The 141,143-nt window shown below is 51.4% G+C and overlaps 2 protein-coding genes, 3 long non-coding RNA genes, 1 other non-coding gene and 1 pseudogene across 15 annotated transcripts; 4 read left to right on the top strand and 3 right to left on the bottom strand.

The window, feature by feature from the left end:
* Positions 1–8,507: 8,507 nt before the first annotated feature.
* LOC109454943 (U6 snRNA-associated Sm-like protein LSm3) lies at positions 8,508–8,815 on the bottom strand (annotated as a pseudogene).
* Positions 8,816–26,299: 17,484 nt separating this feature from the next.
* Positions 26,300–26,373, top strand: TRNAK-CUU (transfer RNA lysine (anticodon CUU)). Its single transcript has one exon. It is a non-coding gene; the product is annotated as a tRNA-Lys (tRNA).
* Positions 26,374–63,502: 37,129 nt separating this feature from the next.
* On the bottom strand, positions 63,503–73,853 carry LOC141572705 (uncharacterized). 2 transcript variants are annotated; one of them, XR_012498088.1, is made up of 5 exons: positions 73,593–73,853; positions 72,324–72,408; positions 71,540–71,807; positions 65,051–65,223; positions 63,503–64,036 (listed from the first exon to the last, which is right to left on the bottom strand). It is a non-coding gene; the product is annotated as an uncharacterized LOC141572705 (long non-coding RNA). The 2 variants fall into 2 exon arrangements; XR_012498087.1 differs by lacking the exon at positions 73,593–73,853 and having other exon boundaries at positions 63,505–64,036; positions 72,324–72,459.
* LOC141572706 (uncharacterized) lies at positions 71,705–73,389 on the top strand. The gene is made up of 3 exons (XR_012498089.1): positions 71,705–71,844; positions 72,350–72,526; positions 72,997–73,389. It is a non-coding gene; the product is annotated as an uncharacterized LOC141572706 (long non-coding RNA).
* A 1,275-nt stretch (positions 73,854–75,128) lies between the features above and the next one.
* ADGRL1 (adhesion G protein-coupled receptor L1) lies at positions 75,129–119,250 on the top strand. Of its 9 annotated transcripts, none has more exons than XM_019746109.2 (24): positions 75,132–75,315; positions 91,034–91,198; positions 94,610–94,823; positions 98,228–98,337; positions 101,869–101,883; positions 105,292–106,092; positions 106,979–107,293; positions 108,046–108,149; positions 108,460–108,645; positions 108,879–108,917; positions 109,073–109,256; positions 109,430–109,552; positions 110,018–110,232; positions 110,511–110,681; positions 111,131–111,340; positions 111,427–111,647; positions 111,781–111,847; positions 112,180–112,271; positions 112,726–112,894; positions 114,131–114,259; positions 114,431–114,527; positions 114,605–114,733; positions 114,902–114,919; positions 115,379–119,250. In XM_019746109.2, exons 2-24 carry the CDS (start codon positions 91,129–91,131, stop codon positions 116,119–116,121), a joined length of 4,422 nt encoding a protein of 1,473 aa, XP_019601668.1. In that variant the 5' UTR covers positions 75,132–75,315; positions 91,034–91,128; the 3' UTR covers positions 116,122–119,250. The 9 variants fall into 9 exon arrangements, with proteins under 9 accessions (XP_019601665.1, XP_074194195.1, XP_019601670.1 ...); XM_019746108.2 differs by having other exon boundaries at positions 101,866–101,883; XM_019746106.2 differs by having other exon boundaries at positions 75,129–75,315; positions 114,131–114,527.
* LOC141572707 (uncharacterized) lies at positions 118,941–130,622 on the bottom strand. The gene is made up of 2 exons (XR_012498090.1): positions 130,368–130,622; positions 118,941–121,677 (listed from the first exon to the last, which is right to left on the bottom strand). It is a non-coding gene; the product is annotated as an uncharacterized LOC141572707 (long non-coding RNA).
* A 174-nt stretch (positions 130,623–130,796) lies between these two features.
* On the top strand, positions 130,797–139,916 carry ASF1B (anti-silencing function 1B histone chaperone). The gene is made up of 4 exons (XM_019746165.2): positions 130,797–131,221; positions 136,379–136,494; positions 138,186–138,362; positions 138,735–139,916. Exons 1-4 carry the CDS (start codon positions 131,113–131,115, stop codon positions 138,936–138,938), a joined length of 606 nt encoding a protein of 201 aa, XP_019601724.1. The 5' UTR covers positions 130,797–131,112; the 3' UTR covers positions 138,939–139,916.
* Positions 139,917–141,143: the final 1,227 nt, after the last annotated feature.

The raw sequence follows: 141,143 nt of genomic DNA, 5'->3' as shown, positions 1-141,143 counted from the left end.
CATGGGGATGTTGCAAAAATTAAATAAAATTATGCTCCTAAAATGCTTAGGACAGTGTTATAAGCACACAATGAAATTGGTGAAATCCAGGGAGAAAAGCAACAGCTGTGATTGGACTAAAGCTTGGAGGCAGGAGAGTGTCCCATCCTCACAGAGCACCCCAAGAATTTATCTCACACGTAGGCCAGAGCTGCCCAGGGATGCTGCAGTCTAGTTGAAACGGTGCTTCTGTTCCAGGGAGCTCTGCAGATGCTTTCTTAACCCATCCCTTGGGTGCTGAGTACCGAAGCAACTCTCTTGGGGATCTGGTTTCCCCGCATGAGCCCTGAACCCACAGGGGGCTGAGAGATCCAGGATGTGGTTGATCTGGGAGGTGACCCCAGGAAGTACAGGTTAGGAGAGAAGGGGGGGTGAGAAGGGGAGGGAGGGTGACCATTGGAGGTGTGTTCATGAGAGAGTCTCCAGGGCAGGCAAGTGGGGCTGCGTGCCGCTGGGGAGTGCTGAAACAGAATAGAACACTCCTGTCAGAGTTTTCCCACCAGAGGACAAGGAAGCTGGGGTATTTATCCACCGCCACCATCAGTCACTGGGCAAAGGCTGCTCCAGCAGCAGGTTTACTCTCCAGCACTTTCTGCCCTTCTTGGGGATGATTCCAGCAGCCAGGGGCTGGCTGCTGGAAGCCGTGGGGTCAGCGTGCCCAGGCGTGCCATGGGGATACAGGTGGGCACTGACATTCTGGGGAGGACAGTAAACAGAACAAGTAAATCCCAGGGCATGTTCAAAGGGATACGTGTGGGCCTCAAACGGTTTATTAAGAACAGGGCAGAGGTAAGGCGACAATGCTATTGGTGAAGTTTCCTAACGCGGAGCTCAGCACCCAGTAGGTGACTAATAAATGTTCTGTGCTTCTTTCTAGTTCATGGAGAGACAGCGTGAAAGGGGGAAGCCGGTGTGGAATAGGTGCTTGGGTGGGGTGGGAAGGGAGGGAGGGAGGGAGGGAGGGAAAGGCTGGTAATGATGTGAAAAGTAATCGGCCTTTCTCTCTGGGAGGCGGTGAAACTCTAATTAGAATGAAAATGTGGTTTAATGAGGATGAAAATGGTAATTGTGCCAGGCAGTGCAGTCCCCAAGGTGCCACTTTCCCAGGGGTTCCCTTCTGGGTCTCCAAGGGCCTGGGGTGTAGGTGAGGAGGACTCAGGGCTGGGGGAGTCATTGTCAGGGCCTCAGTTTCCTCCCAGAGGGTCCTCTCAGGTGGTTAAAGTGCTGTACAGAGCCCCACCGACCCTCGGGGTTGGCTCCAGGTGCCCAGGGCCCTGCTTTTCCACCCCACACCTTGCCCTCAATAATAATACAGCAAACAGAGGAATCAAAACAGTGATATTGTTTATTGAGCACCTACTATGTGCCAGGCACTGTTCCAACCCCTTTACAGATGCTAATTCATGTGATTGTTAAAATTATCCCCATTTTACAGACGGCAAAACTGAGGTACAGGGAAACCATGGGCCCTGGTATTAAGGAGTAGATGAGAAAGGTAGGCTCAAGTAGCCAGGGGCTTCTTTCTTCTTTTAACCAGGTGGGTGCTGGAGGCACAAACGTTGCCAGCCATCAAGGCCAGTGGATCCCTCCTGTCTGCCCCCCTCGCACTATGGTGCCACCCATTATTTTCTACCTGCCACTTCTGGTCCACTAGAAGAAGTGGGCATGGCTGGATGGGGAAATGGGTATAGCCGACGGGCCATGGGCCTGGCTTGATTAACCAAACCCTCTCAACCCAGAGGAAGCAGAAGCTGAGGCACTGCGATGGACTACAGAACTGGGGCACAAAGCTGGGGCTGCTGATTCCCAGGTCTGAGTTTTTTGCCATGGAAAGGTGAGGGGTTCTTCAAGTGTTGGTCTGGGTAAGACTGAGGTTTATAAAACCTCGGGGTCTCCACTTTTGCTTCGAGAAGCACCGCCAATAAAATACAGCCTGCAGTGAGGACTCATCAGAACAGAAACATACACTGCAGCCAGATGGACAATAAAAGCAGATCTGTTTGGCCTTTCAAAGTGGCCCTGGATCAAGAGAGATGAGTGTTTACCACATATATGGCAGACAAAACATCAAGAGCCTTAATGTACAAAGAGTACTTACAGATCAATAAGAGAAACACAAACATACCAAGTGTGAAATAGGCATGAACAGGAGGTCCACAAAAGTATGACACAAAGTCAACAAACCTCTGCAAAGATGCTCAATCTGACCACTCATCAGTTAAAGAATCACTTGTCAAACTTACCACGGGCGTGTGCGAAATTTTGGGGACTGCACTCATGCACTCCGATGGGAGTGTAAACTGCCCTGGAGGGCAGTCTAGATATTTGTATTAAATATTTAAGTGTGTGAACTCTCTGACCCAGCATATCCAGCTTTAGGAATATGCAAAGATCTATAAAGCGTAGTGCAAGGTGGTTAAGAGCCCTGCAGTCAGACAGCTGGGATTCAAATCCTGGCTCCATCACCTCAAGCTGTGTGACTTCAGGCACAGGACTTGAGGTCGCAGAGCCCTCCATTTTCTCACCTGTGCAATGGGTGTATCACGAGCACTCCAGGAGGTAATGTGTGTGAAATGTGTAGTCTCTTGCCAAACACATATTATCATCGTTATGAAAACCTTTAAGGAAAGCTGGAAAATGATGGAAGTGTTTGTGCCTAGGGGGTTCACACAGTAGAAAATGAAAATGATAAAACCTATGTTCACTGATACCATGTAACCTCTGTGATATATTAATTAAAAAACAAAAAGGAAATAGATTTCAAACATCATCTATAGCCGCATATGTCAAGCATTTTGATCAAGAATCGAAGAATTCATGTATTACATTGTGATGTAGTCCACCCAGATTCAGAATGGAAACAAAAGTTTCATAAGGTAATATTTATCCTTTCTCTGTGCAGTAAGTTCTGATGGGTTCTATTCTTTTTTTGTTCCATTTTGAGGAGCAGCTCATTCTCACAAGATTCTGGTTGATGTCACCCCGACCTGTAGGGAAGGGTAGTGTCTAGATAATGACAAAGCAAAGGGTGAGGGGGGCAGGGGTAAACAACGGTTCTCACCCACTGGTTTGATTGCATCCCATTAGGGGGCTGCAGTGTATGTGGGTGAACTCATGTACTTGTGTGCACGTGTGCATGTATGTGTGTGTGTATATGCGTGTGTATGCCAGAGCTGGGATGAGAGGTGAGTGAGCAAAATTTAAGGGGTGTCATCAACATAAACTCAGTCATCAAGGTAAATATTTAATTGCAGTATTTTTTAAAAATTAAGATAATGGAAAAATCCATGTGGACAAAGCACTGAGTTTTTAAATACAGCCAGAATCTGACCGTATTTGCAAGACTCAGTCTCACTCACCTCACCCTAATGCTGGTCCTACGTACATGTGTGCATTTGGATATGTGTTTTCATGCACGTGTGCACACACCCTTGGGTATTTATGGGTGTGAACACACACTTGTTTGGACCCTTCTGTGCACGTGTGTGTGTTGTGTATGCATGAGTGCAAGCATGTATGCATTTGCAGGCATGTGTACGTGTGTGCATGTATGTGTGTGTGTGTTCGCCTGTATGCACAGAGAAACATCCAGAAAGATATCCTCAGAGTGTTGACCATACTTCCTTCCAGGAAGCAAGAATTCAGGTATTTCCCTCTCTTTGTACTTGCCCAGATTTTTTCCCTCTGGTATGTGACATCTTAGGACCAGAATAAAACAAGAAAGCCATTTTCACTGTGGAAAGAAGGTCACAGGGCAGTAGCACCTCCCCAGGGAAGCCTGCTGGGAAGAAGGGATGGGAGAGATCCCTGAATGTACTGACCATCAGGAATTGCTGACATTAACTGACCATGTCACCGTGGGTCAGGGACTTTGCTGAATGTTTCCAACGTGTCATGTCTTTGTTCTTGGTCCATGGCTGTATCCATGGCAGGTGAACTGTATTAAACAAATAGTTGGTGAATGAATGAGTGACTAAATGAATGATCCCATTGCCCCACCTTGGGAGCCAGGACCACTGTGGTCAGCCTTTGCCTTTCCCTCTGCCTGGAACACCTTTCCTGATAGTCCTCACATAGCTGGCTCCTTCTTATAACCCAGACTCCAGTTAATGTCACCTCCTCCAAGAAACCCTCTCTACTGCCCTGTCCATACCAACCCATCAGCCCATTTTCATTCTTCAAATAGCATGTTTCTTGTTTTATTGCTCATCTCCTCTTTGGGGATGGAACTCACCTCTTTCATTCACCCCTCACACTCAGCGTTTGGCACATAATAGGCACTCAATACATATTGCTGACTAAATGAATGACACCTTCTTCCCATTACAAACGAAGAAATTGAAGCTCAGAGGTTCACAGTCACCCACCTCCCCAAGGTCACTGTGATATTCAGGTGGTGGGACCGGGATCTGAATCCTTGTCTTCCTGATGCCATCAACCTATGTCATAAACCAGGATGCTGTCCTCTCCCCCAGATGACACCAGGCCCTGTGCCTGATGCTCTGACATGTCATCTGGGTCCCTGAGGCCATTTGCAAGTGCACCAGATGCAGGAGAGTCCCTGGGGATTGCGGAAACCATAGCTGGAGTTTACTGAGCTACGACTGTATGCCACTGAGAGAGGCACAGAGAGGCTGTTTCATGTGCTAGCATCCCTCAGCTGATACGTGGGACATGGCCTATGTTGGGCATTGAATTATGCCCCCCAAAATATGACCAAGGCCCAACCCCTGGAACACGTGAATGTGGCCTCATTTGGAAATACGTATTACAGATGCCATTAAGCTAAGGATCTCAAGATAAGAGCGTCCTGGATTATAGAGGTGAGACCGCAATTCACTGACAAGTGTCCTTAAAAGAGAAGGCACAAGAAAGAGGCCACATGAAGACAGAGGCAGAGACTGAGGTGGTGCAGCCACAAGCTAAGGAATGCCAGGAGCCCCCCCAAGCTGGAAGAGGCAGGAAGGATCCTGCCCTAGAGCCTTTGGAGGGGGCACATTGATTCTGGTCTTTTGGTCTCCAGAACGGTGAGAATAAATTCCTGTTGTTTTTCAGCCCCTCCATTTGTGGTCATTTGTTATAGCAGCCACCAGAGACAAATAAATCTGTTCTTCCACATTTCAGCATGAATGTTGCCAACTGTACAGAAAGATTGAAAGAATTGTCCAGTGAATACCCACTCATACACCCACCACCTAGAGTCTACGGTTGACATTTGGCTTTATTTGTCATTATCTTTCTATCCACCTATCCACCCACCTCATTTAAAAACATTTTTTAAATTAAGTTTTTAGCACAGTTTTAGGGTCACAGCAAAATTGAGCGGAAGGTAGAAAGATTTCCCTCATAAACTCTTCCCCTGCATAGCACAGCCTCCCCCCCATCAACATCCCCACTGGAGTGGTGCATCTGTTAGAACTGATGAACCTACATCACCCGTGGTCCACGTTACACTTCACTCTGTTGTACATTCTGTGGGTTTGGACAAATGTATGACATGTATCCATCATTATAGTCTCATACAGCGTAGTTTCACTGCCCTGAAATCCTCTGTGCTCCACCTTTTCATCCCTCCCTCTTTCCAACTGATCTTTCTCACCATCTCCATAGTTTTGCCTTTTCCAGAATGATTCTAGTGAGAATTAGACACTGTGTAGTCTTTTTAGATTGGCTTCTTTCACTTACCGTGTTTCCCCGAAAATAAAATCTAGCCGGATAATCATCTCTAATGCGACTCATTAGAACTGATTGTCTGACTAGGTCTTATTTTCGGAGAAACAGGGTAGTAATATGCATTTTTTCCTCAAGTGTCTTGACGGCTTGATAGCTCATTTCTTTTTGGTGCTGAATAATATTCCGTTGTCTGGATGTATCATGGTTTATCCATTCATCTACTGAAGGACACCCACCTCAATTTTTTTATGTATTTCAAGGTAAGACCCTGCATCCTTCCCATTTATGTGAATACAGCAGCCAAAGGGATCTTTTAAGAGTCAGACCATGCTTCTGCCCTACTCAAAACCTTTCTGGGGTCCCTGTGTCACTCGAGTGAAACTCACATGTTTCACTGCACCCCTGCTCCCCCTTAGCCCTCTCACCTGTTCCCCACCATCCTCCTGACCTACGTCCGTCTGCACAGTCACTGTTGGCCACGTGTGCATACTGAGCACTTGAAAATGATGGTCCAAATTGAGATAAGCTCCAAGAGAAAACATACCAGATTTTGAAGACTTATTACTGATAAAGGGATGTAAAATAGCTCATTAATCACTTTTATATTGATTATGTGTTGAAAGGATGATATTTTGGCTATATTGGGTTAAATAAAACGTGGTTACAATTAATTTCATCTATTCCTTTTCTTCTTTTTTTAATGCGGCTACTAGAAAATTTAAAATTACGTGTGTGCCTGCATTTGTGGCTTATTGTATTTCTGTTGGTAGGTGCTGGTCTAGGTGGTTCACTCCAAGAGGGCCAGGTCTTAGACACTCAATAAATATTTGTTGTGTTAATGAGTGAATGAATGAATGAACCCAAGAGGGAATGGCACCAAAGAGGTGGCTCTAGGACAAAGATGTATTCACGCCTGGAGCATGAAGACCTCAGTTACCGCCTTTCACGAGCCATCTGGGCTCTGACGCCTCTCGAATAGGGGAAAAGTGGGCGCAGACAGCCCCCCATCACAGTGCAGCGCCCCAGGCACCGCTGGCTGGTTGCCCACCTCCAGCCCTTGGGACAAGATCAGGTCTCAGTGGCTGGGACTTCTGGGGAAGAGAAGGAGGGGCGCGAAAGGAGGGAGCCCAGAGCCAGGCGTGGGACTTCCAGCAGGCTCCACCCAGCCCGGGTCCCCTCCTGGGGGCTGGGCTGGCGGGAAGGGGCGGGGCTGCCGGGCAGGCGGGACGCTGGACGGAGTCGGGGTGTCTGCTATCGACCGGCCTGGGCGGCGGCAGAGAAGCTTTCAGACCCGCCAGCGAGTCCCGGCGGGGGACAGAGGTCAGGGCTTCCCCCTCCTCTTTAGCGAGGAGGCCACGGGGCTTCCTCTCAGCCCCACAGCCCGCCCACCAGCCAGGCCTGCAGGTTCTGAACTAAAACAGGGTCAGGAATCCCACCGTCATCACGCGGGGGGTGGAACCACTTTGCCTGGAACCTGACTGAGATCATTTACCTCCAGGGGTGAGGTCCCTGCCTGTGTGCATTACATGTGCGTGCAGCCTTGGGCCCCCCACTCCATCAAAGTGGGGATCTGTCTATCCAGACGGCCCCAGACATGTCCCATCCCTCTCATCCCCCACCCCAACCACTATTCTGCTTTCTGTCACCAAGGGAAAGTCTAGCCTTTTGTCTGGCTACTGCTCAGCACCCAGCCCCCCGAGATTTATCCACCTGTTCCTGTCTCCGTATTTTGTTCCTTTTGATTGCTGCAGAGTATTTCATGGCATGAACACACTTCAATTTGTTTATCCATTCTCCTGTAGGGAGATATTTGGGTTGTTTCCAGTGTTTTGGCGATAACGAATAAAGCCGAGATGAACATTTTCCAACGGATCTTTGCGCCAACAGGTTTTCATTTCTCTTGGGTAAATACCTACGAATGGAATTGCTGGGCTGTATAATAAATGTATAATTGCAAAAGAAACAAAACAAAAAAAACCTGGCAAACTGTTTTACGCACACCAGAGGCAGATGAGAGTTCCACTGCCTCCGAGATTCGACAGCACTTGGTATTGTCAGCCTCTAATTTTGGCCATGGTGATGGCTTGTACCCTGGGCCACTGGAGTCCCCTCCACCATGAACCCCTACCTCTGCCTGCCTTCTCCACAGTTCTTTCTCCCCCAGAAACCTGATACATGGTTTGTCGTTAACATTTCCTCTTTTATTATAGAAAATTTTCACACACATGCAAAAGTAGAGAGAAGAATGCGAGGAGCCTGTAGGGTGCCGTCCCCCAACTTTGACAATAATCCATATTGTACCCATCTCATTTCATCTCTCACCTCCTCAACTTATTATTATTATTTTTTAAATATTTAACCAGCTTTTTGTTTTTTTTTTTTTTAATTGGGGAATATTGGGGAACAGTGTGTTTCTCCAGGGCCCATCAGCTCCAAGTCATCCTTCAATCTAGTTGTGGAGGGCGCAGCTCACTGGCCCATGTGGGAATCAAACCAACAACCCTGTTGTTCAGAGCTCGCGCTCTACCTCCTCAATTATTTTATTTTATTTTTAGTCATTTATTTATTTTTGCGTCTTGGTGACCACATTTATTGGAAGGGTTGGAGAAAAATAAAAATGCCGTTTAGCTTAAGAATTTGTAAGTTATCTGCAAATCAACTCATTTCAGGAGTGGAAGAATCCTTGGTCATTTCTTAGTATCAAAATTTATTCAGGTTTTTAAAAATATCTTCTACATTTAAAGAGGCGATCATACAAAGTTTCCTATTTTTCCACACAGGATAAATTATTTGTTTCAGCCAACTCTCAATAGAGGGGCAACTAGTACAACACCATCGCCCCAGACAAAGAACATCGAAATATTCCGTTTTGTTGATTTATATGTTTCTTCATATGTTTCTTCGTCAGTTTCTATAGTAATCACAGTTTCTTCCCATCTCCCAGTATCACGCGTAAATGTCGATCATCAGCATGTAACCGACCTCGAAGCTCTCTGTCACTTCTCATTTTCACATACATTCGCTCATCCAAGCTGAGTCTGATGAGATCCAGGGGCTCTTCTATGGGGCTGGTAGTTTGTTGCTTGTCCACAGTGTCTGCCATGTTTCAAACCCTGCCTCCATTATTATTATTATTTTTTATTTTAAACTTTTAAAAATTTCTTTTAAGTGTGTCTTTCCAGGACCCATTCAGCTCCAAGTCCAGTAGTTGTTTCAATCTAGTTGTGGAGGGCGCAGCGCAGCTCACAGTGGCCCACGCAGGGATGGAACCGGCGGCTTTATAGTTAAGAGGACCGCGCTCTAACCAACTGAGCTATCTGCCTCAATTATTTTTAATGGACTGTTTTCAGGCAAATCCCAGGTACCATGGTACTTCTGTAGGTATCATAGGAATCTTCTCAAAATGTAACTCAGATGACATCATGCCTGCCTTGAAATTAGCCAGTGCTTTCTCACTGTTCTTAGAAAAAATTTCAGATTTCTTCTTAGGACCCTCAGGATGGCTGCTGGCCTCTCTGCCTTCATGCTCTACTGCTCCCCTTTCTTCAGTCCCTGCTCCAGTCACATTGTCCTAACCACACACCACACTTGTTCCCGCTGCAGGACCTTTGCCTGGAATGCTCTCCCCCCAGATAGCTGCATGGTTCCTGTGTGAGGCAGCACCTAAGATGGCTTCTAAGGGTCCCTGCTTCTTAATTTTCCTGTGCTGTGTAATTCCTTCCCTGCAAGTGTGGGCTGGACCGCTCCTAACCAATAGTGATGGCAAAAGTGATGGGATGTCACTTCAAGATTAGGTTATAAAACTGTGACTCCTGCCCTGCTGGATGCTCCATCTTGCCAGCACGCTTTCCTGTCCTCTTGCTTGCTCGCTCTAATGAAGCCAGTAGTCAGGATGTGAGCTGTCCTATGGACAGGTCTGTGTGGCAAAGAACTAAGAGTGGCCTGCAGCCAACAGCCAGCAAGGAACTGAATTCTGCCAACAGTCCCATGTATGAGCTTGGAAATGGCTCCTCCGCAGTTGAGCCTTGAGAAGATTGTAGCCCCAATGGATGCCTTGAGTGCAGCCTCATGAGATACCCTGAGCTAGAGGACCCTCTGAGCCGCACCCAGATTCCTGACCCACAGTCACCGGAGATCTCCATCTTGCTCTTTTAAGCCACAGATTTGTGGCTAATTTGTTATGCACCAACAGAAAACTAATACAGCTCCTTCACCTCCTTCAGCTCTTGGCTCAAAAGCCACCTTCTCTGTGAGGCCTTCCCTGGCCACCTAATTAAAATTGCAACCCCATCCTCAGCCATCCCCATTTCCCTTCCCAGCTTTATTTTCCTTGTAGGACTTATCATCTTCTATTTTATTTAACTAATTCATTGCCTGCCTCTCCTCACTGGAACATGAGCTCTGCGAGGGCAGGGGCCTCTGTCTGTTTTGTTCGTTGCTGGATCCCTAGTCTTAGAACATTTCTGGGCACAGAGTAGGCCTCACTAGATTTAAAGATACACACAATATTGGCCCAGCAATCCCCCTTCTGGGTGTATCCCCACAAAACAGAAAGAAGGGTCTTGAAAATATATTTGTACACCCATGTTCATAACAGCATTATTCACAATAGCTAAAATGTGGAAGTAACCCAAGTGTCCATCGACTGGTGAATAGATAAACTAAATGTGGTATAGACATATAATGGAATATTATTCAACCTTAAAAAAGAAGGGAATTCTGCAATATGCTACAACATGGTGAATCTTGAGGACTTTATTGTAAGTGAAATAAGCCAGTCACAAAATACTGTGTGATTCCACTTATATGAGGTCTCTAGAGGAGTGAGTCGTAGAGACAGAAAGTAAAATGGTGATTGTCAGAGGCTGGGGAGGGGGAATGGGGAGTTAGTGTTTAATGGGGACAGAGTTTCAGATTTACAAAGTGAAAAGAAACCTGGAGATGGATGGTGGTGATGGCTGCACAACAGTGTGAATATACTTAATGCTACTGAACTACACACTTAAAAATGGTTAAGATGGTAAATGTTGTGTGTATTTTAACAGTATAAAAAAAAAGAAAGAAAAAGATGCACCTGCCGTGTGATTCTATACCCCAGGAGGAGGAGCCTGGTTGCCAGATTCAGGCTTTGCAGTCAGATGTCTATCATGGGTGGGGGTCCTGGGTATCCCCTTCCTCTGTTGAGCTGAGCTATATTCATACAATTCCTGCCCCCATCAAATCTGCTTGTCTTTCACATCTTACAGCATCATGGGAATTTATCAGGGGTAGGAAAGAGCCTTCCTGTCTAAATATGGAACCGGAAAACATTCATTTATGTCTACTCAACGTGGGCTTGGAGACTTGGAGAACTTGGCTTGGGCCCCATTTATTGGGGCTCCCTTGTCCCTTTTGCAGCCACCTCTGGTCAGCCTTGGTGGACAGGAGTCTGAGAACCCATGTTGGGAGAGGTCATCAGCCCTGGGAGAAACACCTTTGAAGGGCCTCTGACAGGCGTTATCCCATTTCCCATCCATACGGAGATGTATCAGCCACCACAGGGTTCAGCAGACCCCACTCCAGCCCTCCTACCTTTATCTACAGACGAATGGAGAGACCCAGCCCATGTTCATGAAGGGACTGTGTGCCCATCCATCACTGAGAAGCTCAGAGTCTGGCTGTTGCTGATGTTCTTCCATTCACCCTATTATGGACTGAATTGTGTCCCTGCAAAATCCATGCCAAAGTCCTAACCCCCAATGTCATGGTATGCGGAGCCTGTAGAGAGGTAATGAATGTTAAAGGAGGTTATAGAGTGGGGCCCTGAGCCCATAGGACTGGTATCCTTATAAAACGAGGAAGAGGCACGCGAGATCTCGCTCTCTCCATGCACACACAGAGGAAAGGCCATGCGAGGACATAGTGAGAAGACAGCCATCTGCAAGCCAGGAAGAGAGCCCTCCCGAGAAACCAAATCTACCAGCACCTTGACTAGCCTCCAAAACTGTGAGGAATAAATGTCTGTTGCTTATTAGCCATTCAGTCTATGATATTCTGTGATGGCAGCTGAGTTGACTAAGAGAGGGAAGTAACAGCTCCTGACTCCTGACAGCCTTGGGGTACACCTACACCACCACCACCACCACTGCCGCTGATTTTTCTGGATGCAGCCCACGCCGTCATTCAGGTTGTCTTCATTGCCCAATTTGGGTGCCTCACCTGCCTCCCATCACTGGTCTCAAGCTTACCCGCCCACTGGGATCATCTGGGGAGTTTTCACAAGGCTGACCCCTGGCGCCACCCCCATGGAGTCTGTGGGGGCAGAGCCCCAGAAAGTAGTTTCCAGGCTCTCGGCCTCACATAGACAGGTGCTGGCTCAGGTAGTAAATGGCCAACTGTGATTGCATGGCCATCAGCTGTGGCTAGTTGGCCGTCAGCTGTAACCAGTGAGCCATTGGCCACTAATATAACTGCTGTGGCTACGCTAGCAGAGAGAGGAGAAGGAAAGGAGAGGAAGAATGGGGGCTAGCAAGAAGATGGCGGCTGGACTGGCAAGCGTGGATGGCGGTTTGCGGACAGTGTGGATCCAGCCTCCAGTGAGAGTATAGTGCCGCCAGAGAGAATATAGTGGTATGACTCCCCTACCTATGGCTCCGTGGGTGTTCCTTTTTGGCCGCACCATGTCCTGCGTTCTTGTATGGGGAGTGGGAGCAGAGACCCCGCAGGGTCCCCCGCATGACAGAGTCTGAGGTAATTAGATGGGGCTGGCTTTGGGGAGTTTTCAACCTCTCCCAGGTGTTTCTAACTTGCAGACAGTGTAAAGAACCACTGATCTAGAGCAGTGTTTCTCAACAGGGCGATTCTGCCCCCACCCCCACCCCTATGGACATTGGGCAATGTCTGAAGACATTTTTAGTTGTCACAACTTGGGGCATGGGTGCTACCGACATCTAGTGGGAGGAGGCCAAAGAAACTGCTAAACATCCTTCGGTGCACAGGACAGGACCCTGCCACAAAGAATGACTGACCCAACCCTAAGTGGCAGTACAGTAAGTCCTCACTTAACATTATCCATAAGTTCTTGGAACTTTGGCAAAATGATGTATAATGAAACCAATTTTACCATATATTAATTGATATAAACGAGAGTTAAGTTCCTGCAGTATCTCATCAACATTATAATGAAATTCCATTGAATGAAATGATGTTATTCAAGGCCCTACACTGTTACCAAAGTTAAGAACTCTGCTCTAGAGGTCCAGGAGCCAAGTATTCTCCCTGCAAAGGCGCACAACACCATATCGGTGGTAGGGGCTATTCTGTGTCCATTTTGTGGAGGGGAAAACTGAGGCTCAGAGGGGAGAAGTGACTTGGCCATGCTCAGATGGCACAGCTGGATGCTTACACTGCTCTTTAGCACACAAAGCAGTAAAAGGACCCACAGTGTACTGGGGAGGAGAATCTAGCTGGATGGTGGTAAACCTCAGTTGTTAGGTACGCAGGTCCAGCAGCCGGTCTGTCGCTCTCTGGCTCTGTGCCTTCAGGAAAGTGCTTTACTTCTCCAGGCCTCAGTGTCCCCATTCATAAAATGGGGATACGGCAGTAATGAGACCTGCCTGGGTGGCCACTGCAGGGGCCTCATAGGGTGCTGGCAACTTACAGGGTCCACTTAGAGTGGATGGGAAAGACTTAGTTATTATCTGGAGGAAGAGCATGGCAGGCAGAGGGAACAGCGAGTGCAATAACCCTTCCGAAAGGCAGGAAGCCTGCTCCACCTTCCTTCTTCCCCTCTTGTCTCCCTGAGCCAAAATTGGAAAAGAGCCAACAGCAGGCCAGGAGATGACACCCAGTGGTGTACTCGAGCTGGATCAAACTGGCTCACAAGCATCAATTACGCATATCTCTTCCTAGCTCAAGGCTCAGTGACATCACTTTCACAGATTGAAATTGGCCACAGTGGGAGAATTTACACCATGGAAATTGGCAAACACTACAAATGAGGTCCCCTCGCCCCAGCTGGTTTACCGGCACACTGCATAGCTTACACCCATCTGGACACCTTCTCACATGCCATCTTAGTCTATTTGGGCTGCTATAACAAAATGCCATAGACGGGGAGGCTTATTAACAATAAACATTTCTTTCTCACAGTTCTAGAGGCTGGAAGTCCAAGATCAAGACACAGGCAGATTTGGTGTCTGGTAAGGGCTCACTTCCTGGTTCATAAATGGCCATCTCTCTGTGTCCTCACATGGTGGAAGGTACTAGGAAGCGCTCTGGCACTAACCCCATTCATGAGGGGTTATATTTATAAGGCACTAACCCCATTCATGAGGGCTCCACCCTCATGACATCATGACGTCCCAAAGGCCCCATCTTCTAATACCAGCAACTTGAAGGTTCGGATTTCAAACATACAAATTTGGGAGAGGAGATACAAACATTCAGTCTATAACGCTCTCCTCACCCCCTCAGTCACATCACTTTCACAGCTTGAAATTGATCAAGGTGGGGGAATTTACCTCATGGAAATTTTCAAACATTACAAAGCTCAGATGGTTTGCCAGCACACCATTGCTTACACCTTGAGGATGGACCTCCCAGCTGACATCTTCCTGTCCACCTTTCAGGACAGACAAAACCCCTTGCTCTCTGTTGAGGCAAGGCAGGAGGCCAGTCTGGGGGAGGCGGCAGGTAAGAAACAAACATCACCTCAGAGGGTGACAGCGGAGAAAGTAAGGGACAGGGGCTGGGTAGAGAAAGCCCCTCTCTTCCTTTTACGCAAACCTGAGCATTTTCCTGCTTCCCACCCTCCCCCATCAGCCACTCAAGTGCCTGCCACCCCTGTCTTTGGAGTCCTGAATCTTTTCTCTCACCCCTTCCCTCCCCTCTTACCCCACTGAGTCCTCTTTAAGGCTTTTGCCTAGTTGTTCTGGTTTGTCCTGCTCCCTGGAATTTTCATTACACAGAAATGTCTCAGCTCCAGCTCATTTCTGCCCATTGAACTCATTTTTCACCTGAAATTGGCTTTGTTGCATGCTGTGGGAAGCCTCTTTGCTCCTGTTCGAATGGACACACATGGGCAGTGACAGAGGTCACCCGGTCCTTTTGGGAGCTCATGGTCAACTCCTCACTCTGTCCACATCCATCCCAACCTCAGTCACTAGGGGGGCTCCTTAGGCTGGTGGCAGCCCGGCCCAGCCACTGGGCAGACCCAAGGCTTATCTGCCCCGGCATGAGGGTGGGTGGCGGAGGGCACCAAGGGCACATCCTGTAGTCCAGCCTTCCTTGCTCCACCCTGCCTCAGTTTCCCCATCTGCTGACTCCAGCCTCTCTGGGAGGAGGCTCTAGAATTTCCATATGCACAAGATTGAGGCAAGGCCACCTCTCCTGTGCTCCTTCTCATGACAGTAGGCCTAAGAGATCAGGAAATTCTAGATCTTGCTCAGACCAGTACTCCAGTCAAGCTGGGTCCCCAAGCTTGGTCCCCCAGTAATGGCGATTCTGCTGTGCTTGAGCCTGGATCACTTTCATCCTCCCAGCACTTGGGAAACCCCCAAAATCTTAGACACCCACCTGAGCCCCATCTCCTGCTGTGGTCTCTCCACTCCGCAAATCCCACAGCTAAAGCCAGAAGCCATGTCCTCAGTTTATAGATCATGGAGGGAAAGGGAGGCTGGCAACTTTTAAAAGCTCATTAAGGCCTGAATTCTTTTTACAGATGAGGTTTTCTGCGTCTTTCCTTTCCTCCACCCCTCTCCACCCCTCCCTGCTTTCCCAACGCTGTATTTATTTGAGTTAGAAAAATAATGAGGTCCCTGAGGTCGTACACAACACATCGGCTCTCTAATCAAAGTATTGCTGTGGAATTAAAAATATATAGAAATCTCTGTGTGTTGGTGCCTGGGCTGCTGGCCGCAGACACAGGGCATGCTTGCCCAACGCCACCCAACCCCACCAGACTGGCTGCGAGGGAGGGATATAATTAGCTATTTTCCAGCAAAGTCTCTGGAGTGGAGTACAGAATGGAAATGCCCATGGTCCTCCCCAGTGGGGGCTGCAGGATGGGGTGCAGCCCACTCAGAAAGCATCCCAGGACGAATGGAAGAAGCACTGAGGGCTGGATCCCACCAGGCTGGATGCAACCAGAGGTAGAGTCTCAGGGGTTCCCTGGTTGGAGGCCAGATTGGGTACAAAGGGCAAGGAGACTATCAGAGAGAGAGAGACAGAGAGAGAGAGAGACAGAGACAGAGAGAGACAGAGACAGAGAGAGACAGAGAGACAGAGAGAGGGCCCCAGGAGTGCACACAGCCTGATGGATCAATGGACCCCACTATTTTAAACCCCAGTGTGGAGGGTTGAAGAGTGGCTCCCTGCACCTTAGAATGTGACTTTATTTGGAAATAGGGTCTTTGCAGATGAAATCGGCTAAGGATCTCAAGATGAGATGCTCTGAGCAATGGGCCCTTAATCCAATGATGGGTGTCCTTATAAGAGAAAAGAGATTTGGACACAGAGAGGCACAGAGAGGATGAGGCCACGTGAGGATGGAGGCAGAGATTGGAGGGATGCATCCACAAGCCAAGGGATGCCTTCGGCCCTGAGAAGCTGGAAGAGGCCCAGAAGGATGCTCAGAAGGAGAAAGACCCTGAAGACACCTTGATCTTGGACTTCTGGCCTCCAGAACTGTGAGGATGCATTTCTGTAGTTTTAAGCCCCCAGTTTGTGGTCATTTGTTACAGCAGCTCCAGGAAGCCCCTGGAGACCTGGGTCACGTGAATTAAATGCTGACTCCTGTCTGTGAGCCAGCCCCCACCCCACCCCCACCCTGGATCCCCCAGCAGGTGGCCCCTGCCTCCCCTTGGCCTCGTTGCCCACATCTCTCCCTCTTGGTCCTGGTTCCGGACACAAAGGTTCCCCTGTGGTCAGATGAACACCTGCCTCTCAGCCTCTACCTGCCTGCAGCTCTTCCCAGCGTCAACTCACTTAAATCTCGGCCTACAGATCAGGGCTTCCCTCCATCATGCTCCATCCCAGCTTTATTTCTCTTTATATTCCTTATCACGATATCACACACACGTTTGTTTAGTGTCTGTCTATGCAGGACATCAGCCCCGCGTGGGCAAGGAAGTTTTTCTAATTCACTCTGGTGCCCTCAGGCACCCAGAGCAGAGTTGGACACATGGGAGGCACTTGATCAAATGTGCAAAAGGAATCAGTGAATGAACAATGACAAAGGCCTTCAGTCATCCTCGTCACCCCAAGCCTAGGGCTGGTCCTTCCTCAGGCCTCTCCCAGCTCTGCCTTGCCCTGGAGGCCCGTGGGGTGCTGGGGTTGAGGGGTTCTGGTTTCAGAAGGGTGGTCCTCCCTCTAAATCTTCTCAGTCCTAAGGCAGAGGGATTCTGGGCATCTTCAAGCTTGTGGGGAGCTAAGGGGCCAGGGACCAGTGTACAGCATCCCTCCGACCCCAGCTTCCCAGGCCTGCCTGGGCCTAAGCAGCACAGCTGGTGACATTTACAGAGTCTTAGGGTGGCTTTGGCTAAGGGGAGGGGGCATGAAACCGCAGGAGTTTGCAGAGCACAAGTGAGTGTGTGCGTGTGTGTGCAAGCATGTGAGAATGTGTGAGAGCGTGAGACTTGTGACTGTGTGAGAATTTGAGGCTGTGAGTATATGTGAGAATGTGTGTGGATATGTGAGAGTGCGTGAGAATTTGAGGGTGTGAGCGTGTGTGACCATAGGGATGTGTGTGGATGTGTGACTGAGAATTTGAGGGTGTGTGATGTGTGTGGATATATGAGAGTGTGTGACTATGGGAATTCGAAGGAGTGTGAGCATGTGACTGTGTGTGAATGTGTTTTGGGGATGAGTGACCTGTTGGGCACACATGGACCCTGGGCCACAGCCTCCCTCAGTGGCTCACATCACTCATTCCATTCCTGTCCCCTCCTCCCCTAATTCACCCCTCTCTCCTCAGGGTTTCTTCTTTCCTCTTTCCAGCATCTTAGTCCCTTCTTTTATTTTTTTGGACTTTTACGTCACATTTGAGGTTCTGGGGCCGGTCTGTTGCCTCATTCCCTGTCTCCCTCCCCTCCAACCCCCAAGGAGAGTCAGGAGGCCAAGAAAGGCAGGGCCACTGCCTCAGAATCTTCTGCACCCCGGAGGTCATGGACCCCCAGTTGCACGGGGGAGACTCAAGAAGGTGGAGGGGCCAAGGAGGAGGGAAGGAGATGTGAGGCAGGGGCTGTTTGCACAGCAGATTCTTCCACCTCCCTGCTGACAGATTAGGGGCCTGCAGAGGAAGGAAAGGGGAAGGGGGACTGAAAATTGACCCTTTGTGGGATGAGGGGGGTCTCAGTACTGCCCGCACATCCCTGTCACCTGGGTGAGCCCGTACAATGGCTGATGTCCTGGCATCCCCCCTCACCCAGCAGCTGGAAGTACAGGGTCTAAGGCAGACCCTAGGGCAGGGTTCCCAATCTCTGCACTATTGATCCTTCGGGGGGGGGGGGCGTCCTGTGCACCGTGGGGTGTTGAGCCGCATCCCCGGCCTCCACCCACTAGATGCCAGTAGCACCCCCTCCCCAAGCCATGGCAACCAAATACATTTCCAGACATAGCCAAATTTTCCCGTGGGGGCAGAATTGCCCCTGTGAGAACCTCTGGACTTGGGGAAATAAGTGGGCCTTGGAAGGGCACCATAATACGGACCGTGTACTATCTCTCAGGGCCCTAGAAAACTGTTTTGTTTTTTTGGGGGGCCTTTCTTTTTGCCTCATGTTCCCCAAAAGCCCTTCGGACAACAGAGGGGAAGTGGGACCAAGCTTGGCGGTGTGGTGTGGGGTGGGGGCTGCTGCAGGCCCAGGATGACCAGAAATGGGGTTGGGGGCCCCCCGAGTTGCCCTTAGCGCTTCTGGCTGTCTCTGAAGGAAACGGTTTCTACCTGCCTTCTCAGCAGCGCTGCCCCAAGGCAAAAGATTAAGAATCAATTAAGAGCGGGAAGGAGGATTTGCCAGCAGAGAGCTGGGGTGACTGGGCAGCTGGGCTGCAAGATGGATGGGGGTGACTGGCAGGGGCCAGGGGCTCAGTGAGCCCCCGGTGGTGAAGGGAGGCTCCCTGACACTGCCGTCTGGGGTGCTGGTAAAATAACTCCTGTTTTATAGATTGTTATGATTTAAATGTGTACAGATCTTAGATGAATAAAAATTCATCTTATTTTTATCAAACGCTTATCTATCACCTGGTGCTAGGTAAGTGTTTGCTAAATAAAAATAAGATGAGTGATGGGGCTAAGCCCCACCCCGCAGCTTTCTATGGCGGACGGCCACTGTGGGAAACACCGCCAGGGCTCGCACCCAGACCCCTTCTTGGGGACCAGCGCACCCGTCTTCCGCCTTCCGCCTGCTTGGGCTTCTGGTGTCAGCTGCCAGTGGCTCCCACCTGCCCCTTCTCTGGAGAATGTCTTCTGCTCATAGGAGCCCCTTTCTCTGGAGATGCCAGGGGACTGCCTCCCTCCCCAGGTACAGCCCACAACTCAGTTTGATATGACTGTGCAAAAGGCCAGGCTCCTTGCCTCCGGTTGGAACAACTGTGATGGAGTTTACACTCCAGAGCTGCCGGAGGCATCAGGCTGGAGCTGGACTCAGCTAAACCCACTTCCTGGCTGAGCCCCTTCATCAACTCCATTCTGCTTCCCTCGCTCTCTATTCTGAGAGTCCTCCCCAGAAAGTCACAGGCGTCTGACTCCCTGCCTCAGGTTGTGCTTTTATATAGGTGCTATGAACTGAATATTTGTGGTCCCCCCAAATTCATATACAGATGTCCTTCGACTTACGATGGAGGTACGTCCTGATAAACCCATCATAAGTTGAGAATATCATAAGTCAAAAATGCAGTCAAAGGGGTAGCTCGTTAGCTCGGTTGGTTAGAGTGTGGTGCTGGTAGCACCAAGGTTGCCAGTTCGATCCCCGCATGGGCCACTGTGAACTGCGCCCTCTTTAAAAAAAAAGAAAGCATTTAATACACCTAACCTACCAACATCATAGCTTAGCCTACCTTAAAGGTGCTCGGAACACGTACATTAGCCGACAGTTGGGCAATTATGTTGAATTTCATCTCAAGAACAATTGCCTTCTTCTTCTTCATTTCACCAGGAGCGGGAGACACAGATGGGTGTTTTGTAAACATGATGGAATGTGAAAACACAAAACACAATATACAAAACATGCTGGCAGCACAGTATACTATAGAGTACCTGTTGTTTATCCTTCTGATTTCACAGCTGGCTGGGAGGGGCAGTATCACAAGAGAGTATCTACCACATATTGCTAGTCCAGGAAAAGACCAAATACAAAATGCAAAGTACGGTTTCTACGTATTGTTTTTGCGCTATTGTAAAGTTGAAAAATCGTAAGTCGAACCTTTGTAAATGAGGAACCACCTGTACTGAAGCCCTAACCCCCAATGTGATGATATTAGGAGGTGGGGGTCTTTGGAGGTGATTAGGTTTATATGAGGCCATAAGGGTGGGGCCCCACGATGGAATTAGTGTTCTTATCCAAAAGGAAGAGACCAGATCTCTCTCTCTCTCTGTCTCTGTCTCTCTGTCTCTCTCTGTGTCTCTCTCTGTATCTCTCTGGCTCTCTCTGTCTCTCTCTGTCTCTCTCTGGCTCTCTCTGGCTCTCTGTCTGTCTCTGTCTCTGTCTCTGTCTCTGTCTCTGTCTCTGTCTCTCTCTCTCTCTCTGTCTCTCTGTCTCTCTGTCTTTTTCCTTGCCATGTGAGGACATAGCGAGAAGATGGCCATCTGCAAGCCAGGAATACAGTCCTCACCAGGAATTGAATTTGCTAGCCTTGATCTTGGACTTCCAGCTTCTGGAACTGTGAGAAAGAAATGCCTGGTATTTAAGCCACCCTATATATTATATTTTGTTACAGCAGTCCGAACTGACTGAGATGGTAGGCAACCTAACCTAACATGATCACCTTCATAATATGCAAAGCCCTCTACTCATTCAGTCTGGAAAGCTGAACTCCGCCTCCTATGAGCTCCAAGCTGACCTCCCTATGCCCTCACAATTCCAACTCCTATTTCTAATCACATCACACTCCTGTCCCCCAACCCTCACCTCGAATTCCCTTTGCCCTCTATGACCAAGATGACCCTTTTTGATTTCTAATTATTTGTCTAATCAGTAGTATATTCACATGTTCAAAAAGTTTTAAATACACAAAGAGGTATTCTTTGAAAGCTCTCCCTACTTACCCCAGCCCCCAACTGCCCCAGTTTGCACACCCCCAACAGATGTCCATTATTACCAGAATCAGATGTATCTTTTCATACTGACTTTATGCAAATACAAGCAAATATGAATATATTTTCCTATTTTTCTGACCTTTGTTTTACAGAAAAGATAGCAGACTTTATGTTCTATTCTACACAGAGAAATCTTTTAAAATAATAAATAGGATCAAAATTATCCTAAGCTTTGATCTGGGCATCTTGGGCACAGCAGTTCTTCATGACCAGTTGTCGTGCGGGGCGGCCTGCGAGGTCTCTGCTCCCGCTCCCCACATAAGAACACAGGACACAATGAGGCCAAAAAGGAACACCCACGGAGCCATAGATAGGGGAGTCACACCACTATAGTCTCGCTGGCGGCTGGGTTGGAGACACAGGAAGCAGGAGCCACACTGTCCGCAACCCGCACTCCGCCGTGCTAACTGCAATCCGCTCTTGTTAGCTCAGCCACCATCTTCTTGCTAGCCCCCATTTTCTGCTAGCGTAGCCACAGCAGTTATATTAGTGGCCAATGTCTCACTGGTTACAGCTGACGGCCAACCAGCCACAGCTGATGGCCCTCCAATCACATTTGATGGCCATTTACTACCTGAGCCAGCACCGCCTGGAAACTGCTTTCTGGGGCTCTGTCCCCACACCAGTCTTCATGACTGGTTGTCACAGTGCAGGGTATAATGTGTCCCTGCTTCTATATCCAAATGCCATAAGCAATCCCAGGCATTGTGACAACACCAAACTATTGCACAGTTCCACACCCACCCCAAGTGGTGTTCTTTCTCATTGAGAACTATTATAGCCCTTTCCAACCTCTCTTTGCCCCCACCTCCCCCGTGCTCCCTCCACTCTGGCCACACTAGCATTTTCACTGTTCTTTTAACACCCCAGGCATGCTCCTACCTCAGGGTATTTGCACAGGCCATTTCCTCTTTTTGGAACTCTCTTCCTCACATATTCACATGGCTTACTTCTTTCTGATATTTGCCCAAGTGTCACCACTTGAGAGAGGCCTTCATTAACTATACATTTAAATAAACTCCCTCACCTGTCATTATTTTTTGCTATTGTGATGAATTACTCCAAATGTAGTGGCTTAAAACATTTATTATCTCAAAGTTTCTGAAGACTAGGAACCTGAGAATGGCTTAGCTGAATGGTTCTGGTGCAGGGTCTCTCATGAGGATGTTGGTGGGGACTGCAGTTATCCGAAGGCTGGATTGGGGCTGGAGGAGCTTCTTCTAAGATGGCTGTCCCACAAGGCTGTTGGTGGGAGGCCTCAGTTCCTTTCCATGTGGGTCTCTCCAAAGGGCTGCTTGAGTGTCCTCACAATATGGAGGCTGGCTTTCCCTAGAACAACTGATCGGAGAGAGAGGCTAAAGCCCTGCCACATTCTGTCACTTGTGTCACACTCTATTCATTAGAATATTGTCACTCAGCCCACACTCAATAGGGGGTTGGATGGGGCTCCATCTCTTGAAAGGAAGAATATAAAAGAATTTGGGACATATTTTTTAAATTTATTTTATTAAAAATTTTTATTGAGATATAATTGACATATAACATTGCATTAATTTTAGGTGTACAACATAATGATTTTATATACAGACTGTCCCCAACTACGATGGTTCAACTTACAATTTTTCTACTTTACAATGGTGTGAAAGTGATACTCATTCAGTAGAAATTGGCTAGGCAAAGTAAACTATGATGTTTCATAGGTTAAATGCATTTTCAACTTATCATGGGCTTATCGGGATGTAACCCCATCCTAAATCAAGGATCATCTCTGTGTGTCTATGTATGTATATATGAATAATCGAAATGGCAACCACAATAAATCTAATTAATATCCACCACCATACATAGTTATAATTCTTTTTCTTGTGATGAGAACTTTTAAGATCTACTCTCTTAGCAGCTTTCAAATATACAATACAGTATTGTTAATTATAGTCACCATGCTGTATGTTCCATCCCAAAGACTTATGTGTCTTATAACTGGAAGTTTGTAACTTTTGGCTACCTTCACCCATGGGCAAAATGGGTGTGGGTGGACATAGTTTAAAATCACCAAACCCTGCTGTGTTTTCCTTCTTTTCTCGTATAGCCACCTGAAATTATATGTCACTCATTTCCTTATTTATGGGCTCTCTCCTCTACTGCTAGAATGTAAGGTCCCCAAGAGCAAAACGTGTCTTTTTTGATCCCCAGCACAGAGCAGCTGCTTAATAACTAGGTTTTAGTTTGTGTTCCTCAGAAGCAGAACTTGAAATAAAGATTCAAAGGTAAGTTATTTAGGAGGTGACCCCAGGAAACACCAGTAGGGAAGGAAGGAAGACAAACAGGAAAGAAACTGGTGACAGGTGTGTCATCAAATCAGTTACCACTGTGGGCAACTGCAGCTCAATCATATGGGGACTTATGGGGGACAGTGTAGGGCACTGCCGAGAGAAGAGGCAGGTGGCTCATTTGTCCACCAACTCCCGTCATGTTGAGAGGTGCTTCTAAGGTATGGGGATTATTCCCTGGCACTTCCAGCCTGTTAGGGGCAGAGAAACCATCAAACGCTTCGGAGAAAGCCCTCTGGCCAAGAGCTGCTGCAGACAGAAGCAGTTGATAGCAGCAGGAGCCTGTTGAAAAGATGAGGCCAGAGGATACGAATTGGGCATCAAGAGCTTCTGCTATAATTAGTTGAATAATTGAATAAAAATTTTCAATAGTTGTCATAGCCTAAAGGACAAAATCCTCATGTTTGAGCTGGCACATAAAACCACTGTGACCCAGCTTTATGTCTCAAAGCTATATGGGGGTGACAAACTCAAACATCTACAGAGGCTACTGGGTAGGAAAGATAAAGGACAAAACCAGTGGAGGGTGAGAAAGATGTTGTCCTCCTGGACTTCTTTCATTTTCCTCTTTAAAATAGAGACGTGAGTAAGGCTAGATGTTCTTCTATCATCAAGAAAGAAGCAAGCACTGTGAACAAGATGGTAAAATGGTAATGGACTTCAGCCACAGCGGTGGAAGACAATAGGGAGTAGTGTGGACTGTGGAGAACTGGAAAACTTGTTTCCATTATGCTCTGATTAATTACTGCAGGCAGGGTTTCCAGATTGTCTGGTTTTTCTGGAAAAGCCAGACATCTAGATTTTTATACAAAACCCTTAACTATTTAAGTCTCAGTGATCAATTCAAATATTTCGTAAAACAAAGCAAACCCGTGGGCTGGTTTTGACCGGTTCTCACCCTCTGTGCTACCCTTGTCAAGCATGCCACAGTTCCAAGAACCTGATATATCCTTTAAAAACCCCAAGCCTTTGCATAAGCTTTTCCTTCTGCCTGGCCTGCCTTTCCACTCTTGTGGAAAACTCCTATTCATTCTGCAAAACTCTGCCCAGAAATTACCCAAAACAGAACTCCCCTGGGAATATTTCTTATTTTATTGGGTAGATTTATTTGTCTCTCCCCCCCGCCAATCTGTGAGCTCTGTGGGGACCAAATCTGTGAGTCTTGTTCAGTTCTGTGTCCTCAAGTTTCAGGGATCAGCCTGACAGAGCACAAATATAGCTGTTTGAAAGCGTGCCCTTGGATTGTCTACATCCAGTGGTGTAGTGAGTGGTGTGTAAAAAATAGCTCTTAAAAATTAAAAAGGGGCCGGCCCAGTGGCTCAGGCGGTTAGAGCTCCATGCTCCTAACTCCGAAGGCTGCCGGTTCGATTCCGACATGGGCCAGTGGGCTCTCAACCATAAGGTTGCCAGTTCAATTCCTCGAGTCCCGCAAGGGATGGTGGGCTGCGCCCCCTGCAACTAGCAATGGCAACTGGACCTGGAACTGAGCTGCACCCTCCACAACTAAGACTGAAAAGACAACAACTTGAAGCTGAACGGCACCATCCACAACTAAGATTGAAAGGACAACAACTTGACTTGGAAAAAAGTCCTGAAAGTACACACTGTTCCCCAATAAAGTCCTGTTCCCCTTCCCCCCCCAAAAAAAAAAAATTAAAAAGGTCCGGATCTGTAGCATCTACCAATTTCAATGGTGTAAATGCTCCCACCATGGCTGATTTCAAGATGTGAATGTGACGTCACAAGCTACTAATGCGACGTCACTGAACAGAGTTGGAAAGGGATGTGTGCACTATGAACCAGCTGCATCACAGCACTTCCCCCAGCGATAACTTTCCCTCTTGGTTTGATGACAAAACAGAAGCCCCTCCCCATCTTTCTCTTCTAAGTGGCCATAGCCATCTCTGTTTTTCAAACTTCTAAAAATCTTTTTTACTGGAACATAACAAACATACCTCAAAGCATGTGTATCGTAAGCATACAGCTCCGTGAATTTTCATGAAATGAATACTCACATGTTACCAACACCAGGTCAAGAATAGAACATTCCCAGCTCTGAGAGACCCCCTTCCAATCACTACCCCTTTGCCCAAGAATGACCATTATCTCAACTTCTATCATCACAGAAGAGTTTTGTCCATTCTGGAATTTCACATAAATGGAGTCAGACAATATGTCTTCTGTACTTGCTTCTTTTCTCCAATATTAAGTTTGTGAGATTCTTTCATGTTGTTGCAGAAAGCAATGGGTTTCTCTTTTTCATTGCTGTGTGGTAGTCCATTACCTGACAGTATCACAGTCTGTCCATTTTACTCTAATGGGCAGTTGGGTTGTTTCCACTTTGGGTCTATTTACCCAAGAGCAGAATCATGGGGTCATGGAGCAGGTGAATATTCAGCTTTCACAGATGAAACAGTTTTCCAAAGCAGGTTTAGCATATACTCTCCCACTGCCAGTGTGTGGGATTTGGGTGGCAGAGCTGTCTTCTTATAATGTAAATCAAACCAAAACCCTTTAAGGACTCCCTGTGGCTTTTAAGACTGACAAACACCTTTTGGCCACTGCTGGCCTTTCCCACATCAGCTGTCTGCCACTCTCCCTTCCTCTGGTGCTCAGGCCACATTCCTTGAATATGCCACATGTTTGAGCATTTCAGGGACCTCCACTCACTGTTTCATCTCCCTGGAAGGCTACCCTCTCCATTCTTCACCAGCTATCTTTTACGTCCCTTAACTGAGCTCAAATGCAACGTCTTGGGGATGCCTTTCCTGACTTCCTTCACTATCTAAATTGGTTCCCCCAGGTTATTCTGTTAGCTCCCTGTTCTTTTCCTTCAAGGTACTTATCACAATTTAATGACTTAGGTATTTATTTCGTCAATGTCTAGATATCAGTCATGTTCTGTTTCTTAACTGGGGTTGCAGATGTATTGTTTATTAAATTATACATTTAAAAATATATTGGGGGCGGCCGGTTAGCTCAGTTGGTTAGAGCGCGGTGCTCTTAACAACAAGGTTGCTGGTTCGATCCCTGCATGGGCCACTTTGAGCTGCACTCTTCAGAACTAGATTGAAACAACTACTTGACTTGGAGCTGACAGGTCCTGGAAAAACACACTTAAGTAATTAAAAGTTAAAAAAAAAATAGAGTGAACACATATAAAGCCCTTAACCCCCTGTTAGATACTGTTCTAAGTATTTTTTGAATATTAATTCATTTAATTGATTAATTTCACTTAATTTATTTTATTGAATCTTCAAAATAACCCTATGAGGTAGAGGCTATTATTATTCTACTTTATAGGAGAGAGTATGGAGGTACAGAGACACCATCCCAGCCCCCCCCATTAAGACACTCAGAGTCCCCCTGCATCCCTTATGTCTAATTGGCTAATGCCAGAGGAGGGGTGGATGGAGGGGAGTGGAGGCACTGGTAGGATATTTTAAGGTCCTGTCCCCAAAGTAGAACAATTACTTCCTCTGCCTCCCATTGGCCAGAACTCAGCCACATGACCCTGTCCAGCCATAACGGAGGCTGGGAAATGTGTGTACAGGAAGAGGAAATAGGTTTGTGGTTGACACATTTCATGAGTGCCTACTAAGTGCTAGGTACTTTACCCATGTTATCCTGTACAGTGCTGGTAAATAATAAATAAACAAATAGTAAATAAACAGATAATAAATTATTTTAAAATACATTTTTAAATAAAAATTAAACAATTTTTAATAAATAAATTTTTAAAGTAAATTATCATTAATAAAGTGATCGTGTGTGTGTGTGTGTGTGTGTGTGTGTGTGTGTGTGGAGAGAGAGAGAGAGAGAGAGGATATGGGTTATGGAGTTGGGATGGTCCTGTCCTTCTACATGAGGCCAATTGTCCTAGAGGGCAGAGCCCACACCCAGATGAAGCATATCCAGCCAGCAGAATGAAATACTAACTGCCCCTTGGCATCCATTCTCCTCTTTTTTTTTTAGGATTACAGCCCCCTGAGTTTTAGGTGGACACATAGCTTCCCTGTTAGAGACTACATTTCCCAATCTGCATTGCAGCTAAGTGTGACTATGTGACTAAGTTCTGGTCAATGGGGTGTGTGCATACATGATGTGTGCAACTTCTGGGTATGTCTTTCAAAGGAAGCTGTCACCCTCCACTTCCTTTTACCCGATTCCTCTGGGAACCCCAGAGCTGTTCCACTAAACCTGGACCATAGGCCTCTGGACACTTACGAGCTCATCTTGTTACAGTCACTGAATTTGGGGGCCTCTTTGTTACAGCATCATGGCTTGTGCTTGACTAATGCAGCATCAGCCTTCACCTCAGGCTAACCCCTTGGCTGCCAAGCCAGCTCCTCCATTTCTGTTCCCGCGGTATCTCCCTCCTTTCTCTGGGACTCTGATATCCTGAACAACACTGCACAAATCTTCCTCGATTGTGTCCTGAGTAAACATCATTACGTGAGAATCAAGAGTTAGATAGAGAGGGTATGTCTAGACTTCATTAGTTCAAGGTCCTTACGCTTGGGGCTGATTGTACCTTATGCTTCAATCACCAGCTTACACTGAGTCTAGGCTCATGGAAGTCTAATCTGTGTGCCTCCTGGCATCCCTCTCCTCTTCTACAGTTTTCCTTTGAGGAGCCACCTCTATACTACTTTTGGTCAATGTGAAACACCATGGTGGGGTTGACATCCCCTCACCTCTAATGATGAACATGTGGCCCAAGATGGGAATCTGGCTGCTTTTGTTTCATTGCCATCCTTTTTTTTTTTTTTTGAGTGTGGGATAAGGGCCATGGGGAGAGGGCAGCTTCTCCTCCTTTCACTATTGAAACTGTCAAAATTTAAAAGTGGCTTGTTGTGTTTTTACCAGGTGAATCCATTGGGCCATGCCTGCTGTATGCTTGACAAGGAGGTATGCAGAAAATGGAAGCGAATGACTAAACTTCAGAGGATACTGGGGTGTCAGCCTGGGCTGCTTTGCCCTCACACCAATTCCTCATCTTCATCCTTATCGGCTCCTACCCAGTTTGGCTGGAAGTGGCCTCTAAACATTCTACATTCAAGGCCTCCAAAACTTCCTACCCCTTCCTCTCTCCATGAACTCTCTCTGTCTTCGTCGCCTGCTGGCTGGACAGGGAGGGATTGCAGAGGGCTCTGAGTCATTGGAAGGAGGTGGCACTTTCCTTCAGTTCAGAGGGAGGCTAGGTTTGCCAGTGGAGCAGAGCCACCTGCCACATGAGTGAGAAATAAGCCCATAGTGTGTTAAGCCCTAGGAGCTTGGGGGATGCTTGTCATGGCCACTGGGGTGTACTTATTCTGACTAATACAATATTTCAACTTGCTTAATCCTCAAAACAGCCCCAGGAGATAGGTTCTATTATTATCCGCACTCTATGGATGAGAAACTGAGGCACAATGAGTCAGCCATGCACCCAAGTTCACAAAGGAAGTGAGAAAGCTAGAATTCTAACCCACACCAACTGCCTTCAGAGCCTGCTCTGACCCACCACAGTAACCTGCCAGATGGTGCAACTCAGGGCAAAGACACTTCCCCTCTCTGGGCCCTGAAGTCCCTCCCCCTACAGTGTATTTCCTGTTCTTGTGGGGGCGCAACCCCAGCCCCCAACCTTGCCCTCCTTGTTGTATCAGAGAGTGCTCAGATGTGGCTTGACTCTTCTTCTAAGAGGAGCCCACCGGAGATGTGTGAGGGGCTTGTGTACTGCTGGTGCATAATAAACTCTCAGTAAATGTTTGAGATTATTATCATCATTGACGGTGATGGGGCACTGAATGAGAGGCAGCATAGCTCAGCAGTTCAGCCAGCTGGGCTGTGTGACCTTGGGTAAGTAACCCCATCTCTCTGTGCTGCAATTTCTCTATCCATAAAATGGGAATAACGATGCTATTTCATATGGTTACTGCAAGGATTAAGATATAAAATGTTCCACAGTGCCTGCCACTACTAATGTTAGGTTTTATTATTGTTCTAACACTTTTCCCTGCTCCGTCTCATCCCCTAGGTCCCCAGGCATGGCAACAGCTGGATCTCTGACTGGGGCTTCTCCAGGCTGTCCACTACCCATGAGATTCCCCTGCCTTTCCCTTTCCTTGGCTCCTGGTGACCCCTGCCCCCAGCCTGGGTTCCAGTGCCCTCTCCTCCCTTTTCCTTTGCCCCTCAGCCCCAGGGTGACCAGAACCCCAGCCTCGTGGGACAGCTTTCTAGCACTTTCCCCTTTTTAAGAGATTGACTGCAATTTCTATAATAACATCACATTAGCTAGAAATTAATGTCCTCATTAAGACAGCAATTAGGCACATTAGTGCGGCAATAAAAGAGAAGCTTATGAAATAATTGCTGGTTCCAAAATGCCTTTAATTTGGTATTTTATATTGCACCGTGTTATTAATTTTTTCCCTCGGCAGAAGATAATAAGAGAAACATTTGCATTGTGAGGAGGTTTAAAATAAAAAAAAAAATTTTTTTAGAGGAAAGAGTTGTTGATACCTAGAGACAGACGATCTTTCTTCTCTCCAAAGCCCCATCCATTCCTGAGTCCATCAGATGACAGTGATGATGGAGGTGGGCAGAGGGCCAGGCCATGTCCCGGACTCTCAGCCAAGCCTGAAATCTAAGGAGGCTGGAGTGGGGCTGCCTTTGATTCCAGAAGCACAAGGAGCGGTGCCATGTTTCTGCCCTACACAACAAATACCTGTTCCCTTCATTTTTTTCCAATGGCGTCATCTTCTGCATTCAAATTCTTTTAGCAAATGTTTCCTTGGGACCCAGTGGCTCTGTTGTGAGGTTCCCAGCCTGGTGGAGAAGGCAGGTGTATAAATGTGAAAGTGCAGTGGTAAACTGGAAATAGTGCTATTTTGCAACTGGTAATGAAATCGTGGATCATTTGTGGATTGGGAAATCATTAGGGGAAAAGCAGATCAGGGATGTATGCGTGGGACGTTCTTTTGCCCCTTTCTGAAATTGTGGGTCGACCTTGGCATCCCTAAATTGGCACAGTTAGACATCAGGTGTCTCCTGGTGGGAGCAACAGATGGTATCCAGCACCACTGGATGTCCTCGCTCCAAATCTAGAATCTTCTCTAGCTTCTAGAATTGTCTTAGGTTGGGTTCCTCCAGAGACCGACCCTGAGACAAGAATTTGAGGGCAAGTAGTTTATGCGGGAAGGGACCTCAGGAAACACCAGGAAGTGAGACAGGGAAGGGAAGAAAATTTCAGGTAGTGACAAGCACTGTAACAACAAAAATTAGAGGAGGGACTGGAGGGCAGCATACATGTCTGAGCTAGAGAGGGCCTCTTGGAGGAGCAGACACATGAGCAGAGACCTAGAGAGGCGAGGGAGGGACCCACATGAAGATCTGAAGAAAGAGGGTTCCAGGCAGGGGAACAGCAGGTACAAAGGCCTGGAGGTGGGAACAGGTTGGAAAGTGTGAGTATCAGCCAGGAGGCTGGTGAGGCTGAATGGAAGTGAGAGAGGTAGAGAGTGGAGGGGATGCACTCAGGGAAATATCAAGAAATGGAACAGGGAAGAATTCATAAGGAAGTGAAGGACATGGTAATCAAATCAGTTACCAATTTTCCATTCTGCTGCATAACAAACAACCCCCAACTCCAGTGGCTTAGACCATCAACAGTAATTATGGCTGCACTGTCTACAGGTCAAGTGGGCAGTTCTCCTGGTCTTGGCTGAGCTCATTCTTGAGTTTGCGGTCAGCTGTGGGTCTCAGAGGCACACTCTGTTCACCCAGGTTGTTCTCTTCACATGATTGGGTCTCAGCTGGCTGCAGGCTTGTCTAGGATGGCCTCAGGTCGGATGACAGGTCTCTCCGCCATGACCCTGGCTGGCTAGCCTGGGTTTTGGTCATGTGACAGAGACAAGGTTTCCAGACAGCAAGTAGAAACATGGAGCACCTCTTGAGGCCCAAATTCAGAACTGCCCTATCACTTTCACTGCACCAGAGTGGCCAAATCAGGTGAGGAGACCAGCCCAGATTCAAGAGTGTGGGGGAAATAGGCTCCACCTCCAGTGGGAGGAGCTACTCAGGCTTGACCGTCTACCCTGGCCCCTCTAGAAATTCTTTGCTCTCTCTAAGATCCCTAAAGATCTGTAGCTAGTGTTGTTCAAACCCCCAAATTCCTGACAAGGCTTCCTTTCCTTCTCTGCTTCGGAGTGTGACCAGAACTGAAGTTTTTTATTGAAGTAATTGGCTCTCCTAACAGTGAAGGGAGTCGGTGTCAGTTATGGCAGCCCGTAGGGTTCCCCTGAGCAAAGGAGAAATGGGCACTCACAGCATGGCTTGAGCTCACTCACTGACCCCTTGTGCAGTGTCCAACCTGCCCAGCATATCAGCCTCCCCTGATTATGGGATTGTTGAGGAAAAGGGAAGAGAAAAGGAAGGGAAAGGGATTCCACCGGGAATCAGGGTACCATTTAACCTTAGCCTTGGGGGCAGATGAAGGACCTTCCTCAAGCTGATGAGGACCCAGGAGGGAGCCATGGCCCAGCAAAGGAACCCAGATAGGCAGCCTGGCTGCTGTGGACTGAGGCTGGACCAAGCCCTGTGGGGGAGGGGTGGGGGTCAGGAGAGGAGGTAGGTAGGAATGTGCCAGCTGAAACGACCCAGTTGGCTTCCTCATCCCCCCACGCCCCCCATCCTCTAGAAAATAAAGTACAACTGGGTTCTTTGTTGCCATGGCAACTGCCACACAAAAAATTGGGGGGAAAAGCACCCCAGGGGCATGAAGAAGCAATTTGCTCTCAGCTCTGGGAGGCAGGGGGTGGGGGAAGAATGGGAGGTCAAAATCTCCTGAGTGGGGAAAAAGCAAGAGAGAGAGCTGGGCTAGGGTAAGTGATATCCTAGGCTGGAACTTTCTGTGGCCCCTACCAGCCATCTGTAGGAAGAGGGTGGGGGCTACTCTGGGTTTAGCATAGGGAGTTTCCATACCTAAGTCCCCAGTTCCGAGGCCCACCAGGCACCCAGTGTCTACGGGATCTGGGCCTCCATACGAATTCCTTTTTTGTTGTTGTTAATTTCCACTTCCACCTAGGGGATGGCACAGGCCTGGCACCCATCAAATTCCCTCCAAACCTAGGAAGGGGCCAACCTCTCTGCCCACCCCCGTCCCCACCTCCCCCTTCAGGCTGTGAAGGAAAGGTCCATGCATCCTGGGGTGTGGTGAGGAGGGTGAATTTAAACCTTCAGAGGGACCCCGCAGCCCAGTTTCCCCCTTCCTCTAGTTTCCCTTAACCTCCAAGAAAGCAGAGAAAGCACAGTGTGGTGGCAGCTGAGTTTTTTTTTTTTTAATCTGTTAATAAAACGCAACTGAATCAAATCCGCTCTGAGGGAAAGGGGGAGGGGGCAGCAAAGCAGGGGCCATGGTGTTTGCAGAAGTTGGAAATTTAATAAGAAGGAAAAATAAAAATAGCCACTGTGCTGGAGAGACAAAGAGAGGGCTGAGAGAAGCAGGCAGTGTGGGACTCTAGGCTGGGTAAGGACTGGTGCAGAGGGGAGACAGGGTGAGGGGCTGGGGAAGGTGAGGGCCCCCCAGAATCTGGAGGGGCAAAGAAGGCATAGCTAAGGCAACAGGAAGGGGGGCTTGGAACACCACCCAGAGTGGCCCAGTTCCCTGGCCAATTTTCCACAGGGGTGAACAGGGCACAGAGGTTAGGGATTGGCAGACTGAAAGCCTAGGTGGGGAAGTGCAGTCTGGTCTTCACAGTGCCTTCCCCCTTCCCCCCATCGCCCCCCCCCCCCAGCTATTCAGGAGACACGTCACACTAGCAGGGTTGCCATGAATAGCTGTGCAGGTTGCTCAGGACACAAGAGCACAGGACAGAAGCTGGAGGAAGGGCTGATATTATCTGTTCCCCTAGCCACCCACTGCATCTGCCCAGAGAAAGGGGTGCCTTTTAAAGAGCCACACAAAGAAGGTGGAAATAACCCAAATGTCTGCCAACAGATGAACAGATAAACAAATGTGGTCCATCCATACAAAGGAATATTATTCAATCATAAAAAAGGAACCATTGTTTCTGACATACGCTAGGATGTGGCTGATACTCAAAAACATGATGCTAAGTGAAAGAAGCCAGAAACAAGACAAATATTGTATGAGTCCATTTATATGAAATGTCCAGAATTAATAAATCCATACAGAAAAGAGATTGTTGGCTGCCAGGGGCTAGAAGGAAGGTGAAAATCGGGGTACACATTTATTTTTGGAGTGATGGAAAGTTCTGGAACTTTAGATAGAGTGGGTGGTTGCATGACATTATGAAGGTATTAAATGTCACTGAATCATATGCTTTAAAATGGTTGATTTTATGTTAGGTGAATTTTACTTCAATAATAAAAAAAGGAGGGTCGGCCCCCTGGCTCAGGCAATTGGAGCTCCGTGCTTCTAGCGCCGAAGGCTGCCAGTTCAATTCCCACATGGGCCAGTGGTTTCTCAATCCAAGGTTGTCGGTTCAACTCCCACAAGGGATAGTGGGCTGCGCCCCCTGCAACTAACAATGGTGACTGGACCTGGAGCTGAGCTGCGCCCTCCACAACTAAGATTGAAAGGACAACTTGATTTGGAAAAAGTCCTGGAAGTACACACTGTTCCCCAATAAAGTCCTGTTCCCCTTCCCCCCCCAAAAAAAAAGGAGAGGTCCCCACAAAGATGATGGAGGACAGGCCAGTCCCCTGCACATGACTAATAACACCCCCTGCACCCCAGAAAACCCAGGATTGCTGACAGGCCGAGGCCAGAGCAGCCTTAGGGGGGCTCCCTGGGAGTGACTGAATGGAATTCATTCATTCACTGGACAAATATTTACTGAGTGTTTATTTCATGCCAGGTGCTAGGCTGGGCAGCGAATAAATAACCCTCTGCCCTTGGGACTGACACTCCAGTGGGGGGACAGACAAGCCCAACAAACACAGCTACAGTACAGGAGGTGATGGTCTGTGTTATAGAGAGAAATACAACCAGGTGGGCTCGGGGCACGCAGAGGCACTACATGTAACTCTAACAGGATGACCACACCGAGGAGGTGACATTTGCACAAAGCCCTGAAGCAGGCAAAAAGGAGTCACACAGGTACCTGGGGAGAGAGCATTCCAGGAAGAGGGAACAGTCAGCGCAAACCGCTGAGCTGAGCCCTGTTATGTGCAAGGAGACCTCCAAGATGATCCCCAATCTATGCTAGGACACAGACAATAATCATAGCAGCAAATCCCGTGTTTCCCCGAAAATAAGACCTAGCCGGACAATCAGCTCTAATGCGTCTTTCGGAGCAAAAATTAACATAAGACCCGGTATTATATTATATTATATTATATTACATATTATATAAGACACTGTCTTATATTATAGTAAAATAAGACCGGGGTCTTGTATTAATTTTTGCTCCAAAAGACGCATTAGAGCTGATTGTCCGGCTAGGTCTTATTTTGGGGGAAACACGGTCGTAGACAGGACTTACCATGTACCAGATATTGCCACCATATTCACTCATGTGGTCCTTACAACGAACCGCAGTGACATCAAAAATGTTATTATCTCTGTTTTAACGATGGGGAAACTGAGGCACAGAACGATGAAGTGGCTTCTGGGTTTGCACCCAACACTACTATCTGCAGATCCAGGTAGGCGAGGTCTGTGAGCTTCCGAAGCCCCACCTTGACAGAGAGGGGTGGAACTTGGAAGAGGGTCCCCAGCAAGAATCCTCAGCGTTGGCAGGTGATTGATGGTTTAATATCTCCCGCTGTGACCCAGGGCCCTTCCTTGCCCACAGCTTCGCAGGCAGTCCCCAGCGTGAGGCAGAGATGGGATAATTCGGTTACCAAAAAGAGAAGGAGAATTCCAGAGAGGAAAAGACCAGGGGAAGAGCTGGGAGCTGGCTTTGCTGGCTCTGATGGGAAGAAGGAGGCAGATCCCCAACCCAATCCTGTTAGGGGCCAGGGAGCTCACAGCTCTCAGCCCCTCTCCAGCCCCATTTGACTTCCTGCGTAGAGAATGGAGATGCATGAGTGGGAAGGACAGGGTCAGGACCTCAGAGGAGACGGCAGCATGTGGTCTCCACCTGAAATGGCTGGATGGAGGATGAGGGGACACGGGAGGGAGGCCAGGGATGGAGCTCGGGTTGGAAGGGGCTGGGGGCTCTTTGTACTCAGGTCAGAAGTTTTGAGTCGTTCTTGGTTAATCTCTCTCTGTCTCTGTTTCTCTCTCTCTCTCTCTCTCTCTCTCTCTCTCTCTCTCTCTCTCTCTCTCTCTCTCTCTCTCTCCCCACTCACATCCAAACAACCTTAGATTTCACTTGTCCCCACCTTTATGGTTCACCACCTGGTCAAGCACAGCATTGCTCTCCAGGACGGTGCAGTTGCCTCTGCCTAGGGCACAGGCTCAGCCCTCGCACTAAAGTCTATTCCCCTCACAGCCCCAGAGGGCGCCAATGAGCCTCGGAGCCTGGTCTCCCTTCTCTGCTCAGAACTCCCCTGACTTCCACCTTGGATTAGTTCCTGTTGCTGCCGTCATTAATTCCCACAAATTTAGCGGCTTAAACACATATGTGTCATCTCAGGTTCTGGTTCAGGTCTCACTGGGTTAAGATCCAGGTGTCAGCAGAATGCGAGGCTCTAGGAAATAGCAGGGGTGTGGAATTCAATTTGGTGGAATTCAATTCCTGTCCTCCTCTTTTACCACTGTCTCCATCCATCACCTCACTCCAGCCTCCTCAATGTTTCTCAAATACACCAAGCGAGTTCCAGTCTTAGGGCCTATCCACATGCTTTTCCTCCACCAGTAAAAGTCTACCTCCTGGCATTTGCATGGCTAGCTCTCTCTCTTCACTCAGGTTTCTGCTTGGGATATAAACTGTTTCCCAACACCACTTTGTCTTTTTTTGTGTGTGTAAGTAAATTATTTTTTAGTGTGATAAAATACACATAATCTAAAATTTACCATAGTAACAATTTTACAGTGCACAACTCAGTGGCATTAAGTACATTAACAATATTGTGCAAATATTACCGCTGTATAGTTCCAGAACTTTTAATCACTCTCAGTGGAAACCCCATATCCATTAAGCAGTCACTCCCATTCCTCCCACTTTTTTCCTTAGTTTTTTTGGTTTGCTTATTTTTGTCTAATAGAACACCTCCATTTTTAAGCTGGGCATATGGCCACCCAGGAAAAAGACTACATTTCCCAGTCTTCCTTGAAGCTATGCCACGTGATGATATTCTGGCCAATGGCATGTGAGCAGCAGTGAAGGGGCGGTGTAGAGCCTCCCTGACCTTCCCCTCCCATTGGCTGGAGGGTGGACCTGATGGGTAGTCATTTAGGTTCACCCTAAAGATGGTAGAACAGAAGACGCAAGACAAACGGAAAGAGTCTGTGCCTCCACCACAATGTAGTCAACCATCACAGCCCTGGACCATCTACACCCAGACTACGAAGTGAATACTAAATAGAATTATCTCTTGTTTGAGCCACTGTAATGTTGGGCTTCTGTTCCAGCAGCCAAAGCGATGTCGTAACTAACACATCATTTGGTAATAGAATATAAATTATGCGGCATTACCTTAGCAGGTGGGCAGCTGGTGAGATCCCAGACATGACAGGCTGGGAAGTTGGTGGCCCCTGTTATTGAGGGACAAAACATCTACGAAGCCTGTTACTAGGGACTGAATGTATGTGTCCCCCAAAATTCACATGTTGAAACCTAATCCCCAATTTGATGGTATCCGGATGTGGGCCTTTGGGGGGTGGGGGGTGGTGTCATTAGGTTATGAGAGTGAGAGCCTTCATGAATGGGATTACAAAAGAGATTCCAAAGAGCTCCCTCACTCCTTTCACCATATGAGGACACAGTGACAAGATGGCTGTCTATGAACCAGGAAGTAGGTTCTCACCAGAAACTAAATCTGCCTGCATCTTGATCTTGGACTTCTAGCCTCCAGAACTGTGAGAAATACATGTCTGTCATTTATAAGCCACCCAGTCTGTGGTATTCTGTTATAGCAGCAGCCTGAACAGACTAAGACAGCTGCCATCTGTGATATCCTTGAAGACAGCCTGTCGCTCTAGAGTGGTTGGCTTTGTGCAACACAGGCCATGCACCGCCTATGGCTGTTATGTGAGTCAGAAGTGACCTTCTGTGTCCTTTAAGCCATGTAATGTTTCTCTTGCTATCCACAGCCATTGATTTCCTGAGTTCAGAAGACAAGAGTCAGGATGGTAAGTTCAGATGGTGGTGGAGACTGCATTTTTCAAACAGCAGACCTTTGGACAGTGAGGGGTACATGCATTTGGGGACCTTATTGTCACAGCTGCCTAACATTTGCCGTAACTAATACCCACTAAGTAAGAACACTTTTTTCATCAACTGTTGTGGGGATTCAATAAGGGACCAGAAAGCACCTAGCATGTACCTAACATATAACAGGTACTCAGTAAATGTTCACTGTTTTCACAACCAGTTTTGGTTTGGAGAAGCTCCTTTTGTATTTCTTTTGTTGCCATACAAGACATAGCTCCGTGGGGCAGACCCTCTCCCCACAGCTGGTTCTGGTAACTCTGTTTCCTCCCCATGTCCCTTCCTGCCTAGTTTATTCCTTTCAACCTTGCTCAGGCCCCTCCCTTCCTTAAATGCTCCTCCACTAACCCCGTAAGCACACCAGCAGCAGCAGGGCTGCGGCCAGTTTCTCACAAAACTTTTTATGACCATTTTCTGACTACTAAGTGGTTAAAAATATCCACTCCGCCCAGGCAATTTTGCTAAGCTGGTGTCAGGGGGAGAAAGGAAGACTCGGGAGAACTCACAAATGAAGCAAATTGCTGAAAATCGGATTTTTACTGTTTTATCTAGGAGCCACATGAGAGGAGATGAGATTGCAATTGCTGCTGGAAATTTCTCACGTCCCCGAGTCTGGGGCAAGTTAGTAGTGGAGAGCAGGGAGGAACGTTGAGGGAAGATGGGGAGAGAGAACAGAAGGGAAGACAGAGGTGCGAGGAGGAGGGAGCAGGAAGAGACGGGGAGAACAAAGTGAACAGGAGACATTATGTGCAGACATTAGGGGCATGGGTGTGGGTGCCATGACCCCAGCCAGGTGCACTTGTAGAGGCTGTACCTCTTTCGCCCATGGCATCTAATTTTAATTGCCCAGCAAGCTCATGCAATAGATAGAAACAATGGCCCATTTTACTGATGAGAAAACTGAGGCTTAGAGGAAGGAGGCCTTTGCTTAAGATCATAAAGTTAACGTACTAGTCATGGGAATGACCAAATGAGAATCTAGAACAGGGGTGGGAAAACTTTTTCTGTACAGGATCAGAGAGTAAATATTTTCGGCTTTGCAAGGCACATGTTCTCTTTTGCAATGACTCAAGTCTGCCATTGCATGGTGAACGCAGCCATAGACAATATGTAAAGGAATGGGTGTCTGTATACTGTATATTTTTCAAAGTTCTGGAGGCTAGAAGTCCAAGATCAATAAAACTATTTACAAAACCAAGTGGCCCACTGGATTTGGCCCCGGGGGGCCTTAGTTTGCCAACCTCTGGTCTAGAGTTGTATTGCCCAATATGGTAGCCACTAACTACACGTGACTATTTACATTTAAATTCATTGGAATTAAAATTAAACATCCAACCCCTCAGTGGCACTAGCCACATTTCAAGAGCTCAATGGCTGCATCTGGCCTTGAATGTTAGCTACTCTGTTGGGCAGCCCAGAAAGAAACCATTTCCATCATCACGGAAAGATCTATTTCACAGTGCTGCTCTAGAGTGTTTGTCTGTAGTTCGTGTTTGTCTCTAGTTCGTGCTTTTAGGGGTCAGGGTTAAAGGAATGATATTTGGGGCTTTCATTTATTCAGTCAACAAACATTTGTCCAGCACTATCTGGGTGCCAGATCCTGATGTTGGTGCTGGGGGCACAGAGGAGACTGAGAAAGATCCATTCCTGGTTTATTCATTGCTTTATTGTCTCTCTGAGTTGCACCTCCACTCACATATCTGTGTGTCTTGTTCTGATTTTCATTCAAGTTTCTGCTCCAGTGCTGCCTCTTCCAGGAAACCTACCCTGACCACTTCAACAGAAGAGAAAGCCCCTTCCTTGTGCTCTTTACACCTGCCTGATTTTCCTTTATAGCTCTCCCTGACACTGTGTTGTATATCCATTATTTGCTTATTTGTCTCCACCTCCTCCACCAGAGTCCAAAGTCCATTAGGACAGGTTTTATTCTGCTTTCTCTTTGACCCAAAAGGTGATTGCAAGCCCAGGCTTTCAAGCAGACCACCTGAGTCTGCGTACTGCCCTCCCCTCTTGCAGGCTCTGTGATATTCCACAAGATCCCTGGGCTTTCTCTGTTTCTGTTTCTTCACCTGTAAAATGGGAATAATAATAGTATGATGAATGGTGGCCCCCAAGAGATATATCCATGTCCTAATACCTGGACCCTGTGAATGTGACCATATATGGAAAAATACCTGGGTGGACTCCAAATCCAGTGACAAGTGTCCTTTTAAGAGAAAAGCAATGACATGATTCAGCCCAGAAATGACTTGTTAGTTGTGCTCAAAATTCCTTGGCCAGAAGGGGGAGAACAAGAGATATTTGGAGAACAGCAGTCATGGCTAAACCACATGGCCATGAGAGAGTGGTCTGGAGGGAGATGGAGAGCCTGAAACCCAACATTTAATGAACTGGGTAGAGAATGACCCTATAAAGGAGGCTATCAGGTTATGGCTGGGGGAACCTGGAGACTTTTCTGTGCATCAGTCTGGTGGCTGCTACAGACAGAGGACAGGCTACCCCAGACATAGCTAGGAACTAAGGGATGAGAGCAGTCCACATGGCCAGGCTGGAGATCATCCCTTCAGCAGTCTGACCTTCCACCCTCCCCAGAATCCCATCACATTGGTGAGGCTCAGACAACGACAGATGCCACACTAGGTATTTCAATGGGAAGGGATTGAATGCAGGGAACCCGGGCCTGCAAATGTGCTGAGAGGACTGGAGGGAGGCACGCTAGCTTCCAAGAAGGCAGCACGGGCAGGAACCTTGGAAAGTCATTGCCATTGATCTTAACTGCCTGCTCTCAACATCAAAGCCGGCAATTTGGGAGATGATGCCCAGACGGTGCCAGGCAAACCACTGTCATTTGCCAGGGCCCAGGTTCCTGCTCACCATTGACAGAAATAGTGACGGCTCCTGTTTCTCTCCCACCTGACCAATCTTGTATGAGTGCTGCTCAGTGGTGGACTTCAGCCTATAGCCCTGCTGACAATTACGTCTTAGAGATGTAACGCTCAGACTTCCAGCCCCTGAGATACAGTGGAGGACAAAAAGAGGTACAGAGTTCCTGGCAGATAATCCAGCACACCCAAAAAGGTGGAACATGGCGCTGGTAGCCAGAAGGGATCGGGGCATGGTGACGTGCTGGCCAGGAGGAGTTGGAAGTGATCTTGGGTCCTGGTGGGGACCCCACTCCAGATGTCCAAGGCGGCTCCCTTGTTCTATGAGGTCATTTCTTTCCCAGGCATCTCTTGGATTGTGTTCCTCCTTGCAAAGTGACAAAAGTCAGGTGACAAAGTTGAGCCCTGGCAATGAAGAGGATGTTTAAAAGTAAAGAATGGAGTAGGATGCAATGATCAAAAGAAATGAGCTATCGAGCTGCGAGAAGATATGGAAGAACCTTACATGCAGATTGCTGAGTGAAAGAAGCTAATCTGAAAAAGCTACAGACATTGTATGATTCCAGCTCTATGACATTCTGGAAAAGGCAAAAACCATAGAGACACTGTTGCTAGGGGTTCTCGGGGAGGGATGAACAGGTGGAGCACAGGGATTTTAGGGCAGTGAAACTGTTCTGTAGGATACTTGAATGATGGATCCGTGAAATCTTGCCATTATCAAAACCCATGGGACATACAACACCTGGTATCAACCCTAATGTCAACTGTGGACTTTAGTAACACTGCACTGGTATTGGCTCATCCGTCGTAACACATGTACCACACTAATGCAAGATGTTAATACTAGGAGACATTGGGGGGTATATGGGAACTGTCTGCACTATCCATACAACTTTTCTGTAAATCTAAAACTGCTCAAAAATATAAAATCCATTTTAAAAAAAGAAAAAAACAGTCGAAGAGTGGCTCCTTGGGGCTGGATCGTGCTCCAATCTGTGGGTGTTCTCTGCTAAACAAAGAGAGCTGATTGAGCTGCCGTGGGTGCACTAGGCATTGAACTTCCAGCCCCTATGGCTGAGAGCCAGGCACATCTCACTTTGGGCAGACCCGGGAAACTAGGCTGGCCTGCTTCCCCTGCCAACCTCGACAGTCTCTCTCCAGGACCTGGGCTCCTTTGCCAAGAACTCTCTTGGTCTCTCTCAGATAAGTAAGCTAACTGGATCTCAGTTTCACCATTTATAAGTGGGGATATAATATGTAATAGTTAGGACAGCCTAGGTTGTGCTATAAAATAAACAAGCCCAGATTGCCGAGCTAGAAGAGGCTGTGTTTCTAGATTCCAGACATGCTACTTGTCAGCAATCTGGAAAATGAGACTTTCAAAAGACACTGCCATGCAAGGCGTCCGGCGGGGTCTCAGCTCCCGCTCCCCACATGAGAATGCAGGACATGGTGAGGCCAAAAAGGAACACCCATGGAGCCATAGGTAGGGGAGTCATACCACTATATTCTCGCTGGCGGCTGGGTTGGAGACACAGGAAGCAGGAGCCACACTGTCTGCAACCTGCTATCCACTTCTCTGCAATTCGCAACCTGCACTCTGCCGTGCTAACTGCAATCCACCCTTGCCAGCCACCATCTTCTTGCTAGCCCTCATTTTCTGCTAGTGTAGCCACAGCACTTATATTAGTGGCCAATGGCTCACTGGTTACAGCTGACGGCCAACTAGCCACAGCTGATGGCCGTCCAATCACAGTTGATGGCCATTTACTACCTGAGCCTGCACCTTTCCACGTGAGGCCGAGAGCCTGGAGACTGCACTCCCGGCTCTGTCCCCAGGCCCAGGTTTGCAGCGGGTCAGCATGGTGGTGGCGGCTATCTCTGAGTGTCCGCCAAAGAAGCCGTGAACTCACAGATGATGACAATTTTGCAAACATGGCCACCTGCTGCCTGCCCAGAACCAAACAAGGAGACAGTACAGTTCCAAACCCAGCCTTTCCTGGGGTCCACTCTCCCAGTCCCAGAGCCAGCCCTTTCTATCCTGTCCTGCTCGCCCCACATTCCCTCAGTGCTGGAGGTTAATAAACTCATCACTGGAGAACAGGGAACATGTCTGCAGAGGTTTTAATTATAGCAGAAAATTGGCCCAATTGGTATTTAACGCAGAATAAGTGTGGAGTTAACTGGTCAGGGCAGGAGGAGCTGAGGTTTGCATGACGGTATCCTAAGCCTGGCTGGTTTTCTCTGGAAGCCTTGAGTGCAGGGGGGCTGTGGTTCTGGCTCTCTGGGGAGGGCAGGGGAGCTTCAGGGACCCTGGAAGAGGAGAGGAAGCAGCCTAGGATAAAGGGGTGAGAAGGCATTTCTGAAACCTCAGCTCAGGGCTCTGCTCTCTATCCTCAGGCTTTTTCTCCCTTGTAACAAACATTTCATTTCTTGTAGGCAGCAGTGGAGGAATGTTGGGGTTCATATATAATGAGAGTGTAGGAGGAGCTGGGAAATGGGGTGGAGATCTCTTAGGACCGGAGGGATTGGTCCCTCAGAGGAACAAGGCTGAGCTGAAGGAGCTAAACTTTCTTTTTTAAAAAAAAAAATAACCCTAACGTTTATGATCAGTTGACTTTTTTTTTTTTTTTTTTTAAGGAGGGCACAGAACACAGTGGCCCAATGCGGGGATGGAAAACCGGCAACCTTGGGATCATGAGCACCACGCCCTAACCACCTGACCTAACCAGGCACCCCCCCAACCCCCGGAGCTAAACTTTCTAAGGGAGGATGAGGGAGAAGAAAGCTCCCTGGTCCTCTCACCCAGACTCTCTAGGGATTCCCCAAGGGGAGCTGAAGGAGGGAAATTTTCCAGGAGAGCCAGTGCCCAAGAGAGAAAGAAACAAAAAGCCCCAAATAATTGGCAGCAACAGGATAGCAGAAGTCAATCTCACCCAGAATCCACTACTGTTTATGATTTTCTATACATTCCAGGCCCCCCGAGGTCCCACCCAGAGACAAAGTTTAGAAATAAAGGCGGAGACTCTGCAGTCAGACTGCCTGGATTCTAACTCTGACTCCATCACTTACTAGCTGGGTGACTGAGGGCAAGTGACTTAAGCTGTCTGTCTTAGTTTTGTCATCTGTAAAATGGGGGTGTAATTTCTAATGGTTAGATTAGGCTAGGCTAGGCAGCAGAAACAAAGAAACCCAACATATCAGTGGCTGAAAATCACAAGTTTTAATTCTCACTCATCTTTCATGTCCATTTTTGGGTCACTAGGGGAGCAGTCTTATTCTGGAACATTCTGGAACATTGCTGCCATGCCAGGAAAAAATAAGAGCTTTGGAAGGCCTCTCAAAGGCAATTAAATGCTCTAGTGTGGGGATGACTCTTGTCAGTCCCTCTAAGAGCTCATTGGCTAGAACTAGACACAGAATCTCACCCACAAGGTGAGCAGGAGGTACGATTCTTGGCCAGCAGCACTGATGGCCTCCAGCTGACAGGATGTTGTGAAAATTAAGTGAGTTAATGAACGTAAAGTGCTTGGGACAGTGTGTGGCACATAGAGAGCACTCTTTACCCAACCCCGGTTCTGGTTTTCATCAGGAAAAGTCATCTCACCCAGGTATCTGATGTTTCTCTGATGCTGGTTGAGCAGAACAAATATGGACCAGTGGCTGGAAGTGTGGAAGGTGTGCTCCAGGTATGCTCCAGGTAGGCGTGTGCCAGGGATGCCCAACCATTCAGGCACAGTCAAGGTACACTCGTGCCAGACCCTGAACTTGGATGAGGCCATAGAGAGCTCCAACATGCATTCTGGAGAGGGAGATGTGAGCTGGAGCCTGCCCAGATCCTCCAGCTCTGGACCAATAGGCACCCACAACCCACAGAGCTACCCCACATCCAGTCCACCCATGCCGCCTGGGCAAGGGCAAGTGCTCACGTCAGCTCCAGCCTGCAGCCCTGGACCTCCTGAAGGTAGGCGCCTGCCACCACTCCTCATTGTCCTTTTCTCTTGGCCAGGAGGAGCACTCACTCAGAACCAGACCCTTTCACTCACTCAGTTCTTGACCCAGAGGAGGGGACAGCGACAGGTAAAGAAATAGGCTCTGACAGGCAAAGTCACTTGCTCAGGGTCTCCTAGAGGAAACTGGTGGAGGCAGGATTCGAACCCAGGCTGCACTGTCTTCAGAGCTTTCAAAAATGTCACCAAACTGCATCTCTGAGGCCTCTTCATTGCCCATTAGTTCACCACCTGTCCCACCAGCCTTCTGCAGCTTCCCACCTTGACCCAGCCCATAGGAGCAGGGCAGCTTTGCAGAGCCTCAGGTTTTCCCATCACCTAACCGGGGTTCACTTCAAAGGTGGGAACCGAGGCCTGTCTGGCACCCAGGGAGCCCCCTGAATAATCCACATCGCCCAAGGGCCCAAAAAGCACTGGTAACTCCAGTTAAAGCCCAGTGCCCTCCGCGGATGCAACTTAATTATCCTGGCAGAGCCCAGCCAGGCCCCAGGCCAGGCGGCTTTTCCAGCAGCTTGGGTATTTTTAAGGAGAGGAGAGCAGCAAAGTAGTGCAGCGTGCCAGCTCCCAAATCCTCTTCCAGCCCCCTACCATGCGGGTGGTGGGGACACAGCAGGCCAGGAGGGGCTGTTTATCCGGGTTCTACAGCCACCATGGTGGAATCCCAGACGGGGGCGGGGGTGGGGAAGAGGCAGTGTCTTGGTGCATGGCAGGCAGAGGGGAGGAAGTACGAGCTGCCCTTCCCAAGGGGACATCCCCCAAGTACACACTACACAGTTCCTCCTCTCTTACAGGGCGGCGGGAGGGGATGTGGGGGAGGGACGCCTGAGAAGTCCCCCAAAGTGCTCCAGCTTCCCAGCTTCATTCGCTGAGAGCTAAGCCCTGCCTGGGGCCTCCCTGCCCAGAAAGGGCAGGAAATGAGAGTTAAGGAGGATTTAGAGACCCGCCTGCCTGCTGAGAGATTAGATTAGATCAATATGCAGAGGGTTGGGCGAAGATCCCCTCAGAGGGGCTAGTTAAAACCGTGACCCTGAGAAGTAATTAACAGGCTTGCTGGGGTTGGGCCAGGCCCCCCACCCCCACCAAATACTCCTATGAAGCTGGGTCTGGGGTCCTGGCTTCATCTTTCTCTTCTGTGCCTGCCCTTCGGGTCCAGAATCTGGGTTCTCCATCCAACTACCGGGGGATAAAGAGGGGAGAGTCATTATAATAGTCATTATGATTTACTGAGTGCTTGCTGTGTGCCCTTAGGTGTCTAAAGCTTTAGAAAGCTCTGTGAGCTCTCACCACAATTCTAGGAGGCAGGTTTCTATCAGGAGGTCTACTTTGCAGATGGAGAAACTGAGGCACTGGGAAATGAGGGAACTTGCCCAAGGTTATACCATCAGTAAAATGATTCTGGGATTCAAAGCCAGGCATTTGGGGGCCAGAGCTTGGGCCTCTAACCTTCTGGACTACAATTCCCTTTCTTGACCCCACCTGCCTCAACTCCTAGACAACGTAACACCAATAACACTACTGTATTGTCCCCCAGTCATTTTTCTGGCACCTTAACCAACTGGAACCATCTGAGCATCCAAATGCAAGGAAAGACTCTCTATGAACCAAGCACATATCATAAAGTCCATGCGTCAACAAAAGCATGTGACCCAGAAGGTCTAGAAGCTCCAGGAAGATGGTGATCCCCGGGAATTCCATTTATCTTGTTTTTAGAAGGTCTGGCATGTGGTAGGTGGTCAATATATTTATGTGGAGTTGGCCCTTATTGATAGCCCATTTACTCGTAGTTTAGACACAATAATAACAATTAGTTAAATGTATGCAGGAACTATTCAAGGTAGACAAACCAACAGTGCTGGAGGCAAGAGATGGGAAGAACCCTTTTTGGTCAGGGTTCCCATGGGAAGCAGACTCTGCAATTTAAGTAGGTGACTTGAGATTTGTTCTAAAGGTGAGAGAAGCTTCAGGAATAGCTCCGTCAGGCTGCCCTGGGGCCCTGTGAGGCTGGGAGTCTTAACCACCCCCAGAAGCTGTGGCCCTGGTCAGGTGCGAGTGACCAGTTGCAGGATAGGTTCAGAGCTGACCTCACTCCCCTCTTACTCTCCATCTCCTACCAGCACCTTCTGTTAGCTGAACCCATTGGAAGCCAGAGGACCAGGGAGCCCACATCCATCCTTGCCCCCTGAGCTGAGTGGAGGAGGGTGAAAAGTGGATCTTTAAGTCCACATGGGAGCTATCTTGTCCTACCCTTCTTAACTTAGAATTCAAAACCAGACAGGTTTTTCACCGGTGGGAATACCTTCTGGAAAGGTATTTGTCCTCCTGCACAAGATGGTATAGATAAGTACTTTGGCAAGAACAAAACATTGGATACAATCTAAAATACAGCCACGGGAAATGAGTTAAATGAATTATGGTTCATACTATGGAAAACAAGACCAAAAAAAGAAAGAAAGAAAGAAAGGCAGTGGAAAAGGCACCACAATCTATTATAGTAGGTTGAATTGTATCCCCCCAAAAAAAGATATGTTCAAACCCTGACCCCCACGACCTGTGAATGTAACCTTGTTTGGAAATCAGGTCTTTGCAGATGTAATTACCGTGTTTCTCTGAAAATAAGACCTAGCATGATTTTTCAGGATGACATCCCCTGAACATAAGCCCTAATGTGTCTTTTAGAGCAAAAATTAGTATAATACCCAGTCTTATTTTCGGGGAAACACGGTAGTTAAAGATCTCAAGATAAAATCATCCTGGATTTTAAGGTATGCCCTGAATTCAATGACTAGTATCCTTATGAAAGAAAAGAGAGCATGATACACAGGACAAAAGGTAAAATACCAGGAGCCACAAGAAGCTGGAAGAGGCAGGATGGATCCTCCCCTAGAGCCTTTGGAAAGGGCCTGGCCCTGTCAACGCTTTGATTTCAGACTCTGTCTGGCCTCCAGAACTGTGAGAGAATAAATGTCTGTTGTTTTAACACCCCCAGTTTGTGGCCAATTGTGACAACAGCCACAGGAAACTAATACAGTGAGAAAAGAACAGGGAGCTAGTGGATATACCCCAACTCTCTCACCTGGTGGGGACAAGTCTGAGATGCACAAGGTACACCCAGAGTCTCCCAGAGGTCTGCAGCAGGACTGAGCCCACAGGGGTCACCTGCCCATTAATGCCCCCCGCCCCCCCCCATTGGCTTCCTCCTTTCCCTGTTGTATTAATTATAGGATCCTGCTTAACTAATGACCCCAAACACAGTTAAAACAATGTTCATATATTCTCTCTCATGTTTCTGTGGATCAGGAATTCTGACAGGGAACAAGGGAAAGAGTTTGTCTTTGCCCCCAGGTGTCTGAGACCTCAGCCGGAAGTCTTTTAAGGCTGGGGCTGGAACCATCTGAAGGAGCGTGTTTCCTGCATGACTGGTGGCTGACACTGGCTGTCAGCTGAGGATCTAGCTGGGGCTGTCGGCTGGACATCCACATATAGCCCCTTACTCATTCTGGGCACCCTTACAATATGGCGGCTGGGCTTCAAGTGCAAGAATCGGAAAAGGGAGAGGGAAGAGGGAAAAGGGAGATGGAGAGAAACAGGTGAAAGGTTTCACCTCCTAGGACCCTCCTCTAGAAATCTCTCGGAATCACTTCATTTATACACCATTGGTTGGGGCAGTCACAACCCCACCCAGATTCAAGGGGAACACAGACCCACCTCTTGTGGGAGGAGCATCAGCATATTGTAAGAAGAGCCTGTGAGATGGGTGGGATAAATAAGAGGGGCGACCATCTTTGAAAATCACAGCCTGTGATTCCTTTTTCACTTCCGTGCTCCCCTACAGTTGTTTCTTGGGATCACCTCCCAGACCAACAACTTGTCCTCAGATCCTTGTCTCAGGATGTTTGCCTTTGAGGGAATCCAAACTAAGACATCACACAAATCAGTACTATATTTATTAGGTTGCTGCAAAAGTAATTGCAGTTTAAAAGGTTAAAAAATCATTGTAAAAACCACAATTACTTTTGCACCAACCTAATATATAGGTGGGTAGAGGTATATGTAAATGTTCAGAAAAAGATCTTTAAGGATACACCCCAAAAAGACAACAGTGGGTCCTCTAATAAGGGAGTTGGGACGGGAATAAGGAAGGTTCCTCTGTAACATCTGGATTTTTTGCCCTGAGAAAAGATTTCCTGCATCCCCTATAGAAGTAAAATAGGGAGGGGCAGGGTCAGGAAGCCATCTTGACTTTCAGGGACACTAGCCCTGAAGCAGCTGTGACTCTCTTAACATACACAAGAAGCAGGAAGAAAGGCGGAGGGCAGCCCCAGGCAGCCCCTCTCTGTACCTTCAGGGAAGCCACCAGGGAGCTGAAGGCTTGGGGCAGTTCAAGGGTCCAGGATTTCTGGGAGACTGGAGAATACCCTCACTTAGGAGGGCACTCGAGCCTCAGTTACCTAATCTACAAAATGGGTATGATAATGACAATCCCACAAACTTGCTGTGAGGATAACACGTTATTACATACAAGGGACCTGGCACACAAAAACAATGATAGATGTATTGAGCAACAGCTGTGTGCCAGAAGTTGTTTTAAGTGCTTCTTGTGTGTTAATCCATCTCACTCCTCACAATAACAAACACTATGAAGCGGGAAGCATGATCGTCTCAATTTTACAAAAGAGGAAACAAAAAGGTGAAGGAGTGAGCCGAGGCCACACCGTGCGCTGCCAGACACTTGACCTTCCCTTCCTTCTGGTCCCAAATGCCGTGCTCTTTCTACGTGTCATCCCGCACCTCCCACGGAAAAAAGGAAAGAACGGGAAAAGTCAAGCTGGAGAGAGACTATGTTTCCTTTGTCTTTGCTGGGACTTAGGAGAGGTGGTGTAACCCAAGAAGCAGGTACCCTCCCCTCTCTATCCTAAACCAGTCAGGAGTCCACTCAGACCCTCCTCTCCAAACCAAGTTTTTGGGGCAAAGCTGGTGGGGGAAGCATCTCCTTCGAGATCCCAGATCCGAGGACGGGGGTTCCTCCTCTCCCAACTCCCATTTCCCTTTTAAGGGGGGAAAGCTCCCCATGCAGTGAGATGGAGCAGCGGGTTCCAAGGGGCCTCAAAGCTGTTGCCATAGCAACCAGACTCACTAGCAGTTTCTGGTACAGGAGTTGGCTGGGCCCACAGCTTAGGCAGGAAGGAGATGCGGGGTAGCAGGAAGGAGACCTCAAGAACATCCCCTTGCACTCAGACTGGACCTTCCAAACCCCAGGACCAGGGGAAGCTGGAGGCTCAAGTCACCCCAAGGACAGGGGAAGGGGAGAGGAGCACAGCTACCCCAGGACCTCCCTCCTGAATCTGGGGCAGCTGTTTACATTTTCCAACTTTTGTCCATCCTGGAAGACTGTGGTGAAACCTCTGAGGAGGGAGGTGTCAGGATTCTCACAGCATAGGGTCACACACAACTCTAGGGGACATTTTCTTTTCTGTTTCCTTATTTGTTTTCTTTGAATGAGACATAACTTGCGTAAGATAACGTGCACAGTCTTTGAGTTTCAGCTCAATGAATTTTTACACCTGAACACACCTGTGTATCAACCACCCAGATCAAGAGAGAACATGTTCATCGCTCCAGAAAGTTTCCTCATGCTCTTTCTTGGAAGTCAGTATCCTCCAATCTGACTTTGCCGTCATAGAGTAGTTTTGCCTGTCCTTGAACTTCATATAAAAAGATCCGTACTGAGTGTCCTCTTCTGTGTCTGGCGTCTTTCGTGTTACAGAAACCTGTGGGAATCATCCTTGACATTGAGTATTATTAGTCTGTCCTTTTTCTTTGTTATGCAATATTCCATTGTAGGGATGTACCACACTTTGCTTATTTATTCTACTGTTGATGGATATTTGAGTTGTTTGCAGTGTTGGGTTTCTCTGAATAAAGCTGCTAGAAATATTCTTGTGTCTTCTGTGGAAAACAAGTTCATATATCTGTTGAGTCAATACCCAGGAGTGGAATTGTTGGGTCATAGGGCAGTCATATGTGTAGTTTTAGGAGATACTTCCGGGTTTCCAAAGTGGCTGTTCCACTTTACATTCCCACCAGCAATGAGTGTGAGTTTCTGCTGTTCCACATCTTCGCCAACATTTGGTGTTGTCAGTGTTTTTCATTTTAACTATTCTGGTGGACATGCGGTATCTCATTGTGACTTTATTTGTATTTCTCTAATGACTGATGATGTTGGGCTTCTTTTTATGTGCTTACTGGCCATTTTGACATTCTTTTTGATAACAGTTCAAGTTTTCTATCAGTTTATAAATTTGGTTGTCTTTTTGTTATTGATTTGTAGGAGGTAGTTATATAGTCTGGATATGAGTCCTTTGTCAGATATACATCTTGCAAATATCTTCCTCTTGGGGGAATATTTCCTACTCCAAATTATCTTTCCAGGTTCTGGACTGAGAGAGGCCACAAGAGCAAATAGCCACAGATTATTCTTTTCTGCTTCCATCTCCATGAAGAAGGCAAGTGCCCTGGTTTATTGGATCCTGGGATATGACAAGGACTTTATATCATTATATCCTTAAATAGTTACAACATTCTTATGTATTTAATTCACTTGTTCAATACATATTTGAAAATCTAATAGATGCCAGATATTCTGGGACACACTGAGAATAAGAGTCAAGGTCTCAAAGACTTATTCCAGTGGATAGTGGTGAGGCTGGAAAGGTAGTGGATAGCGAGCCACAGGAGGTGGTCAGGAAGGTCCCATGGAGGAGGTGACATGGAGCTGGGGCTTAAGGAAGGAGCTGGAGATCGAGGGGGAAGGATGTTCTAGGAGCGGGGAACAGCTAGTACAAAGACTTGGTGTAGCTGGCGCGGAGTAAGCAATGGGGAGAGAGATCCAGAGAGTCTGAGTGAGGGATGTGGATTGAATCTAAGAGTCACAGGGATGGACTGCAGCATTCTGAACCCAAGGACATGAATAGCAGGATGCCGTAATAGGGCAGGACCAGGGTGGGGTCCCAGAAGTGAGAAGAGAGCAAATTCAGGTTCTATTTGAAGAGGGAAACATCAGTACAGGGAACTGAATCTTAGAGAGGTTAAGTGACTTGCCCAAGGTCATACGGCTAGAAAATGGGGAAATGGTGAGAAAATCCAATTTTGACCTTCTTCAAATACTGGAACAATGCCATGTTGTGGGTGGCATGACCTCAGGAAACCTAAAGATGAGGGGATCCAGGGTGGTGATGGAGAGATAACAGAAGGGTGCCTGCAGACCCAGAAAATCCATGTGTCCTTCTGGTGGTCTCGACTTGCCCCTGGACTGCAGGGCAGGCACGTGGCAAGCTGCAAACTGAACTGAGACCCCGTGGCAAGATACATCAAGCGATATCCCAAACTAGCTTGGACCCCTATACCTAGCAGGGGTCATTCAGAGAGATGACCGGACCCTGGGCCCTCAGAAGAGGCCAGAAGCCCTGGTTGGTTCTTGAGTGTATGGGGTACTGGGGAGGACGCTGGGGCGCTGCCACTATCAGCCCCATTAGCACCACCGTCATTATCCCAGATTTATGTGTGTGTAATTCTCAGCCACCTCCCCGAATCGCTCCTGCATCTCCCCTGGCTGCAAACCCTACTTCGCGGGAAACAGCCGCGGAGCTGCTGCTACGGGGCCATTAGCACGCAGGGAAGGGGTGGTGGGGGGAGGGAGCAGTCAGCAGGGAAGAGTGGGGGGCGGGGACAGGAGGGAGGAGGAGGCGGGAGCTGGGAAGGCTGGAAGAGGTGAAGGAAACCAGGATAGGAGGGGAGGAGAGGGAGAGCCACGACGGGTTGGGGGCGGGGGACACGGGTCCCAGTAGGCTTGGCCACAGAGAGCTGCCCCAGGGTCAGCCCAGGATCTCCTGCGTCTTTTCTGGCCAATGCCAAAGCCAATGGGGGACTCTACTGGACCACGTAGGCCCAGGAGTTACTAGAAAGCCACACGACCCCCGAAGCCCCTTATTCTGGGAAGCAGCGCCTCAGGCCCGGCCCACCTGCGGGGCTGCCCCTGCAGAGCCCGCAGATCTGGGGGTGATTTGCGGGGGGCGGGGGAGGGCTTTGGTCCTGGAGTCACGACTTCCGCCCCCATCCCACAACGGCCCCCTTTCCCCCATCTCAGTCCGGCCCCACCCTCCGGCCCCTCAGGGGACGCGTGAGAGGCCCCTCCATCACGAGGGAAATCAATGCAGCGTTAATGTACTATTTCCAGGCGGGTGGCGGGGCGCTTCATAAAAGATGCATTGTTTCCATGGCCTCCTCGCGGCTCCCTCCCCAGCATCCTGCAAGATGGCGGCGGCCCCAGCGGAGGGCGGGAGCCGAGACCGCGGCCGGGGAGGGGGTGCAGGGGGAAGTGGGCCCCCTCTCTTTCACTGGGGAAGGTGGGATGAGAGGCCAGCATGGAGGAAGGAAGGGTAGAGGGAGGGAGGGAGAGAGAGAGGAGGGGGCTGGGAGGACGATGGGGAGGCGGGAGCCAGTCAGAGAGAGGAGGGCGGGCTGGAGTGGGGAGGTGAGAGGGGGAGAAAAGGGGTGGGTGGGAACCGGGAGGAGGGACATGAAAGGCAGCCCAAGGAGATGGCACCGAGGGAAGCAGGAGAGCAGGCTGGGGGGGAGGAGGGGGTAAGGTGGAAGAAGGGAGGGCGGAGGGGGGAGGGCAGGGGGCCAGGAAAAGTGGCCATCTGGGGTGGGGTGGGATGGGATGGGTGAGGGAAGGATGGGGTGAAGGAAAGGGGGGAGAGAAAGGCTATGAGAGCAGCCTGGACTAGAAGGAAGGTAAACTACCCCCCAACTGTCCCTAGGCTCCACCCCTGCCTCCAGCGGGGCTCCCTAGCTGGCTCTCTCCTGATTCATGTGCACGCTCCCCCATGGAGATGAGCTAAGGAGCCCCAATCCTCGACATAGAAGCGGCTGCACCCCATTGGTCTGGCTCCCCACCTTCCTTCCCGCCCTGGCACCAGGGGTGCCAAACCTCCCCCATCAGTTTTTCTGGGCAAAGGGGTAGCCTCCTCCCTCCCCTTAGCTTCTCAGGCCCCTGACAGCTTCCACTTACACCTGTGGCCCAGCTGCACTGCCTCCCCACACTGTCTTCCCAACTCCAGGCCTTCAGGTTTGACCGCGAAGAGCCCCCTTCCCATAGCAGGGACAAAGTTTGAGTACGTCTGCATCCCATCCCCGAGTTTCTGGAGAGGCGTGCAAGGGTTCCAACAAGGGGAAATTGGGGCAGAAGAGAGCTGAGAACACAGTATGGGTCTCCTTACCCCCAAGTGTCCCACCCTTGGCCCCAAACCACCCAGAGTCCCCCTCTTTCTTGCCTACTCCCTCATCCTCCCTCAGCAACAATGATGAGAGTTTCAAGGCCCCTCCCCATCCCGACCTTCCTGCTTCACGGTAGGGGAGCTCCCAAACGCCTGAAAATATCTTTAAATTAAGAAAAAGAGCTAAGCCGCCAGGGTCCTTTGGTCTATGAAAGGAAGAGCAGAGGCCACCAGGCCCCCACCCCCTTTACTCTCATTTTGCATTTGAAGCCCTGACTTCGGATGATCCAGCGGGAACAATGACGGGCCGGCCCAGCCGGCCCCTGCTGCTTCCCTTTCAGAGGCCCTGTGCCCCCTGCCAGGTGTGCCAAAATTAGCATGGCTCCCTTCTCCGGCCCTTTACATCCCCTTGGGGCTGCTGGGGCCTCAGAGGCGCTAATGAAGCTTCTGTTGCTGCCTTCCTTTTAGGCAGAGCTGGCCTGAGGGAAGCCAGGCTGGAGAGACAGGACCACGCCTGGAAATCTGCCCTCGAAGAACTGTCCCCAGGAATGTATTCATGTGCCACGTCCAGTGAGGGTTTTCAGGTAGCACCCACCCTACTCCCCTCCTGGCTCCTCCAGTCCCTCTGGGTCCTGGTGACATTGGCCTTCTTTAGGCAGCCCTCCCAGCCTGCAGGCATTTGTTTTCTACTGTATCCTTTGGGGTTGGGCTTTGGGTTCAGGCTGCCAGGGTTCACATCCCGGCCCCACCGCTTTTTGGCTGTGCCTCTGGGGTAGCTCAGTTAACCTCTCAGAGCCTCAGTTTCCCCATCTGTAAACTGCATATAATTATGAAAACCTATGTCATGAGACTTTAATTATGTCAAAGGAGGTCATACATGCAAAGTGGGTGCAACAGCTCTTAGTCCTGTGGTTCCAGCCGCAGCAGTCCCTCAATGAAGCCAAACACACCCACATGCTCCCACCTCCAAGCTTCCCACTGGTTGTTACTTCTAGGTATCCCTACAGCTCCTTCTTCCCTCTCTGCTCATATGTCACCTCCTCAGAAGGGACTTCCTTGGCCACTCAGCCATCACCATGTTGTTCATTGTTACCTGTTTTATCACCACCTCACACTGTATTACTTACCTGAGCTCTGGCTCTGGAACCCAAGGACCTAGGTTCGAATACTGACTTCACAGCTACTGGCTGTGTGACTTTGGACATGTTACTTAACCTCTTTGAGCCTCAGATGCCTCATTTATGAAATGGGGATCCTAATAACCTACCTCACACAGCTGTTGGGGTGAATAAGTAACTTAGTGACTGGAAAGCCCTCAGAACAGTGACTAGCCCACACTAGCTGTTATTCACAGAATTAATATTCGTATTATTTCAGGTACCTTGTCTCTCCCTTCCCGCCTAACTAGAATGTATGCCCTCCTGAGGGCTAAAACTTCAGGGGCAGCATTCACTTTATTCACTGCTGCATCCTGCACAGTAAATGCTCAACAAACATTTGATAAATAAATGACTAAATGAGGTTCTACTGGGCCTGTCTAAGCCTCAGTTTTTTCATCTGTAAACTGGGATGATAATAGCATGTGCCTCACAGATGCTAAGGATTACATGAAATAAATACTACTGCTTTGATTCTAGGAGTAGCAGAAGTCAGCTGGCGGGGGGCGGTCGGGGAAGGGTGGGCATGTTATTGTCCAAGTCTCAGTTGCTTCATCTATAAAATGGCGGTAAAAACAGCAATATGCTGTGGTGAGGATCAGATAAGTGACCTAGAGGGTTATCTAGGTGACCAGCGGAAGCTGGACGGTGCTGGCTCTGATGCCATCGAGCTGCTCACCTCCAGCAGCCCCAGGTGCTAAACTCTACATTGTTTGATGAGGAAAAAGCAATCTTTCTGTTTAAGACACTGCAGTTCAGGTATTTTGATACTTGCAGCCCAAGGCAGTCCCAAGTAGTGATATTAAATTTCCCTGGATCTCTGAGAATGCTCAGGACTGGGTAGCAGTTTACTGATTTAAAAATTGCTTTCCTTTTATTACTTGTTTTAGTTAACAGACTATGAATTGAGGCTCAGGCAATGCAACAACAACAACAACAAATGGGAGAGTGGGTGCGTTTGACTGGGCCCCTGGACAGCCCAGGAAGCAGCCACACGAGATTGTCTGTGAGGGAGGGAGAGTATTACAGGGTGAATTGTGTCCCTCTGAAAAAGATGTTGAAATCCTAACCCACAAGACCCCAGAACGTGACCTTATTTGGAAACAGGGTCATTACACATGTATTTAGTTAAGATGAGGTCATAATGGAGTAGGTTGGGGCCCTAATTCAACGTGACTGGATTATACATTTATTCTAAGAAAAGAGACACAGGCACAGATACATGAGGGGGGAACAACACGTGACGATGGAGACAGAGATTGGAGTGATGTGTCTACAGGTTAAGAGACACCAAGGACTGCCGGCAGCCCCCAGAAGCTGGAAGGGGCAGGAAGCATCCTCCCCTAGAGCCTTCAGAGGGAGCCTGGTCCTGCGGACACCTTGATTTCAGAATTCCTGCCTCCAGAACTGTGAGAGAATACATTTCTGTTGTTTTAAGGCCCCCAGTTTGTGGTACTTTGTTATAGCAGCCCCAGGAAACTCACACAGGAGGGCTGAAAAGCAGGGAAACACAAAGCAAATGACTCACGAGGGCTTTTGGATGCGTGACTCTGGGCCTTCGTCTGCTTAGCACCTGCAGGCCCAGGGCACAATGATGGACAAGGAGGGTCCTCTGTCCATGAGCACCGCACCACTCCATGTGTGGGAAGCCTTCCAACCTTCCAGAATCTCCCCAGGCAGAGGTAATGTGTCCCAGGTTCCCTCCACGCAGGTGTAGGTGGCTGCTGTCATTCCTGTGGATTTCAGGTTACCGATGCCCTTGTCTCCCTAGCTAGGCTGGAACCTCCCAAGGGCCGGGGAATGGCCCTTTCCTTAGTGCCAGACAGAGTCAGCTACCTTCTGTACAAAGCAAAGGGGTGTAAACCTGCTTAGGTGTCGGAAATACCCAGCTGGTTGAAAGTGAGAGAAGTCATACTTGGAGCATATGAGCCGAATCTCAATGATGACCCCAGTGCTGGTATTGAAACTGTCTACGTTCAAATCCCAGACCCGCCTGGGACTGGCTGAGTCACCCTTAGGCAAGCAGCTTTGTTGTTCTGTGCCTCAGTTTCCCTGACTGCAAAATGTGGCAGTCCTACCTGGGAGGGCCATTTCAAGGGTTAGGTCTTTAATCCATTTTGGGTTCATTTATGTGAGTGGTGTAAGACAGGGGTCTAGTTTCATTTTGCGTATGAATATTCAATTTCCCCAGCACCATTTATTGAGAAGACTGCTTTTTCTCCATTGAGTCTTCTTGGTTCCCTTGTCAAATATTAGTTGACCAGATATGAATGGATTTATTTCTTGGCTCTCAATTCCCTTCCGTTGATCTATGTGCCTGTTTTCATGCCAATACCACACTGTTTTGATTACTATAGCTTCATAATATAGTTTGAAATCAGAGAATGTGATGCTTTCAGCTTTGTTCTTTTTTTGCAGGATTGCTCTGGCTCATTTTGAGAATTAAATGAGATAATGCCTGTCAGGTACTGAGAAGTCAGGGGCATACAGTAAGTGCTTAATGAGTGCTGGTCCCACACATAGATGGGCACACTCGCTGAGTGTGTGCTAGGAGGAAGACATGAGGCCAGGGAGCTACCTCCAGGGGTCCCCCCCCTCACCTTATATCATTCCCTTCCATATGCAGGTGCCAGAAGGGAAAAGGGCTGACCTAAAGGTTATGAGAGAGACCCTGTCTCGACTGACTCAAGACCTGGATTCACTCTATCATTATTTGAGCACCTACTGTGTACCATGATCTGCTTTATGATTCGAAAGCCCTCTCTGGCTGTGGAGAGCCATCTGGATGGAGATTGGAGGGGAGGAGGGACCCTTGCTTTAATGAAAGAGACCAGGCTAACTTGACCTGGGCTGGTGGCAGTGCAGCAGGGGAAAGATATATGGATTCAGGAGAGATCTGGAGTTGGAGATGACAGGTTTAATAATGGACTGGATGTGAGGGGTGAGAGAAGGAGGAGGAGTCTAGAGAGATTGAGTAGATGGTTTACCAATCACTGTTTGTATGCCTTCCCTGCTGTGTCCCCATGGCACTCAGCATTTCCAGTTATCTATTGCCATGTAACAAATTACCTCAAAAGCCAGTGGCTTAAAACAACACACATTTATTATTTTATAGTTCCTGTGGGTCAGGAATCCAGGTGTGGACTTAGCTGGACACCTCTGGCTCAGGGTCTCTCACAAGCTTCAGCTGAGATGGTGGCTGGGGCAGTGGTCATCCGAAGGCTCAACTGGGGAGAACCTGCTTCCAGATTCACCAGTTGTTGGCAGGATTCAGTCCCTCGTTGGTCAGAGGCCTCCTTAACTTCTTGCCATGTGGGACTCTCCCTAGGGCAGCTCACAACATAGCAGCCTGGCTTCCCTCAGAGTGAGCCAGAGACAGATCAAGAGGGCACTCAAGATGGAAGCCAGTGTTTTGTAACCTAATCTCGGAAGTGATATCCCATCACCTTTGCCGCATTCTGTTGATTAGAAGAAAGTTGTGGAGTCCCAATCACATCCAAGGGTAAGGGATAACACAAGAGTGGGGATCCCTACGCGCCATTTAGAAGCTGCCACTTCACCACACACATCGATCCAATGGCTTCATACTGTCAGCCCAAGCCACTTTGCCTGGAGGCTCTCTCTGGTTACAGAGGTAACTCTGGCCTACTGGGGGCAGCCAGGTGTTCTGGAGAAGCCATTCCCCTTACTGGCAGACCTCAACCAATAAACGCTGGGAGATGGTGAATAAATTCCCCAGCTCCCTCACCCCTCCAATGAGATGACGGAGGTCTCCATGGGGATCAGACCCTAGCTGTCCCAGGATAACATGCTCATGAACACACTCTTTACTGGCTGCCCTCCCTTCCCTGTCTCATCTCCCCTCTCCCCTACCAGTGCTTCTGTGATTGCCTCCCAGGTAAACCACTTGTATTCAAATCAGGGTATCTTCTGTGTTGGTTTCCTAGGGCTGATGTAATAAATTGCCACAAATAAGGTGGCTTAAAACAATAAGAGTGTATTCTCTCACAATCTGGAGGCCAGAAGTCCAAAATCAAGGTGTCATCAGGGCTCCCTCTGCAGTATCTAGGGAAGACTCCTTCCTTGAGGCAATCCTTGGCATTCATTGGCTTGTAGCTGCATCGCTCTGGTCTCTGCCTCCATCTTCTTTTCAGTGTGTCCTCCTCCTCTTAGAAGGACACCCATCGCTGGATTTAGGGCCCACCCTAGATCCAGTTTGATATCATCTCCAAATCCTTAGCTAACGAGTTCTGATTTCTGCAAAGACTGTATTTCCAAATAAGGGAACCTCACATTCTGAGGTTCTAGGTGTTCATAATTTTGGGTGTGGGAGCATTTTATTTTATTGGGGAATATTGGGGAACAGTGTGTTTCTCCAGGACCCATCAGCTCCAAGTCATTGTCCTTCAATCTAGTTGTGGAGGGCACAGCTCTCTGGCCCATGTGGGAATCAAACCAGTAACCCTGTTGTTCAGAGCTCACGCTCTAACCAACAAGGCATCCGGCCGCCTGGGCGTGGGAGCATGATCCCACCCACTATAATAATGGACAACTGTGGTGGTACCAGTTGACTAAGATGGGGGAGGTGCAGATCTGGGACGTGTGGTGGGGTTGAGAGTTCTGTTTCAGACATGATATTTGGGCATGGCCACCTGGAGACACCTGGAGGGAAGTCGAAGGTCAGCAGAGGCTCAAGCTGGAGATGTCATTGGCAGGTGTAAGTGGCATTTAAGTCCTCAAGACTGATTGAGATCACCTGGGAGGGCAGTGTAGCCGCAGGAGAGAAGAGAGCAAGCTCATGACTCTCTCTCCAATGTCAAAGTTGGGGGATAAAGAGGAATCCCCCAAAGAAGAGAGAGAAGGGGCAGCCGGGGAGATGGGAGTTGAACTTTGGCAGCATAGCGTCCTGGATGCTGAGAAAGGACCATTGGATTTGACAGGCTGGCGCCCTCTCCCTAGCTGGCAGGGGGGTGGGGGTGGGGGAATGACAACTCCTGGGACAATATGCTGGAAAAGGAAATGTATTCATTTCCTGCGGCTAGTGTAACAACCACAAACTGAGTGGCTTGAAAAGAACAGAAAACAAAATCAAAGCAAAACAAAACAAAAGCCACACAGAAAAGCATTCTCTCAGTTCTGGAGGCCAGAAGTGCAAAATCAGTATCATTGGGCTGAAATCCAGGTGGCTCTTTGGACACTAGGGGAGGATCCTTCCTGCCTCTTCCAGCATCACTCCAATCTCTGCCTTTGTTTTTATGTGGCCTCCCCCCCCCATGTCTGCGTGTCTGTCTACCTTTCTTTTCTCTTCTAGGACGCATGCGAATGGACTTAGAGCTCATCCTAATCCAGGATGATCTCATCTCAAGATTTTTAATTTATTAACATCTGCAGTGACCTTTTTTTCAAATACGGTCATTCATATGTTCCAGCGGTCAGGATGTGGACATATCTTTGGGGGGGGGGGCACCATTCAGCCCACTACAGGGAAGAAAGGAACAGGGTTGGGGATGGGGAGGGATAAGGAGGTGATCTGGACAAGCCACATGACCCTCCAGAGCTGCTGTTTCTGAATCAGGAAAACAAGGATTGTCATTGGCTTTGAGACCAAAGGACTGAATATGTACGGGACAGTCACAGCCATGTGTCAATACAGGAGGAACCCTTTCTGCCCAGAAACAGGGCAGAAGCCCCCCATCCTCGTCTCTGGCCACCGACCCATGAACAAGACCTATGCCATTCTTCAGCACACCAATTAGCCCTCCTCTACACTGGACCCATGCTTTTTCTCCCAGGTCTGAGCCTGCAGCAAATTCTTTCAATCTTCCACGTTTGCCCAGGAAGTTCCCTTCCCCTAGATGGACTTCCCTCCTGCAACTCTGTCCCACTATCCTTCAAGTTTCAGCTTACGGGTCTTTCCAAGGAGGGGGGGGGGGGGCTCAGTTAAGCCAAGTGTGGGGACAGAGCCAGGAGAGCAGTTTAGTTTCCAGGCTCTCAGCCTCACGTGGAAAGGTGCTGGCTCTGTTATCAGATGGCCGTGAGCTGTAATCAGATGGCCATCCGCTGTGGCTGGTTGGCCATCAGTTGTTACCGGTTAGCCATTAGCCACTGATATAACTGCCGGGGCTACGCTGGGGGGTTGGTTGGTTGGCAGAGAAGCGGAGAGCGGATTGCGGATCCTGTGGCTCCTGCTTCCTGTGCTCCAACCCAGCCGCCAGCGAGAATATAGTGGTATGAACCCGCCATCCATGGCTCCGTGGGTGTTCCTTTTTGGCCTCATCATATCCTGTGTTCTTGTGCGGGGAGCGGGACCAGAGTCCCTGCAAGACACTAAGATTTTGTTATCCATTCCCGACATGCCCCATACTCTATTCTGAACAGCTGCCATCATTGTAATTACATAGTTTTGCCTAATTATTTTGTAATGTCACTTTACCCCTTTCTGGAATGTGGGCCTGGGGCAGACAGGGCTTAGGAGGCCACTGTGTCCCCTTGCACTTAGTTCAGGCATGGCACATAGTAGGTACTCAATAAACATGCCCAGGTGGTATCTCAACAAATTCCTTTGTCTGGGTGACGGGGATGCACTGGGACTCTGACCATCTTGTCTCAGCAGGACATTCTGGAATCTTCTCTGAGGTGAAAGGAACACCACACACACACACACACACACACACACACGCACACACACGCAGACACGTGTGCACTCACATGCACAGGGTGAGACCCTATTTCCAATTTCTTGACAGAATATTTTTTCCCCTGGGCAGAAAATGAGCCATTATTAAAACAACAGAGTGACCAGCTGGGAAAACCCATTTGCAGCCATTTATATTGTGTCACCCAAGGAAATGGGAGGGGAAGCACGGGGTTTAAGCCCTGGGGGAAGAATTGCGATTAGAGGGAGAACAGATGGGTGCTTTTTCTCCCCTGTCTCCCCTGCTTGGGCTGTGAGTAAGGAATCCATGTCAGCCACAGGTTTCTTCTTCATGGTGTGATGGGGGTAAGTTTGGGGAGGAGGAGGCGGGCCAGGATGCTGGGTCCTAGTGGGGAGAGGCAGCCTGGGATCCACCTAGGACACTCTGTCCCTCTGCCCACCTGTTCCTGCTGTCTCCTGGGCTGGGGGGTCGCCCGATTTGAGTCCCTTCCCCTGTTCACCTTGTTTTAATTTTTACATTTTTTAAAAGTATCACCTGGATTTTCCTCTCCCTTTATTTCCTCCCTCATCCTTTGTCCTTTTCCTTGAAGGCAGGACCATATCCTGTCCCTGTGTCCACTGCATGGAACACACAGCAGTGGCTCAAATATCCACAAACATGGGCTCACCACCACTGCCCCGAGCATCATACCCTGACTTTATTATTTAAGCATCGCCCTCCGCACCAGGCTGTGAGCACACTGAAAGACAGGGGCTATTTCTGCGTTTCACTCATTTATGGATCCATGGTCCTTCCACCCCCAACAAGAAAGCCTGATCCACAGCCCGCTTTGGGGTGGGGAGAGATGAAGAGTTGAACATGACTGAGTCATTCGCTGTTTCAAAGCTATCCTTAGCTTCTCGAATCATTCAAAGTTGAAACCTGTTAGCGTGGCTCCAGTGGCCCTTCCCAATCCAGACTCATCTAGTTTTATCTCCCGCCAACACCCCACACCTGCCCTGGCCCCAAGCACCTCCTAGTCAGACCCACTGGCCCATCCATGGTCCCCATCTCACCCACGATGCTTTGCACTGCCGTCTCTCTGAACATCCCTGTTGGCAAACCTGGATGCCCTGGTCCGTCTGTGCCCACCTCCTGAGCCTGGGCTTGACATCCAGTCCAGCCCACCGATGTGATTTGTTTGGCCAAGGCAGAGTTTTAAAAAGTGTAATGAATGGCTAGCTTTTAAATATCAGGTGATGGTTGCATAAAAACCTGGATTCTTGGCTTTCCGTTAAAAGATAGACTCTGGGAAGCTGAGGCCGCCATCCCAGCGGGGCTATGAGTGCTCAGCGAGGGCTGCCCTCTCCCCATCCCTCCAGGTTTGCCAGTTCTCACTGAGTGAGTGGTTAAGGGGACTCTGGGCCCAGACTGCCCAGGTTAGAATCACTCAGTATTCCTATTCTAGAATCTTCTACTTGCCCAATTGGAGAAATTCTCCCTTTGCCACCTTGTCTGGTGTTCTGGGAGGCTGGGCTGTGTGGATCCCACCAATGCAAATTAGGCCCCTGTGGAAGGCAGGGGGTGGGGGTGGGTGAGCGTGACATTATTCCCCATGGTTCTCTACATCTTTCTGCGCTTTGTAATTGCACTGCTCGCATTACCCAGATTGTCCTGGTTCCTGCTGGGGCCCTGACTGACACTGCCCCTATGCCTCAGGGAACCCACCTGGAAAGGGGATAATGGTAGTGCTTACCTCTAGACTTATGTGGATTAAATGAGTTACAACTATGTAAGGGAAGGGCTTAGCAAGTGCAGATAAATGTTATTATCCTTTGCCACAGTCCCCACCACTCCTTTTTATCCCCCTAACACTGGAGCTGAAGGTCACCTGCGCCATTGCTGACACAGTTGGTCTTCTTGACGTGGCTGTTTGGTGTGTTTCCATTACCTGCTGTCCCCTGTAGGCTGTGGCATGCTCAGGGCCCAGCACTGTCATTACCACTGCTGTCGAGGTCTTTGGCAGCCTCCGCCCCCCGCACATCCCTCTCCCCGGAGCTCTCTGTGAATGATGACCCCAACACACGGACAGGATCCACGCATGTGTTTGCTTCCCCACTGTACCCCAAGCCCCTGCAGGGGCTTCATAAATGCGTGTGGAATTGAAAATCAGGGCCTGTATTCGTTTCCTAGGCCTGCTGGAACAAAGGACCACAGACCAGGCAGAGTAACACAAGTCATTTACTCTCTCACAGTGCTGAAGGCCAGAAGTTGGTACTAAGGTGTTGTCAGGGCTGTGCTCCCTCCGAAGGCTCTAGGAGGGGAGTCTTCCTGCCTCCCCAGCTGCTGGTGGTTCTTGGCTTGTGGCTGCATCACCCCGATCCCTGCCTCCATCTTCACATGGCCCTCCTCTCTGTCTTCTCTCCTTTTCAAAGGACACTTGTCATTGGATTGGGGGCTCACCCTAATCCAGGGTAATTTCATCTCGTGAACCCTAATGACATCCACTAAGACCCTTTATCCAAGTAAGGCCACATTCACAGGTTCTGGGTGGATATATCTTGTGGGGGACCAGCATTCAGAACACTACAGGCACCACAGTTTTCTGGAGTCTTAGCTTTCTTTCTTTCTCTCTTCACTCATTCAATTTTTTTGAAAACAGTGGAGAACAGAAACCAGACAGCCATCCCTGCCCCCAGGCCCACTTTGGGAGGAGGTAGGGGGCAGTCTCCTTGCCAGGTGGGGAGGCATAGGCCCAAATGCTGCCTGATGGCCCTGTTTCTAAAGCAGGCCAAGCCCTCAGGAAGCCAGCTCCTCTGTGGGCGGCAGAAGAGCTGGGGTGAGCCCCCCACCTTGCCCCAAGCTCACAGAGAACACCCCAGCAAGCACCACTTTATCATTCCTCCATGGCGGGCTGGGCTGAGAGGTTGTCATTTCTCTTCCACCCGTCAGAACTCTGCAGTCCCTTCCACAGTTCCAAGGCTAGCCTCTGACCTGCCAGCCGATTTCTTTCCAGGGCTGACAGGCTGGGTTAAGAGGGAGTGCTCCCCTGAGCCCAGACATACTTTCTCGACTCCAAGTTGCTTCAGCCCTCCCTCACCGAGAGCCCACAGCTCCTGCTGTAAAGTGATGCCTCCCTTTCTCTGAGTTCTCCCCTCCATTGTAAAATGGCCAAGCTGGCCCAGGACATGCGGTGTCTTGTGCAACCTGTGTGGGTTAACTTTTTTAAAAAAATAATTTATTTTTGAGGTAAAAACACTTAACGTAAGGTTAACCATTTCAGAGTATACAACTTGGTGTTTTTGCATATTCAAGTGTTGTGCCCCTGTCACCCGTGTCTAGTTCCAGAACATTCTCATCACCCCAAAGGAAACACTGTCCCCATGAGCAGTCACTCTCCATTACCTCCCCCCGCCCCCCGCCCCTGGCAACCACCGACCTGCTTTCTGTCTCTATGGAGTTGCCTGTTCTGGACATTTCATATAAATGGAGTCATACAATCTCTGGCCTTGTGTGTCTGGCTTCTTTCACTCAGCATCATGTTTTCGAGGTTCATCATGTTGTAGGGTTAACTCTTTTATTGTGAAGCACAAATCTCTTAGGAAGACAACTCTGTGAATTAAAAAAATATGTGCCACCCTTTGTCACCACCACCTAGCTTAAGATATAGAATATTTCAGTCCTTTAGAAGCTCCTAAGGCTACTTTCCGGTGAGCATCCTCCCCCAAGGGTCACTTTCCCAGTGGTCCTCACCTGAAGGTGATTGTGGCCCCCCCCACAAGGGACACCTGTCACAACTGGGGAGATGCTACTGGCATCTAGTGGGGAGAAACCAGGCATGCTACTCCACATTCTCTAATGCACAGAATGCACCCCAACAGAGAATCCTGCAGCTCCAAGTGTCACAGTTACCACCATGAGGAAAGCTTGGGCTCCCCTGACTCTCTCCACAGATTACTTGTGCTTGTCCTTGAATGTCATAGGAATGTGACCTAAGACCACGCTGTGTGTCCTGTGTCTCACACTTTTGCTCAACATTATGCCTGGAGATTCATCTACACTGCATGCATTCGTGGTTTGTTCTTTTTCATTGCTGCATCATATTCCATTGTATGGATATACCCTAATTTATTTTCCATTTGCCAGTCAGCGGCCACTGAGTGGTGTCCAGCATCTGGAGATGATGAATGAAGCTGCTATGAACATTGTTGTGTCTTTGGGTGGACATAAGCGACTGTTCCCGTTGGGGATAAAGAGGAATAGAATTGCTAGGTCAGAACAATGGAATGTTAGTAGATCAGTATGTGATAGTTAAAGCTCAGGGAATTCTGAACAAAAATCCTGACTTCTGGCTTCTCTTGAAGAAACATTCTAGCAACTCTGAGCCTGACTTTGTACCTGGTAGCTCTCAGCTGGAGGTGAGTAGTAGCAAATGGCTGCCAGCTTAAAAGAGGGTTGTGTCTCCAGCTCCCCACAGCTGCCACCCTCCATCTTGACTGCCTCACACTGCTCCATTTCTGCATTTTTGTCCCCTGGTTGGCATTTGGCTTTGCAGCCCCTGTCCTGGGTCCATGCAAGGTCAAGAATCACTTTCTACCTTCCTGTGGCTATGGCCTTGATCTCCATGAAAATCTCATCTCCATTCTCATCATTTTCCCCAGTTCCACTCCATCTCACAGAACCTGTATCCCCTTTAGACCTGGCAGGCATTTTCAGGTTGCCTCCGGCCCTCCCACTCCCTATTGCCCTCCTGTAGCCTGGACCCTGCTGGCATTTTTTTTCTTGGAGACATCCTCAGAACCTCCTCTCTGCCCAAACCATCAGGGCCTTCTATATTCAGTGGTAAGTTCCTGCTCTCTGCTTACAGGTCCCTTCCCTAGGGCAGGCTTCTCTGTGCCCCCTGGCCAGGAGAGGCCTCCCAGCTCTACTCCCCCACAACCCCTACGGGTCTGCCACCCTTCACTGTGTTAATGAGTCCTTGACCAGTCTGTCTGTGTTGCTCACTGCCATTTTCCCATCACCCAGCTCAATGCCCAGTGAATACTGGCAATGGGGTGTGGGACACGAAGGAGAGAGAGAAAGCCTTCGTGCCAGGTTGAATAAACCACTTACCTGGCCATACCTCCTGCAGAAGTAAGCTGGCTCCTAGGATGAGCTTGGCAGGCACACCTCACTGGTCAGAAGCTCCTTCCCATTGCTAGCCCAAGGGGGCAGGGCCTGAGAAATCCGTGTGTGTCCTCTGTCCTCCCAACCCTTACCACCAAAGTTCATACCTTCCAAGGCTGACAAAGTGCAGGGCTCCTTCCCACAAGCCAGGCCCACCCCCCAACCATCCCAGCTATCCCCATGCACTGTCCAAATGTCCCCCTCCAGGACTCTCTCAGACTCCTCACGTGCTCACCTGTCTTCCCTCCCCTAACTTTGTCCTCAGTGTTTTCCTCCCAACTCCTCCCTCCGCCAGATCCCTAGCTCTCCCCTCCACACTGCTCCTCTTTCCCAAGCACTCAGCCGCTCCTCCTCCTCACCTTCTCACACCTCCAACCTCCCCAGGGCTCTTTTCTCCTTCCTCTAAGCAGCCCCCACCTCAGACACGCACAGCTCTCTCCCTCCCCCCAACTTTGTCCCTTCCCCCCAGGCCCGGCGGCCGCACCTTCAGCTCACCTGGCGGGGAAGGGGCGGGGCCTTGTCACCTGGCGGCCACAGAGCAGCGGGGCAGCGGCCCCTAGCGGCCGGGGAGGGAAGCGCAGCCCAAATGGGCTCCCCTCTCAGCTAGTGCCTAACTGGGAACGGACCACCATTCCTGCCTGCCTGATACTCAGGCTCTTTCCAGGACTCTCGCTTTCTTTCACTACCCCACTTTTTCCTGAACACTTGCTATGTGCCAGGAGCGGTTCTAGTTGTTGGGCATATGCAGTGAACAAGAAACAAAAATCGCTGGCCTGGAGGAGTTGATATTCGAATGAGAGAGACAAACAAATACATGAAATAAATTAGGTAAAGATATGGCCTGTTCCTAGATGTAAAATGCTATAGGAGGGGAAAAGGGATGAGAGGAGCCAGGAAGTGATGGGGGGAGGTGTGTTTGCAATTTTTAATAGTGTGGTGGAGAGGTGACTTTTTTTAGCAGTCCTGGAGAGAGGGGGGTGCAAAGCTTAAGGGGTCCTTTTGGCTCTGCTTCTAAGATATGCCTTAAATTTGAACACCTACCCAACATCCTGTTCCACGCTTCCATCGCCTCTCACCTGGATTAGCAGAGGCATCCACCTCCCCAGTCTCCTGGCTTCCTCTCAAATCCACCCTATAATTTAGTTTCAATTGAGGTAAAATTCACATAACATAAAATTAACCACTACCCATTTTAAAGTGAAGAACTCCATGGCATTTAGTACATTTACAGTGTTGTGAAACCATCTACTTCCAAGACAGTTTCATCATCCCCAAAGGAAACTCTACCCAGTGGCAGTCACTCCCCATCCTTCTCCTGGCAACCACCAATCTGCTTTTCTTCTCTGTGGATTTATCTAAGGCAGACATTTCATGTAAGTGGAATCGTACATCTGTCCTTTTGTGTCTGACTTCTTTCACTTTAGCATGTTTTCAAGGTTCATCCATCCACACTGTAGTTTGTGTCAGAACCTCTTTCACTTTATGACTGAATAATACTCCCTTGCATGGATACACGACATTTCTGTTCATCCACTGGTGGACATTTGGGTTGTTTCCATCTTCTAGCTTTTGTGAGTAATGCTGCTGAGAACACTGGAGTGCAAGTATGTATTTGAGTCCCTGTTTTCAATTATTTTGGGCATATAACTAAGAGTGGAATTGCTGGGTCCTATGGTAATTCTACATTGTACTTATTGAGGAACTTCTATAATCTTTTAAACATGCAAATAAGATCATGTCAACCCCCCAGAACGTGCTCAAAGCCCTCGGCTTCCTAGTCACTGAGAATCTTATCCAGACCCTCCCACAACCTCTGAGGCTATGCCTGGTGGCCCATCATGCTGGCCCTTGTGCTCTTCAAATAGTCCTTCCAGCCTGTTCCAACCTCAGGGCCTTTGCACTTGCTGTTCCTTCCTCTTGGATCACACATGATAGTCTCCATCTCAGCTTTCAGGTTTCAGCTCAAATGCCTTAAATGCCTCCTCCTCAGTAAAGCCGCCTTAGCCTAAATCATACAGATCCACATCCCGCCTCATGACTATTCAGTTTTTTCCTTCATAGCATCCATCACTCTCTGAGATGTTCTTGTTACTAGTGAATCATCAGCTTCCCAATAAAGTGTGAGCTCCAGGAGGACAGTGACTTTGTGTCTTATTCACCATCATACTCTTGACTTCCAGAAAATGGATTGCCTGGAACCAGGGTCAAGGCCAGCATGAGGCCAAAAAACCCTCAGCTGTTAAGATAAATCATATTTTAATGCAATATTTTTAAAAATCAAAATTCATGCAAAAAATCCATGATGAATAAAATATTGAAATCTTCAATAAAAAGACAGCATCAGTATTCCTGCTTTCTCTTTCCCTCAGGTTCCAGTGTGTCTCCACATGGCATTCTTACTTTATTTAAAAAGTTGATTATTTTGGTTATTGTGGGTTTTTGGCATGAATTTTGGGCTTCTTATATATTACATTGCAATTTGTTTCTCTTGATCACCGAGTTTTTTGGCGTCCTCTTAAATTTTGTGGCCCAGGAAGCGCCTCACTCCCCTCACCCTCATACCAGCACTGGCCGGAGCCTGGTGTTCCCTCCTTCCATCACAGGTGTTCGAGGATGAACCGATGAGCAGGAGGGAAGCTGGGAGCTGCGCAACTGCCAACCCCATAACCCTATTCCTTGACCCCTGCACAGCCGAGCAATGACTCCAAGTGACCAAGTCCCAGGGCCAGACATTTTTTTTTAACTATTTGGGTGAGTTATGGATTCTCAGTTTCCTCTTCTGTAACCTAGGGAGAAAGTACCCACCCCACGGGGTAATCATAAAGAATAACTGAGATGGTCAATGTTAACTTGGACCATTTCTCAGCTAGCCTGGGCCTCTCCCCAGTCACCACTTGACATCTCTATTTGAACATCTATCAAACCAAAGGTACTCCTGGATTTAACCTCCAATACCACCCTGCCCTCCATCGTCTCCATCCTTCTAGATGCTCAGGCCATAAGCTTTGACTTGTCTCTTTCCTTCACATCCCACTTCCAATCTATCTGCTCCACCCTCAAAATACACCCGGAACCCACCCACTGCTCACCTTTTCTGTTACTACTCCCAGCATTGAGCACCTGGACCAATGCAGTTGCCTTCTCCCTGTCTCCCAGCTTCTGCTCTTGACCTCCACACTCTGTTTCCCTATAGTGGCCAGAGGGTGCTTGTGAACATCTGAATCAGAACATGTCACTCCTCTGCTCAAGAACCCTCCGTGGCTCCCACCTCACTCAGACCAAAAGCCCAAGTCCTCCCCAAGCACACCAGGCCAGTACAATCTGCCCCATCACCTCCCTGCTTGAAACTTCTTTTCCCCTCACTCACTCCCTCCAACCACACAGGCACCTTTGAACACCCAGCACATTTCTGCTTTAGGACCTTTGCACAGGATATTGCCTCTTCCTGGAACGCCCTTCCCCCAGTTCCTGCCGACTCCTACCTGGTCACTTCAGGTCTTGATCCAAATACTACCTTCCCTGACCTCCCCTATCTAAATTGGAGGCATCACCATGCCTTCTTCTTCCTTCCTTAATTTTCTTCCATAGTACTTGGCATCATCTGACATCCTGTATCTTCTATTTGTCTGATTTCTTGTCTGCCTTCCTGATTAGAACGTCAACCCCAAGAATACAGAATCTTTTTTGTCTTGCTCACTGCTGTGTTCCCACACCAAGCACAGTGCCTGGCCCACAGTAAGTGCCCAATAAATGTTTGTTGACTGACTGAATGGTTCCCTCCAGAAAGACCGCAATTGGGATGAATCCTCGCCCCCACCCTATCCTCCCAGTCCAATGCTAAGACCTCTTTACCTTGCTTTTCACTTGGGTAAGTGTGTAGGACAGGATGGGGCTCAGACATTGCCTAAAGTGGGGGTACAGAGAGGCACCAGGAGGGCCAGGGGCCCACAGAACTCTGCTGGCCCACCCCTCAAGACTCAGATAGGTCCACCATCCACTCCCTTAGTACCCTACTCATTTTCGAGGGCTAATTCTGTCGTGTCTTCTATGTCTGCCTTACCCACTAGCTCCAGGGTGCCTGAGAGGGCTCCCAGTCTTGATTGTGGGGCACTAGGCATCCTCAATGCCCAGCATGGCACTGTCCTAAGGGTACCTACAGGCGCTCTATGAGGAAGAAATGGAAGGAGTGAATACATGAACTGGATGATGAAGCGGAGACCTGGGCATTGCCTTGGTTCACCAGAGTCCAGAAACATGTTTCTCTCCCCTCCCCACCTTCACCCTCCCTTGCAGGACCTAAGGAGCCTGAGGCAGGACACTCAAAACCAGGGAGCTAGGCCTGAGGCAAAGGACGCAAAACACTGGGGACAGGGGAGGGTGGAGGAGAGCAGCACCCAAGACCGTTAGCGTCAGCGTTAGTGCCAGAGGCAGTGGGCGAACACATGGAGGGCAAGGACTGAGGGCACAGTGAGCAGAGTAGTGTCTGAGGTCAGGGTGCCAGAGGTGCTAGGTGCAGAGCATGTAGGGTCCCCAAGACGCGGAGGATCAAACGTGGGGTGTCCTAAGCGCGGGAATACTGGGTGTGGGGTTTTTCTGGCACGGGGTGCACCGAAGCCGGGGTGCCCAGACACAGAGTTCAAAGGACATGGGATGTCCAAGGTGCGGGGCACGCTGGGAAGGGGACTCTGCAGGCGCAAGGTAGGGTGCGTGAAACGAGGAGCTACCGGGGTGGGAGCAGGGAGTCTGGAGCGTGAGTACTAACCTGCGCAGAGCTGGGCACGCGGCACCCAGGCGACACTGTGCGCGCGCGCGGACGCGCTGATTCCCGGAGCCTGGTTGCTGCCTTGGCTTCCATTGCGGCTGCGCAGCTGAGGGTCTCGAAGCCGGGGTGCTGCGGCCCTTTTGCACCCCCAGTCTCTCCTCATTCTTCGCCTCCTGCGAACCCCGCCCCACGAGGCTAGAGACCGAGATGGAATGGAGGCCGGGGAATCGATCCCAGCCGCGACCAGGGGCGCTGCGCTGAACGCGGGCTTTGGGAAAGAGAGGAGGGGCTGGGAGAGGGTCCTGGTAGGGATTTTTCCAAACTGAGCCGGGGGACCCTTAAAGCATGCCACCCTTTCCCCTCATATAAGTAAAGGCCATCCCTTCTCGCAGTCTCTGGAGAATGCAAGTTAGAATCACCTCCTAGGCAAACCCCTAGGGTGTGCAGGGGGGGCGGTAGGTGGGCTACTGCGCACGTCGGGAGGGTGAGGTAGTGGGAGGAGGTTTGGAGCCAGAGGATTCTGAAGGTGCCCAGCTTTTCCCCCTTTCAATCCTGCTGGGTTTATAGAAAGCTGGCTGTCTGGATATGGGGGGAGGGTGTCCTGGTTGCCCCCTGAAGCACCACCCCCACTCTCCAGCACCCCCAAGGTCTTCCATGGGTCCTACCAGGTGCTGTGGATATAGCTCAAAGTGGGAAACTGAGGCACAGAGAGGCGGGACACCCCCAACCCATTGATAGATTTGTGGCCAAACAGATGGATGTGATCCTTTCTGCACCTACCAACCTCTACATTCGCATTTGGTCCATCAGATCCCACCGTCTGGCCTGGCCACCCAGATTCAAGGCTCTGGCACTGGAGCGATGGAGTCCTGCGCGTTAAAGGGGAACGAAGGTGGCCCACCTACGCCCTTCACCCTGAAGTTTGGGACACCCATGGGACCCAGGTTCCAGGCTGTGAGAATCCTGCCCAGTCCTGAAACGAAGGCTGTATGTAAAAGGGGTGGTTTTGGGTTGCCACAAAGGTTGCCCCTGGTCACTAGCCAGCCTGCAAGTCTGGTGTCTCTGCCTTTCCCTAAATTCAGCCACCAGGACAGGCTTCTTGGAAGAGATTCTTAGAGGTCAGGTCAATAAATTTAGGTTTTCTTAGATATTCATAGTTCCCATGCAATTCTGCCCCAAGTTTTATGTACGGGTATTTGCCACCCAAACCCTCCCACTGCCTCTTCCATACTCTTTCCCTATTCCTCACCCATTCTGCGGAGCCAAGCTTGGGTGGCAATACATTCTCCTCTCTGGAGACAGAGACCAGGTTTGTTCCCCTCCCCATTCTTAGCACAACACCTTCCTCTATAGTCCAGATCCATATTTGTCTGCCCTATTTCTCCCTACACCCCATTAATGCCCAGTCTGATCCACTAAGATTCAGCTGCGACTTTGGACTTTGCTTTACTATTTAGGCCTCACTTGGATGGACTCCCTTCCCCCAAGGATCCAAGCCAGGTATTTGCTCCTCCCACCCATCAGTCTTAGAGTTTCACCCATCTTTCATAAAATGGAGCCAGGAGCCAGGCTTCCAGGTCTGGGCTCCCCAAATCCTCACAGGATCTTACCGTTCAAGACTTTCTCCCTACAACCCTCTCCAGGATTCTGACCCCTCCAATTTCTCCCCCAGCCCCCGCCTGGCACTGAGTCGTCCATTCTATTGAAGTATCTATTTTTGGCCTGGGGCCGGGTTTTATAGCCCCCACTGTGGGTCTTGGCAGTTACCACTCTGGCTCCAGGGATCCAAGCCAGGTCGGACCCAAGAGGGGGAGCGGGGCTCCCTCTGCAGCCTCTGGCAGAAACCTGCTCCCGGCCTCCTAGGCATCATCAGATGCCTAGGATCCCGCCGGTTCCTTGCCTTTTTCAAACCCACCAGCTGCAGTGTAGTTGCTAGGCTGTGGAAATCCGTAGCGGGTTTTTGCTCATGCCGAAAATCTAAAATTCATTTTCCCCCTCTTCCCCGTCCCCCGCCTTCCAAAGCGAGACGTTTGAGGCGTTTCTAGATACTAACCTCCCCTTAACACTCCCCTCCGTCCCTGCTGCCCAGTCGGCTCCAAGCCCGCGTCCGGGTACCCAGGATCTTCTGCTAGGGTCTTATCCTGTCCGGCTGACTCCAGTCCTGGCTTTGCGGCCCTCCCTCGTTTTTCATTGTAGGTCTGATCTCCCAGGGTAGCGGCCTCCTCACAGCTTGTCGGGCGTATTGCCCCTGGATCCTGAAACCGCTTTTACCTGCTCCCTCCGGTGCAGACAGCGCTCCGGATCCCCTCGTGCTGGAGTCCAGCCCTCCTTTTGCCCTTCCCCCTTACACGTCGCTGCCAGGAAGATGGGGGCAACCTACGCGGCCTTCCTGAGCCCCCCTCACCCCCGCCCCCCCCCCCGCCCCGCGCGAGCCCAGGTCCGGAAATTACAGGCCGGGTCTTACTTGTTCCCACTGCATTAAGCATGACGCATTACTCCGTCTCCCGAGGAAGGATCCGGCCCGAAAATTGCGTGCCCCCGGGTACATTTGGCACAGTCGCGGCTTCCCACCTCCCCGTCCATCCCTTCTGTTTAATCCATCCCGGGTTTTGCGTACCCCTTCCAGCTCTCCCCAGTTCTCCTCTCTCTGGACTCTACGCCTCTCCTTTACTTCCCTGCCGGAAAAATCCTCCCCGAGTCTTACATGCACCCGCCTCCCCTCCCCCACGCCCCGTTCCGAGGGTGATATCTAGCACGTCGCCTTCCCTCTCCCCGGTTTTCCAGGAGGGCTGGAGGAAGCGCAGGGGAGAAAACTCCAGCCCGGGTTTTCAAGCCTGCCCTCGGTGCGCCCTGGCAGGTTGCGGCGGCCGGTCCCGGGCAGTGGCTCCGGGCCGGGTTTTGCGCGCGTCCGTTGTCCCCCTCCCGGAGCTTGTGCGCCCGGGAGCGGGGCGAGCAGGCGGCTTGTCATTGCTGGTACCCGGCGCCGGCTCGGTCCGCGCGTCCTGCGGTGCCCACTGGCCCGGCCCGGCTCCCCCCTTCCGGCCGCTCCGGGGGCGCGACGCCGCCGTGCCCGCCTCCAGCCGCGCCCCCACCAGGCTCTGCGCCGCCAGCCCCCCACCCGAGCCCCCCGCGGCCACTGCGGGGAGCCCAAGCCGTCCGCGCGGGAGCTGTCGGCGCTGCGGCGCCCCCGCCCCGCCGTCTGCCGAGGAGGCCCCGGCGAATGGGGCCGCGCGGGCCCGGGAGTGGCGCCGCCGGGCGGCGGGGGGCTGCAGAGGCTCCTCTTCGGCCGCGTTAACCCCACGGTCCCCGCCGCCGCCGTCGGAGGGGGCTGGGAAGTCGCCTGGGCACACACGTGCCACCTCCGTCGGGGCTGCGGAGCTGCGGGGGAGATGCGGGCCGCTGCCGGCGCCGCCTCGGGGGGCTCCGCCTCGCCCCAGACCCCAGAGCTCTGACGCCGCCCCCGCCCCACCGCCTCCGCCGCCTCCCTACCCAGGAGGGGCGCGGACTCGCTCGCCCCCAGCCGCGAGCCGCCACCGCCGCCGCCGCGAGGGGGCTGCCTTTGGAGCTGTGTGATCCTTTTTTTTTTTTTTAATTTTTGCTTGGTGGCGGCGGTGCTGGGCCAGGGGAAGGAGGGGACACGGAGGCCTCCCTCTCCCCGCCATCCCTCACCCGTTTCCCCCCCGTCCCGGTTCCGGGAGATGTGCCGGGCGGGGGGCCCGGGTTCGCGGAGCCGCAGGAGAGGAGCACAGGGCCGACCCCAGAGCGGCGCTGGACAGGTGAGTGTCTGCGGGCCCAGGGCGAGGGGGACGCCGCACCTGGGCCAGGTGTGCGGGCCAAGGGTGGGAGGATGGAAGCTGGGGCCTCTCTGGGCCGCGTAGGGGGAGGGGATGCTGGAGCCGCGGATCACCGCGCCTGAGCCGGAGGGGCGTCGGGGGCGGCCGGCACCTCACCCCTACCGGTGAGAGGGCCGGGAGGAGCCGTCCCCACGGAGCGCCGGGGGCGCGGGGGTGCAGATGGGCGGCCGCGGGGACCCGGCGGGGGGAGGGGACCGCGAGTGTGCCCGCGCGTGGCTGCGTGTGCCCGCGCGCGCGCCAGCCTTTGTGGGGAAGCGGCGCGGCAGTGCCTGCGTGTCCCTGGTGCGTGTGCGCGCGGGTGCTTGGCGCCCTGTTTGTGTAGGTGTCTGGGTGTGAGCTGAGAGGATGCGTGTGCACGCCGCGCGCGGGCCCCGGGCCCCGGAGGAGCCGTGTCGGGGGCTGGCACCGCAGGATTCTGGGCTGGGGGTTGTTTTTCTCTGGGAGGCATAGGTACGGGGGATGGGGAGGGGTCTGTCTGGGCTCCGCTATCAGGAGGAGGGGTGCAGCCTGCAGCATCTTATCTCCGTGGTACCCAGTTAAGCATGGGGAGCTGTCGGGTTTGAGCCACCAGATTCGGGCTTTGAAGGCGAGCTCACCCCCTCTACCAGGTGTTGGGGGGTTTCAATTGCCATCCTCCCATCTGAGGATCCTGGGACAGGAGTCGGGGCCAGAAGAGTGTGAGGGTGCTGTATATGCTCCAGCCGTTGCCAGAAAATGCCCCTCCAGTGCGCTCCCGGCCCCCATTTGAAGACAGAACCCTGCCTGCACATAACCCCCAGGAAGAGCCCTGTCCATACTCTTCTGGTCTAGGTCAACACCCAGCCCCATCCCTGCCCAGCACCTCACTGTACCTTCCTGGTCCTCCCCCCCCCACCCCCAGCCGTGGCAGCTGCGTGGGTGTTCTTCCATCCCAGTCTTGATGCAGGGCCCCCTTTCCTCCTGGCTTCTGCAGGACCCTGAGCCTGGGTTTGTCTGCCCACATCCAAACATGTGGTATGCCTGGGGGAGCAGGGGGAGGGGTTCAAAATGGCTGCCAAGATGGCTGGTCCTGTCTCTCTCTCTCTCTCTCTCTCTCTCTCTCTCTCTCTCTCTCTCCCCCACCCTCCCTCCTTCCCTCTCCCTCCCTCCGTCCGTCCCTCCCTCCCTTTCTCTCCTCTCTCCCTCTGCTTGCCCTGTTTCCTTAGCAGCTACTGGAGTCACTGCCAGAGTCACTGCCCAGAAGGGGTTGGACAGTGTGAGGACAGGTGTTGGGGACACCTAAGGGTGCATGTTTGCTCTGGGCCTGTTGACCTCGATGCTGCTTGGTAGAGGCTTTTGGTCTCTGCTCCCCTTTCCAACACCCCAAGGGTCTGCATGAGCTTGTAACCTGACCCCAGACCCAATCTCTTCACTCAGGCTAACAGCCTGGGGGCTGGCTGCCTGCCCTCCACCAGGTCTCCTAGGCCTGGCACCCTGAATTGATCGTTGGGGTGTCAGGGTGCCTCACGGAGTGTCCCCATTTCTCGTCCTCTCCACATGCCCAGTGGCCAGGGGCTGATGAATCCGGCTGGGCCTTGGTCAGGCCCCAGCTGTGGGGCCAGGTGACTACTCCTTCCTCCCCACTCCTCTTCCACTAATGCTGAATTTATTACTTAAAAGTAGGATGAAAACGGGGAGAATAAGAGAAGGAATACAACCTTCATTATCATATCGAGAAAATTATCTGTGATTTTCCTAACTAGCAATTTGCCTGCCATGCCGTTCAGAACTGACTTGCCCATTAATTACAGAGATGAAAAATCATCTGGAAAGAGGAAAAGGGAACTAATTCGATCCCTGGCTGGTAGCAATAGCACCAAGCCACATACGTGTGTGCACCCACATGTGAGCGTCAGCCCTGCTGCTAGCATCACTATCTTCCTCCTCCTTGTCTCTTGGTGAACTCCTGCAGGGCCTCCACCCACCCCCTGCTCACCTCTCCTGCTCTCCAGTGCCCTGCTAGGCCAGCCCTCTCTCCATAGGGTGCCAGTCTCAACCCCCACTTGTGGGGCTCTGGTGGGGATCTGGCGTGTGAGGCTCAATCACCTGAGCTGATGCCTGCCCTTGGGCATGGAGATGGCGCCCTGGATGGGGGGAGGATGGGGAGCAGGGGAACAGTGCCCCTGAGCTGTGGGCCCTGCAGGGAGGAGGTAGAAGGCTGGATGGGGAGCCCCTTCTCCAGGGGGCCAAAGAGGACCCTGTGGGTATGTGGGGTGTGGGGGAGGGGCCTACAGGCGCCAAAGCTGCTCAGGAGTCTGCATCAAGGTCTGGGCTCCAGGCTGGGGCAGCTCCCCCTGCGTGTGGGGCTCTGTCTTGTGAACCCCAGGAGGTTGCACTGCTCTGCCCTGGACCTGGTACCTCTAATGGGGAACAGGAGCAGGATTCCCTCCATCTCCACCCACTGGCCACAGGGAGCTCCATCGGGATCGATGCCCCTTCCTACCTCTCCAGCCAGACGGGTGGCCAAGGACACGGAAGGCTCTGGTTTCTGTGTGGGCTCCTCCGGAGGATCCGATTTCCATAGGCCAGACACTTCCCGTCCTCCAGCCCCTTCTATGGGGAGGCAGGGGGAGGGGCTCCTGAAGTGCGGGTTCCCTAGGTCTGGAACCAGGATCTGACCACAGTGACCCTGGCGATGCCTGAGTGAGCTAGCATCTTTCCTGGGCCCAGTCTTCGTCACCCCGATGCAAGAGGAAAATGGGGTCCCAGGGTGGGAGGGGGTCTCATTGTCCCTGGAATCCAGTCCTCTGTCCCTGTCTGTCTGCTGTACCTGTGTGTACCAGTTCTGTGAGTGATTTGGATGGTGACCTGGCTGAGCCAGTGTGTGGTCATGTGTCATCAAGTTTGTCTTATGTTCATAGGGATCTCCTGTGTGCTGATGTTTGTGAGTTTTGGAGAGGTGCTGGCCCTGTGTGTATGTATATCCATGCGTGAGCATCTGTCTGCATCCTGTGTGTACCTGCAGGCATTTGCCCAGGTGTGTGTATGCTGGGATCCTTGGAGCAAGGCTGGTCACCTCTTTATGCATTCTGTGACCATTTGCCAAGTGCCTTCTCCATGAGGCGCAATGCTGGGAATGTCGTGGGAACAGTGCCCTGGTCTTGTCCTCACGGAGCTCACAGTCTAGTGACACATAAGTGATTTCAGTCAAGGGCTCATATCATAGGAGTTGCGGAGAAGGCTGTGTCTCCCCCTTCAGAGTGGCCAGAGTCCCAGCTGGGGACGGCAGCCCCAGATTTGGAAGACAGCAGCCTCTGGGTCCCAGCACTACAGCCGTCCTAGGCATGGGGCATCCTGGGTTTGACTCTGCAAAATCATCCCCGTCACCTCTTCCCCCTCACCCCTCCCTCTTTGCTGCTTCTCTAACATGGGAAGCACGATTCTACCCCAGGACCTTTGCACTGGCTGTCCCTCCACCTGGGACCTCACCCAGACATCTCCAAGGCTTTTGCTTTCTCACCTGCTTCAAATATCACCTCCCCAGTAAGTTTTACCCCCTGCAGCCTGTTTAAAATTGCAGCCTCCCACCTGCCTCCTGACTTTCCATAGCATGGATGGCTTTTTCACACTCTGTAATTTCCTGATTTATTGCACCTCCTTTATCGTCTGTCTCCCTGACCAGAATCCAAGTGTTCAGGGAGTTTGTTACTTGGTTTGCTTTGGGACCCCAGGTGCCTAGACTCATACCTGGCCCATAGTAGGTGTTTAAGAAATCTTGCCTGAGTGAATGGGAGGGGGTCTCATAAAGGACCAGAGACTTCTGTGTAACTCCCATGGCTGTGCACAACGAGGGCTCTCATTGCCCTGGCCCCCTGGGGAGAATTGAAGGCTACCTGCCAGGGGCCAGACTAGACCAGCTCTTTACCTGTCTGCTGGCACACCTAGGCAAACTGTCTCTAAAGTGGCCTTCTGGTGCTTGTGGGTGAGGCTGGGTGGGCAGGCAGGTGGCTCCTCTATGGGGCTGTGTGCAATATAGAGTTTAGAGCTCAGAGGGAGAACATGGGGGCCCCCTGCCCTTGCCAGGGGTAAGAGCCTCAGCGTCAAAGCCTGAGCAGCCCGTTTCTGACCTCCCCCTGGGGCACTGACCCAACCTCTCTCTCTTGGGACAGCACCCATTGTTTCAGTCTGCCCTGGCCCCAGGGCAGGTAACTAGCTAAGCAGAGGCCCGCTGCCACCCCTCCAACTCCAAAATTTGGGGAAGATAGAAATCTCAATAAATAGATGCCAAGTCTAAAAGTAGCCCTGCCCTCCCCCCAGCTGAAATTAGTCATAGCCCCTCCCTCAGAGGGTAACGATACCCAGGAAGGCAGGTGGGGCTCCTGTCTGCTGCTGGGGAGGTGGTACAGGCAGGTGAGGTGGTGCAAGCAGGTGAGGGGCCCAGGGCAGAGTTTGAACTGTGGCAGTCCTGACATTGGGGCCACATCATTCTTTGTGGGGGGCTGCCCTGTGCATGATAGGACTTTTAGCAGCATCCCTGGCCTCCATACTCTAAATACCAGTTAGCATCTCACCGCCCCTACACACACTCTAGTGGTGACACCTAAAAATGCAGACATTGCCAAATGGCCTGGGATGCGGGGCAAAATCCTCCTCCTCCTGTGTTGTCCCCCACAACCCCCCCTTCCCCCTCCCCTCAGTCTCCCCTCCCCCCACTGAGAACCACTGCTTTAGATCAGGGGTCAGCAGACTTTCTCTGTGAAGAGCCAAATAATAATATTGGAGACTTTTGTGTGCCTCTTGCCAGCTCTTGCATATCCTTCCTCTGCTTCTTTTTCTCAACCCTTTGAAAGTAGCAAAACTATTCTTAATTCATTGGCTGTACAAAAACAGGTGGTGACTGGACCGTAGGTGGTCAACTCTTGCGCTAGAGCGTCCCCAAATTACCCTTGGTAGTGGAGGTTGGGGCACCTGTGGATGCCCCCTCATCAGCAGAGGGGCAGCCCCATTAGGGGCGAGTCTATCCCTGTCTCCTCCCTGCCCCCACCTGCTCCAGCTCTCCTGTGCTCACTCTCCACCAGTCACACTGGCTTCCTCACTGGTCCTCAAACATGCATGGGCCAACTGCAGGGCCTTTGCATGAGCTATGTCCTCTGCCTGGAACATTTTTCTCTTCCTTGGACACCTGTATGACTCCTCCCTCACCTGCACAGGGCTTTGCTGAAATGTCGGGCCTTCTGTGATATTAGTACACCACAAAATTTCTTTAGTGCTCTTTGTGCCTGGCTGTCCACAGCTTTGTCTCCAGCACCAAAGCAGTGGCTGGCACATAGTAGGTGCTCTAAAAAACATGTGTGGAATCACTGTGTATATTTCTAAGCCCCACAACCACTGGTGTGAACCTTCTGTCCCATTTCCTCAGGAGAGAGAGAGAGAAAATAAGGGGGGGCCTCATCACATGGCCTGAAGTGGGCACAGTGGGATTTGAACCTAGGTCTCTGGTCTCTGCCAGCATCTAGTGGCAGTAGAGGACCCAGAGCCTTCTCCCATGCCCTCTGTTTCTGTGACTGTTTCCAGCTCTGCTCTACTGAGCCTGGAGTGCGAGGCTTGGAGCTGGACAGTGAACAACTTGGTGGGGAAACAGACCACAGAGCACTGTGGTACCAACTTCTGTTATGGGGAGCACAGAGACGGTGCCTGGCTGGCCTGCAAGTCAGGGAGGGCTTCCTGGAGGAGGAGGCTTCTCAGCTGCAGCCTAGAGGGAGAAGGAAAGACAAAGTAGAGGGGAAGGAGAGTGAGAAGAAGGGGCCCATCCTGAGGTCAGAAAGAAGGTGGTGGCTCAAAGGGGAAAAGGAAAGATGTAGTTTCATAGCCGGGTATGCAAAGAGAGACTGGAGGCTGATCTAGGGGGCCAAAGGACTGAGTTTGTGAGGTTGCATTTCTACTTGTCCATGGGGCTGCGAAGGGCTATGGAGTGGTCAAATCCCACAGGACAGGGTCTGAATGCCCAATATGAGCTCCCTCTGGCTGCTGCATGGGAGAGAACTGCAGAGGGCAGGAAGGGAGGCCAAGAAGAAGAGGAGGCCATTGCAGCTGTTAAGGTGAGGGCTCCAGTGGGGACTTGAAACATTAGAGATGGATGGTGTCTGGTGTGCGGGTTTTCAAGTCAGAGTTGACATGATTTGGTGGATGTTTGGCTGGAGGGCGGAGGAAAGGGGGAGGGGAAGGGAGAAACTGCAGGTTTCTGGTTGTTTCCCCCCCCCCCTTTTTCCGCCCCCCCCCCCCCTTCAAGCCATTGTTTCTCAGTCTAGTTGTGTAGGACACAGCTCCCTGGCCCATGCTGGTGTTATGAGCCTTGTGTCCCCCCTGGCTGAGGCAGTCGGTCAATGGTCATCGGCTCTCGCCGGCTGCCGGCCACTCACACTGGCTGCCAGCCACTCATGGCAGCCCACGGCCGCCCATGCTGACCTCCGGCTGCTCATGGCAGCCCAGCTGCAGGGTGAGCCATTGTTCACAATCTCAGCTGTAGAGGGCGCAGCTCACTAGCCCATGTGGGAATTGAACCAGCGACTTCGGTGTTAGGAGCACGGCACTCCAACCACCTGAGTCACCGGGCTGCCCCCAGGTTTCTAGTTTTGACAGTGGGTGGACAGGGAGGAAAGAAGAGGGTGGGGGTAGGGAGCATCTGCCACTCTCAGCACCCACCCCCACAGTCTGATCTCCTCTTCTAATTAAGAGTCTGTGAACACCTGAGTCAGGTCTCATTTCTCCTCTACTCAGAACCTCCGTGGCTCTCATCTCACCTGGAAAAAAACCCAAGTCCTTCCTGAGGCCAACAAGGCCCGGCATGCTCTGCCCTGTAACTCCCCCCTCCACCTAGCCCTTACCTCTGCCCACTCTCCCTCTTTCTCACCTGGCTGCAGCTACACTCCACATCCAGCCTCAGGGCCTTTGCACATACTGTTCCTGCTGCCTGGGAGCCTCTTTCCCCGGGTACCTAGATGGCTTACTTCCTTGAGATCTGTGCCAAAATGTCACCTCCTCAATGAGGCAGTCCCCGATCACCCCATCTATACCACCCAAACATAACCTTCCCCCACCACTGTCTTTCCCCTTTGGGCCTATTTTTCCCCAAAGCACTTGTGACCCAGTGAGAACTAGGTCTACTGAATGGATGACCTATTCTCTAGGTTTGTTTCATCTTTGTTCATTAAACAAATTAACAAGTACCCACTCCTGGCACAGGGCTGGAGATGCAACAGAGCACCAAGTGACAGTGATGGAACTTTCCCTGTGGAGTCCCCAGCGGGTAGGCAAGACAGCCGATCAACAGCTGAATTCAAATCTGATTAGGGGAGCAAAAGGTGGAGGCCCAGTGTACTGCAAATGTGGGTACAGGAGAGACCAACGCAGTCTTGGTGGGCAGAGCTTTTGGGAGGAAGAGTGGGGCAGAGGGTGGGTGTGAGAGAGTTGTGGTGGGGAGCAGAGAACAGGCACCTTAGGAGGCCAGCGTAGAGAGCGTGATGACGAGGTGGCAGGAGACCAGGGCCTGAGACACCATGTTAGTGCACTGAGGCAATAGGGAGCCATGGAGGACTGTGGGCAACGAGGGAAGTGATTGGGTTTTCATTTTGCAAAGGTCACTCTGGCTACAGGATGGAGATGGGATGGGGTGGGAGTGGCAGATAGATGGGGGAGACCAGAGAAGAGGGAAGGGTATGCTTTGAACAGCCCCCACTCTCCTGCAGTCCAGTGCCACTCAGTAACCAGTGACCTTTTGAAATTTAACAAGACAGGCAAACCCCACCCTGTGGCGCAGACATCTAGTGGGAGAGAGATAATAAGCAAATAAGTAAGATGCATGGCTGGTGTGCTAGTGATGAGTGCTGTGGAGAAAAAAAAGGCAGAGAGGGATGTAGGAGTGCTGGGACCAGCAGGGGCCTAAAGGAGGCAAGGGAGGAGCTGTGTGGGTGGCTAGAGAAGAGTGAACAGCCTGTGCAAAGGCCCTGAGGGATTGTGCCTGGTGTTTTCCACCAGGAAAACGGGAGCTGACTGAGTGAGGAGCTGAGAACAGGGAGATGAGAGGGCAGAGCATGCAGGGCCTTGCTGTCCAGGGGAGGACTTCGGCTATGGCTCTGCGTGAGGTGAGAACCCTGGAGGGTTCTGAGCTTTGGAGGGACTTGCCGGAACTCAGGTGCTCACAGGCGCCCTCTGGCTGCTGTGTGGGGAACAGACTGGGGGCAGGGCGAGCAGGAGTGGGGGAGGGGGCCTGGGAGGGGGCTTTGGGGCTAGGGCAGGTAGGAAATGGTGGGGCTGGACCAGGGAGGGAGCCAAGGGGCGGGGAGAAGTGAGCAGATTCTGAAGGGGAGCTGCTGTGGTTGGATGTCGGGGTGAGAGGAGGAAAGGGGTCCAGGATGACTGTACAGTTCTTGAGTGTATGTGGAAAGATGGTGAGGCGGAGGGTGGTGGTGGTGGAACTGAGTGTGCGGTGGGGACCCTGCCTTTCCTGAGCCCACAGTCCCCTTCCTGAAGGAGAGCCACGTGCCGGGCACTGTCTGGGCAGTTGTTCCGTCTGTTCGAGGTAGACGTGTTAGTCCAGAGTAGGGAAAAGGAAATGGGCCCAGCCTTGGGCAGCAAATTCAGACCCAAGAGCCTAGTCCTACCTACCCCAGGGCTTGCTGCTTCCCCACTCTGTCATGCCTGAGGGCCGTCTGGAGGAGGTGGACCTGTGGAGGCTGCTAGGTTTGGGGAGGGAGGAAGAGTCAGAGTGTTGTGTGGAAGGGCAGGACAGTGAGGGGCCCAGAGCCTTTCTGTCAGCGCCGCCCCCCCCCCCCCAGGCACTCAGACTCTCACCCACTGGAGCGCTGAGGGTTGCCATGGCAGCCATACTCTAAGGCAGGCTGAAGGTGCTCCCCCTCTTCCAGCAGCTGGTTCTCCTCCTGTCACGTCCCCTGGCCCATCCCAGGGTACCCAAGGACAGAGCCTGGGCTGCATCAGCTGCCCGCAGGATGCCCACTGCACCCCACTTGACTTGAAACTAATGTGGGGCTCAGGTGCAAACACTGAGGCAGGTGTGAGGCAGGTGGGCAGTCCATAGGACTTGGGAGCTGGACATGCCTGTGGACTAGTCTCCCTCTCAGGGTGAGGGCAGTGAGCTCTATTTCCCATGGGTCCAGTTGGGGTCACCCAAGTTCACTGAGGCTCGAGGTGGGGACAGATGCAGGTGCTGGCTCACCTTGCCCTGCAGGTGTGGAACCTCCAGGCATGTCCAGCTCTGAGGACCTGTCACACAAATGCAGCCGGGGCCTGCAGGTGGGGCTCTCTTGGCCCCCAGGGTTTCCCCAGTTCCTTGTGTCTAGCCTGGGGGACCAGCCTGCCTGGGTTTAAAGCTCTGTCACCAGTTGGGTGCCCCTGGGACCTTACTTTCCTTTTCTGTAAAATGTGGGTCTGTACGTCCCCCCTCCCCCATTTTCTTATGAGGATTAAATGAGATAGTTTGTGAGGCTTAAATGGGGTGCTCTCGTGATCACCCCATGGTGCTCCTCATGGAGCACGGAGGTGTCAGCTGCTGCACCTGGCACCTCAGGTGGTTCGGGCACTAGGTATCCCAGCAGCCCTCCACCCCACCCCTCTCCCGCAGTTTGTGAAAGATTCCCTGAAGTTGTGCAGCCCAGGGCCCTGCCCCATCTCCGCCTCCCCCCCCACCATGTGTCCTGACACCTGTGTGACTTTCCTAGGGCTGCTTTGACAAACTGCCCCAGACTAGGTGGTTTTAACACCAGAAATGTATTGTCTCCCAGTTCTGGGGGCTGGAAGTCCAAGATCGGGGTGTTGTCAGGGTGGGTTCCTCCTGGGGATTCTGAGAACCTATCCCACGCCTCTCCCCGGCTTCTGGTGGCTGCTGTTAGTTAGTCCTTGGTGTTTCTCGGCTTGTAGAAGCATCACCCTGATTCTGCCTGTTTTCATGTGGGGTTCTCTCTGTGTGCATGTCTACATTTCCCATTTTTATAAGGACACCATTCTTATTGGCTGACCTTAATGACCTCACTGTAACTTGATTACCTTTTTTAAAGACCCTCTCTCTGTTCTGAGGTCCTGTGGGATAGGACTCAAAACATTTCTTTTTTGGTGGTGGTGGGAACACAATTCAATATTCAGTCCACAATAACCCCCTCTCAAGGCCTCAGGGATGATCTAGGTGGGTCTCACATGTCTACACCTGGCCTCCCCACCTAAGTGGGTACCAGCTGGCAAGCAAAACTCCAGGGTGGGGTGGGTATGCAGTCAGGCCAGAAGGGCGGGAATGCGAGCCACAGTGCCTAGCTCCTGAGCTGGGCTAAGTTTTGGTAGTTCCTGGGCTTCCTGGGGGTGCTCTAGGGAGGTGAACTCAGGGAGCAGTGGGTACCTGTGGGGAACACTTTCTGTGCCCCTAAGGCAATGGTGGTTAGCCTGTGTGGGCTAGGCTTGGCCCCTAGGTCACAGGGCAGACACCCCGTCTCCAGCAGTACCCACCATCGTCCTCAGTCACTTACCTTGGTTCATTCATTAACTGTTTGAGGCTACACTGTGTGTCTAGGTGCCAGAAGACGGTCTTGGGGGCTTCCATTCTCCTGAGGGTACAAAAGAAATCCATGAATGAACAGGTAAAGTCACACGACAGAGATATGATCAGTGGTGATGGTGGTGACAATTGCTGCAGGGGACATTTTGCACTTACTACGTACCAGGCGCAGCCCCGAGTGTTCCATGTATATGAATTTATCTTGTTGCCCAACTATCCTATGAGGTGTCCCCATTTTACCAAGAAGAAAATGGGGATACAGGTTGCAGGATGGCAGGGGCTGGGCAGGCAGGCACTGATTGCCAGGTACTGTGATACGGGGTGTTGGAGGCCTGTGCACATCTCTGAGGAGCGCGCAGCTGAGCTGAAATCTAAGGGATGTGAAGGTGGCAACACAGGCTGAGGCTCAGCTCATGGTGGGAACTGGCTGGCTGGAGCAAGGGGGGAGGGGGGCAGGCGTCAGAACACACGTGGCCTTGTGGACCATGATACGGGAGCCAGTACAGGATTTCAGCTGGGGAGCGCCCTGTACAGATTGCCCTGGAAAGGACCTCTCTGTGGAAACAACCCAAGTGTCCATCTTTGGATGAACAGATAAACAGAATGTGGTCCATCCACACAGTGGAACATTACTCAGCCATAAAAAGGGTGAAGCACTGACACACACGAGCTACAACGGGGATGAGTAAGAGAAGCCAGACCCGAAAGGCCACATGTTGTATGATTCTCTGTATATAAAATATCCAGAATAGGAAAATCCATAGAGACAGAAAGCAGATTAGCAGTGCGGGGGGGCTGGGAGAGAGGGGAGAAGTTTTTGCCCCAAACAGGCACAGTTTCTGTTTGCAGTGATAAAAAAAAGTTTTGAAAATAGATCATAGTGGTGGTGGCACAGCATTAGGAATATAATTAATGCCACTGAATCGTATGGTTAAATTGACAAACTTTATGTATTGTGTGTGTGTGTGTGTGTGTGTGTGTGTATACATATGTATATGTGTGTGTGTGTGTATATATATATATATATATATATATATATATATATATGAGATGTGACAATTAAGTTCACGAACTTGCTGCAACGATGTTGCTCACCTTTTTCATATCAGAGGGATTATTCATTATGAATTTGTACCAACTGGACAAACAGTTAACCAAGTTTACTATTTGGAAGTGCTGAAAAGGCTGCGTAAAGAAGTTAGATGACCTGAACTTTTCACCAGCAATTCACGGCTCTTGCATCACGACAATGCACCAGCTCACACGGCACTGTCTGTGAGGGAGTTTTTAGCCAGTAAATAAATAACTGTATTGGAACACCCTCCCTGCTCACCTGATCTGGCCCCCAGTGACTTCTTTCTTTACCCGAAGATAAAGGAAATATTGAAAGGAAGACATTTTAATGACATTCAGGACATCAAGGGTAATACGACGACAGCTCTGATGGCCATTCCAGAACAAAAGTTCCAAAACTGCTTTGAAGCGTGGACTACCCTGTTTCCCCGAAAATAACCAGCCAGACCATCAGCTCTAATGTGTCTTTTGGAGCAAAAATTAATATAAGACCTGGTCTTATTTTACTGACCATCAGCTCTAATGCGTCTTTTGGAGCAAAAATTAATATAAGACCAAGTCTTATATTATAGTAAAATAAGACCAGGTCTTATATTAATTTTTGCTCCAAAAGACGCATTAGAGCTGATGGTCTGGCTGGTTATTTTTGGGGAAACACGGTAGGGGCTGGCACCGGTGCATAGCTTCCCAAGGGGAGTACTTTGAAGGTAGCTGTAGTGATACTCAGCAATGAGGTACGTAGCACTTTTTTTAGGATGAGTTCTCAAACTTAATTGTCAGACCTCGTACATGTGTGTGTATGTGTGTGTGTACATGTATACGTATATGTCATAATTTTTTTTAAAAGGTCCTTCTGGCTGCTGCGGGAGTCTGGAGTGTGGAAGTAAGAGGGGCTGGAGGGAAGTTGGGAAGGAGTCAGGGCCATCTGGGGTAGACGGTGAGCCCAGGTCTGGAGGGTGGCTGCTGAGGATGGATGGACGCTGGAATGTTCTGGAGGCACAGACGGAAATGTGGCTCCTGAACTGGATGTGTAGGGAGGAAGGAACAGAGAAGCCGAGGATTTTGACTCCTGAACGTTTGGCCTGAGGCCCTGAGAGGATGGTGGGACCATGGACTCATATGGGGGGCTTTGCTTTGGTCTGGTCAGGCTGCAAGTGACTTGGAGACCTGAATGGAGGTGTAGACGGTGAGAAGGGAGACCGAGCTGGAGCTCGAATGTGGCAGTCGTCGTGGTACAAATGGTGTCTAAAGAGGCTTCTTGGGCTTCCCAGGAGGGAGCTATGGATAGGGAAGAGGCCTGGGGACTGCATTTGGGTTCCCAGTGTACTGGGGTGCAACCTGGGAGGAGGGAGCGGAGCCACACACCCCCCCAGGTGCTCCCTGTGCCCTGGCACACACCAAGCAGTGGACAGTGCCCTCTGATGGGTCCTGGCTAGCCTATCGTGTATATAGACTGTTGTCCTTACCAGAATCCTGCAGATTTGAGCTACTGAGGGAACTTGGGTGGGGGAGGGGAAAGAACCCACTCAAGGTCACACAGTGTATAAATGACAGACCCCCAGAGCTTGGCATCCCAGCCTCCCCAGCATTAACCAGCCACTAACCAGTTTGACTACCTCAGGGAAGCCAGGAAAAGGAGTGTCCATCAGCCTGGGGTCAATGCCTCCCCTGAGCCTGACCCCGGCTAGGAGATGGGGTGGGGGGAGAAATGAGGTGATGAGGAACACCCCTACCCCAATTGTAAATGCTGCGAAATGTAAAATGCTGTGAAATGAACCTGAAGTACCACAGACCACGTCTGGTTAGGGTTGTGGGAGGAGACGCAGTTTCAGGCAGTCCAGGGGTGATTTCCTGCTGGCTGGGCCTGGGGATGGGGCAGAGAACTGTTGCAGGGATGGGGTGCAGGGCTGCACTGTGAACTTACTGTCCCATTTCACGTCAGAGGAGACTGAGACCTGCAGGGGATGGGTGTCTTGCCCCAGGAGCTTGGCGCATCATCTTTATTTCTTGAGAACCTGTGCTGAGTCCCCGCCCGCAAGGATCTCATGGTCTAGTGGGGAAGGGCGACAACAGAGCTGCTAATGTCAATAGGTACCGTTAGGTGCGGTTGAAGGCTATGAATTAAAAATGGCAAAAGAATGGCGAGTGAAGGTGGTGGGAGTGTTTGAGGTGGTTGGGGTTGGTTACTCTGCTGGGGTGACCTTGGAGTTGAGCTCTGAACAGTGAGAAGCTGCGGCATGGGTGCGGGAACAGCCCAGGCAAAGGGGAGGGGAGCAGAAGGAGGCTGGAACGTTCTAGTAGCCGGAGGGTTCGAGAGCGCTGTGGCCGCTAGGCCCTGGTGAGGAACAGAGACGCCAGTGGAGAGCAGAGGGATTTATATCATTGAATGATCCCTTAGCACTGAGTGGAGGGCAGGTTTGGAGGCAGGGAGGCCAGGAGGGTGAGCCAGGACAGTGTCCAGGGGCAGCAGAATAGTGGCTTATTCCTGGGGGGTGGCATTGGAAACCAGAAGTGGGCAGATTGGTGAGATCCTTTGGAAGCAGAGCCCACAGGACTTGCTGACGAAGCTCATGAAGGGGAGGGGAGAAGTGAGGAATCAAGGCACATTCCTACTTTTGGGGTCTGAGATTCACTCAACAAATACTCACTGCTGTGTGCCAGGCCTGTTCTAGAAGCTGGGGATAGGTTGAGTAAAAAATCCCAATGATCCCTGCCCGTGCAGGGGCTGTTCCGTACATGAGATAGTTACATTTGAATAAAGGCCTAAAGGAGGCAAGGGAGAAGAGGGAACAGCCATGTGGACAACTGGCCGGCAGAAGATACATGTAGAGGAAGCAACAAGTGCAAAGGCCCTGGGGCAGAGCCTGGTGAAGTGGAGGCAGGTGTGACCGGAGCAGAGACAGGAGGCAGGCATGACCGGAGCAGACACAGGGGTCGGGGAACTAACGGCACCGGTCAGTAGGCTTTCTTTTTTGGGGGAAAACAGTAGCCAGGACTCTGTTGAGAGATTCCAGGCTGGAAATAAGAGATTTGGAAAGTATTGGGTGGTGAATGGTGTTGACACTGGGGGACAGGCTGGGGTGACAGTGGGAGACGGCAGAGCAGAGGTTTGTATACTGGATGGCTGGTTAAAACATGGGCATTGGCCTTCCCCAGAGAATATGTGTTTCTAGCAAGTTATTGGCCAGGCTGGCGCTGCTGGGCCAGGGCCACACGTGGAGAACTTGGTGTAGATACAACAAAGGGCTGAGTGCAGATCTGCGTATGCAACCTTGAGAGCATCCAGAGGAAATGAAGGCAGCAAGAAGTGGGAAGGAGCAGCCATGAAGGAGGAAAAGAGCGCTGCAGGGGAGGGCACACACACACACACACACACACACACACACACACCCATCTCCAGCTTACCCTGAGGATTCCCTGGAAAGGAAAGGGGACACAATTATCCCTGATCTGTGGCATGCCAGCCAGCTGGATTCTAGGGGGGGAGAGAGAGAGAGAGGAAGCAGGGGACTGGGGGTGGGGCCTGGGTTCCTGTCTGATCTGGAGGGGGAGGCTGCGAGTCGGCCAGTATGCCTGGGTCCCCCACTCTAGACGCCACCATGCTGGGTGAGGAAGCTAGGCAGGAGGTCAAATGGACACAGTTGGAATTTCGAGATGGGGAAGAGGCTTCCAGAGGGTCCCTTTCCCCAGGATGGAGGGTCTGAGGGCTGCCTGGTGACATCCTGGTGAGTTGCCCCTGCCACCTGAGGGGAGCTATCAGACCATGGGAGGTGCTTTCAGGAGGGTCCAAGGTCCCCAGACAAGACAGGTGGGTCTGTCTACTGGGGTGGGAGTGGGAGTGCAGTGTGAGCCAGAGGCCCTGGTGGGGGGTAGCCTCTGGCTAGAGGGTTCGGCTTCTGTCAGTGGAGATTCTTGACCTGGACTGGCCCCTCTCTGTGCTGCCAGACAGATGGCTTTGGCCACCAGCAGGAGGGAGTGGCCCAAATGCCCCTCCTCCTGGGCTCTCTGGGGGACGGCCCCCGCCTCACTGTCCTTGTTCCCACCCCCCAGGCTGGTGGGCCAGGCCGCGGTGCCCACCTGGTGATGTGGGGTGAGGCCCACTGCACAAGCCACTGAGAGCCGCGAACACGCCCGCAGCTGCCACTATGGCCCGCCTGGCTGCAGTGCTGTGGAGTCTCTGCATCACCGCCGTCCTGGTCACCTCGGCCACCCAAGGTAGGTGTTGTTGGGCTGCAGAGGGGCCATGTCTCCAAAGTATGGCCAGGAGGACGGGTAGGGCATTGAAATACCTCTGACTACTCATTAAAGAACCATGGCTCCCACCCCACCCCACACCGAGCAAGAAATAGGTCAGAGAAAGAGTTGGTACACAGCCCCAGCACCACCCAGGGGTCCCCAGCCCCTCATCCCCAAAACCCACAGGTCCCAGAGCCTGGGACGCAGGCAGGGGCCCCCGGGGACCGGCAGAGGCCTTCCTGGGGAGTTAAGACTCCTCTTCTCTCTCTCTCTCTCTCTCTCTCTCTCTGATTACATCTCCCAGGCTCTCACTGGGAAGAGGATTAATTAAAGCATGTCCGCTGACGTTTATTTAAAAACAACTAATTACCCTGCTCGGCCCTCTGCTGGCCCTGGGATCCTGCACACGCCACAATTAGTGCCCCGAGCGTGCCCGCCCACCCTCACCAATTACTCAATTATGGTCCCCATGGCAGGTCCTAGTGGGGGCAAGGGCAGGGTGATGAGGGAAGTAGAGAGAAGGAGCCCACTGGCCTTGTCCCTAACCCTGGGGCATATCCCCTGCCTGCCTCTTCCAGCGCTATCTGGAGGGTGCTGGCAGTGGATACTGCTTCCCAGTGCCCGGTCATATAGCCCCACCCTTCAGAGAGCCACAAAGAGGGAAGGGGCATTGTTCAGCCATGCCCCAGGGCCCTGGCACTGATCTGACCAGCTGGTACCCTCTGCTCCCCCAGTGCCCGAGTTTTCTGCCCATCCGGGTCCTGTCTCATAGACCCAGCTGGGCCAGGAGGGGCCACTTCCACCCTCAGACTCATCTGAGCCAGCCCTCCACCCCCGGCCTGCCTCCCAGGCCCGGGAACAGCTAAAATTAGCTGTGGAAGCAGATGGTGCTAGAGGAACACATGTAAAACTTTCCCCCAAGTGGGACAACTCACCCCAGAAAACCCCAGGGGCCTACCTGCCATTCTCCATGGGCCCTCAGCCAACATTGGAGGGACAAGATATCAGAAAAGGAGCCTGCTTGGCTCTGCTACCATTAGGCACTGGTACCTTCTCTTCCTCTACAAGTGACAGTCACCCCCACGTTGGAGCGTCTGGGCTGTGTATCCCCACTGGCACCCTGTAAAGCTGGGCCCAGTGTCTGGGAAGGTGGCTGCCCTGGCAGGCATGGACCATGCCAAGCCTACTCTGTCCTGCAGAGACTAGCTGCCTTCATCATCTTAATGATAACAGTAGTTAGCACCACGTCTCGCTGAGAACCGCTGCACACACTGCACCCCGCATCCTGGTTCTGTGAGGTGGGAGCTCTCAGCTGTGTAGGGAAGGGAACAGGCACAGAGGTGGTCAGTGATTGGACAAAGCCACCAGCCAAGGAGTGGCCGAGCTGGGATTTAAACCTCTCAATCCAAGCTCTCAATCCCCACATGGCACATAATGGGCACTGACATGTGACGATGGGACCCCACCGGGAGCTGGGCCTGCCCAGGTATGTTCTTTTGTTGTCACAGGATGCTGTGAGGGTCTCCAGATGATAATGAGGGGCCCAACCTGTTGCGCCCTCGATGGGCACAGCACCGTGCTCAGTGCTTCCTGCACAGACGTTCTCCAGCACGTGGATTCCTCACAGTGCAGCCCTGGGCTCTGGGTGCCCGTCTTTAGACCGTGTTTCCCCGAAAATAAGACCCAGCCGGACCATCAGCTCTAATGCGTCTTTTGGAGCAAAAATTAATGCAAGACCCGGTCTTATATTATATTATATCATATTATATTATAAAGACCGGGTCTTATATTAAAACAAGACTGGGTCTTATATTAATTTTTGCTCCAAAAGACGCATTAGAGTGGATGGTCCGGCTACGTCTTATTTTCAGGGAAACGCGGTAGATCAGGAAACTGAGGCCCGGGGAAGCTACAGCAATGGCTGGGCAAACTTGAGTGTAGGTCAGAATTGCTGGTGTAGATCCAAAGGCTCCTGCTTTACCCTGAGATCCTGATACAGCAGGCCTGGGTGGGTGCGGGGGGTGGGGGGCTCACAATTTGCATTCTGAACCAGCTGCCATCTGGTGCTGTTGATCTCCAGGCCACACCGTGAGAAGCCCTGGCCCAAGGGACACGCCTGGCCTGTCAGCTGGGAAGTGGCAAAGCCAGGCACTATGATTTCTTCCAGAACATGAGTGCATTTTCCCCTCCCCACCCAGTGCCACCTTTGCTCCTTGTATGGGGTGATGTGAAGTTGCCAAAGGGCCCAAGGTCACCCTCACTTCTGACACTGATTGCAATTCAGGGGACCCCAGAGCACCTCAGGTTTGATGAGTCACTAGAAGGAGGCACAGAATTCAGAACTGCTGTTAAACTTACGGTTGCAGTTTATTACAGTGAACTGATGCAGATTAAAATCAGCCAAGAGAAGACGTGCACGGGGCAGCGTCCAGGAAAGCTCCATACACGGGGCTTCCAGTTGTCCCCTCCCAGTGGAGTTGTGGACATTGTTAACTCTCTTGCAATGTTGGCTGACAAGACACATGGTGTGCTGCCAACCTGGGAAGCTCCCTTCCGCCTTGGTGTCCACCGTCTTTACTGGGGCCGTCATGGAGGCATGACTGACCACCCACACAGCTGGCCTTGATCTTCAGCCCCTCCAGAGGTCAACTGAGACTTCATGACCCAAAGCTCCCTCCCGAAACCACACTGTTGGGGTACTCCCTTGCTAGGGCTGCTGTAACAAAGTAAAACAGACTGGGGCACTCAGACGAGACATTTATTCTCTCACAGTGCGAGAAGCTGGAAGTCCAAGATCGAGGTATCGGCACGTTTGTTCCTTCCAAGGGAAGGACCTGTGCCAGCCTCTCTCCTTGGCTTGTGGACGGCCGTCGTCTTCCCTCTGTGTGTGTCTCTGTGTCCGAATATCCTCTCTTCATGAGGACATCATTTATATTGGATCAGGGACCACCTTAATTGCCTCCTTTTAACTTGATTATCTCTGTAAAGGCCCTGTCTCCAAATTCAGTCACACGCTGAGCTCCTGGGGGTTAGGACTTCAGCGTAGGAATTTTGAGTGGAGGGGGACACAATTCCGCCCATAGCAGCACAGACTAGTTGGTGTGGCCCAAGGCCCTTAGGTAAACAGAGACACTCTTGTCAGACAGAACATTCCAAGGGCTTGGAGGGCACCTCCCAGGAGCTGAGGTAGAGGCCAGGCTCCCTTTGAGGTGAATGACCTTACTTACTACACAGGTGGGCACCCTGAGAAGCCTATTTCACAGGTGAATAAAGTGAGGTTTCTAGAGCCTGTGTCCTGGATACAGCCAAGCTGGAGGTGATACCTCCACGGCAGGGTCTTCCGTCCCTTCGCTGTGGCCCGGGTGTGATGCCCTCCCCTGTTCCTCACAGGCCTGAGCCGGGCTGGGCTCCCATTCGGACTGATGCGCCGAGAGCTGGCATGTGAAGGCTACCCCATTGAGCTGCGGTGCCCAGGCAGTGATGTCATCATGGTGGAGAACGCCAACTACGGGCGCACAGATGACAAAATCTGCGATGCTGACCCTTTCCAGATGGAGAATGTGCAATGCTACCTGCCAGATGCCTTTAAGATCATGTCGCAGAGGTGAGGGGTCCCACCGGCTCCTGGGAGGAGGGCCACGTCTGTTCCTGGGGTCCCTGAATACAGCGCCTGTCCTCCACGTACTTCCTGGCCAGTGCACCGTGTTCACCTTCAGTCTTCCTTTTATGCATTCAGCACACGTTTCCTGAACACCTACTGGGTACCAGGTGCTATGCAAATAATAAAGAAGACCCAGCCCATTCCATCCCCAGCCTGTCGCCCCCACAAGTCTATATCCCACCCACTAACACACATGAGCCTAATGCCTCCAGAAGCTCAGACCAAGATTATCGGGAGGCCGTGGGGGCTTGCAATGTAAAGGCAATGGCAGGACAGGGTGGAGGTGTCATGGGAGCTGAGGGAGGGCCCAGAGATCTGGCCAGGCTTCCCTGAGGAGGTGACATCTGAATACGGATGACAGAAGTGCGTGTGAGGGCCTGAGGGCAAGACTTGCTCTGTGTGTGTTTTGAGTGTGTGGTGGGGTGTGCCAGGCAGAGGCACTGTGTGTGCAAAGCTGCAGAAGCCTCATACCCACAGCCAGTCCACTTAGAACTGGTCAGTGCACCCTTCAAATTATACTGATTTGACCCTTGTTTCCACGCCCATGTCCACCCTGCCCCCCTACGCCCTGTACTCAGTCCCTTCTGCCCCCTCTCCCTGCCCCCTCTTGCCTGCTGCAGCCTGTTCCCTTCACAGCAGCCAGAGGGCGCCTGTGAGCACCTGAGTCTGGGCACAGTCTCTCTTGTGCTCAGAACCCTCCATGGCTCCAACCTCACCCAGAGCAAAAGCCCCAGCCACCCACCCCCCAGGTCCCCAAAGACCTGCGTGCTCTGCCCTGTCCCCTCACAGCCCTCACCTCCTCCACACCCCCTCACTCACTCTGCTCCAGCCAGTCCGCCTGCTCCTTACATAGCAAGCATCTTCCCCTAAGGGCTTCCTGTGGGCCTTTGCATTGTCTGAGCCCCCCAGTCTGGAATGCTGTTCCCCAAGACCCACATGGCTCCTCCCTCCCCTTAGGGATTTTTCACCTCGTTATCCTCCGCAAGGCCTGCCTGACCACCTGCTCTCAAGTCACAGCCCCCCACTTCCTTGCCCCTTCCCTATCTTTCTCCGAGCCCTGACTTCCGTCCACAGTTTCGCCAGATATTTTGCCTCTTTATGGTACTTATCTTATGTCTTCCCTCACTGGGCTGTCAGCCCCATGGGGACAGGGAGTTTGGTCTGTCATTACTGTGTCTGCAGCAGGCACTTACTGAATTTTTGCCAAATGCCTGGGAGAATGCAGGGTTTACTTCTGTACCCAGGGCATAGAGCTGGAAAAGGGAAGGAGGGCTGCGGTCAGCTATGCAGCAACTTGAGTGCTGGCAGAAGATTCTAGAATATGTTGCCGGGTGGGATTTCTGAACACCTCCAGAGAGTTTTGGGCAGGGGATGGACGTGGTCAGGTGACTTAGATGGGTTGGCTGGGCAGGAGCGCCTCATCCCCTCCCTTTTTACTCTCTTCAACGTCCATCCCCCTCCAACAATTGTACCCCTTTTCCCCTTCCTATCTCCTCTGCATGGGTGGTAAATCCAGCCTCCCAGCCTTTGCTTGGGCTGTGGCCCCTTGTCCTTGGGAACCCCTTTCTCCCTTCTGCCTCTCCAAATTCTCCCTCCACTTCATTCATTGAACGGTCTGTGGTGTCTCCCCAGCACCTAGCATGGTGACTGTCCAGTTCAGATGCTCATGGGTTCTCAGTTCCAGAGGGGGGAACACAGCACTGTGGTCACTAGAGCAGAGGCAGTGTTATGAGGGCGCTGCTCCACCATCTGGAAACCTGGAGGCACTTTGTGTCATTACGGTGCCCCTCCCTGCTCTGACAGACACCCTAGCAGAAATATAGCGATTGGAGTTGAGAAGTCCCTCAGTACCCACTTCCCTGTCTTTGTGCCGCCCCCCACCCAGTCCTTTCAACGGCCATGTTGTGCCCACTCCCCCCTCCCTGGCCAGATCTCGGTCATGGGCACTTCCAGCTGCAGGGGTGGCTGGGACATGCAGTCTCCGGCTGGAAGGCCAGTGGCTTTCTCTTTTCTTGATTTTGAAGGGAAAATGACATAAAATTCACCATTTGAAAGTGAACAATTGAGTAGTATTTAGTACATTTTACAATGTTGTGCAACCACCATCCGCACCTAGTTCCAAAATGTTTTCATTACCCCCAAAGGAAACCCTGTATCCACGAGCAGTCATTTTCAATTTCCCTTCCCCCTGACAACGACTAGTCTCCTTTCTGTCTCTGCATTTGTCTCTTCTGGACATTTCACGTAGAGTCACGAAATATGTGGCCTTTTGTGTCTGGCTTTCACACAGCGAGTTTTCGAGGTCCATCCACGTGGTAGCAGGTGTCAGTGCTTCATTCTTTTTTATGGCTGAGTAATATTCCACTGTGTGGGTGGACCATGTTGTGTGTATCCTTCATCAGCCAGTGGACATTTGGGTTCCCACCTTTTGGCAACTGTGAATGTTCATGTATAAGCAGTTGTTTGAGCACTTGCTTTTGCTTTCCGTTTTTTGTGAATACGTCTATCAAGCGGTGGAGCTTCTGGGTCATAGGTTTCTCATGGGTAACTCTCTGTTTAACCTTCTGAAGCCAGTGTTCTGTTTATAAAGAAGGGGGTTGATGTGGGTGGGTATGAGTAGATCCTCATTGGTTAAGGGCAGGTTTGAACAAAGAAGACACAGGAGCCTGCTCTGCCCTGTACCTGTCGGGAAGCCCCCCAAACTGCTTGCCGCACACCCGTGGTCAGGTCACTGTTCCTCCAGCTGAGACCTGGCCTGCTCCAGGGAACGGAGACCCTGACTATGGGGACAGACAGCAGAGGAGAAACACATCTTTTGCTTGTTGTTAAGTGGGCCTCACTTGACATGTTAGCGAGACCCTGAGAAGCGAGTTCCCCGTGGGGAATCAAGAATGGCTTCACCGTGAGGTATGGACTCTGCCCCTGTCCTGGTTGCAGATCCTCACAGCAGCGCTATCCAAAGAGGTGAACACAGACAGACAATGGGCACGTCAGTAATACATTTGTCTTTGCAAAGATACCCCCTCCCTGTGTGGCTTTAATGTCTTCCTCTTCTGTGAACAAACGAGGGGCTTCCCAGTCCATTTAGGGAAAATCCCCAAGGATGTGATGGCACCAGTGACATGCAGCTAGGATGGAAGTGACGAAGGGTGGCTGGGAAGCAGTTTATGGGGTGATGCGCTAGGCCTGAGAGAGCAGGCAGGAAACAGAGAACAATGCCCACGAAAGGCCCCTGGCCTTGGTCTCCATGGCTCCTTCCCAGGAGAGGGTGTCCATTCCTCTCCTGACCTGGGATGCCCCCCAGTTCTAAGCCTGTCTTTTCCCAGCTCCCTGTCTTTCCTCTGCAGGTGTAACAATCGCACCCAGTGCGTGGTGGTGGCTGGCTCTGACGCCTTTCCTGACCCGTGTCCTGGGACCTACAAGTACCTGGAGGTGCAGTACGACTGTGTCCCCTACAGTGAGTCATCTTGTTCCTTGTGCGGGCGTGGGCCCTTCCCCTCCCAGAAATGAGCGAGGAGGAGACACCTTGACCCAACACACACACACACACACACGGCCAAGTCAGGGCCAGGTACAAGGGGACAGTTGGGCCTGCTTCCTCCCTTACACATTCTCTTCTCCCAGACACCCTTGTCCACCCTCAGTGCCTGCCCCATCTACCCCCCACCCCAAAGACTGTCCCTTTCCACGGGGCGCCTTCTCCAACTCTTGTGACATTGGTCCACTTTCCCTGCTTCTTCCCGTGCCCCTGGCTCATTTACACACTTCAAGGCCACACCCCCATACTCTGCTTGGTATACTTACACCTCTCCCCTCCCTCAGCCTTCACCCCACTGCCCTCTACGCCCTCTACCTCCCGCGTCTCTCATCCCGTCCCTTCTGAGCACTCCTGTCACACGCCTGCTCTTCCCTCTCCCTCACCACCCTTCCTCTCTGAACTCCCTCTCCTTCCTGTTGTTCCCCTCAACCCTCACATGCCCCCACTCCTGCCCCTTCCCTGTCTTGGAAGCTGGATTCTATGCCCATAGACAGGCAGACCACCCGCTGAGGCCTGGTGGCAGATCGGTGTGTGGGGCTGGGGGCATCTTCCGCAGAGCCCCGTCTCCCGGTGGGTTTGCCCATTGCTATCATAGCACTTCCTGTCTGCAGAGGAAGTGCCACCATGTTGGACTGAGGGTGGCCCCAGGAAGCCTGAGAAAGGTAATCTGGGGAGCCAGGGACCTGGCTTGCTTGCACCTGGCCAAGGGCAGCAGACAAAGACAGGGTCTCTCCTCCTCAGCACCCCACCCTTAACATCATCCTTCTTTCCTGCCCTCACTCTTCCCTCCGCTTCTCGCCGCCCCCCAGCCCCCCAGCTTCACATAGCCAACCTGGAGTTAGGGCCTCCAGGCAGAGGGGGGAGGAGGCAGGGCCACTAGAGTGTGGGGGGTGGGGGTGGAGGAATAGGAGGCCCTGTGACTCTCCCTCCTCTCCCCTCCCGCTCCAGCCTTCCTCCCCGACCTTTGATTTCTCCTTGCAGGTGACAACCTACACTGGGGAAAACAGGATCGCTTATGTGCTTCCATAACTTTCTTCTTTTACTCCTCACCTTTTCTTTTCAGCATCTGAGACCTCCAGCTACCGCCTGAGGGGGACACCCATCTGATCCTTGAAGCTTCCCCACAGCACTGGGGACACTCCCCATCCCGGGGACTGGGACAGCAGGGAAGGAGGGTGGAGGTGGGGAGTGCAGCACAGCAGGGACATCAGGCTGGGTTCGAAGCTCAGCCAGGCTCTTGAATTTTTCTGGCTCTGCAACTTGAGCAAATGACTTAATTTCTTTGGGCTGCTGTAAGAGGAGGCGAGTCAAGGAGCTCATGCGTGCAAAGCGGCTGGCACGGGGCCAGCCTCAGAACGCGCTCCCAGTGGCAGAGGCCACATCCTCACCCCCCAGCGCTCAGACCTGATCCTGGTTCCGGATGTGCTCAGTAAAGGTCCAGGTGCCTTTTCAAGCTGGTATATTTATCTGTGATGGGGGGAAGGGACCAAACACCTTACCTTGGATGCCGCCAGGAGTAAAACTCCATGTGTGCCCTGAGCCATAAGTGCAAAGGAAGTGGTGCCTACTTTTGCCAGCTGTGTGCTTCATTTCACTGAGCCTGTTTCCCCATCTATAGACAGGGTTTTAAAAAGATTGCTCGGGAAGTGCCTAGCAAGTTCCTGGCACCTGGTGAATGTGGGCACTTGTAGTTATTGCTGTTGTTGTAACTACCAATTATTATCATTGCTGTTGGTAATCAAAAATAAAACTAATGAAAGATGATGAACCCAGTTCCTCTTGAGGCAGACAGGATAATGGGCAGGAGAAAAATCCCCTGGGCCAAGTGGAGTCCAAGTAAGTGGACACCATACAGGTAAAGAAGCAGGAAAAAAGTTTAGAGAGCCTGGGGCGGAGAGACCTCCTGGAGCCACAGCCTGGTGTGGGCAGGGGCGTAACCCACAGAGACCAGGAGGGAGGCAGGTTAGCCCAGGGGACGAGCGGCCCCCAGTTTGATGGGGGAGAGCTAGCTTAAGCCCTGGGGAAGACAGGGCTCACACACAGTGGGTGTGTGTGGGGCACAGCGGGGCCATGTGTGCCCCAGGCAGGCAGAGCTGGGGGCTGAGCTAGTTCCCGGTTCCAGAGGAAGGGAACTGGAAGATGGAAGCTAGGCGCCAGAACAGAGAGGCTGGGTACTCACTTGTCTCCAAAACGTTCGCTGAGCACCTCCTGTGTGCCAGGCCCTGGATGAGGCGCTAGGAAGGCAGCCAAACCCTGTAGAACTCCCTGCTTCCACCTCCAGAGAGGTGGCGGGAGAGCCAGGCCCTGGTCAGAGGTTCCTGAGGGGCCGGGGTACAGAGCCTAGAGGGGTGCAGCCATGGCAGCCATCTTGCCCTGGGCTTCAGAGGCTGGGGTGGTCCCCGTGCTGGTGTGGGCGGGGCTGGGGGAGGTGCAGGCACTACCGTGGGTAGGGGGCAGTGACGATGTGGGATGCCCCCACAAACACACATTGGACAGGCCCGACTAACATTGCATTTGCCTTGCAGCTGAGCACAGTCTAACCGTGGCCCCTTCCTCCCCCAGGTGCCGCCAGCCCACCAGGCAGCGGGTGGCATGGAGCTCCTGGCTCTGGGGCCCCCCGGGGGCGGGACTTGGCAGAGAAACTGAGTCTTGGGGGAGCGTGGAAGTCTGTCTGTGCCCCCACCTGCTGTCCTGCCCCATCTGTGCCGTCTCCCCACCCCAGCCGCTGACCTCTCTGCCTCTGTCTCCCCACCCCAGCTCTCTGAGGCCCGAGGGCTCTGCCTGTCTGCCTCTCAGTCATTCTATGTCCAACTCTACCACCCTCTCTCTGTGTTGGCTTTTTCTGGGTTGTGAGGGCTTGGGGGAACCCAGCTGGACTCGGGCAGGGCCAGCACAGACACTAAAGGAGTTCAGCATGTTCTCTTAGCTCCCAGTGCCCAGGGCCTAGGAGGCACTGAACCCCCTCCTCTGGACCCCTGGTTCTGGCAGGAGGGCAGCAGGCAGGGTGGGAGGGGATCTAAGTGGTTCCTCTCCCCCTCCTTCCCTGGCATCCCCCTAACCAGAACCTGCCTCTCAGCTGGGACTCCCCGCTCCCTGCCCCGCTACACTGAGGGTGCCCACTCATATGAGGCCATGGTCCACCTGCCTGCCTGTTCCCGCCTCACCCTGTGTCACTCTTGGTCTTTGTCCTCCCGCGTGTCTCCCCCTCCCTGTGACTGTCTTCCCCAACAACCTCTCACCCTGACCCTACCCCAGAGGAAGGGACTTGGGGGGTGGGGGCTGAGCTGATGCTACATTGGGGTTGGGGAACCAGAAGTGAGGAAAGAAAGGAAAAGGGGGCGTGTTGCCAGAAAAGAAACAAAAGCAATTTAATCTCTTTTTTTTTCTCTTTTTTTCTTGCACATTTTTTTTTCAATTTGTTTTCTCTCTCTCTTCCGATGCTTAAAGTAGAAGTGGAGCAGAAAGGTAAACGCACTGTTACCAATGCTAACCCCTAACTCACACTTTGTTTTACCTGTACCATACTTATGTGACCCGCCCTCCCCTCTCGGCCCCTTCTTCTCCCACCCCCCACTGGGTCCAGTTGCTAGCCCCCACTCCGGGTGTCCTCCCGGTGGGGTCAGCCCTGGTCCAGCCACGGGGAACTCCACCCTCCAGACACCCGAAGAAGCTCCTCTCTGAGCACGGGCAGGACCTTCTGTCTGTCTGTCTCTCTCTTTCTCTCTCTCTCTCTTTTTCCCTGTCCCTGCTTCCTAGTCCCTGGCCCTTACGGGGGACCTGGCCTTCTCTCATACTTCTTTTGCCTCCTTCAGGAGAAGTTTGTAAGCATCAGGGGCGGGTGGGGACCCCCTTCCCTGGCTCCCAAATGGGGGCGGGGGTGGAGGGGCACCGGTGAGCGTCTTTCTCTTCTCTTCTTCCTGCCCCAACTTTGGTAACTTGTTTCCCATTGGGGGAGGTGGGCTGGAAGGCACACCTTTGTTTTCCTTTCTGGGAGCAGATTCATCCTATCCCTCGGGCTCCTGGTGGCTTAAGTTCCTTCTGGTTTGGCGTTTCCAAGGCCCAGAGCTGTTTTGGAGCACAGAGCGCCAGTTTCCCCACCCCCAACCCCCATCCTCAACCAGCTGGGGCCCAGCCCTGGGGAGGGGTATAAGCTGTCCCTAGCCCTGGGAGGGCATCATGCCAAATGGGGCAAGGGGGTGGGGGTGGGCCTCATGGTGTGGGGAGTGTGGGTGGGGGAGTGATTTTTTCCTCTGGTTCTGAAACACTTGCGAAGCTGCAGTCAGGGTTTCTTCTGGGCTGTTGTGGTTAGAGGACCAGGGGGGAGGGCGGGGGTGGTGTAGGCTGGGTCTTCTAGGAGCACCGTAATTTCTTGGGGCTTTAACCTTCAGCAGGGGAGTGGAAGAACTCTGGTGGGTAGGGCTGTCCATCATGGGGGGGTGGGCAAGGGCTTCCGCTGAAGGGCTTGGAGGGCAGGATGTTGGGGATGGTGGCTTCCTCCTCTGAAAGTTTTGGAAAACTGACAGCTCTGAGGCTGGCAGAAGGGGCAGTGCTGGGTGAGACATCCTTTCAGATCTCTTTTGCCTTGAAATTACGGTGGTCTGTGGAGCATCCCCTTTGAGGGAGGTGGGGCGGGGTCCCTCCGAGCTGCTCCCCTCCCTCCTGCCCCTCTCCCGCATCTCAGAGAGGCCTGGGCAGCCATGCCACGGTCTGCCCCTCACAGCACCCCACCACTCTCTCCCTCTCTCTCTCCCGGAGTCTCTCTCCCACCCAGCACCAGACACTCTTCTTGCAGGCCCGGTGGTGGTTTGGATACGAAGCCCTGGATCTTTTCTCTTCAAGATGCGGGTGGGGGGTGGGAAAAGGAGGTGTTGGGAGCTTGGTGCTAGGGAGGGGTCCTTGCTGGCAAAGGCCCCAGGCAGACCCTTCTTCATCTTTCCCCCTACCCCGGGGTAACCTCTAACCACATTTTCCTCCTCCATGCCCTTCTGACCAGGTCAGACTCTGAGACCTCCCACCGCCCCCCTCATACGCACTGCTGGCAGGTGGCCCCCCTGGCTTGGGGAGAGGGGAGTCCTGGGCACAGAAGAAATGGGTGTAGGCCAGGTGTCCTGGAGAGAAGGTGCAGGCCAACACCTCAGGGATGGGGACAGGGAGATGGTGGAGCCCAAGGGCCCAAGCCAGGATCCTTCTGTGTCCAGCCCACCTCTGTACCCTGGATTTCCCTCCCCCTCCTAAAACAGGGCATGCTCCTGGCTGCTTTGTGCCTGGGGACCCTTGGGCTGCCCCCCAAGCCAGTGCCAGGTCCCAGCCCTCCCTCTCCCCCTTGGGGCCAGCTGCTTTGGTCACAGGCCAAGCAGAAGCAGAGAATTCACTGCAAACCCTCACCCTGGCCTGTCTGTGGGTTCTGCTAGCAGGGAAGTGAGAGGGAGGCCCCAGCTATCCTGGATGGAGGGGCCTCTGGCCATCACTACTCTGGGAGGAGGAGGGGAGCCTGACCACTGACCGTGAGAGTCCAGACCTCCACTGGGTCAGTAGGGGAGGCTAGGAGTAGTTGGTGCTGGGATGTGACGGGGCAAGGGTGGGCAGGCCAGCCGGGGCCAACGAGATGCAGTTGAGGTTTTCCTCCTTTTCAGGGAATGGGGGGGTGGGGCGGGGCCCCCCACCTTTCTGACATCAGCGCTGCCTTGGTCCCTCCTCCCGAGCCGGGGATGGTTGCAGGTAAATCGGGGTCGGGGCAGGGGAGGTGGTGGGCCTGGCTGGGGCGGGCTGGGTCTTTATCCTAGCACCTGGTTCCCTCCCTTGCCCCTCTGAGCTGGACCTGGGACTGCCCCTCGAGGGACCCTCAGTCCGGCCTGGGCCTTGGAGTGAATTCTCTGCTCACCCCCTCTCTCCTCTGCCAGCACTAACCCTTTCTTCCCAGGTGGTCTCCAGTGTGCCTCCCTTGGAGCCAGGACCTCTGCTGAGGCCCCCCCACCTTGTCTCTCTTCCCTCCACGCAGCTCTCCTTCCCCTCCCCAATTCTCCCGGGGAGTCCCCTCCCCCCATGTCATCCTCCCATCCCTGTGCACCAGTCAGTGCCTGCTGCTGAGCAAAGCCCATGAGAGACCCTGCCGGCTGGGGCAGGTGCCTTGGGGAGGGGCTGAACTTTTCCAAAAACCTTTCCTGATTGTGTGGGTACTGCATGTGGGGGGGGGGGCACAGGCTGCATCAGGAATCTTGGGTGCTTCCCCCACCCTGGTATGGGGGTACAAGACTGACATCGACCTGACACCCATAGTGGGTACAGAAACATTACTACCTTGCAATTTTTGCAGGAGGAAGAAAGTGGAGTTAAAAAAACAAAACAAAACAAAACTGTGTCCTGGTGTGGTTGGTGAAGGATGGGACCCTGGACTCTAGCTCTTCCGTAGGGGGCGGAGACGATGGCGAAGGGGCAGGGGGCTGAGTCCCTGGAACCTCAAAGCCACCAGCCAGTGGCTGCAGTGAGGAGAATTTTCTGCCCAGCTTAAGGCACACGACAATGGCTCTGGGAGGGCTCTTGCCAAACCAAACCCCTTATCCCCAGCCTGTGGGGTCTCTAGCAGCCAGGGAAGGAAAGAGGGACACTACCTCCCCCCACTAACCCTGCTCTTAATGGCCTCCAGGGTTGATATCTCCAGGGAGAGGGGCAGCTGGGCAGGGCGGGGGTCCCAGCCCGGAAACCCCCTTCCCATCACCAGCCCTACCAAGCAACCGTGACTGCAGCAGCAGGAGGGGACAGCCTGGCTCCCCCAGCCCGGTCCTGTGACCAACTTGCTTCTCTCTCCCTCTCTCCCCGCCCCCCTTTACCTCTTCTCCTCTCCTGCTTCCTCCCCACCCACCCCGGCCCACCCAGTCTTCGTGTGCCCAGGGACCCTGCAGAAGGTGCTGGAGCCCACTTCAACACACGAGTCAGAGCACCAGTCTGGCGCGTGGTGCAAGGACCCACTACAGGCCGGCGACCGCATCTATGTCATGCCTTGGATCCCCTACCGCACCGACACGCTGACGGAGTACGCCTCGTGGGAGGATTACGTGGCCGCGCGCCACACCACCACCTACCGCCTGCCCAACCGCGTGGACGGCACCGGTTTCGTGGTCTACGATGGCGCTGTCTTCTACAACAAGGAGCGCACGCGCAACATCGTCAAGTACGATCTTCGCACGCGCATCAAGAGTGGGGAGACAGTCATCAACACGGCCAACTACCACGACACCTCTCCCTACCGCTGGGGGGGCAAGACCGACATTGACCTGGCCGTGGACGAGAACGGACTGTGGGTCATCTACGCCACCGAGGGCAACAACGGGCGGCTGGTGGTGAGCCAGCTCAACCCCTATACGCTGCGCTTCGAGGGCACGTGGGAAACCGGCTACGATAAGCGCTCGGCATCCAACGCCTTCATGGTGTGTGGCGTCCTCTACGTGCTGCGCTCCGTCTACGTGGATGACGACAGCGAGGCCGCGGGCAACCGCGTGGACTACGCCTTCAACACCAACGCTAACCGCGAGGAGCCGGTCAGCCTGGCCTTTCCCAACCCCTACCAGTTCGTCTCCTCTGTGGACTACAACCCGCGTGACAACCAGCTCTATGTCTGGAACAACTACTTCGTCGTGCGCTATAGCCTGGAGTTTGGGCCGCCTGACCCCAGTGCCGGTGAGGACAACTCGTGTTCACTGGTCCCGGGATGGGGGGTGCACTGTGGGAGCTCTTAGGGATCTAGGGAGCTCTTAGGTGGTTGTTTTGGGGGAGCTCTGAAGGTCGGAGAGACTCACACAGCACGAGCTGTTCTAAGCACTTAGCAGCTGGTAACTAACTCGTCTAATCCTTGCAGTCTGTGACACGGGTTAACGTCCCCTAGTTTACATATGAGGAAACTGAGGCACTGGGTGGGTGGGGAATAACTTAGTTAAGGATTTTGCCCCAGGACTCTGGACCTAATCACGGAGCTGCACTGCCTTTCCCAGGGTCCTGTGCACTTTTAGCCTTGGAACTTTTATCGACCAGAATCTTGGGGGGAAGCCCAAATATCGGGTAAAACGGAACAAGGTGGACACTGCTGATGTTGATGAGGGCCCCTCTGCAGTCTCATTTGTCCCCTTAGCTGCCCTGAGCCAGCTCTGAGCAGCCCCAAGGCTCCAGGGAGCCTGACCTAATCCAGCCTCATTTGCATAATGGGGAACTGAGGAAAGGGGCAAGGAGGGTTCCAGAGACCAGAGTGAGAGTAACTGAGAATGAGAAGCCGTGGTGTTCACACCCTTCCTGGCCTGTGTCCTCTCTAGTTGCTTTCTCAGACCTCACAGTGCACACGAGTGAATTTTTACCGCCTTTTGATGCTTTAGATGGTCCCACGGGTGTGAGGGACCCCTGTGGGAAGAGAGAATGCAGAGGGGATCCGCTCCCAGACCCAGTGAGGACCAAAGACACTTTTTCACTTCAGTGGCAAGAAAGATGCTCGGCTGCCAGGGACCTGGTGCCCAGGCACGCTGAGGGGAGCCCGAGCATGGGAGTGACTTTCTCTCGTACTCCCTCTGCATTCCAGGCCCAGCCACTTCGCCGCCCCTCAGCACGACTACCACAGTCCGGCCCACGCCCCTCACCAGCACGGCCTCACCCGCAGCTACCACCCCGCTCCGCCGGGCACCTCTCACCACGCACCCAGTGGGTGCCATCAACCAGCTGGGACCTGACCTGCCGCCAGCCACAGCCCCGGCCCCCAGCACCAGGCGGCCCCCAGCCCCCAATCTGCATGTGTCCCCAGAGCTCTTCTGTGAACCTCGAGAGGTACGGCGGGTCCAGTGGCCAGCCACCCAGCAGGGCATGCTGGTGGAGAGGCCCTGCCCCAAGGGGACTCGAGGTGAGTACAGAGGCCTTGGTCACCTCCACTGTGGCTGGCTTGGGGGGTGGCCACTGCTGGTCTGGCCAGGGAAGGGACAGGGGACATGCCCACCACTCATCTTAGCATAGATCCACTTACCTGTCCATCTCCCTGCCAGAGCATGGGCTTTATGCAGTAGGGGTCACGCCTGATAGCTGCAGCTGTGTCCCCAGAGCCCAGCAGAGCTCCCAGGGCACAGTAGCAGCTCAGTTAGTCCCCAGCCATCCTGTCCCCTGTCCTTCCCTGCAGTGCTGATCACCTGCCACATGCAAAGCACCAGGCAGACCCTGCAAGGAGCCCACAGAGGTGACTTTGGTGGGTTCCAGCCTTGGGCTGAGATGGAACAGCCCTGGGAACAGCTGGTGGCAGGAGACAGCAGCTGAAGTACCAGAGGGATGGGGCCGGGACCACATGCTCCAGGGCCTTGAGGGGAGGGTCAGAAGAGGCTTCATGGAGAGGGCACTTCCAAGTTGGGCTTTGTTAGAAAGTTCTAATTTGGGTAGGTAAAGATGGAAGGGGAGCCAAAAGGGAGAGCTTAGGGAAGTGGGGGGTAGCTTATGTCACCTCAGAGTGACACCTCTCTTGACTGTCTGGTCCACTTCATGTCTGGTCTTCCATGTTCCCCTCACCTCTTTCCTCTCCCACTTGTCTCCCTCTGTCGTCTCCTTTGGCCCATCCTTCTCTCTTTCCTTGTGGCCCCCTTCTCTGTTCCTGTCTGTCTGTCCCTGCAGGAATTGCCTCCTTCCAGTGTCTACCAGCTCTGGGGCTCTGGAACCCCCGGGGCCCTGACCTCAGCAACTGCACCTCCCCCTGGGTCAACCAGGTGGCCCAGAAGGTACCAGCAGCAGCCGCCCCTCCCAGACAGGCACCTGTGCTCACACACTGGGCCCTGGGTGGCTGGGCGCAGGGTGCAGCGGGTTCCGTGGAGCAATGGGAGACAGAGGGAGACAATTGGGCAACAGGTTTGAGAGAAAGGACTGTGGGTTCTCCTCCCTGGCCTACAGAGTGGGGGAGAGGGCTGACAGGGAGAAGGGGCAGCAGAGAGCAGTGAGAATGGCCTAGCAGGCTAGGCATGTGCAAAGGGACTGTGGGGGAAGCACGATGGCCCCTGACACCGCCGGGTCCCCCACTCCTGCCTCACGCAGATCAAGAGTGGGGAGAATGCAGCCAACATTGCCAGTGAGCTGGCCCGCCACACCCGGGGTTCCATCTATGCGGGGGACGTGTCCTCCTCTGTGAAGCTGATGGAGCAGCTGCTAGACATCCTGGATGCCCAGCTGCAGGCCCTGCGGCCCATCGAGCGCGAGTCGGCTGGCAAGAACTACAATAAGGTGGGGCCTGGCAGTGGGGCTGACAATGGGCACTGCCCCAGAGGCTCAGGAAGATTCTGGCCTGGTACCTCCAAGCTAGGCTGCCCTGGATGGGCCTGGGGGTCAGGGATCCCTTAGGAACAACTCTTGCTAATGGCCCAGCCCCAGGTTGGTGGCAGATGCAGAACAGTGAGAGTGGGTGAGGGGAGTGGGGCTGGAGGCGGGCCTGACAGCGCCTCCATCTCTTTCCCTAGATGCACAAGCGGGAGAGAACCTGCAAGGACTACATCAAGGTGAGGCCCAGAGGGCTCCTGCTGGCCGAGGGCGGTGGGACAGGCTCCACTTGGCACTGAGGAATGGAGGTTGAGAGGAGGGGATGCAGAGCCCAGCTCAATGGACTAGAGGATGTGGGGGGGACTCACAGTGCACCCCACAAAAACTCGTGCAGGCTGTGGTGGAGACAGTGGACAACCTGCTGCGGCCGGAGGCTCTCGAGTCTTGGAAGGACATGAACGCCACGGAGCAGGTGCACACGGCCACCATGCTCCTGGACGTCCTAGAGGAGGGCGCCTTCCTGCTGGCTGACAATGTCAGGGAGCCAGCCCGCTTCCTGGCTGCCAAGCAAAACGTGGGTGAGTGCTGCGGTCTCACTGTGGCAAGTTCAGGTGCAAACCTTGAACTGTGGGGTCCGCCTGTTCCAAAGACCATGGGGGATGCCCTGGCACCCTGGCCCTTGACTTCGGATCTCCGGACTGGAGACAGACCCCAGCCCCATATGCCCTGCCATCATCCTCTGTCCCCACAGTCCTGGAGGTCACGGTCCTGAACACAGAGGGCCAAGTACAGGAGCTGGTGTTCCCCCAGGAGTACCCGAGCGAGAACTCCATCCAGCTGTCAGCCAACACCATCAAGCAGAACAGCCGCAACGGTCAGTGCCCGGCCCCACGCTGGCTCTGCCCGCCACAGTGGCTCTCAGCTTTTATGGGGTTGAAGAGTCCAAGAAAAGGTTGGGACCTGTAACAACACACAGAGAACTCCTCTGCTCAAGCTTGTGGGGACCCAAAGCCCCACAGAGCCCAGGACACATTGCAGTCTGCAGGGCTCACTCCTGTGCAGCAGCATTTGGTCCTCACAGCTCAGGGAGGATTGTCCCGTTTGAGACTAAGGCTCAGTGAGGTTAGAGATTCACTCAAGGTTACAACGCAAGTGAGAGGTGCCCAGGGACCCAGCCCTGCCTACTGCCCTGCTGTTTGGCACTGCCTACAACTGAGCAGTGGTCCCGGGGAAGGGCTCCCTGAGCCCCACTTGCCTGGGCTGCAGCCTCATGAAGCCAAGTCCTGGTGGCTGGAGGTCTGCTGGCCAGGGCTGACGGCACACGTGCCTGTCTTTCCAGGGGTGGTCAAAGTTGTCTTTATTCTCTATAACAACCTGGGCCTCTTCCTGTCCACTGAGAATGCCACGGTGAAGCTGGCAGGTGAAGCGAGCACGGGTGGCCCGGGAGGCGCCTCCCTGGTGGTGAACTCGCAGGTCATCGCAGCCTCCATCAACAAGGAGTCAAGCCGGGTCTTCCTCATGGACCCTGTCATCTTCACCGTGGCCCACCTAGAGGTGAGCTGAGGTACACCCCGCCCTTCATGGGAGTCTCAGCTTCCCCCATGACTCCCCCCACTGCATGTTCATATACCCTAAGAGCAAGTTCCGAACCCTTCCTGGGCCACCAGCCCCCAGCCTCCACCTCAGCAGCTTTGGCCATTTGTCCCCAGATATCTCAGACAGCCGCCTGAAGCCCCAGGCACTTTTCCAGGTTTGTTGCTATCCCCATAGTTAGGTGTGAGGGCTAAGGGGGGTTCCCTACATCTGACTCCCCGGTCACCACCACATAACAGGCGAAAAACCACTTTAATGCTAACTGCTCCTTCTGGAACTACTCGGAGCGGTCCATGCTGGGTTACTGGTCGACCCAAGGCTGCCGCCTGGTGGAATCCAACAAGACCCACACGACGTGTGCCTGCAGCCACCTCACCAACTTTGCTGTGCTCATGGCTCACCGCGAGATCGTAAGCTGGCCAGCGCTCTGCTGCGCTGCTCCGGGCGGGCCTGCTGGCCTGGCTTTGCATGGCATCATAGAGTGCGGCATGGGCAGTGCCAGGGAAGGCCAACTTCGTGGGCATGGGGGGCCACCAGTCTTGCCCAGGGCATGAGGCCACACGTCTGGTTCTCTCTGGTCATGGTCCCACCTTCTGCCAAGGCACTCTGGAGAAGCAAGTTGGTGTCACGTTTGTCATCTCTCCACACGCCTTCCAGAGCATGAGGAAGTGAGCGTGCTGCCTGTAGAGGGGTGGGGGCTGGCAAGTTGGCTGGGAGCAGAAGGCTGGGGGCTCGGGGGGGCTGTGCCAATGCTGTTCGTGGCCCAAGGCCTTGCCCACAGCTGGCACCTAGCTGAGCACAGGGTGAGCCTGGCCGTGTGCAAGGCCAAGGGCACTGAGTGCCCCCTGCTGTCCCCCAGTACCAGGGCCGCATCAACGAGCTGCTGCTGTCGGTCATCACCTGGGTGGGCATCGTGATCTCCCTGGTCTGTCTGGCCATCTGCATCTCCACATTCTGCTTCCTGCGGGGGCTGCAGACGGACCGCAACACCATCCACAAGAACCTGTGCATCAACCTCTTCCTGGCCGAGCTGCTTTTCCTGGTCGGCATAGACAAGACCCAGTATGAGGTGGGCCGGCCGTGGGGCAGGAGTGGGGGGAGCGAGGAGGGCCGACCGAGCCCCGCAGCCTCTCACACGTGGCCCCCGTCCTGCAGATTGCCTGCCCCATCTTCGCTGGCCTCCTGCACTACTTCTTCCTGGCTGCCTTCTCGTGGCTGTGCCTGGAGGGCGTGCACCTCTACCTGCTGTTGGTGGAGGTGTTTGAGAGCGAGTACTCCCGTACCAAGTACTACTACCTGGGTGGCTACTGCTTCCCAGCCCTGGTGGTGGGCATCGCGGCTGCCATCGACTACCGCAGCTACGGCACCGAGAAGGCGTGAGTTGCTCCCCGCCCGTGTCTCCTCCTGCCTGGTTTCCTGCTCAGCAGTGGGACCCTGGGCTCCTGGGGTTGGAGGGAAGCCAGCACCCCACCCCCGCCTCTCTCTACGCCAGCCCTGCTTCCTTTACAGCTGCTGGCTCCGAGTAGACAATTACTTCATCTGGAGCTTTATCGGGCCTGTCTCCTTTGTTATCGTGGTAAGTCGGAAGGTAGTACCCCTGGTACTGCCTCTGTCCTTTTCCCTGGCTGGCCTTGACGCTGATCCCCAGTCTCCCTGAGCCCTTGAAAACTATGGGGACTGAGCAGCCAGCTAAGATGGGAGCACAGAGGTCTGTCCGTCCCGGAGCTGTGATCTGAGCCCCTGCTGAGTCAGGCTGGGGGCCCCATCCTCCCAGCAATGGGAGCCACGGCGCAGGCACCTGGGGACAGGCCCACTGGCAGAGGCCCTGAGGGAGGGGGTGCGGGCTGGTCCTCCCAGAAGCTCGCACGGCAGCGGAGCAGCCCAGCCCAGCGCCCCCTGCCGTCGCAGGTGAACCTGGTGTTCCTCATGGTGACCCTGCACAAGATGGTCCGCAGCTCGTCTGTGCTCAAGCCCGACTCCAGTCGCCTCGACAACATTAAGTGAGCACCTCTCTCCCCGCATCCCTGTCCCCCAGAACCCCACACCGGGCTTCCTCTGGTGTCACACAATATGATTTAAGGACAGAGACGGTGTTTTATTACTGCGGTACATGGCATTAGCACCTCCATCCTCCTGTTTGGGGGACATGACTGCTTAGGGTGAAGCTGAGTTCAAAAAGTGAGTCCATTTCCGGGCAACTTAGAGAGACATAGGCAGCAATAGATAGTTCAAGGGTCTAGAAATATGGCCAAAAGGATGAAGGATGCAGGGAAATGGCTGGCCATTCATTCACAAACCCCGACTGCTGACCTCTGCCTGCCCCAGGCCCAGGCTGGGCAGAAGTGTCACTGGGCAGCCATTCTCCCGAGGCTTACTCACCCAAAGAGGCCAATGGGGAAGGCATCTCCGCTGGCGGGTACTTTTGTCATCCCTGTCCCCTCTCCCCACCCCCAGATCCTGGGCCCTGGGGGCCATCGCGCTGCTCTTCCTCCTGGGCCTCACCTGGGCTTTTGGCCTCCTGTTCATCAACAAGGAGTCAGTGGTCATGGCCTATCTCTTCACCACCTTCAACGCCTTCCAGGGGGTCTTCATCTTCGTCTTTCACTGCGCCTTACAGAAGAAGGTGAGGTCGGGGAGGGGCCCCGGCGCTTCCCCTCTTCAGGGGCCTATCTGCTATGAGGGGAGGACGGGCTTGGGGCAGGGAGAGTTTAGCCACAGGTGACAAATTCTGGAAAACAGCAACAGACTGGAGGAGTGAGAAAGCCAGGCAGATTTGGGGAGCTAGGAGAGCACAGGCAGGGACGTGGTAACAGAGCTCCATTGCGTGGAGGAAAATGACAGGGCACCATCCAGATGTATGTTTCCTAATTTAATAGTTAAGGAACAAACTGTGAGTTTTGTGGGGATAGAAAGTTTCCTTTTTAAATAAAGTGTGTTAAAATCTAAATGTTAAAATAAATGAAGAAGATAACAGAAGCAGAGGAATGTCGAGAGGGCATTCAAGACTCAAGGCATTTGTATACTTGGTCCTGAAGGCAGTGGGGGGCCCCGTCAGACTGTTGTTGGTCTGGGGGGACAGCGAGGTAGGTAAGGCTAAGGCGGGGAATGAAGAGAGCAGTGATCAGAGTCCTGCTACAAGGTTGTATCCCTGCTCCGCTCAAAACCATCTGGTGGCCCCCGCTGGACACACAGGGACAGTGACATCCTTACATGTCCCCCATGACACACAGTCAAAACCAGTGCCCTTGCATGGCCCCCACCTCACATACAGTGACAGTTCCTTCCTTATAGGAGCCGCCTCCAGCCATTTTCTCTGTCCCCTATATTGGGACCCTCCTCAGGGCTCCTGCCCCGCTCCTCCCCAGGTATCTGCAGGGCCTGCTGCCTTAGCTCTCTCGGGTCTTTGCCGAAATGTGTCCTCAGTGAAGCCTCCCCTGAACTATTTGAAATTGCAAACCACCACTACCCTCAACCCCAGCCAGGACTGCCTGACCCCCTTCTCAGCCACAGGTCTGTCACCATCAGACATCCTCCATTAGGTACTGATGTTTGCATCTACGTTATGTCTGGCTGCTAAGATAGCAGTTCTGAGAGGTAGGGCTTTGTCTCTGATTTGTTCTGTACCATGCCTGGCACGGAGACGATGCTCATTAAAGAGCTGTTGAGTCATTGAATGGATGAGAAACTATCCATGGAGGTGGAGAAAGGAGGATGGGTTTAAGTGAGGAGAGAGAGTCTATCTCCCCGACTGGCTGCTGGGGTACAGGAGACAGTGAGGTTTCTCATGCCCACTGGCAGCTTGGTCTCCGGGCTGCTGAGGTGGGGGCCTGGCTGCCAGCTGCCTGTCCTCGCCCCTCAGGTGCACAAGGAGTACAGCAAGTGCCTGCGACACTCCTACTGCTGCATCCGCTCCCCGCCTGGGGGCGCTCACGGCTCACTCAAGACCTCAGCCATGCGGAGCAACACCCGCTACTACACGGGGACGCAGGTATCTGGGCTAGGCTGGGCACAGGCAGGGCCCCCTGGGGCTGAGTGCAGGCCTGAGAGGCGGGCAGCACTTGGCCCAGGTCCCTGGCGGTGCTCGTTAGGCGAGTGGTCTCAGAAAGATCCTGGAGGGTGGGCAACTCGAGGGCCCCTCACATCTGGGCTGTGTCCCCAGAGCCGAATCCGGAGGATGTGGAATGACACCGTGAGGAAACAGACAGAATCCTCCTTCATGGCGGGTGACATCAACAGTACCCCCACCCTGAACCGAGGTGAGACAGTGTCCCTGACCCCCAGCTCCAGTCCCAGGAGCTTCCAGGCCTCCTGTGACCTCTGTTCTCACATACAGGTACCATGGGGAACCACCTGCTGACCAACCCTGTGCTGCAGCCCCGTGGGGGCACCAGCCCCTATAATACCCTCATTGCCGAGTCAGTGGGCTTCAATCCCTCCTCGCCCCCCGTCTTCAACTCCCCAGGTGAGAGCATCTGGTGGTGGGAGAGGGAGACAGCCCAGGTCGGAGTGTGAGGCATGCATCCTGAGGGGTCTTTACTTGGGCTGTCGTCGTGCCTCCTGAACGGGGGTCTGGACTCGGCTTCTAAGCCCACTCACCTTCTCTCTTTTCCCTCCTGGCTGGCACCTTCAGGGAGCTACCGAGAACCCAGTAAGTGTGACTTGCCTGGTAACATTTCTGAGGCCAGGAGGGGAACGTGGCAGTGGCCTCCTCTGATGGCTTCACTCACTTAGGGAGGAGAACTCAGGGTGCTCCCCGCAGCGTATCCACGCACAGCCTCTGGCTTGGCAGCTAGCTCGTGTTGCCTTTGGGCCTCAGGGGAATGAAGGTGATGAGGGTCAGAGCACAGGAAATGGACCCAGACACCCAGGTCTCCTCACACTGCTGAGATTCTGTGCCCCTAGCTGGGAGGGGACCCTGGGGAAACTGGTCTCCACCCCCACTTCCACCAGCCTGTTGCATGGCAGGTGTCCCCAGTGTCAGTGAGGAAGAGGGAATGGGAGACCCCGCTCCTCAGTCGCAGGGGTGAGGCCAGGCACCCCAGGCCACACGGCTCGCACCCCTCTTGCTGCCTGGCCCTACTCCTGAGCAGCCCCTTTCTGCCTGCAGAGCACCCCTTGGGAGGCCGGGAAGCCTGCGGCATGGACACGCTGCCCCTCAACGGCAACTTCAACAACAGTTACTCCTTGCGAAGTGGGGATTTCCCTCCAGGGGACGGGGCCCCCGAGCCACCCCGAGGCCGGAACCTGGCAGATGCTGCCGCCTTCGAAAAGATGATCATCTCAGAGCTGGTGCACAACAACCTGCGGGGTGGCAGCAGCGGCGCCAAAGGCCCACCACCGCCTGAGCCCCCTGTGCCACCTGTGCCAGGGGGTGGCAGCGAGGAAGAGGCAGGCGGGCCCGGGGGTGCTGACCGGGCGGAGATCGAACTTCTCTACAAGGCCCTGGAGGAGCCGCTGCTGCTGCCCCGGGCCCAGTCGGTGCTGTACCAGAGCGATCTGGATGAGTCGGAGAGCTGCACGGCGGAGGACGGGGCCACCAGCCGGCCCCTCTCCTCCCCTCCGGGCCGGGACTCCCTCTACGCCAGCGGGGCCAACCTGCGGGACTCGCCCTCCTACCCGGACAGCAGCCCCGAGGGGCCCAGCGAAGCCCTGCCCCCACCCCCACCCGCGCCCCCTGGCCCCCCTGAAATCTACTACACCTCGCGCCCACCGGCCCTGGTGGCCCGGAACCCCCTACAGGGCTACTACCAGGTGCGGCGGCCCAGCCATGAAGGCTACCTGGCGGCCCCAGGCCTCGAGGGGCCAGGGCCTGATGGGGATGGGCAGATGCAGCTGGTCACCAGTCTCTAAGGGACCTCACGGACCAAGGGCTGGTGGCCCAGGCCAGGAAGGGAACCCTGAGCAGGGCTCTGGTGGGAGAGGGAGACTGACAGAAGTAGTGGCTGGTGGGCCACTTCTCCAGGCTCCCCTCAGCCACAGGCCCTTCAGGCCCCTTGGAGGCTCTGCCATGGGGACCTGAGGTGCAGGGTTCACAGACAGGGTTTTCCACCAGCCACGTGCACCAGCTTGATTTGGGGGAACTGCAGTAAGATGGAGCCAAGAGGTCCCCAGGGGAGTGAGGAAGGAGAAATTGGAAGGGTGCAGCCCACTCTTGACTCCCCCCTCCCCCTACTCCTACCTGCTGGAGGGAAATGCGGGCTTTGGCGTCCCTGGGCCAAAGACCCTGCTGGATGGAACCTGTCAGCTACTCCTCTTTCTGCAGCCAGAAATGCTGGGCTGCACCAGGAGCAGGAGGACAGACGGACAGGTTCCTCCCGCACTACAGTTCCCTGCTCCCTGGAGACTGGGGCCTTTGGCCCAGGAGAAAGCCCCAGGGCGAGAGGAATGGTGCATTTGTGGCTGGTGGTTTAAAGGTGGAATTTTCTCTGAAGCTCCTTTCCTCTGCTCTTCATCCCTGCGTCCCCAGCAAGCCTGCCCCCTCAGCCCTCCTCAAGTGCACCCAATGACCCCCTCCCTTGGGGTGACTCCTGATGAAGCACAACTCCCCGCAGGGCCCCCAGCCCACAGGGGTGGCCATATTTGGGCAGTTCCCAGTCCTGTGGGCTTGGCTATCTGGGGAGCAGATTTTGGGTCTGGATCTCCCTGGGGAGTGGGTCCGGGGCTTGGATCTTTCCCTAGGGGGCTCTCTTCCCCTTCCACTCTTCTCCTCCTCCCCCATTGCTGTAAATATTTCAACGAAATAGAAAAGAAAAAAAAAAGACAAAGAAAATCTCATCACTTGAAGCCACCAGGAGCCTGCAGCCTAGCCAGCCCGGGCTTTCTCCGGAGCAGAGCAGCGCCGCTGGGCCCTGGCAGCCAGGACTGCTCCGTGTATGTGTGCATCCCCTGCCGGGGTGGGCGGGCCGCCAGAGCAGCTTTTTACAATTCAGAGACAAAAAAATCTAGAAGCAACAGCGAAACAAAGAACCCGTTTCCTTCCCGGCACCTGTTTCTGTCGCCTCCTTCCCTGCTCTGCCTGCCCCTGGCATCAGTCAGCCCTCCTGGGGCTTGTACCTCACTGCCTGCCCCAGGACCAGGGGCCTGTCTTCCCCCTCCCCTCCCCAGTGGCCCAGGGGAGGCACCCCTCACACCCAAAGATGCTTTTGCCAAGATGGCTGCGCTGTCCCTTTGAGTTCCTGCCTCTTGTATATTGCTTCTGGAACTCTGGGCTGGGGATGAGGGGCTGATTTCCTGCCTAGAGAGGTGGATAGCGGAAGGAAAATGAGGGCAGCAGGGTTTGATAGTGGTGGGTAGGAGTGAAGAGGGAGGGCTGGGAGTGGTGAGGTAGACTTCTCTGGGGGGTGGGGGAGGTTGGGGAAGATGCAGGGCACAAAGGTGAGAGAGATCACCTTCCCTACCCTACACCCTCCCTCGGGAGGCAAAGCCAGGTACCAGGGCCTGGAATAGGACTCCCAAGTTATGGGGCTCAGCCCCAAACATAGACCCCAGGAGTTCCAGGCTTGGGACGTCTCCTGAGTACCTCTCAGCCCCCTCCTATCCAGCCTGTCACCCTGGCCTTCCCAGCACCCCCCATATACACACACACTCTGGGGTTAGCTTAGTCCCTTTGCCACCCCAGCCCAACCCCATCATTGCCATTTCCCCAGGGGTAGCCTCCACCTCTGCTCTGACTCCTCGTCTCTTGCCCCTCCCTCTTTTCTCACAAGTGCCATGAGTTTTCAAACATCTTCGGGTCTCAGCCTGCTGCTGCCATGAACTTCTTTGGGTTAAGGGGGAGGGGCTTTAGGGAGGAACTGGGGGAAAGAGACAGGTGGCTGGAGGGACCCTTTTTGCTGCTAGAAAGCCCCTCCCTTCTGGGGAGCTGGGGCTGGCTTGTCCCTGTCAGGGGAGGAGGGGTCAGACCAAAGATGGTTTGTCCTGCATAGGGGGACAGGTGTGCGGAGAAGGCAGGGTTGGGTTCAATCTCTGGCTTCTTCTGGTAGGAAGGCTTAACCCCTTTCATCAGAAGATCATGGATGAGTCTGGACGGAGAGGAGAAGTAAGGATGGGGATGGCCTTGCCCAGAAGGCTCTGTGAGGAGCGCAGGAGCCAGCTCTGTGGCCGGCGTTGGCTTCAGGAGGCCAGGAGCTCCACGGTGGGAGGCGTGGGTGGAGGTCTGTGCAAAGCTGGCGGGAGACGAGGGTAGACGGAGGTAGTCGTCCAGCCCAGGTGTCAGCCCAGCTGGACCTCGCTGGAGGCTGCTTCTGACACCAGCAAGGGGACTGGAAGAGGGCAGGGTGGGAGAGTTCCCAAGGGGACTGGAGACATGCAAGGAGTCCCTCATCCTTTCCCCTGTTGAGCCCTCCTTTTATCTCTCCAGACACTGACAATCAAGCAGGGAGAGAGAGGGTGCAGTGGGTCCTTTGGTTCTCATTCCAGCCAGAATCACCAAGGTGGATTCCCAGGCCTCAGAGCTGTGTGGCAGGGCCCCCTGGTGGGGCTGGACACCACTGCAGTCCAGCGCAAAGCCAACCCCAGGAGCCCAGGTGTCCCCCCACCCCAACCAGACCTGGTGCCTTGATGCCCCCACCCCAGCTGGGACGGTATAGAGAAGGAAGGGTCTTGGTTTCCTCTCCTACTCCCTTCCTTGGGCTCCTGAATTCATTTGCTTTTAAATCTTGTTAATTATGTTTTTGGTTTCCCTTGCCTTCCTTTTTCTCTGTGTCTCCACCTCTTTCCCTGTGTCTTCCTTCCTCACTGTCTGTGTTCCTCTTCTCACTCTCAATTTCTCTGTCCATTCGGGCCTCCTTCCCTCCCCCCACACACACCCAGTCCCTCCTTGGTCTCCTTTTCGATATGCCAAACCAATTTTGGGTCGAGTGCATTTAACGAGAATAAAACAAAAGGCTCATAACAACAAGAACGTTTCAGAAAAAAAAAAAAAGTTAAAAAAAATTGTTGAGTCAAAAAAATCAATAAAGAAATTAAGATTTCTTGGAATGACAAGAGTGGCGTGACTTACTGGGGGCGAGAAATGAGTGAGTGGATTTGCACAGGGGATCCCATGAGGTTCTGACACAGGAGCCTGCACTGCAACGTATAGAACCCAGACAGAGGCCTGGAGAGTCACAGAATCAGTAATATTCACAGAGAACTTGGTAGGTTCCTGGGTCTGGCTGAGCAATTCTGGTGCAGTTTTTCATTGAGCCTCATAAACACTCTAGGGTGAAGGTTATTAGAGCTCCATTTTAGAGATGGGGAAACTGAGGCTTACAGTACCTGGATGCACAATTGCCAGGCAACTCTGCCATGTGTCTCAGAGAAGCCCTTCCCAGCCTGGACCTGGGTCCACAGGCTGCATTCGAGCAAGCACAGGAATTGTCCGCTGTGCCTGATTCCACCTGCTTTTCCTAAACTCCAACATGCTGCTGGAATGGTGCTTTTTAAAAAGTGACAACACAATGGAATTGCATCGTGTATTTCACATTTTCATATAGAATTGCTAGTGCTCAGAGGGAGAAATGACTACGCAAACAGAACAGCTCTCACCATGCCCCTCTGCCTTCAACACCTGTATCCAGGACGCCACCAAATTCTCCCATCTCCCCAGCCAGTCCTTCCCAGTCCTGTGGCTGGTTCCTTCTCATGTCTTGACCTCTTAACGTTGGCGAGGCCAGGGCCTCAGCCTTGGACCTATTCCCTACCTACCCTGGGAGCTCTCATCCCACTTAAGGTTTGAAATGCTGTCCATACTCTGATAACTGCTGAACATAGAGCACCAGCCTAAACTTCTACCTTGAGCTCAGATTTACATCCATCCAACATCTCACTCCACATCTACCCCTGGGTGTCTGGTAGGGTCTCAAACTTAACGTCCTAAATCCAGCTCCTGACCACCATTCATTCCCCAGCTACTCCCACAGGCTTCCCCACCTCAATTAATGGCAAGTCCATCCCAAGACTCAAACTAAAACCCTTGGAGCATCTCTTGAACTTAATCTTGTTTTATACTCCATATTTATTCTGACAATAAATGCAATGGTGGTTCTAACTTTAAAATATGCAGAATTAACTAGTTCTCACCACCTTGGTTCAAGCCACCCCTGTCTCTCAACAGGGCTGCTGCAATAGTTCCCTAACTAGCTTCCTTGTCCCCTTCAGGATTTTCTCAACACAGAAACCAGAGTGATCTCGGTAAGCATATTTTGTCCATCTTCTGCTCGAAACTCGCGAATGGCTTCCTCTCACCCAGACAAAGGGCCAAGGTCAGCACAATGGCCGACAGGGCTCTACAGCATCAGACCTCATCCCCACAGCTCCCTCCTTCCCTCCATGACAGCCACACTAGGATCCTTTTCCAAAACCATGCAGGCACCCTCCTGCCTGCCTCAGGGCCTTTGCACTGGCTCTTCCAGTAGGACTTATGCAAATCAGAGATTCCCAGCAGACTTTCCCAGGCTACTCCATTTAAACGGCTACTGGCCACCTCCACAACTTCCCCTGGTCTTGCTTTGTCTTCCATAGTTCTCCCATCTTACAAACTAAGTATCTTTTTTGCTTGTTTATTATCTGCTTCCCCCACTAGAAGGTAATATAGAATGGTGTTTTTCACTGCTGTCCCCCAGTGTCTATCTAGCACAGTGTCTGGCACATAGTAGGTGGTCAATAAATATTTGTTAAAGGACAAAAAGCTGAATTGAGTGTAAGACTCAGAGTGAGCCTGAGAGCTGAGAATGAAGGGAGTTGTGAACCTGCCGCTCCTGCGGCCGGTCTCAGTTCCCACGCATCTCACTGTGTAACGCTAAGTTTTTACTTCAGCCTGGCCCAGAAACCTAACTTCAATATTTCAGCTAATGCTCACCCAAGAAAAGGCAGTCTGTTCCTATGCTGGAAGAGGAAATGATTCTACTGGACTTACTGAGAGATGCCCTGTGAGCCAGTTCAGGGGCGTTAAAGATAGTTAAAGTTAACTATATGATTTTGACCTCATGGTCTGATTTTGAAATCTAATGCTGGCCTAAGATGAGATTCTACAACACACCCTGTTCTTCTGCCTTTGTGTTCTTTCCCCAACTCTGCATGCATCCTTCCCTATTATACACACAGTAGAAATCCAGTATGCCTGACAACTGACGACCCTCAGGAGGTTGATAGTGGCACCATTTGCAGGTGCCCAGGAATAACTTTTATGTTGAGAATTATCATTTCAAAGCTCTTTCCTTACATTTCACTTCATTTAATTACCACGAGGTATGTGACTATCGTTACTTATCAGATGAGAAAACTGAGGTGAGTGATTACATGACTTACTCAGATAAGATTCCTAAGCAGTTCGCAGTGCCCTCACCCTGGATGCTTCACACGTGCTGTCCAATGTAATCCTTTCAGCGACTCAGCAAGGCAGGTGTTACTTAGCCCCATTTATAGCTGCAGAAATGGAAGCCCAGAAGGTTAGAGAACATCCCCACATGGTTAGAGAATGTTCCACGTTTACTCAGCTAATAAGAGAGAGCTGAACCAGGCCTCCATCTTGGTCTCCTGTTTCCAGGGCAGCTTCTAGGGCTGTCTGCATACAGCTGCAGTTGCCCACTCCCCATCACTCACTGCCTGCTAACCCAACTCGGCACGATAAAGGAGGCTGACAATCTGGCTGGCATCAGAGGAGATGCCCACTAACCACACTAGTCCCTACATAGCTAGTGTTAGGGCTGTCCAGAGTGGACCCATGGGAGTCAAGCCAGAGGGAAAACCTAATGCAGAGCAACAGAAGAGTCTCTTCAGATAACCAAAGAACAAAAGCACTGAGGCCCTCTATCCTTGAGAAAACGTCCTCTCTTCCAAGAACTCTCGGGAAGGCCAGGGGAGCTGGGCTGAGGGGAGTCCTCCAGCCCCACAACATTGCAGGTTTAGTCTGCTCTTCTCCTACCCTTTCATACATAGCAGTCATGGAAACCAGCAGTGATGACAGGCCCCTGCGGGCTTCTCCTTCCCCATTTATATCACATCTCACTTCATCGGGACTCTCCTTGACCAAAACCCATACAACAGCTGCTCTTTTCTATCCCGTCCCATTGTCTTCCACCACCTTCTCCCTCCATCCAAGTGATCCCAGCTTCTCACAGCTGAAGCCCTCACTTTAACCCAACCAGCCCTTTGCTGGGACTCGATCCTAAGTAATTGCACATGTGCATGAAGACTCAGCAACAAGAAGGTTCGCTGTAGTAAAGCTTCTAAGAATAATAGGAATAGTCTAATCTAAAATTTCAGCATAAAAAATAGTTACATAAATTATGCACATCCATCGAAATAGAATACCATGCAACCATTAAAAACGATGACGTAGAACACTAAATGATGTGGAAATATATTCAAAATAATACTAAGTATAAAAAGCTAGGTATAAAAGACTGCCCCAATTTTTTAAATGACATACATATGCCAAAAATGTACATACTGTGTTTCCCAGAAAATAAGACCCAGCCGGACTATCAGCTCTAATGCGTCCTTTGGAGCAAAAATTAATATAAGATGGTAATTTTTGCTCCAAAGGACACATTAGAGCTGATGGTCCGGTTAGGTCTTATTTTCCGGGAAACATGGTACATATACAAAATTGTGTATGTGTGCATGTGTATGTGTGTGCAGTATATATGCACAATATAAAGCTATACACCAAAATGTTAACAGTTTATCAGTAGTGGGTAATTTTTACTTTCTTGCAACAGTTTTTTTTTTTTTTTTGCATTAAACATATATTATTTTGTAATAGGGAAAAGTATTTGTGTGTTCTACTTTCTGTGGACAAAGGCCAAGAATAACCAATATAACTGGAAGAAGAAAGAATAGGTGGGGAGCGAGCCTTACCAAAATTGGTTATAGTGTGGTAATATTTAAGATGATATGGTGTTGGCACAGGAAGAGACAAACGAGCCAATGAAGAGATTTGTGACTAGATGGAAACTTGCTCTACATATAGGTTACAAGTCACTAGGGAAAGAATAGATTGGTCCAGAGGATCTCAAATTTTGTGGTATTGAGATCCCTTTACCCCCTTAAAAATGAACAAGGATGGGGGATGACTAGGTGGAGCACAAAGGATTTCAAGGCAGTGAAACAGCTCTGTATGAGACTATAATGATGGACACATGTCATACACTTGTCCAAACCCATAGAAGGTACACGAGTGGACCCTACTGTAAACTATGGACCTCATGCTGATAATGTGTCGATATAGGTTCATCCATTGTAACAAATACCCCACCCTGACGGGGATGTTAGTGGGGGGAGGGGCGATGAATGTGCAGGGGGGGGAGATATGGGAAAGCTTACTCTCAATTTTGCTATGAACCTAAAACTGCTCTAAAAAAAAAAATTAAGTATTTTTTAAAAATTAATGAGGACCCTAAAGAGCTATTGTTTAGAGGGATAGGGATTACATTTATATTGACTGATTTGGAAATTAAAATTGACAAAAAATTTTTTTTCTAATTTTTATTTACTTAAGTGTATTTTTCCAGGACCCATTCAGTTCCAAGTCAAGTAGTTGTTTCAATCTAGCTGTGGAGGGCGCATGCGGGGACTGAACCAGCAACCTTGTTGTTAAGAGCACCGCGCTCTGACCAACTGAGCTAACCGGCCGCCCCAACAAAATTTTTTAAATATTTAACTAAATTAGTTAATAAATCTAATTAAATGTTAAACATAAACAACCTATGTTATGAAAAATAACTATACTTTTAAAAAAACAAAGCAGTGAAAAGAATGGCATTGTTTTACATTTTTATAAAACTCCTACTGGCTTAATGGGGAGACAGCTGGATTCTCACACAGACTTCTGCAATCAATCTGTTGTAATATGCTGTTTTGGTTGAAGTATATGAAGAAAATCCAGCCTCACACAGATACATAGTTGGAAAAGGAAGGAGAGTATTATAGCCTTTCCAGCTAATAGGAATATTCTACTTTGTTACTACACCAAAACTCAACAAGTGGTGGTGGGTGTATTAAAGTTAGTTACAATATGGAATATGAAACTGTATCAACGAACTTTTCTTACTCTGTTACATTGAAACCCATTAGTCTTATCTTACAATTTTAATTGATCTTTTCCCTAAGCATGATTTTGTAACATCATGCATTGGTCTTTGGGAAAATACTGACCTACTAAGTTATTACATTTCACTATATAATATTTTTAAATTCATATTTGTTAATATCACCACTGATATCATCAAAAAAGCCTTTAAATATTAAAAAATGGCCAGATTCATGGAGATGAATGTTTCCCAAACGTCTAAGTTTTGCTTTCTTGAAAGCTCAGATTTTATCATTGGCAACAACTGTCAGTTGTTCTCACAGTGACTAGCTCACTCCATTCATTTCTGAGAAAATATCTGCTGAATACCCTAATCTGAGTAACCAGTCTGTCTCTCAAGTATAAATGGTGTTACATGAAAAAAAAGTCACCAGTTTCACCTCAACTCAAACAACTGTATTATCAATTACCATCATTCTTCAGCATGCAATAGACGTACTCTATGCAAACTTCCCATTTCACCACACAGAATATTAGAAAGATCTGCTGCAGGGCTAAACTTTAACACATAATTGTGTTATGTGTTATACTTTTCACTGTTTCTTCAAGGACATTCTTAAGTGAAGTATTTTGTTTTATGTTGGAGTGTGTGGCGGCGAGGAATACAATAATAACTACTGCTAGTTTGGTGACACTACCTTGATTCCTGCTAAGATGCCAACAGTTTTACCCACCATTGCTTTTATACCAACAGTGCACATGACAACACAGCACAAATGAGAAAGGGAAACAACTCCTTCAAATTATTATGAAAATGGTTTATCTCCCGGATCTCCTAAAAGGGTCTTGGGGATCCCCAGGAGATCACATTTTGAGAACCACTGAACTACTCAACACATGGGTCTGGTACACCTGGTTGATCATGTGGAAAAAATTAAATCACAGTCCTACCTCACATCATAAACAAAAATAAAGTCCAGGTGGATTTTATTTTTTAAAGATGAATATGAAAAGTAAAACTTCCAGGATAAAACACAGTAAAATATCTTATTGACCTCAGGATAAGATTTCTTAAGCAAGGATCAAAAACCACAAAATATTCATGGATTGGTAATTCTGATGACATTAAAATAATAAATTTTGAACATCAAAAGTCACCATAAAAATAAAAAGGCAAACCTCAGATTTGAGAAACAACTCCTGAACTTAGACAAAGAAAACCCAGCAGGAAAATGGGCAAAGATATGAAAAGGCAATTCACAGAAGGCAAATGGTCAATAAACATATGAAAACAGGGGCCAGCCCGGTGGCTCAGGAGCTTGGAGCTCCGTGCTCCTAACTCTGAAGGCTGCCGGTCCCATTCCCACATGGGCCAGTGGACTCTCAACCACAAGGTTGCTGGTTCGATTCCTTGATTCCCGCAAGGGATGGTGGGCTGCGCCCCTGCAACTAAGATTGAAAGGACAACAACTTGACTTGGAAAACCTGGAGGTACACACTGTTCCCCAATAAAGGCCTGTCCCCCTTCCCCAAATAAAACAACAACAACAACATATGAAAACAGCTCAACACTAGTAATCAGAGTAATGCAAACTGAAACCGCTAATACACACCCATCGGAAGGACAAAAATGTAAGAGGCTGATAATACGAAGTGTTGATAAGGACACTGAGCAATAGCAACTCTGCTGGCAGGAGTGGGAATCACGATGATCTATTTGAAGAGCAAACTGTCAATATCTAGTAAAGGTGAATACTCCCATAACCCATACGCCAGCAATTCGTCTCCTAGAGAAACTCCTGCATGTATGCACAGGGAGACATACACAACAACGCTGTTTGTAACAGGAGAAAGCTGGAAACCTAAATATCAACCAAGAGGTGAATGGGTACATAAACACTGTCCAACAAAACTTTCTGTGATCATGGAAGTGATCGCTGGCCAATGCAGTAGCCATTAGCCGCAGGTGCCTATCCAGCATGTGAAATATGGCTGATGTGATTGGGGAAATGAATTTTTCATTTTATTTAATTTTGATTAATTGAAATCTAAATGACCACATGTGGCTAGTGGCTACATCAGATAGCACAGCTATTCAGCAGTGAAAATAAATGAATTAGAGCTATATACATGTGTCAACATAGATAACTCTCAAAGGCATTGTTGGACCAAAAAAAGCAAGTTTCAGACAGTAGGGCAGGTACTAGAGTGAAGGAAGTTAGGTGCCTAGGGTGAAAATTGTAGGAGGTACTTACCGTCATACAAGTGCAAATTGGACACTTGAGCGACCCTGAGAGTGAGCACCTCCTAAATTTTGTGCCCTATGTGCTTTCCTTGCCTTACCCTAGTTCCAGCCCTGTCAGGATATATCCAGTATGATACTGTGTCAGGGTTCCCCAAGATCACCCCCAGGTTCAATGATTCCCTAGGAAGACTCACAGGATTTAGCATATAGCTGTATGCATGGCTATGATTTCTTACAACGAAAGGGTACAAAGCAAAATCAACCAAGGGGAAAGGCACATGGGGCCTAAAGTCTGGAGGAAACCAGGCACAAGCTTCCAAGAGTCCTCTCCTACTGGTGTCAAACGGAACGCGCTTAGTTCCTGCAGCAGAGCTGTGACAACTCGTGTGAAATGCTGTCTACCAGGGATGCCTATGAGAGACTCAGTGCTAAGGTACTTATTGGGGGTTGGTCAAGTACCAGAATTCCCGACTTCAGAAAGAAAGCAGGTGTTCAGCATAAACCACACTGTACAAATCGTTTAAGCATCATAAGCCACTCTTACCATTTAGAGACTGCTGGGAACCCTCCTAAAATCCAAGTTCCTAGACACCAGCCAAGGGCCAGCTTTGCCAACAGGCCTTTCTAAGAATAGCTGTCTCAGGCCTGTTAGGTTAACTCTTTTTTGCATAGATATCATTTATATAAAATTGTAGAACATGACACACTACAATAAAAGACACATGCATATAAGGATGCACACCATGCACAGAAAAATAAACACGAAGTCCAGGGTTGTAGTAACACGGGAGGAAAAGGGGAGAGGAGCAGGTTTGAGAAAGGGCCTTTCAAATGCATCACTAATGTTTTACTTCTTCAGCTGGGTAATGAGTAAAAGTGTATTTTGTCATAGTATTTCTTATAGTTTTTCAAGTGTGTGCACCTGAACTATTACATAAGGAGAATAAAGACTTACCTGCTTATTATATACTAACAGTTCATGTTTATTGAGTGCTTTTCACATTCCGGGTACTATGCTAAGCCCTTTATATGGATTTATCCTTTTTTTAAAACCTACTGAAGACTTTCTATGTGCGAGGCCCTGTGTCAACTGCTAGGAATACACTGAGAGGTCAATATGAGGCAGGTGAGATCTCTGCCCTTAACCTTTCAGTCTACTGAGGGATGATGAGAGATAACAAGCACAACTTAAAACCAACGTAAGTACAGATTCTGAGTGCCACTAAGATAAAACTGGGTGACGTGATTAAGGAAGGGCAACTTTGACTAGGGTGGTCCAGGAAGGTTTGACATTTGAATTGAACCATAAATGATTTGAATGAGACAACCATGCAATTATTTGAAGAAAGCAGATTCCAGAAAGAGGGAACAGCAAGTGCAAAGCCCTACAGCAGGAATAAGCTTGGTTTGTTGAGAGACAGGAAATAAAGCCAGTTGGGCTTGAGAGTGGTGACAAGAGGGAGACTGTAGATGAGGCCTGAGAGGTCAGCTAAGGCCACCATGCAGAGCCTCCTAAGCCACAGTAAAGATCTTAGGTTTCATTTTAAGTATGATAAGCCTTTTGAAGGTTTTAAGTAGGGTAATAACATGATCTGGTTTACAATTGAAGATTATTCAGCCAGCTGTACGCATAACGCATTACAGACAGGACCATTTTTTTCATTGGCACCACAGACATAATGCTTGTGGCTGATTAGCTTTTCAGAGGCTATGAAAAGGTTGGGGCTAGGGATAAAGGGAAACAAAGTTCCACAATGTAAAAAGAAAACTAGAGGTTGGAATGAATAACTGTTTAATTAAACATCTAGAAAAATGTAACATTATGGCAACTTTATTCATCATTAAATTTAGTACTCATAAACAATTGAATTACATTTGGAAATAATTTGAAAATTAGATTTTCTAGAGTCACAAAAACTTGCAAGTATGCTCAATGGTTGCCAAGAAATCACAGGCATTACAAATGTGAATTTTCTTGTAGCCAAATAGTTTTGGGGGGAGGTCTCAATTTTTTTAAATGCAAGAAAACTTTTTTTTCTTTTTTTTTTTTACTTAATATGAGAGGTAGTTATAAAAACATACCTAGCATTATGAGGCCGTAAGATTCTAGGGAGACCACAGAGGTTGCTAGATAAGAAATGCTAGTGACTTGGACCAGTCTATTCAGGCTTACTCTCTGTTAGTTTTAACACTGTCCAGGGGCCCGTTGGTAAGGTTTTTCTGACAAGACCTTTGAACAGAGAGACGTAAATGACAAGAAGGCACCAGCCATGACAACAACTGGGAGAACAGATTCTAGGTAGAGGCTCTGCGCTGGGAAGGCCATGTCAGATTTTTAAGGAACAAAGAGGGGGTCAGTTTGGCTAGACTGAAGTTGGGGCTGGTGGGAAACAAAACATGTAGTCTTAAAGACAATACAGTAGTGCCCCCTTACCAGAGGAGGACACATTCCAAGACCTACCCCCGTGGATGCCTGAAACCGTGGATAGTACCAAAGCCTATATATTCTCCTATATATATGTACCTATGATAAAGTTTAATTTATAAATTAGGCACAGTCAGAGATTAACAACAATAATAAAATAGAATTATAACAATATGCTGTAATAAAAGTTATGTGAGTGTGGGGGTCTCTATGATATGCTGGACAAAGGAATGATTCACCTCCTCGATAGCACAGGCTAGTACAAGATTTCATCTTTCTTCACAACACTCAGAATGGTGCACAATTTAAAACTTATGAATTGTTTATTTCTAGAATTTCCATTTACCATTTCAGACCAAGGTTGACCACGGGTAACTGAGACCACAGAAAGTGAAGTCAGGGATGAGTAGGATTGGGTGGGAAGGGGGGGCATAGTTTCCTGGGAACAATAGAAAATCACTCACATTATATGCAGGAAGATGACTGATCCAATTTCAGACCAGCACTGTCCAATAATACAGTAGCCACTTGCCACAGGGGCTATGAGCACCTGAAAATAGCTAGTGCCACCCTGAAACATAACTTCACATGTCACTCAATTTTAATCAATTAACATTTCAATTTAAAAACCTGCATGTGATTGAGCTCATGGGAAACTGTTATGTTGGGAACAGCTTGGACATGTGAATCTACATTTTCAACGATAAGTTTTATGAAACTTAAAGCCAGACCAACTCTTTCTAATGAAGACATAGCTGTACTCATAAGTGTAAAACACCCAGGATGTCGCAGCCTTACTACCGAATAAAAAATGTAAGCTGTCTCATTTGTATTTTTTACACCCATCACCGGTTGAAATAATATTTTATTTATACTGGATTAAATAAAACATATTCAAGTTAATTTCGTATTTTTAAAAACTTTTTTTAACGTGGTGACTAGAAAACGTAAAGTATATGGCTCAAATTATTTTTCCACTAGTTGTGGGTGGTAGCAGAAGAGTGGGTGTTGAGGTGCCTGGAGTCTTCCAGGCAACCAACGGTGCTCCAGCTCGGCATGTGGGTGGAGAGAAGTTTCTAGTTGTATCATGAGTCATGTCAGTGAGTTTTCACGGCTTCGTTCAATGAGCAGGGAATCTGTGGCCTCGTGAGCTCAGTGGCAGAGGCCGGACTCGAACTCCCAGTTATAGCGTTGTCCACCTGACACCTCCCAGCGGCCCTCGAAGGGGCGAGAGCGGGATTCGAACCGGGGCCAACTCCCGGGTCCGCGCCCCAGCGCCGCGTTACCACCGCTCCATCTCCCCTCAGGGGTGAGTCAAACGTTCACAACGTTCACAACGTTCACAACGAACTCCCCGGCCCCTGGGCCTGAGGGGCCAAGAGGCCCTCAGAGAAGCTCCAGATAACGCTCACCTGCCGACAGACGCCAAAGCAGCAAACGCTCCTCCTTTCTCTTCACACTCCGCTTAACCGCGCCGCCGCTTATTTCCGCTCCTCTCCCACGAATCCCCAGCCGAGTCTTCCTCTCCTTCCGCCCCCTGAGGCTAACCCAGCCAATCACTTCTCACAGAAGCTGCTTTACTCCTTTCTCACCCGCCAATCACCGCTGGCTCGAGCATCACCCTTCCCGCCCTCTTACGCTAGCGCCGCGCGCCACCGTTCGGCAGTTGGCCGCGCTGCTCCGGGATTGTAGCGTCTCCCGGAAGGGAGAGGCGAAGAGCGAGCCACGCCGGTGCGGGAACGCTCGGGATTGGCTGAGAGGAACACAGACTCTGGCTCCGCCCACCCCGCCCTTGATATCCGAGTCGGAAACGCTGGGGATTGGATCCCGGCGGACACCCAAAAAAGCCGAGAGATGGTTTCACCTCCCTCGCGCAGCCCCAAGAGGGAGTTCAGCGGATTGGCCCAGGGAGTCTCGGCGCGCACCGCCCGGCGCTCCAGAATTGGTTAAGGGGGTGCTTGCGCCGCCGGGGAGCGTTGACGGTGATTGGCCGGAGGGTGCGGCCGGCTATTTGAAGGAGGCGCGCGGGCGAGATACGCAGTTCAGTCGGCGGACCAAGGAGGCGGTAGTCTTTGAGCAACGCTGTCCCGCTGACCCGACGGGACCCAGCCGTGGGCTCCGCCCCAGCTCTGGCTCGAACTGCGGCCTGGCGAGGCGATGGCTAAGGTGTCGGTGCTGAATGTGGCCGTGCTGGAGAATCCGAGCCCTTTCCACAGCCCCTTCCGGTTCGAGATCAGCTTCGAGTGCAATGAGGCCCTGGCGGACGGTGAGGCTGGGCCTGTATGGATTCCCCCCCCCCCGTTCCCCGGGCCAACCCGACTTCCTCGTAGAGGCTCCCGACCTCGAAATACACCCCCAACCCTGATCTCCCCACTTCCCTCCCCACCAGCCCCAACCTCCGCGTGGAGACTTCCTCCCACCCCCACCTCACGGCCAACCCGACCCCCTCCCCACAGTTACTCCGGTTTCCCCCAGTGGAGACGTCATCATTCCCTCGCTCCCTTTTCTTCCTGTGGAGCTCCTGGGCTTTCTATGTAGAGACCTTATCTGCCGCCATTCTTTAACTTGCGGACACTCTCAGCCACCCCATCTTCTCTGTAGCAAGAAACCCCCCACCTATTTCTGTGTAGGAAATTCTATTTTTGTTCCACTCACTCAGTCTTCCCCCACCCATCCCCTCTTCTCTGTGGTGAGACACTCCTGCCTCACTTTTTCCCTATGGAGACTCCAACCTCCAGCCTCCCATTTTTTATTTATACGGAAACCCTAGCCTCCCATTTCCCCTATGGAAACCTCAGTCCCCTCCCCCAGTTTCCTTGTGGCGGCCTCTCCCTCAAGTTTCCTCCTTTTCCTCCCAGTGGAGCCTCTCCTGTGACCCTTTTTCCCTGTGAAGACCCTCCCGTGGCAATACCTCACTCACCCCCATCTCCCCATTGTCTCCCAATAATCCCCTCCCCATTATCCCCCAATAATCCCCTCCAGAACCTGCTGATACATAACCAACCCCATTCACTTCTTGTTTTCTACCCCAAAGTACGTAACCTAGAACCTGGCTTCCCTCCTTAGCCTGGCCCCAACCCTCCATTCTTGAGCTCCACCTGGGGAGGCATAGCCTGGCTTCTAGCTCCAGTCTTTGAGGATAACTTGGTCTCCCCAGCTCCAGTTCCTACCTCCTCCCTGACTGTGGGCTTCGATGAACACACTCAAATCTGAAGGATGGTCTAGCCAGGCATTAGCCAGTTCCCACTGTTTGCCTGCCAGGTTTCGGCTTGACCTACTGCCATAGTTCTTCCAGCACTTCTGATGGTCTGACCTAGTCTGGAGGGTATGTGGGCCCGGCTGAGCCATGATGGTACCCAACTTCAAACAATCAGCTGGGGGATCACAACCTTTGGGGCATCTTTTCCAAGGTGCTTTCACTGATGTACTTATTCATCTGTGTGACATAAAGGTGGACATGGCTCTCATCTCACAGATGAGAAGACAGGAGCCACAAAGAGTGACAGACCTCTCAAGGAAAGATCTGTAAAAATCCGAAAATCTAAGGTCGCCCAGGAAGTGTTAGCACCACTTTCAAGAGGAAGTACAAGCACAAGCATACCTTGTTTTATTACACTTCACAGATGTTGCATTTTTTACAAATTAAAGGCAAGACCTTCCACCAGCAAAAAGATTACTACTCACTTTATTGCGGTGGTCTGAAACCAAACCACAGTGTCTTTGAGGTGTGCCTGTACTCCATTAGACCACTGCACTGGGTTAAAGAGAAGAGGCAACAGCTGAGGAGGTGGTCTGTGAGGCCAGAGTGTACTAACTAGCGCCTCATGGTGGTAGGTGGGTGGTTTGCCTGCAAAGCCGGCCCCTGGGATTAGTTTGGGGTTGATACAGTTTGAGATTCACGTGCTTGGTCTCAGTCTCCCTGGTTTTTCTCCTTTTTAAATTACAGCGTCTACTTGTGGCTAACTATAGAATAAGTACAGTTAAATCCTTTCTGGAACAAGGCAGGGTGTAAATAAATAAATAAAGTGTAGAATGTCACACTGGAATAAGATTTAATTTTAAAGCCAGGAGGAGATGTAAGGAGCTAATAGATTAAGGGATTCACAGTTCCCACATGGCAGGAGATCAGGTTTCAATCAGCCTGCTTGTGCTCCTTGCATTTTAAAATGGTTATGTGGTCATTTTCTAGTGCTTTTATTCCTATGAAGCCCCTGCTCTGTTACTTTACTGACTTATTTTTAGAATCAGAGTAGGAAAGATCCAAAATCAACCTGCTGGTCACTATTTTTTACTGGAAACAGAATGACTACTCCATGGTCGCATAGCTGGTTGGCAGAATTATTGATACTAGGGCCTTTCTCTGAGTTCTTAGTCCAGGGTTCTTTTATCTCTGCTATAACCTGGGAAAGAAAGAATGCATCCTCTATTTTAGAAGTGGAACATAAATAGAACTGATCATAGAATTTATTTCCACATCAGGACACTCTCACAAGAGAGCAAAGGGGGTGCTGTTATTAATTACACCCAGACAATAAAGCTTTTGCTCAGAGAAACTCGAGTTGCGAAGCAAACTCTAGCTTGGAAATCCAGACTCTGGTTCTTCCTCTCTGTGACTCTGACCTGCCAGTTTGCATTCTACTTCTTCCTGGCCCTCTTCCCACAGAGCAGAAAGAATTAGTTTCCTGCCTGTCTCCCAAAGAGATGAGTGGGCCTGAATTTAGAAGTCTCTCAGATCCTGGAGAAATCTTAATCTTATCACCTCGACACTGGCAATTGAAGATCTGACAAGACACCCAAACCCCCAGTCAATCAGCTGACCTTGTTTCCCAAGGACTCCAAGGTCTTTTTGCTCTCTTTCTCCTCAGCATCTGGAAATAGATGCTTCCAAAACATGGGTCCACATTTAACATACATATGTTTTCCCCCCATTTACCTGAGAAGTTCAACAGACACTGCTTGAATAAGTCATGGGGCCAGATATTCTGACCCACAGCTAGCACTCTGGTCAGGCCAAGGTTCATCTGTATGATTACAAAGACAGTGATAAACAGAAAAAGGCCTATTAGATAAGTTTTTTTAAAAAAAGAGGCAGGAAACAGGTTCTTCAGCTAGTTCAACTACAATAATATTTTACAGATCTTTTATCATGGCATTGGTTTTGGTTTTGTTTTCATTCATAGTGGAGGAGCATCTTGTGCAGTGGTTAGATCGAAAGGTTAGGGCATAAAAAAAAATGTAATGCAGTTGAATTACCCTTGAAATTGCCCAGTTGTTAAGTACACATGTTACACTTATATAATTGTCCTGTATTCAATAGAATGAGTTTGTGCTGTATTGGTGACTGATATCCCATTTCTAATTTTTTTTATTTTTTTTATATTGGGGAACAGTGTCTTTCTCCAGGGCTCATCAGCTCCAAGTCGTCCTACAATCTAGTTGTGGAGGGCGCAGCTCAGCTCCAAGTCCAGTCGCCGTTTTCAGTCTTTAGTTGCAGGGGGCGCAGCCCACCATCCCATGCGGGAATTGAACAGGCAACCTTGTTGTTGAAAGCTTGCGCTCTAACCAACTGAGCCATCTGGCCGCCCTCTAATTCTTTTTTAAGGAGGGGGCAGTTCACAGTGGCCCATTTAGGGAATGAACCGGCAACCTTGGTGCTACCAGCACCACACTCTAACCAACTGAGCTAACCAGCCACCCTCCATTTCTAATTCTAAAGAGGAGTTCTATTAAAAAATGAAGTCACTTTATGCTTCAGCTTAAAACACTTCAACTTGAAGATGATTCCAATTTGTAGGTCCTTTTGCCTTCCATAGATGATTTTATCAGCTCCTGCAATTCTTGAGTCAATATTTCTCTGGTCCTCTGTTATTCTCTGGTTTCTTTCCTATTGAGGGAGCCATTGTGGCCCACTTACTTGCCTGGCTGCCCACGCAGTGTTTTCTCTTCCGGTCAGCACCCACACAGTCTTTGTTTAGGTTTTGCTAACAATATTGAACATCAGGTGCCTGTGGCTTGCCCCTAGCTTGCTCTATTTCAGTCTCCTTTTTATCTCCCCCTCCCCCAGCACATTAGTTAAATGTACACATATGTGATTGCACTGGTGATGGGGGAGTGGCCAGAAGGAAAGGTACCAAAATCTAAAGCTGTGTGAGAAAGGTGAGAACAGAGTTACCTGGTTTTATTTGTCCCAAAACATGTTATGTCTAGGTGTATCACTACTTATAACAAAAATAAATCAATAAATTTAATCCTCTCTGCAAACAATGAGACTAGAGTTTGACTGAACCTCAGTGAGCCCCGGGGGTCCCTATACCCCACAGACCAGCTAGGGTCCCTGAGTAGGTCTGGGCAAAACTGCAAAGGGACAGGAAGCCAGTGTATCGAGGAAGAGCTTGGGGCTCAGGTGACTAACCCTAGTCATGGCCGGGCATCAGTGTGCTTCCGAATGTGAATGCACTTGCAGGACAGCGGACCAAGGAACAGGGCAGCTTCCAAGAGCATTTGCTTCCTGTGAAAATCACAGCTTGTGAAACTTCCCCCAGCTGCTGGAGCAGTAGGTTGTGTAATTTCAGAGAACCTAAAATAAGTTGCAGGTCTCTTGCCAAGCTTCCCTGTACTAGAGTGACCTTGCCCCTGATACACTTGGACCTCCTGCAAGAGGCAGAGGTCCCTGGGAATTTCCTGTGATTGATAGGCAGGGTCTCCTTAAGCACTTTTCCTTTCATCTCCCCGGAACGTACTCAGCGATGGGATCCCCCTACTGGATGGGATGCAAGGGAGTTGGGGTTCAGAGGATCACCTTGTGAGGCCACAATTGTTGACTAAGTCACCATCGCCCCAATAGCCATGAACAGACATGACTTGGTGCTGAATCTGGAATTCTTGGGGACAGGCTGGCTCCCCCAGCAGTCTTGTCTTCCCCCTCCTTCCGGCTGGCTGTCCTGCTGGATTGGAATCTGCCGCCCTGTCCCAGTTGTCGAGGGATCTACTCAATTCAGTGGCACAGGTCCCTGTGTGTGAAAGAGGATGCTGCTTCCTATCCCAGCATCCAGTGAGCAGGGCCCTGAAATGACCCAACTCCTTTCTGTTCCCTCCTCAGCACGCCTCTGTCACGTGGGTCTTAATTCAGCCTCTGCCATACGGTTCACCCTCAGACTCTGAGAGGCCCAAGTTTCCCCAGAGGTGCAGTCAAGGTCGCCTGGCAAAGCTAGGCCTACAGGAGAAATTTCCCACTGGAAGTAAGAGCTTCCCGCCCGCCCCAGTGTTCAAGACTGTAGTACCTCCCTGGCACTTAGTGCCCAGAGGATGTCAGGTGTTGTGGAGAATAAGGATCTTTTGCCATCCAAAACTAGCACAAGAAGACCCTTTCCCTGCCTTCCCGCTGTCAAACTATTTCAATTCCTTAACACCCGTGTTCTTACAGACCTGGAGTGGAAGATTATTTATGTCGGCTCAGCTGAGAGTGAGGAGTTTGATCAAATCCTAGATTCAGTGCTCGTTGGCCCTGTCCCAGCAGGGAGACACATGTTTGTCTTTCAGGTAAGAAAGGTGAGGCCCTAGGCCTAGACACCTAGAAAAACCCTCTTCTTCCCAAAAGCACACACTATGGTTCAGTGGTCAAAAGTTCAGGTTCAAATTCTGGCTATGCTTTCAAGAATTGTCTGATCTCAAAAGTACTTCAAACCCCTCCCTTTCCTACACCTCTGTGTCATGGCTGTTACTATGAGCCACTAATTCATAGGTGGTCCTCATTATTCACTGGAGTTTTGTTCTGTAAAGTCACTGCAAACAGTGAATTAGTGAATTACTGAATACTGAACCATTGCCCCTAAGAAGTACAGGGTTAGGTTCCTGTGTGTCACATTTTTGTCAACATATAGCCTTTTTTATGTGTATTTAAAATATTTAGTAGTATTGTTGATTTATTAACGTTGAACTCAAAGCAAACAGCATAAAACTCATTCCTGAATGAAGCTTATCTAATACGTATTTTTTCCATAAGACACATCATAGCTTCTTGCACTTAGGGACATTAGCTAGCACTTAGCACAATGCTTGGGGTTTATTTTAAACAGTAGAATCCCCAACAAAAACCACAGAAATGCAAAGAAAGTTGGACACTAAATAGGCTACGGAAAGCATACTTGTTTACAATATGAGCTGAAACAAGAAGGCAGAGCATCACGTTGTTGGACCTACGCTGGGAACATGCGCATTAAGCAACTCAAAATTTTCTCACTCTGCATATCCTCAAATGACCATGAAAGTGCCCTGAGTATTGATTTTGGGGTTGCAAATACATTTTAGCAAGTAGGCAAATTTGCAAATACAGAATCAGTGAATAATGAGGATCTGCTGTAACTGCTAAAAGACTAATCCAGTGTCAGAGGGGTTGTGAGAAATGCAGGTTTAATGTGATTCTTAATACACACTGAAGTTTGAGAACCTCTGCTCAAATCCCTTCACTCACTTCCATGTCTGTTCCCACCCCAGTCTGAGCAGCCTTCTCCACCACCTAATCCTCAGCCTCCTGTATCACACCTGCCAGCAAGCCCTAGCTCCACATCATCAGGGCCGGCTTCCTCGGTGTGCGACCCACGCTGTCACACAGGACTCCTGGCTTGGTGGGATGTTCTGTTGTCACTGGCTGAAGAACACTCATTTTGAACACAAGAGCCCCGTGTTTTCATGTTGTATTGGTCTCATTTATACCAGTTATGTAGCCGGCTCTGTCCAGAACAACATATCCCCAATCTGTCCACTTCTGTCCTTCTCTATTGCCTGGTCTAAGCCACTGACCTCTCTCCAGGATGACTCCTGCCTAGTCTCCCTGCTCCCACGAATGCTTTCTTCCATCACAGCTCCACATGCTGCCGCCAGAATCTTTTTAGGCCACAGGAATGATGTGGCACTTAACCTATTAAATGTCTCACTTTTTTCCCCAAGCCCTTACCTGGCCCAATAGTCCCTGGGTAGCCTTGTTCAACCTCATGCCATCCTCCTCCTTGCTAACCATACTCCTCAGCACCATTTACTTGGTGGTACCTGTCACATCCAGCATTTTACAGGCATTTACATGATTGATTCTGTCTTCCCCACTTGATTGAAAACTCCCAAGGGCAGAGGCCATACTTTTGGCTCAATAAATACATGTTGCTTGAGAATGACTGTTACTGGTCAAGATGTGACTGTGGCAGTTGGTGCTAAGGCCCAGGATGTGTTTCCCGTAGGCTGATGCCCCCAACCCATCCCTCATCCCTGAGAGTGATGCCATCGGTGTGACCGTCGTCCTCATCACCTGTACCTACCATGGGCAGGAGTTTATCCGCGTGGGCTACTATGTCAACAATGAGTACTCCGACCCCGAGCTGCGGGAGAACCCGCCCCTGCAGCCAGACTTCTCTCAGGTGGGGCCTCTCTGCACTTCCTGCTCCAGACTGGCAGGCTCTTTTGCACTTGGAGGGAGTTGAGTCATTGGAATCTGGAGCCAAGGTCACTTCTTAAGGTTTTCAAGTAGCACCCAGATCTTGCAGCACCGGGTTAGAACAGGGGGAGAGGAGGCTTTGTTTCTTAGAAGCATGTCTCGCAGAATCAAGATTAGATAGCTCCCGGCCCTAAATCATGGTGCACAGGTGTTCCCTGGAGTCCCGCACATATTGTTGGTGGTGATGGAACAAGTAAGGTCTGCACTTCCTGGGGTGGGGGGTTGGGAGCACCCAAGCTCTGTGGGAACAATGAGAGGGCATACTGACATGTTGATGTTCCTCTTCTTGCCCCAGCTCCAACGGAACATCTTGGCTTCGAATCCCCGGGTGACCCGTTTCCACATCAACTGGGACAACATGGACAGGCTGGAGGACACAGAGAACCAGGACCCTGCCCTGGGCTGCGGCCTCCCCCTCAGCTGCACCCCTATCAAAGACTTGGGGTTCCCTGGCTACATCCCCAGCCTTCTCCCCGAGAACTCCATGGACTGCATCTAACTGGGGGACTGCAGGCCCTACCTGGGCCCAGCCAGGACTGTGGCCAGTCTCCTAACATATCTGGAAGGGGCAGCTGGGCCTGCCGGAGAGTCCCGTGGGGGCCATCTGGAGGACTTTGGGGCCATTAACTACTCCAGGCCAGTCAAACTTATCCCCGAGTAAAGAATAGGCCTCAGGTCTCGCCCAGCCCTGGCCCAGAAGGATCATCTCATCTCTACTACCCAGGCTTATAAGAAGCAGGTACTTCAGTTCTTAATTCTGACTTGTGTCCTTTCTGTCTCCCAAACACACTATAAATTCCACCTGCAGGCCATTCTACCTACCATGCTCCTGTGAGTACCATGTACCCACAGCTCTTCTCACAGACCTCCCTGGCCTACCTTGAAACTTTGAAGATCAATGGCTGGCAAGGCTTGGATCCTTGGGCCAAGGTTCCATCATTCCTTTCTTTTCCTAAACATCTGAGTAGATCCACCCAGCTTTCTGGAGTCAGGCAAAGAATCTGGGTTAGAAAGTGGACTTGGGCACAATGTCTGCCCTCCCAGAACAATTTTTAGGTCTTTTCAATCCAACAGTCCCTGGAAAGCTGTCCCCAAAAGTGTGATCAGCAGGATGCTGAACAATGATGGTTGACTCTCAGTTACAACCACCTTCCTGTTGCCTCCTAATTCAATCTGGATTTCCCGGAGGCTGCCACTGTGGGGAGATGCCATGTTGGAGGGGGCTGCTGTGCTCGGTCTCAGTGTCAGCATCAGAACCCCTCTGCTAAGACCTCATGCTCTCACGGGCCACAGAGTGATCGCAGGCATGGGAAGCAGGAGAGACCCTGAAAACCTTCCTTCCTCCTGCCATGCTCCCCTCCGTGCCCTCATCTCCTTGCTGCTACATGGATGCTGTTGAGATTGCAGTTTGTATATTAAAGGGTTTTTATATTAAATATGTTTGGTTGGTCTAAAAATAAAAAGCACTTAATCTAGACTGGTTGTTTCTGCTTTTGTCTCAGGTAGGCTGAGGCATCTTTGTCCGTCTCCTCTCTTTGGGACATAGTGGAGGGTCCTCTTGCCCCAACCAGTGGGGTTCACTGCCCCTTGGCCCCTTGCTCAGCTTCTTGCTCTAGTCTTAATTGGTTATATAGTTGTAATCCAGACTGAGGTTTGAAAAGGGATTTTTTTTAAAGTTATGCAACCCAGCTGTTCCGCAGATAGAGCATAACCAGTGATTTTTCAGACTTTGACCTTGACCCACAGGAAGAAATTAACATTGTACTCCAAGGACACACAGCAATACTTTTATTAAATTTTACTTAACGTTACTTTGTAACCCCACAGCCAGAGGTGGAGTGGTTTGGCTGGTGAGCCATTTCCCCCATAATTCACAGAAGTGCCCCAACTTTTCCTCCCTGGGACTATAGTTGACCTAGCATAGGTGCAGAGAGCAGCTGGGTAGGGTGCAGGCAGTACAAGTCTATAGGCAGAGCAGTGAATCAGCTTATAGACCTGAGACCCCATAGCCCTTCTAAGTCAAGGAGAGCTGGCTCATCCTGTCCCCTGCCCTGCTGGACACCTATTTGGGCTTTCCTCTGCTCCAGTGGTTCTCAACTGGGGGCAATTTTGGCCCCCCCAGGCACATTCAGGAATGTCTGGAGATGGTTTTGGTTGTCAAATCTGGTGGAGAAGGTTCTACTGGCATCCAATGGGTAGAGAAACGGATAATGCACAAGACAACCCCTCCACCCCCCGCGCCAGCAAAGAAATGTGAGTAGTGTGACAGTGGGTAACACTGCCCTCAAGTTGTGTATGTATAAAAAGAGCACCCTTAAGGGGCGTCTTGCTACTTCTCTGCCCCTGGAGGGCAGGTTCCCTCCAACTCCAAGACCGGGAATCCTCAGCCTGATTGCCCCCGATTCCTCCTCTGTAAAATGGGAGCGATAATAGTACCTGCGTGATACAGCCGTAGTAGGAAGTAATGTATTTAACGAGTGCCTGCTCTTACTACTGGCAGGAGCCCAGCGTGGGCGCCCAGCAAAGGGATGGGCACTGACCCTCCGCTCCCAAGCGCCCCTTGCTCCCGAGGCCCAGCATCCTCTTGAAGCTCGGGCTGTGGCTGGGGGAGACCCAGGAGCTCCACCCCCACTCCCGGGCCTGCCACTGTTATCCTGCGTCAGGCCTTAAAACACGACGGCTGACGGCCCGGCGACCTCTGACC

This window comes from Rhinolophus sinicus, linkage group LG07, assembly GCF_036562045.2.
Source record: "Rhinolophus sinicus isolate RSC01 linkage group LG07, ASM3656204v1, whole genome shotgun sequence".
NCBI lineage: Eukaryota > Metazoa > Chordata > Mammalia > Chiroptera > Rhinolophidae > Rhinolophus > Rhinolophus sinicus.
Note: the sequence above shows the minus strand (reverse complement) of the source record. Positions and strands in the feature narration are given on the sequence as shown.

Coding starts and splice junctions, on each gene's coding strand:
- ADGRL1 (XM_019746106.2), top strand. CDS start 91,129: ATGGCCCGCCTGGCTGCAGTGCTGTGGAGTCTCTGCATCACCGCCGTC. Junction 94,824..98,227: donor TTTAAGATCATGTCGCAGAG/GTGAGGGGTCCC, acceptor TTTCCTCTGCAG/GTGTAACAATCGCACCCAGT. Junction 108,150..108,459: donor TCAACCAGGTGGCCCAGAAG/GTACCAGCAGCA, acceptor TGCCTCACGCAG/ATCAAGAGTGGGGAGAATGC.
- ASF1B (XM_019746165.2), top strand. CDS start 131,113: ATGGCTAAGGTGTCGGTGCTGAATGTGGCCGTGCTGGAGAATCCGAGC. Junction 131,222..136,378: donor CAATGAGGCCCTGGCGGACG/GTGAGGCTGGGC, acceptor GTGTTCTTACAG/ACCTGGAGTGGAAGATTATT. Junction 136,495..138,185: donor GACACATGTTTGTCTTTCAG/GTAAGAAAGGTG, acceptor TGTTTCCCGTAG/GCTGATGCCCCCAACCCATC.